General features: G+C 45.4%; 6 protein-coding genes and 1 long non-coding RNA gene across 11 annotated transcripts in view; 4 read left to right on the top strand and 3 right to left on the bottom strand.

The window, feature by feature from the left end:
- The first annotated feature begins 2258 nt into the window (after positions 1-2258).
- On the top strand, positions 2259-7463 carry LOC117052288 (glycine N-acyltransferase-like protein 3). Its single transcript, XM_033159094.1, has 5 exons — positions 2259-2397; positions 4150-4257; positions 4502-4628; positions 5662-5782; positions 6444-7463. The coding sequence occupies exons 1-5, from the start codon at positions 2320-2322 to the stop codon at positions 6850-6852; spliced, it is 843 nt and encodes a 280-aa protein (XP_033014985.1). The 5' UTR covers positions 2259-2319; the 3' UTR covers positions 6853-7463.
- A 1898-nt stretch (positions 7464-9361) lies between these two features.
- Positions 9362-13837, top strand: LOC117052279 (glycine N-acyltransferase-like protein 3). Its single transcript, XM_033159083.1, has 6 exons — positions 9362-9437; positions 9655-9790; positions 10658-10765; positions 11148-11274; positions 11834-11954; positions 13163-13837. The coding sequence occupies exons 2-6, from the start codon at positions 9713-9715 to the stop codon at positions 13569-13571; spliced, it is 843 nt and encodes a 280-aa protein (XP_033014974.1). The 5' UTR covers positions 9362-9437; positions 9655-9712; the 3' UTR covers positions 13572-13837.
- Positions 13838-33673: 19836 nt separating this feature from the next.
- LOC117052330 lies at positions 33674-35140 on the bottom strand. The gene is made up of 2 exons (XR_004427245.1): positions 35066-35140; positions 33674-34069 (listed from the first exon to the last, which is right to left on the bottom strand). It is a non-coding gene; the product is annotated as an uncharacterized LOC117052330 (long non-coding RNA).
- Positions 35141-35208: 68 nt separating this feature from the next.
- CLCF1 (cardiotrophin like cytokine factor 1) lies at positions 35209-85843 on the bottom strand. Of its 3 annotated transcripts, none has more exons than XM_033159152.1 (3): positions 85606-85843; positions 40831-41025; positions 35209-35739 (listed from the first exon to the last, which is right to left on the bottom strand). In XM_033159152.1, the coding sequence occupies exons 1-3, from the start codon at positions 85744-85746 to the stop codon at positions 35257-35259; spliced, it is 819 nt and encodes a 272-aa protein (XP_033015043.1). In that variant the 5' UTR covers positions 85747-85843; the 3' UTR covers positions 35209-35256. The 3 variants fall into 3 exon arrangements, with proteins under 3 accessions (XP_033015043.1, XP_033015061.1, XP_033015053.1); XM_033159170.1 differs by having other exon boundaries at positions 40831-41000; positions 85606-85707; XM_033159162.1 differs by lacking the exon at positions 85606-85843 and adding an exon at positions 84576-84763 and having other exon boundaries at positions 40831-41000.
- Positions 85844-110198: 24355 nt separating this feature from the next.
- Positions 110199-120687, top strand: RAD9A (RAD9 checkpoint clamp component A). 3 transcript variants are annotated; one of them, XM_033159107.1, is made up of 12 exons: positions 110199-110354; positions 112576-112747; positions 113651-113721; positions 114229-114369; positions 115607-115721; positions 117157-117256; positions 117570-117679; positions 117951-118057; positions 118142-118206; positions 118591-118689; positions 119260-119458; positions 120225-120329. In XM_033159107.1, the coding sequence occupies exons 2-12, from the start codon at positions 112714-112716 to the stop codon at positions 120327-120329; spliced, it is 1146 nt and encodes a 381-aa protein (XP_033014998.1). In that variant the 5' UTR covers positions 110199-110354; positions 112576-112713. The 3 variants fall into 3 exon arrangements, with proteins under 3 accessions (XP_033014998.1, XP_033015007.1, XP_033015016.1); XM_033159116.1 differs by lacking the exon at positions 110199-110354 and having other exon boundaries at positions 112714-112747; positions 120225-120687; XM_033159125.1 differs by lacking the exon at positions 110199-110354 and having other exon boundaries at positions 112714-112747; positions 118591-118683; positions 119257-119458; positions 120225-120687.
- Positions 120688-123056: 2369 nt separating this feature from the next.
- PPP1CA (protein phosphatase 1 catalytic subunit alpha) lies at positions 123057-131801 on the bottom strand. Its single transcript, XM_033159138.1, has 7 exons — positions 131562-131801; positions 128382-128513; positions 127202-127432; positions 126614-126718; positions 124840-125063; positions 124452-124586; positions 123057-123462 (listed from the first exon to the last, which is right to left on the bottom strand). Exons 1-7 carry the CDS (start codon positions 131614-131616, stop codon positions 123352-123354), a joined length of 993 nt encoding a protein of 330 aa, XP_033015029.1. The 5' UTR covers positions 131617-131801; the 3' UTR covers positions 123057-123351.
- A 2502-nt stretch (positions 131802-134303) lies between these two features.
- Positions 134304-141574, top strand: part of TBC1D10C (TBC1 domain family member 10C) — a 16840-nt gene continuing 9569 nt past the window's right edge. The window contains exons 1-3 of the mRNA XM_033159191.1: positions 134304-134811; positions 140100-140199; positions 141142-141249. Of these exons, the coding sequence (XP_033015082.1) occupies positions 134621-134811; positions 140100-140199; positions 141142-141249 (399 nt within the window). The 5' untranslated portion in view covers positions 134304-134620. The remainder of the gene's footprint in view (positions 134812-140099; positions 140200-141141; positions 141250-141574) is intronic.

Here is a 141574-nt window from a genome sequence, read left to right on the forward strand (position 1 = left end):
AGATCCTTTTTAAGTCCCAAGAGCAGATCTTTCATTTCCGTGTTCATTTCTTGCTCTTGCGTTGAATTTCTTCTATTGGGGTTCAAAGTACCGGCTGGATTTACTGGGGTCGTATATTTTTTGTTCGTATTTGACATTCCTTCGGTGTACCAAATCCTCTAGTGGAGTAACCACCACAGACTCTCTGAGCTCACAATTTTTCCAAACCGGTCCCAAAGTAAGTACTCAAAATGATTCCCCCAAATGTGCACGGAAAGAGGAAAGGAAAAAAAAAAAAAAGGGGGAGGGGGGCAGCAAAGTACCGGCTACAGTCTTCAAATCGCCGTCAAGTCCTTCAGTAACAGCTACTGTATAACTATAACTTCCTCCTCTTAAGTGCTGTTCTCTCTCAACCGCTTGCTGTTCCCAATCTTTCCTGTAGCGGCCACTATTACCACTCTTCCTTAATGTTACCAGTGCCCTTTAGGACTGTAGCCTCAAATCGTGACAAGGAGGATAGCAGGACTATGAGTCTCCCTTTTGGTTGGGGAGGGAGAGAGGGAGGAGAAAATCCTCTTGCCCCACCTCTAGTCCAGGTTCACTCTCTCAAGTTCAAATTCAAACCTTCGTCTCCAATATCCAATATCCAATAGGCAATTAGATTCACCAACCACCTACCGGTTCTTAAAGTGCCCACTTCCCCGAGGAGTTCTCTCTCACTTTTCTTTTCTTCTTCTTTTTTTTTTTTCAATTCATGGACATAATCAACAAAAATAACGCCAGGGTAAGGGCCAGCTCAGGACCCCCTCAAGCCCATCCAAAATTGTAGACCATTATATTTCTCTAGAGGCAAAAAGTAAGTTTTTTAACAACTGTCTTTAGCAACTGTTTGTTGTTGTTTTTTTGCAACTGTAACCAGATTCAGCAACTGCAGCCAAGCCCAATTGCTATAGTGTCTCCAATTTATAGTCTTCCACGTTCACTTATCCTCTAACCGACTAGTAAAGTCCAGCGAAATCCCCTTCTTACCGGCACCATGAAAGCATACCGTCCATTCTAAGTATAGTGCCTTTATTTTCTGTTCTGCTGGAGCTTGACATTCAAAAAGCTCAGGAGTTTTCCCCCTCACCAATTCACGTCCCCAACGCCGGCCATAATGCTCTTATGTCCCTCTTACGTCGCTATGAAGAGCCCGGTAGATTCCGCTTCGTTTAGATTCCTTTATACACCTCTCCCTCCAGCTTTGCCAAGTTCGGGGCGCCGCCTCCGCGTTTTTGTTTAAACTTTATCTACCGGGAGGGTGTTTACTTAGCTGTTGCCGGGCTCTCCAAAAGTTGGCTTTTCCAGCGGTTCTTCTTACTGGAAGCTTAGCCGCTAGACCGCTCCCGGTGTCCGGCTTCCTCTCTGCAGGGCGGGAACACTGAGTTGGCGTCTGTGGTCTCCTTCGTTTCGGAGACCCCTCCGACGCCTCAGCGCGTCCTTACTAGGTACAGGAAACCCCCCTGTACCTTTGTGGGGGTGCGAAGCCTAGCAACCCCCCCCGTTAAGCCCTCGCTAGAGAGTGCTTGCCTCGGAGCTCCGGAGCAAGCGACCGTGCGCGATCTGCGGAAACCCGGAAGTTTTTTGAGCTTTACATATTTATTTATATATATATTTATTTTTAATCAGGGGTAGAAAACTCAAGTCCTGCCCCGACACAGCATTTGGAAAACGTGAAATGGCAGTGGAAGGGGGAGATAAATATTAATTGTGCTTTTACACAACAGACATCACGTGGCCATCTAAAGAGAGGGGTCTAGTCCATTAAGTCCAAAGTCTAACTATATGTAGAGGCACCATTGAATATTGGGAAGATTTATGTTAATGGTTCACTCATTCTAGTAAATTTGCACATTCCCCCCATCTTGAAACAAAGCAGTCCAAAGATCTAGCTGGGTGAGCAAGACACTGAGTGAGTAGGTTTGTGTCGCTGCTTTGGTTCATGGAGGACCGTACGTGAGCAGTTGACAATGTGACAAAGCACCAGAAGTTAATAAGAGAATCTGTAACTTTCAACACAAGTCCCAGAGGACCACAGGTGAGCAGGTGACAGTGTAACAGATCATCAGCGGCTCCAAAGAGAATATTTTTTTTCTCTGTCTGTTGAGCGGGAAGGAGGGGAAGGGATTCCTGTTACAATTAGAAGCTCAGTTGTATTAGCACAGGGCTTAAATAAATCTATAATTTCAGTCACATAGGAAGCTTTACAGTATGGGGATTACAGTGAGATACAGAGAAGTGGTCTCTCTCTTTCTCTCTCAGGTGCTGTTTCTGCTGGTACCTGCATCAGCCTCCCTCACTATGTTGATCCTATCCTGCTCTTCCAAGTTGCAGATCCTAGAGAGACTGCTGAAGAAAAGCCTCCCTCAGACACTTCAGGTGATCTTGAGCAATGTATTCTGGGTTATTAGCTAGGAATATGGGACCAAATTCCTGCCAAAATCTTGCATCTTCCCAAAGATCCACATTTGGAGTCTGATAAGTTTGTTTAATTCAATAAACAGGTGCTTGAAAATATGGGTATTATACAGATACACTGCACAGAGAGATAAGATTGGCTGCAGCTCCTTTTTGAGGGCACAGCTGATGTGAACTGAGTGTGTGATATGTGAAATGGCCCTGTGAATTCCTACACTTGGTTTGTCAGGTGGGGTGCAGAATACCCTCACTAGGGATGAGGGAGAAATTCAATTCAGTTTGCACGACCTAATTTGCGCTTCCTGAAACAATACATGTCAAAACACAGCTGATTGAGGTTGAATCCTGACAAGACAGAAGTACTGTTTTGGGGGGACAGGGTGCGAGTGGGTGTGGGGGATTCCCTGGTCCTGAATGGGGTAACTGTGTCCCTGAAGGACCAGGTACGCAGCCTGGGAGTCATTTTGGACTCACAGCTGTCCATGGAGGCACAGGTTAATTCTGTGTCCAGGGCAGCTGTCTACCAGCTCCATCTGGTACGCAGGCTGAGACCCTACCTGCCTGCAGACTGTCTCGCCAGAGTGGTGCATGCTCTAGTTATCTCCCACTTGGACTACCGCAATGCGCTCTACGTGGGGCTACCTTTGAAGGTGACCCGGAAACTGCAATTAATCCAGAATGCGGCAGCTAGACTGGTGACTGGGAGTGGCCGCCAGGACCATATAACACCGGTCCTGAGAGAGTTACATTGGCTCCCAGTACGTTTCCGAGCACAATTCAAAGTGTTGGTGCTGACCTTTAAAGCCCTAAATGGCCTTGGTCCAGTATACCTGAAGGAGTGTCTCCACACCCATCATTCTGCCCGGACACTGAGATCCAGCGCCGAGGGCCTTCTGGTGGTTCCCTCACTGCGAGAAGCAAAGCTACAGGGAACCAGGCAGAGGGCCTTCTCGGTAGTGGCGCCTGCCCTGTGGAACACCCTCCCAGCAGAGTTCAAAGAAATAAATAACAATCTGACATTCAGAAAATACCTGAAGGCAGCCGTGTTTAGGGAAGTTTTTAACCTGTGATATTTTAAGGTATTTTATTATCTGTTGGAGGCCGCCCAGAGTGGCTGGGGGGACCCAGCCAGATAGGCGGGGTACAAATAAATTATTATTATTATTATTATTATTATTATTATTATTATTATTATTATTATTATTATTATTTGCCCTTTAAATTCTGCGTTTTTCTTAATCTTGCAATCCTGTTCTTCACGCAATGGCGTAGCAACCATTGCCGGCACTATTGTCTCCATTCAAGTTACAATCACAAAATGCATAAACTAAAGTAAAGAATTCATAAAAAGGCATATTGGGGAAATTGCTTTCTAAAAATATGTGAATTAGTTATAATCATGCATATTAGGCAAAATTAACACCAAAAAATGCAATTAATTTTTATGAGGACTTTTTTTTTATAATGCACACTAATGTGGAAATGAGGAGGACTGACCTTAAGATGGGGAAAATGGGGGGGGGGGGGACTGAGAGAAATGAAAAATCAACAGACTTTCCTATCCCTAGTACTCACTCAGGACACCCCACTCAAGGCATGCAGCAGATACAAGCCTGACACAAACTACTAATTCTCTCTCCGACCCCAAACATTTCTCCCAGGCAGCCTCCTTCAACTTCAGCACCAACTCTGACATCATGTGACTCTTGACAGGTCTATGGTGCAGTCATGAACATAAACCGTGGGAACCCAGTGGGCCATGAGGTGATCGTGGATTCTTGGCCAGATTTCAAGGTGGTCGTGACTCGTCCACAGAGAGAGGTACTAGCCCTTGGGGATTTTGCAGGACACATTTTGTGGGATGTCAGCAGGAAATGCTGCATGTTCTGTGCTGGGGCCTCCTCTAAGCCAGGCTCAAACTGAAAGGGGATGTTGGCTTTTGTCTAGGAGTGCACCTTTGGCATTAACTTAACAGCTGCCAAAGGAAGCAAGTGAAATGTCATCCATCATTTCATCTCAACATCAGAAAAAGGTTTACCTGTTCAATGATATGTCTCTCTTTTAGGCTGTTTCAGACAATGCGGATTTCTTGAGCAACATATATGCAGCATTTTATCGGGATCTTGATGCTTACCGGAAACTGTTGCTAGACACAGATACCATCAACTGGGATCAAACCTTTGCTCTCTACGGTAGCTGGCTGTTATATCTAAGGGAAGAGTTATGAAATGAGGAGACTGGGTTTAGTTACTTAATATGAATTTGATGAGGAAGTGACTGAAGTGAATGTAATAGAGAAATAAGAGCAAAATAAAATACAAAACAATACATTGGGGAAGTAACATATGAGTCACATTCCAGGTTTTACTACTGGTGTATAAAGCCCTACACAGGTCTAGTGGTAAAGCATGCTGTGATGTGAGCATGGGCTTTCTAGTATAGTGGTACCAGAATATTCTGAAGTTCTCTCATCTTAAAAGCAAAGCAAGCCCCAACATTGATATGTTTTTGATGGTTATTGAAACTTTCGTTTTCTCCCAAGCATTCCTGAATGAGTTCATTCTATTTGTGCTCTTTCAAATTCTGGGTGATTTTTATTTCTTAATATTATGTTTAATATACTGTTTCTCTACACCTTTATTTGTACAGTATTTTGCATTTTTATAGCTAAATATTCAAGTGGAGTTGGTTTTTTATTGGAGACTCTGTGGAGGAAGCTCCTCAAAGAGTTGAGAATACATTTTAAAAGAAAACCAGTCAATAAATATCTTCAGTAAAGAGAGACAACAATAATGGGTTTTAGTAATATTTAGAGTAAGTGATAGGGTATTTTGTGCAGTTCTCCAGCCAAGTAATGCATGCACATACTAGAGTAAGGTGTACACTGTGCATATATTAGTGAAAACAATCTGCGTGTATGTGAGAGAAGAAATTTGCACTTAAAATGTTGATGAACTTTCATCAAATGTGGAGAAATGAACAAGGTTGAAAAAATAAGAAACTGAGGGAAATCAAAATAGATAGATTCACCCTTCCTTACCAGCTGCACATGTATTCCTTCCACAGCCTCAAAGGACAATGGGACTTTTCATTGTCCAAGGGCAAAAAGGGAGCAATGAACCTTGGATGACCTGAGTGATGGCAGTTCAGTATATGTGCAGCTAACAATTTCTTGTCCTACCAGACAATACCACTCTCTTGGTGACTTTCTACTGCTTTGTATAGGGAACCATGATGGGATATACGAGGTCTCTAAAGAGGCTGTTGCTGCCAAGGAAGTCCAGTTGACTGCAACCCCCTACTTCACCTATCTGAACCTCAACCCAGATAAACAGCCTGAGCCCCGGTGAGTGTCCATTGTGCTCCCTACTTCTTTTCTGGTTGAGGCACTGGCTAACCTGTGGCTCTTCAGTAGGAGAATCTCCAAAGTCAAAATGCGTATGGATAAACCTGGCGTTTACTCCTTAGTTTGCCTTCATGTAGCTGGGACAGCAAGGCACCAAAGGCAGCACTCCAAGGGGGTGGCACTGCCCACTCAAGGAAGGGAAGAAGAATACCACACAAAAGTAGGTTTACATCAGGAGTCAAGTTTAGAAAAGGAATCCCAACAGCAGAGCGAGCAGTTCTTCATGTAGCAGGGAACTATCTTAGAAGATGCAGGCTGTGCTGGGTGAGACTGAAGGGTGTGTGTGAATATCACTTCCAAACTGGTGCCCACCATCTGTTATTTTTCCACATAATAGTGTTTGATTAATAGGAGGATACATTTTCAATCACTTTTAATGGGTTTTTAAAAAATCTATTCAACTAAACAATTAACTGGTCATTAGTTTAAACTACTGGGTGTTAGGGCAAACAACAGGGAATCGGTATCATTTTCATGCCAGCTTGCTGGTGGTTTTGTTAAGACTGTTGAACTAAGGAGACTTTGAAGATGAGCCAAGAAGATAATTTCTGCATTCTTATGTTCAGCTCTCTCCTCATTTCTCATCTTTCTGCTCTCCTAGGCTGGATCCAGGCTTCACCCTTTCCTCCTTGAATAGCTCCCACATTGACCTGCTGAATGAAACGTGGCACTTTGGGGGCGGTGAACACAGCCAGAGATACCTGGCCAACATGGTGCAATGCTTCCCCAGTACCTGCATACTGGACTCCAATGGTCATCCTATCAGCTGGATCATCATGGAATCTGTGGGTTCACTGAGACATGGCTACACCGTTCCATCCCACCGCCGAAGGGGCTACTCATCTATGGTGCAGAGAGCACAGGCCATGCGTGTCCATGCTGCTGGCTTCCCTGTATATGGCCTTGTTGCCCTAGATAATATCCCCCAGCAGAAACTGCTGGTCTCCCTTGGCTTCCAGAGATTATCTGAACTGTGTCATTACTGCATCCATTCTCCAGCTTCTCAGTGAGAGGAGGAGAGAGCAACAGTCATTTTCCAGGATCCTACTCAATCCTTTCCCTCACCAGTCCTCTGAATGGGAGAGAGGGAGATTATCACACCCTCTCAAGAACCATTCCCCATTACTCTATTTTCCATTTAAATGCCACCTCAATTCCTGTTGATTAAAATCTTTGGTGCTGGGTTTGGACTGAATCAGACGACCTGGGTTTTTGGGTGATACCCATGACCCCCATTTTGAGTGTTTATTGCTCCATTTGTGGAGCGCTGCAAAATGCAGTGTTTTCACTGCAAAACACTGCTGCAAAACTTTATCAAAGTCTGGTCCCTGTTTGGAGTGAATCAGACGACGTTGGGTTTTTGGGTGACCCCGTGACCCCTGAGTTTGAGTTACCATTGCTCTGTTTATGGGGCCATGCAAAACCCTGCAAAACTTTTGCCAAAGTTTGGCTCCAGTTTGGGCCATCACCACCCAGTAGGCCTGAATCAACTATACATTTTAGGTTAAAAAAAATTGTATTAGTATTTTAAAGTTGTAAACCATGTTTGGTAACTTGGCAGGAAGGCAATATATAAATCCAATGAATAAAATGTTTTCTGTTCTGGGTAGCAGGGTTGTCTGTTTTTTCCATTTGTTGCTGGTCATGAAAAAACGCCAATATGCCAAAATAAGAAGTTTTAAATGCCATCTCTTTAGATTCTTACATATTCATTCATTGGTATTTTAATTTATTGATTGGATCTCCCTGTCTATTGACATTAAGGAGGCACCATAACTGTTCTCTTTCTGGGACCTGCTTAAAATGTTTTTGCTTAGGCAATCCTACCCATATAGGTAGCAGTTACATGGGTTTGTTCCTGCATTCACTTTAATATGAGTAGGATACCGCATGTGATGGGGGACTCTGATAAAGCAGTGTTCCTAAAAATGTCAGCAATGTCTGCTCAAGTTTATTTCTGTAGCCAGGACAGTGCTGTAATTTAAGTGGTTTTATTATGCAGAACTGTGCATGTTCATAATGAGTGCTCACACCTTCCTTTGTGGGCGCCCTTTGCGGGACTTCACACAGCACCTTGGACCACGTGAGACTCACCAGCTGACTGGGCTAGCCCACCTCCCTATGCTAATCATTGGGGGTTCCCGCCAAACCCCAGTTAAACTATCGGCACTGTCCAGAGGCGGGGCCAGTTGCATAAAGAGGAGGTGGAGGTGGCGGCAAACATGCAGTCGGATCCGGAGCTTCACCCACCCAACCCTCCCTTTGTCTAATGCTTGTTTCCAGGTTAACCATTTTCCTTCCTGTTCAGAGGGCACTGCTACGGTCTTTTGCTGTTGAAGAGCTGGGAAGGAATTTCCCTGCATTGGCATGTTTTGCCTTCCCCGTAGCAATTTGTCACAACTTTGGCAGTTTTAGGCCTTGGGCGGAATCCTTTAGTCTATCTTTCCTAAATGGGGGTGTGTGTGAAGTGGTGACTCACACACCCCGTGGCGGTGATTCCAGGGTCCCCTCTTAAAGGGGTTTGTAAAATGGGAGTCACTGGCCATACACTGAAAGGCTGTCAGTGAACTCTCCTGTGTTGCACGGATATGGGGTAGGTTGCCTGCGTACACAAGTGTCTTGCAGTGCACCCTCCCATAGCCCATTCACTCTGAGGAGCCCCAGTTCCCTGGCTGGGGGGCTGGGAGGGATACATGCCCAATGCCTAAGCCAAGGTCTTCCTACATCTGAAAGGTTTAATAAAGTTGTGGACAATTTTTCACTCCATAACACAGAGGAGACTCTTGAGAGTCCCATGGACTGCAAGAAGATCAAACCTATCCATTCTTAAAGAAATCAGCCCTGAGTGCTCACTAGAAGGACAGATCCTGAAGTTGAGGCTCCAGTACTTTGGCCACCTCATGAAAAGAGAAGACTCCCTAGAAAAGACTCTGATGTTGGGAAAGATGGAGGGCACAAGGAGAAGGGGACGACAGAGGATGAGATGGTTGGACAGTGTTCTCGAAGCTACTAGCATGAGTTTGGCCAAACTGCGAGAGGCAGTGAAGGATAGGCGTGCCTGGCGTGCTCTGCTCCATGGGGTCACGAAGAGTCGGACACGACTGAATGACTGAACAACAACAACAACACGTTGGCATGAGTTATTATTCCTTCTGGTTGTCTCTCAGGGCCAAGGGGTCTCCACCTGGGCATGCAATAATTTTTTTTGTAGATCAGCGTTAGCAAACTCATCCTTCTTTGCTGCTCTGACACAGCAGTTGTAAAGGATGAAATGGCAGTCAGAGGGAGAAGAGCAATGTTAATTATATGCTTCAGAAGTGAAATCACATGGCCATCTAAAGAGAAAGGCCTAAAGTCCATTAAGTCCAGGGTCTTAACGTGTATAGATGCACCACTGAACATCAGGAATATGGCTGTTAATAGTTCATTCATTCTGGTAAACTTATACATTCCCTCCTCCCCCCCCCCCTCGTTGAAAGAAAGCAGCGAACACAAAAAAATTGCTGAAGGAGACTCTGACTGAGCAGTTTGACAGCACACCAGAGGCTCTTAAGAGAATCTGTACCACTCCACACGAAGACACGGAGGACTACAGGTGAGCAGATGACAGTGTGGGAGAACACCAGTTGCTCATAAGAGAATGTTTTACAGTATTCTCTATTTATTGAGGAAGGGATTCCTGTTACATTTAGAAACTCAGTTGTTGCACCATTGTTGTTTAAGTAAGTCCATCATTTCAGTGAAAAAGAAGGAATCTCGGTTTGGTGATTACACTGAGGTATAGAGAACTAGTCTCTCTCTTTCTCTCTCAGGTGCTTGCAACCCACACTGTTTCTGCTGGTACCTGCTTCAACCTCTGCCTCCCAAGCTATGTTGATCCTATCCTGTCCTTCCAAGTTGCAGTTCCTGGAAGGGCTGCTGAAGAAAAGCCTTCCTCAGACACTTCAGGTGATCTTGAGCCATTTATTCTGGATTATTTGCTAGGAATATGGGACCAAATTCCTGCCAAATTCTTGCATCTTCCGAAAGATCCACATTTGGAATCTGAGGTTGTTTTTTTAAAAAAATAATTCAATACATAGGTGCTTGAATAGGGTACCATACAGATATACCGTACTCCACAGAGAGCTAATATTGGCTGCAGCTCCATATTGAGGGTACAGCTGGTGTGAAATGTGTATATAGTACGTGACATGGCCATGTGAATTCCTACAATTAGTTCATTGGGTGATAGGTACTAAGTCCTCACTAGGGAAGAGGGAGAAATTTAATTCAGTTTGCATTTATAGGTGAACTTACCTAATTTGCACATTCTGAAGCAATGCATGACAAAAACTCAGCTGCCCTTTGATATTTACATTTCTCAGAATTTTGCTATGAAGTTCTCCAGCCAAATAACATTCACAAAACTGAGAGGGTAAACTGTGCGTTAAAAATGCACATGTATGTAAAATGACATTGTATTGCGGAAATTCCTTTCTAAAAATGTGTGAATTAGTAATAATCATGCATATTAGGCGAAATTAACACAAAAATGCCAATGAACTTTGTTTTTTTTTTTAAATGCAAACTGATGTAGAAATGCGGAGGACTGAGCTTAGGATGAGAAAAATGATAAACTGAGAGAAACAGAAAATCAACTGATTCTTCTATCCCTGTTCGTCACTCAAGAGTCAGGACACCCCACTCAAGGCATGCAGCAGATACAAGTCTGACACACCACACCACAGATGGTCTCCCCAGACCCCACACATTTCTCCCAGGCAGCCTCCTTCAACTGCAGCACCAACTCTGACATCATGTGACTCTTGACAGGTCTATGGTGCAGTCATGAACATAAACCGTGGGAACCCAGTGGGCCATGAGGTGATTGTGGATTCTTGGCCAGATTTCAAGGCGGTCCTGACTCGTCCACAGAGAGAGGTAATAGCCTTTGTGCAAAGGATAGCTCAATGGGTAGAGCATGAGACTCTTAATGTCAGGGTCATGGTTTGGAGTCCCAGGTTGGGCAAAATGATTCCTGCATTGCAGTGGGTTGGACTAGATGACCCTCGTGGTTCCTTCCAGCTTTGTGATTCTCTGATTTTGTGGGAGGTGCTTGGTGGGATGTCAGCAGGAAATGCTGCGGGTTCTGTGCTGGTGCCTCCTCTAAGCCAGGCTCAAACTGAAAGGGGATGTTGGCTTTTGTCTGGGAGCGCACCTTTGGCATTAACAGCCACCAAAGGGAGCAGTTGAAACTTCATCCATCATTTCATCTCAACATCTGGAAAAGCTTTACCTGTTAAACTGTATGTCTCTCTTTTAGGCTGTTTCTAACAGTGCAGATTCCTTTAACAATATATATGCAGCATTTTATCGGGATCTTGATGCGTACCGGAGACTGTTGCTGGACACAGATGCCATCAACTGGGACCAAGCCTTTTCTCTCTGTGGTAACAAGCTGTTCTTTCTAAGGAAGGAGTTATGAGATAGATAAGGAGACTCAGTTTAGTTACTTAATCTAAATTTGATGAGTAAATGGAAGTGACTAAAGTGAATGTAATGGAGAAACATGAGCACAATAAAATACAAAACAATACATAGGGGGCAGGTGGACACATGAATTTGATTCCAGGTTTTTCTACTGATGTATTCTGGATCTGGGTATCTGAGAAGCTGTCTTGCCTCCTACTGCCCACTCCAGTCTCATGAGGATTTAAAAGAAAAAGAAAAAGAAAAAAGAAAGCTGATGTGAAATGTAGAGAACTGAACTTCACATTGGGAAAATGAGAAATTAAAAGTGACAGATTTGCCCTTCCCTACAGACTGCACACCTATTCTCTCCACAGCACCACAAGGACAATAGCACTTTTCACCGTCTAAGTGCAGAAAGGGAGCAACATACCTTGGATGACCATCTGAATGATAGCAGTTCAATATATGTGTACCTAACAATTTCTGGCCTCACCCAGCAACACCATTCTCTTTCTGACTTTTTACTGCTTTGTACAGGGAACCATGATGGGATATACGAAGTCTCTAAAGATGCTGTTGCTGTCAAGAAAGTCCAGTTGACTGCAACCCCCTACTTCATCTACCTGAACCCCAAGCCAAATAAACAGCCTCAGCCCCGGTGCGTGTCCACTCTGCTCTCTACTTCCTGGTTGAGGCACTGGCTAACCTGTGTGCTTCCAATAGAATAATCTCCATACAGGGGCGAACGAAGGCATTGTGACACCCGGGGCAGCAAACCGCTATGTACATAGCGACGCTGCTCATGCAATGTACATAGCGGTTTGCCGGCGCCAGCGCTCCAGCACCATACGGACGGTGCCGGGATTGTCTGCTTGCGGCTGCAGCTGCAAACGGAGGATTCTCCATTCGCTGCTGTAGTGGCGACGGAGGGAGCCCACCGGCAACCGCTATGTGCGTCATCGTTGCATGCAGCGCATGTGTGCGACGCCGCACATGCGCTGTACATAGCGGTTTGCCGCCAGCGCTGGGATCCTCTGCTTGCAGCTGCAGCCGCAAGCGGAGGATCCTTCACATGCAGCAGCGCAATGGCTGCTCACGCCCCTGCAAGCCCCCGCGGGGTGCCTTCTTGTCACCCCCCCCCCTCCAGACATGGCACCCGGGGTGAACCACCCCCCAACCCCCGTTGTAACACCACTGTTTCCATAGTCAAAGTTGGATGGCAGTCTGCCATGGATACTTTAGTTGAGGTTCTTGCATTTCAGGGTCCCTTCCAACACTACAATTCTATGATTTTGCCTATGGACAAACCTGGTATTCACGCCTTCTCGTAGTTGGGATAGCAAAGCACCAAAGGTGGCACTCCAAAAGGGTGGTGCTCCCCACTCTAGGAAGGAAGGAGGAATGCCACACAAAAGGCAGTTTGCATCAGGGGTCTAGTTTAGAAAAGGCATCCCAAGAGCAGAATGAGCAGTTCTTTCTGTGATAGGCACCATCTTAGATGAGGCATGCTCTGCTGGGGTGAGATTGAAGGAAGGGGAACACAACTAATCAAACAGATCCTGACCTGATATCTGCCATTTGTACACACACACACACACACACACACACACACACACACTTCATGGGATGCATTATTGGTGGTTTCTAACAGGTATCATTTGGTCATTAGTCCAAACTACTGGATGTTAGGGCAAATGACAAGGAATCAGTATCATTTTCATGCCAGCTTGCTGGTGGTTTTGCCAGGGTATCTGTCTGGCACTGTTAAGAGTGTTGAACTAGGGAGACTTTGAGGATGAGCCAAGAAGATAATTTCTGCATTCATGTTCAACTCCCTCCTCATTGCTCATCTTTCTGCTCTCCTAGGTTAAATCCAGGCTTCACCCTTTCCTCCTTGAATAGCTCCCACATTGACCTGCTAAATGAAACGTGGCACTATGGGGGCAGTGAACACAGCCGGAGATACCTGGCCAACATGGTGCGGTGCTTCCCCAGTACCTGCATACTGGACTCCAATGGTCATCCTATCAGCTGGATCATCATGGAATCTTGGGGCTCAAGTGGACACAGCTATACCCTTCCATCTCACCGCCGAAGGGGCTATTCAGCTATAGTGCAGAAGGCACATAGCATGCGTGTCCATGCTGCTGGCTTCCCTGTATATGGCCTTATTGCACTAGATAATACCCCCCAGCAGAAACTGCTGGTCTCCCTTGGCTTCCAAAGATTATCTGAACCATGTCATTACTGCATCCATTCTCCAGCTTCTCAGTGAGAGGAGGAGAGAGCAACAGTGGTTTTCTAGGATCCTGCCCAGTCCTTCCACTCACCAGTCCTCTGAATGAGAGAGGCCTATCCACTATTCAGTTTTGACTGCTCTTCATCTTTGCATTCCACGGTGTGTTTCTCTCTTCCTTTTGCGTTATTGTATTTTCCTCCTTTAATCCTGAATTTTTGCGGCCTCCCTTATACATTTGACTTTTGATGTTTCAGTTCTCGTACATTACACAGGAAGATTACTCCTTATGCTCATTTAACTTGAAAGACATATACATATATATAAATTTTTCCAGTAGCACCTTAGAGACCAACTAAGTTTGTTCTTGGTATCTGAAGTGTGCATGCACACGAAAGCTCATACCAAGAACAAACTTAGTTGGTCTCTAAGGTGCTACTGGAATATATATATATATATATATATATATATATATATATATATATATATATATATATATACACACACACACACACACACACACACACACACACACACATATATATATATCTACTGCATCAGACCAACATGGCTACCACCTGAATCATTTAACTTGCACGATATCAACTATATGTGGCTGAGGGTCATTTGTTGAAATCCTGTAACTTAAAAGTAAGCAAGGTGGATAGCTTTTATACTCTCTGCCTTACTTGGGAAGCAAGGCTCTCTCTATGAGCCAGCTCTGGAAGCTCCCGCAGGGGTCTTTCCAAGGGTTTCTTTATACACATTTTTGTATACTGTATAAGCAGAACGCTTGGAACCAAACCCACACATAAGATGAAATTGTACTGTACCTCAGATCCTAAATGTTCAATGACCAAAGCAGGAATGTAGGGATGTAATAAAGTCAATTTTCTCTGGCATGTTGTGTTGTTCATCCCAAAGTTGAGGCATCGTTCCCCAGATGATTGGAAAAACCTTCCCAGGAGGAGGAAAAGGAAGAAGATAACAATGACAAAGCACTTTGTGGTACAAGTTTTAAAAGGTGCCAAACATCAAAAGGTGGACCATTCACAGCCATGGAGTAGATGAGACTGTGAAGGTTCATTTCTTCCTGACCCCATGGATTCACATTTGTCAGTGATGCCTGGTGCCCATTGGGATTGGCAATGTGGAAAGCAAGGAGCCCAATGGTAGGTGGGCCTAGAGCCAATTTCAGGCGCAGCCAACTCATTCTAGCTTTGTTCCAATCCTCCTGCTCATTGAATTCTGCAAAGGTCACAGCCACACCTTACATTTAAAACACTCTTATATCCCTTTAACAGTCATGGCTTCCCCCCCCCCCAAAAAAAAATTTGTGGGAAATGTAGTTTCTTGAGGGCCCTGACCTCACTCAGAGCTGCGGTTTCCAGCATCCTTAACAAACTGCAATTTCCCCACACTCTCCAAGACAGTTAAAATGGTGGCAGAGGGCTTTAAACGTATGGAGAGGAAGTGACCTTCAGATAAGGGAGCTGACAGCCAGCACCCCCCCCCCCCGGCAAGTTGCAAGAAAGGAGACAGGCACGTGGGCACTGGCTGAGGTTGGTGGGCTTTTGCCCCATTTGCTCTAAGAGACCACCTTCCCCGGATGTTTGCACACGCAAGACCAGTCATGGCTGCACTGGTGGCTGAAGCAAAAGAGTGAGGGCCTATGTCTATTTCCAGCTTCCTAGCAGCGGTTTAGTCATGCTGACCACATGACCCGGAAAGCTGTGGACAAACGCCGGCTCCCTCAGCCTGAAAGCGAGATGAGCGTTGCAACCCCATAATTGCCTTTGACTGGACTTAACCGTCCAGGGGTCCTTTACCTTAGCACTTGAGTAGAAGAATTCAAAAAGTAAAGGCATGATAGGGCTTTGCAATGAAGGAAAGAAGCACAGATGCACACCATTGACCTGTGACAGAATCAGCAGCAGCCCAAGAGAGATGTTGGGACATCCTCTCCCCCATCTTCCCAGGGCCTGCTCAGGAAAGAACTGAGGGAAAGCAGAAGGGAGGCCACTCAGGCCCAAACACGTGGGCCATCATCTCCCGGTAGGCCTGAATGTACTCCTTCACTCTACATTTTATGTAATTTATTTCTTTTACGATTGCATTTTGCAGTAAAATTGGTGGGAAGAGTTTAGTAATGAAGGGGACTTCCTATCTTACTCCTATGAAACAGGATTTTAAGATTATGCAGCTCTCTTAAATAATTTAACCAAGTCCATATTCTCCGGCTCTTGTCACTCACCTGAGTGAAGGTCTCTGTGGAGAGAGCGTGTGACCTGCGACTGAGGCCTTGAATGGTTTTCAGAATCCCCACAGTTCTCAGTCCCCTACTTAGGGGGAAACTGGAATTTCTGGCAGGGGAAAAGGATTGCGAGGGTGATTCAGTGAAATTACATATTCACTCTCCATTTTCATTAAAACTAGAGTCAGATTACAGCAAGCAGTTGGCAAGACAAATTTATAATGTGGGGCCTGAAGAGGGAAGGGTCTCTGCTCCAGCAATAAAAGAAAAGGTTAACAGAGTACTTAAATTTAACAAGCATTTGCTTCCTCTATCCTTACCCCTCATAAAGCTACTATTCTGAGCACCCTTTAAAAAACTACATTTCCCAGGATTCTTTTGGTGGGGGAAGGCGATTAAAATGCATGATGTGTGCGCAGCCTTTCTCCTGAAAGCTTAATTGCCCAGATTTAAGATTATGATAGAAAATCTCTTTTATATAGTTGGTTTCTGACTTTATTGAAGTCAAGCAGAGCCGTCTTAAGGGGATCTGCCGCCCTGGCGCGGCTATCCCTCCGGCGCCCCCGCCATGCCGCCTCTCCGCCGCCTCCCTCCCGCGCTTGCTGCCCCTTGGGAGGGGGGTGGGCGAGCGGGGGGTGAGGGGCGTGGCGCTGGAGCGGCGCGGGGCTCTGCGCGCCCTTCCAGCGCTTCCGGGATGGGAGGCGAGGGCGGCCGGCTCGCGCTCCCGCGCAGCTCGCGCTCCGCGCGCAGCTGGACGGCGCGGCGCTGCTGGGCAGCTCGCGCTGCATTGGGCGGGCGGCCGGCTGCGCGCGGGAGCGCGAGCCGGCCGCCCTCGCCTCCCAGAGCCCCAGCTGGAGTGCTGGAAGGTCGCGCAAAGCCCCGCGCCGCTCCAGCGCTCCAGCTGGGGCTCTGGGAGGCGAGGGCGGGCGGCTTACAGCCCGCCCGCCGGCGCGCGAGTGCCCGCCTGCCCGTGGGGGCGGGGGCGGGTTGGGGAGGAGGAGCCCGGTATGCCGGCGGGCTCGCGGGGGCGCCCCTGGGGCGCCCAGCGCCCTGGCGCACCGCGCCACCGGCTTCTATGGATGAGACGGCTCTGAAGTCAAGGATAGAATGCTACAAACTGAGTCTGAGGCTCTTATTATGTAGTGGGCGGACATAGCAGCAGACGACACAGTGATTCTCCAAGCAGCTCTCTTTATTCTCAGGCTGGAACAGAACTGAACTGAAGGGCTGAGCCAGCCTGCTTGTATAGTACTCAGTAACATGCAACAGTAACAACTCTCTCTAGCCACCCAATCCGTGAACGGCACTCTCAATCCTTCATTTGCATGTGGGCCTGAGTGAGAACTGCAGTCACGGTGGGCAGAGTGAAACTATATACACAACAACCCTAGTGGCCTAGGGTGAGAACTTCAATACTGTACATAACAGCTCTAACTCAGGGCAACTGAACATAACTCTGTATGTTGTAGCAGTTGCTACCAGAGTGCAGAACCTGGGAGATGACAAGGGTTCAAATCCCCACTCTGTCATGAAAGTTGCTGCCTGACCCATGGTCAGTCACTGTCTCTCAGCCTGATCTACTGGTACCTAACTGGGTGGTTGTGAGGATAAAAAGGGGAGAAGGAGAGCCATGTTTGCCACCTTGTGCTCCTCATTGGAAGATGGGATTTAAATGAAATCAATCAATTGTCGGAATACGTTTCACGGATCCGCCATGGATTCATAATTAATTGGTTATTTTATGGGTTTTTCAAGGTCTACTTTTGGTATAATTGCGCGCAAAAGTGAAAGTGAAAGCATGAATGAATAGTGTGATTCACTTACAAGATTAATCCGCCTTTATTTTGTAGATCCGGTCATGTTCAAAGTTGTTAATGAGCGTTAAACTTGCTTCCCGCCCTTTTGGAGGGCAGCAACAGTGATTTTATTGGTTAAAGTACTAATGATGATGTCACGTTTGTTCCCTAATAAAAGGCAGAGGCACCCCGCTTAGGCAAGGAGAAGTAGCACGAGACCGCACGTTCTTCTTATGTTCTTTTAGTTGGGTTTTAGTTGAAGTCAAGTTTAGTTTAAGGGACTAGGAGCGGGCTGGACGGGTTGGATGGGTTTTTCTTTAGTTAGAGTTAGATCGCGGAAGATCATTCGGTTTAGCCTTAGTTAGGTTTTCTTATAGGTTAGCCTAGGGTTAGGCCCGCGGAAGATATTTCGGTTTTAGTTTATTTAGTTAGCCTCGCGGAAGATCGGGCGCGCAGGGTCTTTAAGCTTAGGGGAACTTAGCTTAGGGGACGAGCCTACGCGGGTTCTGCCGAAGCCACTAAAGATACAACCGGTGTCTGTCTTCCTTTGGGGTTAACGGGGGGAGTAAAGTAAAATTTTTAATTTTCTGTAAATTGGTCCGCCTATTCAGAGTCAGGGTATATATTTTATTTCACGAGGCAACTTTTCATTAAAGAAGGCAATTAGGAACTCACACACTATCGGAGTCGTCAATTGGCTTACTCATCATCCTTCAGACTGTGAGGCTTGGCCGGCGACCGTGCTCAAAAGCACGTGGAACGCTGGCCACTTTCCCCGCAACTGGTACCTCGTGCATAACCAATCCAAGGCCGTGCACGAGGAGCTCCAGCACCCAAACCCCGACAAGTGGTGCCCCTCTCTGAGGCAAAGCGTAGTCAAAAATCGCTTCCACGAAGACTCCGGTTGAAGGCAACATATCGGAAGTGGCTCGGAAACAGACATTGAGAGGTGAGGTATAACGGCCCGGTTTATCCAGGATTTCGCTGCAGTAGCGCGAATCCACCGCTTGCCCAAAGTACTGTAAATAGAAGTCGCGCGCGTATGTTTTGCCCCAAGGGGTCCCCGGGTAGAGCGGCAAGGAGTTTAGTGTAAGCCTACGGGCAGAGTAAGGTCTTCCCTAAAGCCTACGGGTGGGAAGGGTTCTGGCAAAAGCCTACGGGTGCCAGGGTCTGGCAAAAGCCTACGGGTGCCAGGTTTTTCGGTCAAAGCCTACGGGTAGGGCCGGTAGCCCCTAGTAGAAGCCCACGGGTGGGGGCGGAGGTTTTCTGGCTAAAGCCTACGGGTGCCAGGTTTTTCGGTTAAAGCCTACGGGTAGAACCGGTGTCCCCTAGTAGAAGCCTACGGGTGGGGGAGGAAAAGTTTTGGAAAGTGTTAAAAATGGGCTCCTCACTCTCAACTGCTCAAGTTAAATTTTGTGAAGATTTATTGTACCTTTTGAAAAGAAATGGTCACCCTGTCTCTGAATCAGAAGTAGAGCTTTTAGTTAAGACCATTGGGGAAATTTGTCCCTGGGTCCCTAAGGAAGGAACGAAAGATTTAGCTTCATGGGAAAGGATCGGGTTAGAATTTATGGCCAACCCGAAAATCGGAATTCCTGTACAATTGGTATGGAGCAAAGTAAGAAACTGCTTTCAACAAATCGCTCCAAGAAATGTTTTGCTTAATGGAACAGTGAATTTGGGAAATACTGCTTTTAATAGTGCCCCTGTGCTGCCGCTTGCGGTTGTGCCATTTTCGGCCCCCTCGCAGCAGCCAGTTCAGGCCCCGTTGTCGTACACGCACTCGCCCTTGTCCAATTTGTCATTGCCAGATTCATTGCCGCCTGTGCCGGTGCAGCAGACGCCGTCGGCCTTTCAAGCCCCGCCGCGGACTGCCCCACCGCCAGTCGCTCAGCAGTCGTCGCAGGCCTTTTACCAGCCAGCGATTTCAAGTCAGCAGCAGCCGCGGACCTCGCTCCAAGCAACGGTCCCGCTTCCTCCATCGCAAGCCGCGCTTTTGCCAGCGATCCAGCAGCAGCAGCAGCAAGCAGCCTTTTTGCCAGCAAACCCTGCTGCCCTGCAGGCCGCGCTCAAGCCAGCAACTCCAGTTTTGCAGCAAGCTGATTTCCAATCAACAGCAATCCAAGCTTCAATGCAAGCAGCACAACAGCAATTTACCAACCCTTCAGCACCTCCAATGCCAATGCAGATTCCAAGACAAGAGCAAAGCCAAACAATGATGATCCAGATGCCAGGACTTGCAGTACAGAGCCAACAACCTTATGCTCCAACTCCAAGTCAGCCATCTTGTCTTCATCCAACTTCAAGTCAGCCATCTTGTCTTCATCCAACTTCAAGTCAGCCATCTTGTCTTCATAGTCAGCCATCTTCAAGGCATCCAGATGTCAAAGACTCTTTAACGCCATCTAGTGGCTCATCATTTGGAAAGCATCAAGAAGATTTAAACTCACTGATGCCACCTACAGATCCAACAGCAATGCAACCTATCTGCAGAACCCAAGCTTTGGAAGCAGCTTTGGGACAAATAGACTTTAGTGCTGATCCAATGCACATCTTTCCAGTGATTCGTGCTAATGGAGGACAACCTGCAAGATATCAAGCCATTCCTTTTGAAACACTACGTGAACTGCGAAAAGCCATACGTGAAAATGGACTTCAAGCTCCTTATACTAGAAGTTTACTTGAAGGACTGTCCACTAGTAGACTTCTGCCATCTGATTGGAAGTTGATTCTTCGCACCTTCCTGTCGCCTACAGATGCTCTTCTGTGCCTGCAAGAGTGGAAAGAAGTAGCAGCCAGACGTGCAACGCCACTTGCCACAGAAGATATGCTCACAGGATCAGGACATTACTCCAATCTCAATCAACAGCTAGCCATACCTGATGCTGCACTTGTCACCATAGCAGACATTGTAGTCAAAGCTTGGCGCAGACTACCCAATCGCACAGATGCTAGCTCAATATCAGGATTCGCTGCAGTTAGGCAAGGTCCAAAAGAGCCTTATGGGGACTTCGTGGATCGCCTGATTGTTGCAGTGGAACGCCAGATAGAAGATCGTCATGCCAGAAACATGCTGACAAAACAACTTGCCTTTGAAAATGCCAATGATGACTGCAAGAATGCCCTAACAGCAGTTGCAGCTCGTCCAGATGCCACATTGACTGAGATGCTACGCGTCTGCCAGAATGTCGGTACCCACTCCTACAAAGCACAGCTCTTGGCAGCTGCGGTACAGATGCCACGTCAAGACAGCTCTACGCCAGTCAAGAAGTGCTATGGGTGTGGAGGCGATGGGCATTTCCGGTCGCAGTGCACAACAACGCCAAGGCCTTCTGCCAAGCCGCCAGAGAGATGTCCCATCTGTCAGAAAGGATTTCATTGGGCGAACGATTGTCGTTTGAATCCACAAAATACATCACCTACCTCATCTCCAGTTCAGGGAAACGGTTCTGCGGGCCGCGCCCCGGCCCCGGTAAAACAATAGGGTGCAAGTTCAAGAACATCATGAAGGTCAACCATCCCAGAAAGGTGAACAACGCTACTCCTTATCCAGGTCATCAGGAAAAAAGAGTGATCCAAAGAGATATCTACTCCCCAGATGTCCAGAGAAAAGATGTGACCTCATCAAGCATTCAGGTTCCAGAGGTTTCATCATCTGCCTTACCTATTCAAAGGGTTCCAGTAGAGAACACAGCATTCAGTTCACCTTCTGCTGACCGCCCTTCAGTTCCAGCTGATGTCACCCCCGCTTCACAGCAAGCAATCACAGTCAAGTCTCTGATCGCAGAATTGCCTTCAACGTTGAGAAGACATCCTACTGAGATCAATCTCGCAACTCCTGAGCTTTATTCATCTTCAAATCAAGGTCAATCTGTCATTGAAGGACATTTGCCCTTGATGAAACAGCAGTGTTCAAGTTGCAACCCAGCTGATGATCACTTTCCATGTGGCCAAAGAATGCAAGTGAGTGAGCCAGCTCCCTCTTGTGGAAGCTTAAACATCACTCCAGTTAACAATGTCCACACCTTTGTGTCACCTCCAGCTTTTAAGCTCAGCCCGCCACAACCAAACAACTATCAGGAACAACAACTTCTACTGCCTCGTGTCAAAGAAGAAGTTCCATCCTGCCAGTTTGATGCACAACTGACTGAATGCCAACAGGTTCAACAGCATCAGCAACTTTTACCAACGGAAGAACCTCAAGTTTGCCAACTCAACGCAAAGCAGCTTCAGAGTTGCCAACTTCAGCAGTGCAAAAACCCCGAAGCCAAAAAGATGTCTTCAAACACTGTCAACGAAGAACAAGAAGAATCTTCTGTCCCAGGTATACCACTCTTCTTAACAGAGGACTGTTATTTTTCAAATCCATGGTTTGCTCAGCAATTGCCAACATCCATTCGTGGTCCATTCCCAGACACCTCAATTTGCCTTATCCTGCCTAGGATGGATCGCCTCCCTGCCACAGTCACATTGACTGCAGGCCTAGTTCGAATCACAGATTCATCGCAGTTGCTGATTCCAGGATTCTCAACAGTTCCTTGTGTCCTCACAAAAGGTTTGGAAATTGCCAGACTCTATTTGCTTACTTCTACGCCTACAGCTCCTGTAGACTCTTTGCCTCCTCAGGCAGCAATGGCGCTAATCAAGATTACAGAAGAACGCCCTCATCTCGTCTTAGAAATGGGTGGACGAAAGATCAAGGGTCTTCTTGATACAGGCGCAGATGTCACAGTGATCGCCAGAAAGGATTGGCCTGACCAGTGGGCAACGACTGTCACCCAGGAAGTCTTCGGAGTCGGAGGTTTCGAACCCGCCCACCAGAGCGTGCATCCGATTACCTTCCAGTCAGACTCAGGCTCCATGGTGCAGCTCCGTCCACTTGTTATGGATGTGCCTATCACCCTTTGGGGTAGAGACTTATTGTCTAAAGCAAGAACTGTTATCCACACTCATTTTTGATGTGGGCCTCTGCATCAGCGCCAGTTCATGCACTTCCACTCACATGGAAGGAAGGACCCCCTGTATGGGTCGACCAATGGCCGCTGACATCCGAGAAGCTCGTCGCAGCAGAGGCCCTAATTAAAGAGCTCATTCTCTCTACAAGCCCCTGGCAAGCACTGTTACAAAAGTGCATTGTTCTTCTCTGCATTGCTCACATTTATTCACTTTTCCTTTACTCAATGATCCAATCGCCAGCCATGGAACATTCCTTGTTATGTTCAGTGCTGACTTTGGCAGTGGTTGATTGAAAAACTATAACTCCCGGCGGAACTCTTGGTTCTTTGGCTAGATTCCTGTTTCTTTATTATCCTCTATATTAACAGCATGCTGAGAATATCCAATTCGTTGTCTGAACACACCAGTTTCTCAAAGCAAGGGACTTGTTTCTGTTCCTTAAGAGGAAGTTTCTAAAATTTGGCCCAGCCATGGAGAACTACGGTTCCCGGCAATTTTTGCCCAACGCCTTGTCAAATGCAGCAATTCTTCAAAAGTGCTCAACTAACAGCACCAGTTGAGTTCTGGGCAGTTTGCCTTACCCTCCTACTGCCTAGGCCTTTTGTTTGCCTCTGGGCAGCCCCTTGGTTCCTGGCTGCCTAGATTTGTTCCAGTTACTCTCATACCTGCATTCACTAGCAGATCACCTTGATTTGCTTGCTTAACCTCCTTTCTTCTACAGGTATCGTTGTTTCTTCAGAGCTCGATGTTTCAGTACTTTCCTGAGCTCCATGAACTTTTCCTGAGTTCCAGGACTATTTCTTCTACATGGTCATGTGTAGTCGGAGAAGAAGACGACCGGCAACTCATTCATCATCTTCATCCTCCTCTCCAACACCATTTTGCAGTTCTAAACCTGTCTTGTACTTGTAAAAATTGCATATTTACCTTTGTATGCTTCTTGAAATATCCGCCTCGCATGTTACATGTGTTTTCCTTATAGCTTGATAATTAATGATATGGATGTTTATATATGCAAAGCTTTTCTGCAATGGTTTCCATTTAGAGCGTCACAATTTTGATGATATGGAAATGTTTATGTAAGGTCAAAGCATCATCTTTGTGCAGTTCTAGTCATAGACATATTCATGCATATATGTTTTATTTCAATAATCTTAAATCTCCACGTTGTGCTTGCAAAAGTTGTAGTTTAAAATGTGGTAATACTTATATGCCTTATTTGAAATATTTCTTTTGGTCAAAGAATTGGTCATTCTCGGATTTGTTCAAGATATATATGTCAAGTCTGGTGGCGTCCTACCCTCTTGGTACCCCTATTTTCTTTGAAAAATCCCCCTTTATATGCTACCTTTGGCAGTAAACCAGGTTCCCAGCTTCTCCTTTCACTTTGCCTCCGCTTTCGCTGGAGATTGCTTAAATCCCCTCTTATCGCTGGGAGACCTTGTACTTAGGTAGCTTAAATCCCCTCTTGTGGCGAAAAACCACTTGTACATAGGTGGCTTAAATCCCCTCTCTGGAATCGGACCCTAGTTCCCCGTTACCTGTGGTCGCTGTGGTAAGTCCAGAATCTGCCTTCCTGAAAGTTCCTTCGATTCTGTAGCCTCAGAGCCACAACCCTTTTCTGTTACCTTATCCATTTTACTTAAGTTTTCCGAAATAAAAAATTAAAAAAAAATGGGGGAGGGGTCTGGGTAGGCTATATAGCCCCAGCTCTAGTTATACTTTAATTTTGGGTCCCGGATCGGGACCTCTCTTATGTTTGGGCAGTCGTTATCCGTTATTCTTAATTTTGGACCTGCATCAGGTCCTCTCTTGTGTTTGGGGAGTAATTTGTTGTTTTACGCTGCACGCGAAAGTACACATGCTTATGAGGTGATTTGTTGTGTTACACTATATATTGAAGTATTTATATACGCCTAAAAGGTTTACAGTGTATCGGATCGATCACTTTTTATGTTCGGCTAGTGGTTTGTTATTTTCATGACTTTATTGTTACATTATTGTACAAGTATTTCCTCTGATGAGGGGAATGAATATTGATGGTGTTGCTAGTGTTCATATCACAGTTTTGATGTGGACACTGTTGGCACTGTTGATGCTCTGCCCTTTCATGTCGAGTTCTATATCTAAACAAATGGTAATGTTTGTGTCAGATAAATGCTTATGATATTTCTAACCTTCTTTTTTATATAACTAAATCAAAATTAATTTAATTTAAAACAAAAAAAGAAAGATGATATGTCGGAATACGTTTCACGGATCCGCCATGGATTCATAATTAATTGGTTATTTTATGGGTTTTTCAAGGTCTACTTTTGGTATAATTGCGCGCAAAAGTGAAAGTGAAAGCATGAATGAATAGTGTGATTCACTTACAAGATTAATCCGCCTTTATTTTGTAGATCCGGTCATGTTCAAAGTTGTTAATGAGCGTTAAACTTGCTTCCCGCCCTTTTGGAGGGCAGCAACAGTGATTTTATTGGTTAAAGTACTAATGATGATGTCACGTTTGTTCCCTAATAAAAGGCAGAGGCACCCCGCTTAGGCAAGGAGAAGTAGCACGAGACCGCACGTTCTTCTTATGTTCTTTTAGTTGGGTTTTAGTTGAAGTCAAGTTTAGTTTAAGGGACTAGGAGCGGGCTGGACGGGTTGGATGGGTTTTTCTTTAGTTAGAGTTAGATCGCGGAAGATCATTCGGTTTAGCCTTAGTTAGGTTTTCTTATAGGTTAGCCTAGGGTTAGGCCCGCGGAAGATATTTCGGTTTTAGTTTATTTAGTTAGCCTCGCGGAAGATCGGGCGCGCAGGGTCTTTAAGCTTAGGGGAACTTAGCTTAGGGGACGAGCCTACGCGGGTTCTGCCGAAGCCACTAAAGATACAACCGGTGTCTGTCTTCCTTTGGGGTTAACGGGGGGAGTAAAGTAAAATTTTTAATTTTCTGTAAATTGGTCCGCCTATTCAGAGTCAGGGTATATATTTTATTTCACGAGGCAACTTTTCATTAAAGAAGGCAATTAGGAACTCACACACTATCGGAGTCGTCAATTGGCTTACTCATCATCCTTCAGACTGTGAGGCTTGGCCGGCGACCGTGCTCAAAAGCACGTGGAACGCTGGCCACTTTCCCCGCAACTGGTACCTCGTGCATAACCAATCCAAGGCCGTGCACGAGGAGCTCCAGCACCCAAACCCCGACAATCAATCAAATACAAGACTCTTGTGTATAATAATGTTCCCCACATGGAAAAACAGTCACCTGGCTGCTTCCTCACTATCTCTGCTTTTGTCCACGCTGCATATTGGTTATACCAGGAAGGAAAATCCAGATTGATCTGCTCTTGTCTCAGCAGAATGATCAGCAAATGAAGGTATATTGTTCCATTTTTTAAAACAACCACATGAAGTTAAGCTTTTTCACCTGCCAGGGGTGCCATCTAAAGGGGAGCTGAGGGGCCTCCCCCCAAAAAAAAATTCAAGGAGGGGGCCAGGCTCTCTCAGTATGTATTGGGAAAGCAGGAAAAAATAAAAATTCAAACCCTTCCTTATTTTCAGGAAGGTGTGTCAAAACTTCACCAACAAAAAAACAAAACAACTTGAGGTGTTTTACCATACATATCCTAGAGATCTATGAGCAGACATTCATTGCCGCCCAGAGTGGCTTCGGAAACCCAGCCAGATGGGTGGGGTATAAATTATTATTAATTATTATTATTATTGAATTTTATAGGTTTATTAGGAAAATTATGGGGAAAGGTTTTCCTTATGTTCTGCAACAGCAGGTTCAGTGTTGCCTTCTGTTTCAAAATATGATTGAGAAAAAATATTTCTGGAAAGAAGAAAAGAATGATAGAAAGCCTGTTTGTTTGTTTGTTTGTTTTTTCAAACAAAGCAATAAAAGTGTTTTGTGGAACTAGAGCACATAGTGTTAGTTCGTAATCTCCATTCCACAGTGTAGGATAAAGAGGGGCCTGTGATAACCATAAGTCAACTGTTTTCAATGCCATGTTTATTAATAAAATAAATGATGGTGCTTAGATACCCACAGTTGCAAGTGGTGGTGGTATCCTTGATTTGCCTCCCGTCGTATGATAAATGGTTGGGCCATCCATTATTTGCCAAGTTAGACTGTGGCAGTCATAACAGGACAACATGCATATGGGACTCTTATGCTAGATCACCCCAGGATTATAAAGAATTTAACGTTTCAAAAAATAAACTATTAATTCAGCAGCGCAAAAAACATAGTTTTATCCAACGTGCCATGGATTTAAGGGACCAGTTTTTGCACAAAATAAGTGGGGAAATAACTGTTGTGGACTTCTAGCGATTGATGTGATGTGTGATGTGGTGAAAACATTTTCACAGACTCCAAGGATTAATGAACTGCGCTTCTGGCCACTAGGTGTCGCTTTTGCCCCCATAAAATGCCACAGCCAGGCTCTATTTAAGCGGTCCATGAAAAAGATTAAAAACTAGAAGCTTGCTGTTTGATTTGTCTTCATCAACCAAAATGAGGAGGGAAACTGTAAGGTTCAGATTACAGCTATACCTTAGGGTTTTCATAATAAATCTGGGGCAAATCTCCTACTTAATGGAGAGATGAGCTCTAAAATCCCCAATGTTAAAAAGTAAATATCTGATTCTCAAGGCTGCTAACATGGGTAAGGACACTGGTTATTTTGCTTGTCATATCCACTTTGAAATAAATATCAATGTCTAGGTCCTATACTCAAGGCAGATGCTGTTGGTTTTCAGCTCCTATCAACCCCAGTCAGCATGGTCAACGGTCAAGGATAATGGGACTTAGAGTCCAGGAATATCTGAAGGGTGACAGGTTATCCATTCCTGTTCTAATTTTTTTTAAGGGGCATTAGTAGTCAGCTTTCCCATAATGCAACTAGTAGTACCCATCTTTATATCACCATCACAATAATCACCTTAATATCCAGTTCATTCTAATACATCAATGAAGCGAATGTATAATCTGAACATTAATTTTCCAGCTCTGACATGGGCAGGTACAGTTAGCTATAAAACTAAGATCTTGCCAAAATCTCATGAGAGCTCACAGCATGTATGACAGTGTTTTTCAACCTTTTTTGGGCAAAGGCACACTTGTTTCATGAAAAAAATCACGAGGCACACCACCATTAGAAAATGTTAAAAAATTTAACTCTGTGCCTATATTGACTATATATAAAGTAATTCTCTTGAATAGGAATCAAATAAACAAATTTTTCCCACGGCACACCAGGCAACATCTCGTGGCACACTAGTGTGCCGCGGAACAGTGGTTGAAAAACACTGATGTATGAGATCTTGCTAGAATGACTAGGCTTTGCAGGATGAAAGAGGAACTAAGTACTGTTTGGAGATTCCCTACTTCTGCCTCAATAGGATGGTACACTTCAGCCCCATTCATGGTGCATATCTACCCCCACTCCCTGAGGTCACATCTAGATAGATGACACAATAGGAAATGTACGATTGGATATCCCATGGGTTTTTCAAAAGGCCATTGCTGCTGCACGGTTGCCAGGTTCTTCAGCAATGGAGGAAAGTGGGCTCCCCCACCCTAACACACACAGAGTGGGGCTTGAACCCATGACCCTGAGATTAAGAATCTAATGCTCTACCAACTGAGCTATCCATCCAATGCCATTTTTGCAGTTGAAGTCCTCCTAAAGCTGCTACTTGCCCTGCCACTTTGTCTAGTTGCTCCTTTACTCCAAGGGGCAAAATGACACTGGGTTGACTCCAAAGAGTCTTCGATCAAACTTAGATTCCTGAATAATGCCTTCCCCAGAGCCTAATAAGTTTCCCACAAAGCACTGAAAATGGAGGATATGGCGGCTGCCACTAGAGCCATATAAAAATGCCTGTGGTTAGTACAGCTGCCGTGGAGACTGCCATTGACCAGGCCCTCGGTTAGTGTTGCAGCCTGCCTGGCTAGTGGACAAGTCCAGGGCAGACAACTGAGGGCAAGGGGTGGCTGTGGTTAGCTCAAGGTTGTTTCCTGGCCTCCTTCGTGGAGGCTTTGTCCCCTGCTGGGAATCAAGACTGAGTCAGTTTCTTTCCAGGACAAGAAACTCCAGGAGACAAAGGCAAAGCAGGAGATGCTGACCCCAGATGCTGCCCCAGACTCACCCCTGGGAGTTAGAAATCCACTAGGGCATGAATCATCAGGGCTCTCCCCCTACCACACAAGGAGCAAGCGGGGTCTGGGAGAAAGGAGACCTGAACAAGTAGGACGGGGATCAATGCAGCCTCTCTAGCCCTCTTTCCCCCTTCATCCTCAGCCTTTCTCCAGCCTTCCTTTTATCCTCACGCTATGCAATGACTAATGTATTTTACTAGGCTCAGCTCCAGCTATGGGCTTCATTTTATGGAGCTACGGTGGAGGCCTGACCTGCTTTTATGAACCAAAATCCACATCCTTAGCTCTTGACTCAGAAAAAGAAGAATGTACCGTAATCCATTGGTTTCAGGGAAGAATGGCAAAGACCATTCTCAACACCCATTGATGTCCCTCAGGCTCTCTTGGCCCATTTGCTATGGCCCAGGGCTTAAATCCTCTTAGCAGATGCAAATTTTGCCCAGCAGGGATGGATCATTTTCATTTGTACATATTCATTAGGTGTAGCATCTCCTTTAAATGCTCTCTATAAGAGGTTGCCCCACGCACCCCAAAAACATTTTGACATCTGAGGCAAACCACAAAATGGCACCCCCATCCCCACTGGGGAAGAAGGGGTGAGTCAAGATCTAAATCAGGAACAAGGGGGGAATAAAGATCTACATTGGGGTCTGCTGCTCTTATGGATCCTGCCACTCAAGGGGGTTGCCTCATCTTGCCTTATCCAGCCCAGTTTGTCCTTCATTTTAGAGCACATATTCCAGCTGTAACAATGCATCTTGTAGAGCACCAACTGTCTTGCTTTGATATTGGATCTAACAAACTTGCTCGCTGACAGTGGTAGCATTCAGGAACCAGATTTGAATATCACAGGTTGGTTCCCATCAAAGCAAGGTTCGGCTGTTTTATTAGTGTATCCCAGTACCTTGACTCAACACCAAGCACTATTTGTCAAGAAACTACAGGATCAGTATGGGTTGTGGCTAACATGGTGTGAAAGCGGCTACAAAAATTAGCAAGGGGGAGGGCACGGTGTGAGGAGTAAGCAGTAATGTAAACAGATCCTCAATGTTCCCTTAAGTTTCTCCCTCTGCTATCACTGCACCTTTCTGGCAATAACAGTCCCGATCAAAGCAGCTAGAAACGAAGAAGACCATGAGGCCTCCCACCTTAAAAGGGTGCCTGAGTGGCTAGTAGGAAGGAGCATCTGAAGAAGTTGGGGTGGTTAACTTTTAGGGATGGGATTCTTGGTGGGAGCAGAGCCCTGTAGGTACAGAATGAGAAACTAGAGTAGGTGTTTGGGGAGGTGGGGGAGAGAGGAAGAGAGGGATTGTAGATCTGGATAACTTTCTGTCTGCTCCAACCGAAGGTGTAGAGCTAAACAAGAAAACCATCCAAGGGGAAGTGAATTCTTAACTCAAGAAGAAGGCAGTTGCTACAAAAAAAAAGTTCCTGCACCATGAAGCAGGTGATAAGGAAGACTTGTGCATAACCACCCCAGGGAAGAAATCTGGAAGGAAGACTGGAGCAGGGTTGTTGTCATGCAGCAGCCTTAAAGAGGAAGACACAATGAAAATCATCTGGAGAGTTGCACAAGAGGAGCAGAGGCACTATAGCCTAGCTCCTTTGACTGTCACAAGCAATGCATGTGATGGATTGAGAGGGGGGGGGGGTAGACAGGGGACGAGCCAGAAGGTTGGGCTCTGTTCTTTCCTTGTTGAATGCTGTAGTGATCTCACCACAGCTGGAAAGGGGCCAAGCAGCCAACCTGGATGCTGAGACCCTCAAGTTATCTATCTCCGGGGGCTATGGCTGGCTTCTCACAGTCTGAACTGTGCGGCACATTTTAAGAGGTGAGGTGTGGGAGGCCCTGCTAGTGACAGCATTGGGGGGGGGGGAGAGAGCAAGGATCTTTCTGCTGTATTCCTGGCTCAGAGATGGGGAGTAAGATCTATGGCGGCTGAGTCAGAGAGCAAGAAGGATGGAGCTGGAATCTGTGCAGTCCACCCTGGTTGTTGGTTCTTCTGGGTTTTTTTTTTTTTTGTCAGCTGCTGAGAGTGTCTCTTTCTCTGTTTATGGACTCCAGCAGCTTTTTATTGCCTTCATAGTGTGGCTCAGGAATAAGCTGCCTTCCGACTGGTTGACATTCTCCCTGTTCTCTTGGTTCTTCGGGGAAGAACAGCTTACCAAAAAGCAGCTGCTCGGTGCTAGAAGTGCCCTCTGCAAAGTTACCTTAGACCCACCCCCCAGTTTCAGAGAAAGGAAATGGGCACATACAGTATATATATGTATGCCATATATATGTGACATAACCTTGAGACCCACTGCTACTCTTTCTCTTGAAATGGGCTGAAAGCATAGGTTGCTTTCACCTTTGGTCCCTGTGTAGTTAGGTCGCCAGGTTGCATTCAAGAGAAGTTATGGTGAAACAGGCAAAGGGAGCCATAATCTCCTGCCTGTTCCTCTTTGCCGTCATCCCAGTTCCTTCTGCATTGCATATTCCTCTCCATCACACTCTGACAGCATCTGACCAGGAAGCCATGGCAGGCTGTGGTTGGTTTTTGCTCTTCCTGTCCCTTGTGGAGGCCCCAGGTTCAGAATTAATGGTGTGCTGCTAAGAGCCTTGGATTATCTTTGGTGTCTTTCCCTTTTCCCTTTTTGAACATTCATTCTGATTTGTTTTCGGGGAGGTTTGGTGATAGCTGCATACACACCACACATTTAGAGCATATAGCTTTTCCCCAAGAATCCTGGGAACTGTCATTTACTCAGCACAGAGCTATAATTCCCAGCACCCTTAGCAATCTACAATTCCCAGGATTTTGGGGCAGGGGTGTCATGTCCCTTCTTCGTGTGCCTCTCCACGAGAGGTCCAGAGAGTGGCAACACCTTTTCTGCACTGGTTCTGTTTGTGGAATGCTCTCCCCAGGGAGTTTCAGCTGGCTCCTTAATTATTATATTATATTATATTATATTATATTATATTAATCTGTTTACCACCCTTCATCACAAGATCTCAGGGCAATTCAAAGAATAAAATACAAGATAAAAAACCAGTAAATAATTTAAACAAAAATAACACATTTAAAAGGCTGTGGAATATTAAATAACCAAAGGCCTGGTTGAAGAGGAATGTTTTCACCTGGCGCCTAAAATATATATAATGAAGGCACCAAGCGAACCTCTCTGGGGAAAGCATTCCATAAATGGGGAGCCACTACAGAAAAGGCCCGTTCTCATGTTGCCACCCTCATGTGGAGGAGGCACACAAAGAAGGGCCTCAGATGATGAATGCAGAGTCTGAGACAGTTTATACACTTTTAGGGGTGAGGTGAAAATGTTCCTCTTCAACCAGGCCTTTGGCTAATTGACATCCGATGCCCTTATAAATGTGTTGTGGGAGGGGGAGATTATTTTTTGTTCCTATTTTCATGATGCATGTTGTGTTTTTTTTATATTGTAATTTTATGTTGTGAACCGTCCTAAGATGTACAGCTGAAGGGCAGTATACAAATTTAATTAATTAATTAACAATGTGCTTTAAATGTATAGCGTGTACACGGGCAAAGTTATGTCAAAGCAACTGTTCTCCAATACTTTCCAGTGCATTTTCCTGTAGTTTTCCTTATCACAAAAAGTCTGATCGTTTGAGGAAGCCAGCTTGTTGCCGAGACTTCTTAATAAACCGTAATTTCACCACCTGAATTTGCTGGCACGTCATTGAATCCCACCCCCAACACAGAGGTGGACATTAGGGCTCGCTCTTGCCTTGTTTGCTCAGCTGGAAATGGCCAAGATTGATTCTACAAGGGTAGACAGCCAGCAACTCTTATGCAGAGAGACAGGATATTCTGGTTGTATTGCAATGGATGGAAAGCTACTACCATAGTTCAAATTAGGAGGTGAAATTTCCCCCATCGCTATGGTTCTGGAGTCAGCAACGTGATGCCCACGGGACCCCAGAGGGCTGTTGTGGCACCTGCTAGGCCACCTGCTCTGCTCCCCACCCACCCCCAAGATAAACACACATCCAAAATAGAATTAAAATGGTGCCCCTGTGTTGCTGCTCCAGCTGCTTGTGGTTCTTTGCTAGGTTTTTGTTGCACCTGCCCAATTCTGTTCTGCTTAGAGGGCAGGTGGCCTTTGGATTGGTTGGAGGAAGAAAGATAAGGGCCTATGACGGTGACGGTGGTAGCTGAAGTGTGTGCCTTTGTGTCCATGACCCGAGTAAGGAAAGGTAGCAAGGGGAGGGGAGACAGAAAAGAGGTGGGGGTGAAAAAAGAAGCCATGGGAAGGCAATAAAGGGGTAAGCCGGAGCTATGGATGAAGGGTGGGTGGAGGCTCAGGGGAGTAAAAAGAGAGAAGATGGGGCCTGGGATGTAGGCAAAAGGAGGATGAATTTGGTGAATGCTTATAAATGGGTGGATGGTGTGTGGAATGTGTGTACAGGGGGAAGGGATCCACAAAAAATGGCAGCCATTTTGGGGTGTGGAGCCCACAGGTTTGTTTTTAATCACAATGTGCCCACAAATCCAGGCAACAGCTTCCACTATCTTTGTGCCCATGTTCTCCTTTGCATTTATTTTAGGACATAAAATGGGAGGGGAAGGAGACGGATAGGTTCTGGGGCCAATGCAATAATCCTGTAAATTGAGCTTCTCCCATCTGCATCATCATTTTTGGGGGCCAGGATTTGTTTGGCTTAAAGGAGATGGCACACTGTGTGTTTCATGACCGCAGCCTTCTTGTTGCAGGGGTGGGGAACCTGTGGCTCTATCGATGTTGTTGGACTCCAGCTCCCATTAGCCCCCAGCTCACAAGTCCAATGAATGATGGGAATTGTTGTCCTACAACTGGGGGCACTGGGGGCAAAACTCACACCTTATTGGCAGGCCAGTTGAAGGAAGGTATTTGAATGCACACACAAAAGTTTGTTTAATGCGTATAAAAGAAGATTTGCCCAGAGCATGCTCTGCACAGAAACAAATAAGGCCAGCATAGCTCCTGGAGAAAGCCTTTTATTTGTTAATACAAGAATAGAAATTCTGCAATAAATACAATCTAATAAATAACATCTGAAAATAAATAAATATTAATACAGACAAACTGAGAATAACACAACCTGACAGTGGGGGGGGGGGTCAGAAGGAGAGGGGAGGGGAGAGAGAGAGAGAGAGACCTATGGACTGGGCCACCTATGGGAAACTCCTCCCCTTGTCCTTTGCTGGTGACAGTAAACTGCACAGCCTCACTAGGCCCGCCTGCCACAGCGGGGAGGGAGAGGTACAGGCAGGCAGAGACCATTGCTGGGGCTGGCTAGGAAGATGGCCCTGTCGTGGGCAACTCTGCTGCAGCTTTTGGCTTTGATGAATGATAGGGGAGCCTCTTGAGTTGACCACTGCAAAAGAGAGAGAAAAAGGCTGAAAGCTCGCCAGTGCCTGCATTAAACCGTATCCCTTATGTTTCATGCCTCGTTTCAATGCCTATTCAGAGTCCCATTTCGCCCTTGTGGGGTGAGATTGCCTCTAGAGCAGAGGTAGGGAACTGCCAGCCTGCAATCTTCCCAGCCCACCTGCTGCCTAGCTGGTCAGGAATCAAGGGAGCAGGCCTGGGACATGGCTCTCTTCCTGGCTGCTCATCTGTTCCTCAGTCAGCTAAGCAGCAAGGAGGAGACTGCAGGGAGGGGAGGTTGTGCGTGTTTGCAGTGCAATGTGCATGCATGTGTCTGAGAAAGAGTGTGGGGCAGCCCCCTTTGCAGCCCGCTGCTCATCTGCCACCCAATCTCCTGAGCAGCTGGTGGATAGAGATGAGACTGCAGAGAGGGAAGTTCTCTGTATGCATGTCTGTGCACATGTGTGTGAGTGGGGGGGGGGGTGAAAGACGGCATAAGGTATCTCCACCTGCTGCAAGCTCTGGCTCTGTCTGCTTTGATTTTGGCACCTGGAAGAATTAACCAGGTGGGGATGTGACCCCCAGCTTCAGGAAGGTTCCCCACCCCTGCTGCAGAGTTCATGGCCCGAAAGGAAGGCCAGAGCTGGGCATCATCTTGAGCCAGCGGGTTTGATCAGAGGCAGGTTTGTGGGAAGTAAACCCCCTTCGTAAGCACCTAATTGGCACAATCCTCTATGAGAGAGAGAGAGCAGGAACCCAGGCTCTGGGGGAGCTCCATTTAAGGAGAGCAGAGTGCCAGAGGTGGAGGCTGCCAGATGTTCGCTGCCCTGCAGCCAGGGCTTTATTGCTCATCACTGGGGTGGGAGGGAGCAGGGCTTTTCCTCTGATCTTGGAAAAATAATGGCCCCCTCTGGGAAGAACAAGAGAAAGGCAGGCGACTAAGAAGGCGGAGGAAGGAAGAAAAGAAAGAAAGGAAGAAACAGATAGGTGTGGGTTTGCTCACCTAGAGGCACGGCTTCATAATAGAGAGCAGTGCAGCACCATGAAGGTGTGGCAGCAGGAGTCAGGATTGAGGTGGAGAGGGGCAGACGGGCTGTGGATTGGGGGGGGGGCTCTGGAAAGCCCTTGGCCTTGAGGAGTGGGTATGATGTCAGTGGATGAGGCGAAGGCAGAGAGGCTGGTGAAGGTCAGGGCTCAGAGGCCCCTGCTCTCGAGGTGCAGCATAACAGCAGAAGGGGGCACCCTCTTGCGCAGCCTGTTGAAGTCCTTGGCCGAGCGCCACAGCCAGGTCTGCAGCTCCTTGAGCAGCCAAAAGTCGTCCATCTTGCGCAGGAACTGGCTGCGGAGTGGAGGCGTACCATCCGTCGGCGTCGGTGGAAGCTGGTAGCCCAGGGAAGCCATGATGCCAGCAATGGAGCCCAGCAGCCCTTGCAGGCTGGCACGGAAGTGCGCGAGGCTGTGACGCAGGGTGGGCATGGCGACTGGGGATTTCCCATCCATGGTGCTCAGGTAGCACAGCAGGTGGCTGTAGGCCTGGTAGTTGGCTGCCAGCCGGGCATTGTCATTCAGGCTGTGCCATTCCTGAAAGTCCACGGTGGCACTGGGCACAGCCTCTGCCCCGATTAGCCGGGGAGGATCAAAGTCCGGCTCATTGAAAGGTGGCCCCAGGTAGCTGAGCTGAGGGTGGAAAGACAAGCAGGTGGTTAGACATGCTTATTATATGGGAGTAGCGCAGTTGCACATACCATTCCACTCATCCTTTCCACAAGCTCTTCCTCCTGCTCCCACTCAGTGAGGCGGTGAGGTATGGCAGTATGGGAGCGAGCAATTTTAATTCCTTAGCGATATGCACAACACACAAGGCATGAGTGCACACTGACATCCTTTATTCGTCTGAACAGCTGCACTGTGTATGTGTGCCCTGTGCATGCAAATATTATGGGATCCACTGACATGCTGATTATCTCCTTTTTACCCGGTGACATATTGCGACTGCAGCACGTCAGATAGGCACTTAGTGAGAGATCCCTGCTTTGCCCTGAATATTCTGGTAGACACACACACACACACACACACACACATTTATTCACACCCGCTTGCCCTGCTAAGCTGCGTTCCTGGGATTCCCCACCCCACCCCCCTCTGCCAGCATTGGTGCCCTGAGGGGCAGCAGGATTGCCCAGGCAGCGGGGTGAGCGGGTGGGGTGAAGCACAGAGCGGAAGGGAGGTGTGTCAAAGCCTGCGGCTGTGTGAACAATCTGACAAGCTCAGGAGACAAATTAATTTCCTCTGTGTCGCCTGGGGGCAAGTAGGGACGGGTTCTCCCCAAACAACACGCCAGCAGAAACCAATTCACAGGGCAGGCTGGGACGTGGCCAACGCCATGAGACCAGCAGGGGGGGTGGGGGGAGGGAAGCTGAAGCGTGACTTCTCTAATACTTAAAGGGCCTGGACTTTAAGATCAAAGAAAGGAAGTGGATTTTTTTCCTTTTCTTTTAGACAGCCATTGTGGTGTAGTGATTAGAGCGTAGGGGGAGACCAAGGTTCAAATCCTGACTCAGCCAGGAAGCTCCTAGGGTGACCTTGGGCCAGTCACTCACTCTCAGCTGAACCTACCACACAGGGTTGTTAGGAGGATGAAACAGGGAAGTGGTGAACTATGCATGCCGCCTTGTGCTCCTGTGAGGAAAGGCAGGATTTAATTGCAATAAGTAAATAATAATAAGCAAAGAAGGTGGCGTGAAGCAGCCAGATGGGCAGCTAATTGGGAGACCGCGTTACTGGGGAATCTAAAGACAGTTTGTGTGAGCCTTCAGCACACAGGCTTGCCTTTCCCATTTTGCCTTTCGTTGCGGGGCTTAATAACCCTCAGGCAAGCCAAGGACCCTGCTGCCAACATGTGCGACCACCTGTAGCCATGCTGTTGTCCTTAAGTGCTCAAAAGGAATGAATTCTACCCTCACACCCACCCCATCCCACCAGTGAATCTCAAAAAGATTTCAAAATGGTATTTTGGGTCCTTTTAATTTGGGTGGGGTTTTTTGTTTGTTTGTTCGGGTATTTTTTGCTTCTGCGCCTTCATTCATTTGTTTACTACGTTCTTATCCTGCTTTTCAGACAATGTTGGTCTCTGAAAGCAGCTCACATCAATAAGGGGGGGGGGGAGAGAAGCCAATAGTAAAAACACAAATTTTAAAAGACAAGACTTCAAAGCGCCGGCTGCAGTCAAGCTTTTCTTACAAAAAAGTTGTTTCTATGGACAAAGGAGGGAAGGGTCTCTTGAAGGAGAGTGCATTGGTAAAGGTAAAGGTAAAGGGAACCCTGACCATTAGGTCCAGTTGTGTCCGACTCTGGGGTTGCGGCGCTCATCTCACATTACTGGCCGAGGGAGCCAGCGTACAGCTTCCGGGTCATGTGGCCAGCATGACAAAGCTGCTTCTGGTGAACCAGAGCAGCGCACGAAAACGCTGTTTACCTTCCCGGCAGAGCAGTACCTATTTATCTACTTGCACTTTTGATGTGCTTTTGAACTGCTAGGTGGGCAGGAGCTGGCAGCAGTGCTCAATAGGATTCTGCCTGAATGCTCTCTTCTGGACACTAGAGCATAGCTGTCAACTTTCCCTTTTTTGTGGGAAATTCCCTTATTCCAGCGCCATTTCCCACTGCAATAAAGGGGAAGGTTGACAGCTATGGCCATTTCCCAATGCAAGAAAAAGGAAGGTTGACAGCTACGCACTAGAGTTTTGCTCTGTATTAAATTTTAAGATGGGTAGGTACCAAAATTCTTTTTCAAGATTATTAAAAAAATTATGCCAGGAAATACTAAGGTTGGGGTCCTGTAGAAATTATGGAGGAGGGGATTGTTTGCTTTTTACCATTTATTCTGTTTCATCTACTCTTGAGAAGTATCAAAAAGTGACTATGGGAATCTCTTGGTTTTCTAAGATTTTAAAAAGAATAGAAAGCAGAGAATTCTCAGGAATTGCGCTCAGCCACAAATCATATATTTGCACAGAGCTGCTGAAATTCATACCACCCTGGTTGTAGGTCTGGCCTAGACAGTGGTTGTCCATGGTCCCAGCTAGAGATGCCACTGGACTTAGTGCTGGGAGCATAGAAAGGAAAGGCAGGGATCTTTCCCCCCCCCTTGCATGTGCTCATGCCCACCACAGCAGATGATGGCCAAATCCTGCAATCCTCCCTATTGACCCAGCAAACAAGCAGGCAAGGACGACTGCAGATTGAAAACACCTTTGGCCTTCCTACTTTGGAGATTTGATGCACTTGAACGGCACACCCAACCCCCCAAAGAAGACCCATGCAGCTGTGACCCCAGTGTTCCTCAGCTGTCAATGTGTTTCATTTCATTTTCCCCCAGCTGTTTGAATAGCCTCCTCTGTCCACAGCTTACATCGCCACATATGGGAGCAGCTTTGCTTCAGTAGAAATCCCTTGGCAGAAATTTCACAACATCCCTCAAGAAGCAGCCAACAGGACAGCACAATTGACTGGTTTCCTTTTTCTATACTGATACAGAAGCCCTGGGGCTATGCGGCAGTGCGCATGCGGGCACATGGGTGTGCATTTCCTGTCCTGCTGAGTCAGATTGCCAATCATTTTGCACCGGTGAATGCCAACCTACTTACGGGAACACTGAAGGTAAGGAGTCAACCATCAGGAGGTACAGAGAACAGATGAATCATAATGAAATGCAATGGTTGCATATGCTATTATATAAGGTCTACGTAGTGCTAAATTTTAAGGTTAAAGTGCTGGAGCTCTGATAGAGGAGAAGGCCTGATTTCTGCTGGAAATAGCATAACCTCCAATGGTAGCCTATGCAGTCCTCCCTAACCTTAACCTCCTTGAGCCAGGAGAAGATTGCTTTTATTACTGCCCCCAGTTCCTCTCCTGGCATCTCTACAGAATAGCCTCTCCCCGTTAACTTCTGGCTCCCTCCAAAGATAGACATCTTCTTAACAGTAACTTCTTATTTCAACAAAAGGGCTCAACAATTCCAACCCCACCTCGCTCTAAAAAACGTTTGCAAGGAGATTTGTGTTCTTTACACATTCTGGGTCTTTGAGCCCAGTGAAAAGAAAAGTATGGGCCTTTCAAGCCTGCATGAAGGGACACATATTTGTCAGCCAAATGGAAATGGGATGGGCTCCTAAAAGCCATAACCTCAAGAGGTGGGACTTCTCTATCCAAAGGAACCACAAATGTTCCAAAGCATCACAAACATGCAGTGATATCCCATGAAGGGTTAGATTATTGCCTCTATAGGAATTCACCCTTACCGTCATCATAGGAAGGTGAAGACAGATGAAACATTGACCTGGTCCAAACCATGATTTGGCACATGCGTGTGAGCATGCAGGCTCCTGGAGAGGAGATTGTGGCTCCTTTGCTCTTCCTCTGGTCCTGCTGCCACCAGCTAAGCCATGGTTTGGCTTAGCAAGTTGTCCAAAGCCAGGCTTATGGTTTATCTCCCTCCAGATGAACCATGAGCTTTAACATGCTAATTGTGCATTTAGGCCCCCACCTAGTGGCATGGGCGTAGCAAGGATTTTTTTTGGGGGGGGTGTTGTTGAGCTTTTTGGGGGGAGATCACGGGTTAAAAAAAAAACAAAAAAACCCAAAAGAGTGCATTATGGTGGGCAGGCTTTTGTTAGGGGGGCAAGCTTCTGCTTGATGGGCAGAACTTCAGTTAATTACCGGTAAGTATTTTTAATGCTTTTCAATACAGTGGCTCATTATGGGAATTATGTGTTATCACCGGGGGCCCTTGTTAGAAAATGTTGTTCCAGTTGATGGTGTGGCACACAGGAAGGCGACAAATAAGATGGACATCAGTTGGTGTATAATGGGTCCACTTCTCATTTTTCCTATGGAGATCCAGGCTTCTCAATTTTTGTGTTTAAAAAAGGAAGCTTCTTGAACCCAGATATGCTGGAAAATATGAGCCTCTACACTTTCCCATACCCATACCCATACCCAAACCAAATCAATCCGTTCGTTTCACTTTTGTGACTGTTCTTGATGAATGCTCAGTGCCAGGGAACCCAGCCAAGGGGTAGGGCTTGGAATGCCAGGTAGGCCAGGGAGCAGGGATGCCATGCAGATAGATGAGGGTCTGCCCCCAGTCTCTGCTCTCCACGCAGCCGGGCGTTTCCCTGGCGAGTTCTGACAGACAAGGCCTCACCTCACCCCAGGAGATGCACAACAGATTGTAAACAGGGAGACTCCACCGGTGCCTGAAGGCAGGGAGGGGGAAGCATGTCAGATATTCTGCCAAGTGAGGGCCATGGCTGGGGAAAGAGCCGTGTATTTTAGCTATTCACCATGCAGAAGGAAATTTCGGGGTGGGGTGGGGGGTTGTGGCGTGTTTTGCAGATGGTGTTGCAGGCAGTTTAAAGTCTTAGAATGTCCGCCTGCATGAATCTCTTCCCCACATACTGAGCGGAGGCAGATGCTGTCGCCTGTTGATACACTCCTCTTTGCACTGAGCTTTTGGGATTAAAGTTATGCGTGTGCCTGCAATCCACTGGGTTCTCAACTCGGATAGAGAGAGAGAAACGCAGCCTGACCTCACCTAGCGACAGAGACATCAGAGAGGAAAGAGACAGTGAAGCACAGTTTACAGAGAGGGAATAGAGTCTGGGCAGGAAGAGGAAAAAGAAAGGGCACACAAGGGAAGGGAGAGGTGTTTCCTACTAGGTTGCTCAACTCAGTAGTCCCCAACCCTCTCCAAGCTTCTACACTCACATAAGTAGCTGCAAGCGAGTGCAGCTGGTGTTCCAGGTAGCGAGTAAGGTCGTACGTCTGCTGGATGGACTGTCTGGTGGTAGTCACTTGGTCCGTGCTGTTCAGTGCAGGCACCACAGGCAGGTTCCAGAGCGTGGCACACAGGAAGGCAAGGATCCCCCACGAATCTCCTGCAGGGAGCACACTTGTAAGGAGCTGTGGGCGAAGGGAGCACTGTGACAGGGGGAGCAAAGCCTGCATCGCCCATTCCCGCCCCACACCACCATTTCCAGGAGAAGACACAGGGACAAAGTGCTCAACGCAGCCTGCTTCTATAGCCCAGGTCATATAAAAATATATACCCCAACATTTATTGCATAGTCCAAAGACGGCAGTTCAGACCTCCAAAGAACTTGGCTGAGAGTTGTCCAGGGTTTTGATGCTGGCCCCACCTTGGATAACACCAGGGACAAAGAGAAGGAGCTAACTACAAAAATGACTTTGCCATTATCCCCACCACCACACCCTCTGCCCAGGGCAGAGCAGCCTTGTTCTCTTCATGTAAACAAGGTAGTTCCAACTGCCCTCCAACCACTACCAACTCATCAGAAAGTTTTGTTGTTTTCTAATGCACAGTCTGACCCCATTCATCATGCCAGTAGAAATAAGACAAACTTTCATCATGACCATCGCAGGGCAGAAAGGGTTAACTTCTCTCTCTCCTCACCATCCAAACGGCTTCTATTAGCATTTACATTACAGAAAGTGTGCATGTTAACTGCATTCACACAATTGATGCTATATCTAGGTTGGGCCCCAAGGCAGGATGGGAACTGGAGACAAGAGTCATCCATCTGGTTCAAGGCATAAAGGCCACACATAATACAGTCGTACCTTGGTTTTCGAACAGCTTCATTCTTGAATGTTTTGGCTCCCAAACACTGCAAACCTGGAAGTGCCTGTTCCGGTTTGCGAACTGCGTTTGGAAGCCGAATGTCTGACGGGGCTTCCGCTGCTTCCGATTGGCTGCAGGAGCTTCCTGCAGCCAATCAGAAGTTGCACTTTGGTTTCCGAACGTTTTGGAAGTTGAACGGACTTCCAGAACGGATTCCGTTCAACTTCCAAGGTACGGCTGTACCTGTTTTTCCACAGGCCCCTCCCCACCAGCATTCACTGCTGTAGATGCATAATGCAGGACCCTGGATGGCAATGGGTAATTCATTCTAAGGATCTTTACTAACCACACCGTGAAAATTTAGATTTGGGGCAAGAGACTGTCTTCGTGGCAGGGCATGGCTAATGCTTTAGGTCAGGGATGGAGAGCCTGTTGCCTTCCAGGTGTCATTAGCCTACAACTCCCATCAGCCCCATCCAGCATGGCCAAAAGGGGTGGTGGGAATTGTGGTCCAACAACATCTGGAGGGGATCAGGAGCCATATCCATGCTATAGGCAAATGGAGCAGGCTAGTAGGAGAGCTTAGGTTGGCGATCATGTTCATTGCCAATCTAACTGCACCTGCTTAATAAATACAGTATCTGTTTTCACATTATGTGAACAGGTTAGGGGACTGCACTGAGTACATAAACAGAATATCAACCCAAGATGGAGTTTTTCTCCCTAACTTTTAATTTTTTTAGGCCAAAACGATGCTGTTCAAATTTTGTAATTCTGAATATCATAGAATTTTGAGAGCGAGATGCTGGGTTACAATAGATGAGGAGAAATATATGGCGGTGAGGACATGTATGTGGCTGAATATGCTCAGAAACTGCAGTTGTGAAGAAAAAACATGGATTTCCACATTTCTTTTGTGGGAACTAAGTGTGGCTTCTTCGTCTGACTTCCCCAGTCTGTCAGATGCTGAAGCTTCTGTGTGTGTCTTCTGATTCCAGCAGGCCAAGGCTGGGAACGTGGTTGTGCCTGCATAGCCACCACGGAAGCATACCCCATAACTCATGCCAAGGCCTCCCACTTGTGATGATTCACCCATGAAACACGCAGCCCGGCCCTGGCCACTTGCGCTTCATTAAAGACTATCCCGCGGCATTTTCCTGCTTGCACCACGCCCAGCCCCAGCCCAGACTATTCCATCCTGCTTCAGTGCTTCCGCTGTTCTTCCCACTGGGGATGAGGCCCGCCCATTCCCTCTCCTACGCACTTTGCACAATTCAGCCCTTTTCTTCCCTACAGATTCCTTTAAGGTCAACAAGAAGAGCCTAAAGGGCAGGTGCTCCCAACCAGCAGGGGGCTCTAGTGAATGCGTCTTCATGGAGAAGCTATTAAACAACCTATGGCCTTTTAAACGTGCTTTTAAAAAATTATAATGTGATGCATTTGTGTTTTTATGTTGTAAACATATGTGATCTTTGGATGAAGGACAGTATATAAATTTATTATATAAAACAGTCGTAGCTCGGAAGTTGAGTGGAATCCATTCCGGAAATCCTTTTGACTTCCAAAATGTTTGGAAACCAAGGCGCGGCTTCCGATTGGCTGCAGGAAGCTCCTGCAGCCAATTGGAAGCCGCGCCGGACATTCCAGTTCCAAAGAATGTTCGCAAACCGGAACACTCACTTCCGGGTTTGCGGCGTTCGGGAGCCAAAATGTCCGAGTTCCAGGGCGTTAGGCTTCCAAGGTACGACTATATATAATATCTTCAAAATGGTTGTGCTTCCCACTCGCTCCACTAGGCAGGAACATGCAAATGGAGCTGTTGTTAATTTCTAAATCACAATAGTAGTATAACTTTTAAAATCATAATAGTGGTTGTACTTCCTTAAAATGCATGATTCTATAGTTTGTGCTAGGGTGCTCTATACTGCATACAGTCTATACTTCATATTGTTTCTGTCAAGATAATATGAGAAAAGGAAACAGTGTAGAGGACTCCACTGTTGTTTTCATCCGGGATCCAAAGAGTTCATAGAACCATAGAGTTGTAGAGTTGAAAGAGACCCCGAGAGTCATCTAATCCAACCCTTAAAGGTAAAGGGACCCCTGACCATTAGGTCCAGTCGTGTCCGACTCTGGGGTTGCAGCGCTCATCTCGCTTTACTGGCTGAGGGAGCCGGCGTGCAGCTTCCGGGTCATGTGGCCAGCATGACAAAGTCGCTTCTGTCGAACCAGAGCAGCGCACAAAAACACCGTTTACATTCCCGCTGGAGCGGTACCTATTTATCTACTTGCACTTTGACGTGCTTAGCAATGCCTAAATCTCAACTAAAGCATCATAGTTGTCCATCTAGCCCTGTTTAAACCGTGATCACAATCCTGTCTGGTCCTCTGCATACAAGGCAGAGCAATGCAAGCACTAGTTGGACTGCTGCAGATTAATGAGAGAGAGCTGTGAAACCTCCTTCCACTGAGTCACACACAATCTACTACAATCTCACGTAGGCAGTCCCTGAGGCTAGTACCCTCATGGTTAAGGATTTGTATTTATTTCCAGGTTTAGTCTAAATATGTCTAGTTCTAGCCTTTAATTATCCTGATATATGTCTGCTGTCTACAAAATTATACAACCATCAAAAATCTTCTTCCTTCAGATATCATATCTAGTACAGTATACTTTCCCCAATATATATACGCAGATGGGAAAATAATGGGTTGTGTTAAAAAACAAACGACAGGACCATTGTCAGAGAACCATTTAGTATTCTTAATAATTCTTCCTGAAAGCTTTGCATTGATAACAAACAGACCAGACACTTACAAGCAGCTGCCTGAACTTCGATTGCAAGGAACAGGAAACAAGGAGCGGCACCCCCATACAATTACAAACTGTTCCTAAAAGTCTGAAAAACACACACTAGTAATGGAAAAGGTGACCCATCAAGTCTAATGCCCAAACAAGTGAAAGAAAACAACATCTCTTTAGAGCCGTGGTGGAAATAGCTGGAATCTGCTAAGTATCTTGTCCTCTTGAAAGCTGCTTTGAATATTTTAATTATGAAAAACATCCAATCTGCACTTGTAACAGTTTATGTTACAAGTGCAAGTCAGATTCCACCCCCCCAAAAAAAGTTTTGATATATCAGAATGAAACTGTTAATAAATAAGTTTTTTTAAAAAGTAAAAGTTTTCCTTAGGTTGTTCTCTATGGCAGATGACTAAATTACTTTTCAATCTCCCGTTGCATAACCTAAACAGAGAAGTGCATCTTAAATTCCCACGGTGAGATGCCATAGCATTTTGGGTAGTTGTTCTGCAGTTTTCACCAAAGCACCTTCCATAAATCCTCTCCATTTTTTACCAAACAAGAAATGCTTAATATAAATGTTTTGAAATGGATAATACCAGTGTGGTTATCTCCTAGCAAAGGGAAAGCCATACTTCTTGCTTTATATCTTATTATATACACAGCCAAGAATCACATGTGCTCTATAAACCACAGCATCTCTGTTAAGGTTCATTGCTTGTATTACTACTAGTAGCATTGCATTTGTTTATATCCCACCTTTTCCCCAGATAGGGTCTCAAGGTGGCTCACAAAAATGAAAGCAAATTGGAATAAAATGTAAAAGGCTAAAAACATAGAAAAGATGAAACTTAAAAAGTAATTAAACTCTAATAGACTTAACACAGTATTTTAAAAAAAATCTATTAAAATACAGATGATGAAAACAGTACAGCACTGTTAAAAACCCTTTCCTTAAAAATCATAGATCCTATGAAAAACAGTTAGTTTTTCCCAGGTTATTTCTCCCTGCCATCTATGGGCACCTTCATATGGGGAGTGTTGGCCATGCTGGGCCAGAGCACTTAGTGCTTGCAAACCACAGGAGGACTATGCTAATTAGTCCACAACAGACCAAAGACTAGCAGGATCAGAAAGGGTGGCATGGACCAAGTGCAGCATAAAATCCCCATAACAGGTGCTACCTCTTCCTTGAGATAGCTTCCCCCACTTCTGGTATAGTGTTCTGCAGCATTAAATCAGCTGTGGTGAAAGCTGCCATCTGGATACAGCCTAAGAGTGTGACCTATAGTCTTCACTCCTCGACAAATGATTTTACAACAGGTCCTCCAGTTCTAATGACCCCATTCTAAGAATTGATCACTGCCACCACGTATAACTGACTCCGACCTTGTTATTTATCACTACACGGATTTTCTACGTTTCTGACTATAGCATTTTCCAGGACATTTGGTGGTCATATGGTCACAATTGCCCATTATGGGCTTTAAATTGGAGAATATTTAAGGATTATATGGGATCCCCATGGCACAGTTTATTGACAAGAATTACTAGCGTCGGTACGAAACTGCAGTGAACGTGAGATGCTCTGTGTGGTCTAATGCAGTGTTTTTCAACCTTTTTTGGGCAAAGGCACACTTGTTTCAGGAAAAAAATCACGAGGCACACCACCATTAGAAAATGTTAAAAAAATTAACTCTGTACCTATATTGACTATATATAAAGTAATTCTCTTGAATTTTTCAATTTTTCCCACGGCACACCAGGCAACATCTCGTGGCACACTAGTGTGCCGCGGAACAGTGGTTGAAAAACACTGGTCTAATGAGTGAAATGAATGTAGAACATTGTGAAATGGTATTTCTAAAGCATTTCACATACGCATCAGATTCCGACTCTTGAATTCCTAAAAACGTAATGGAGAAGCTATTTTTCAGAACAGAATTCATTAGCAAATTGACACTGCATCCCATTGTTTAAATAAAAATACAAAAGGTACTTGTGCTTCATTTGCTGTTATAGCAGGAATCTAGTACAGGAATCGACAACTGGAGGCCTCAGGGTCAAATCCACCCCAGCCCTCTGAGTACCATCAGTACACACACACACACTTTTTCCAAGCCAGAAAAAGAGAGGAGGGATGGGAGTGGCAGCTGTGTCAATGCAACATTTTGGTACATAGTCCACTTTTGGGGAATGGTGGTTGGGTTGCTCTGGTTGAATCATGTTCCACTCCATTCCCCTCTCATAACACTCACCTAGGTCAGTTGGTAAAGCCCATGCTTTGCTTACAAAACATTCCAAGCTCAGTCCCTGGAATCCCTACTTAAGACAATCACAGGGAGCAAGGCTGAGAAGGCTGCTGCCAGTCAGAGTAGACAAAGCTGGGCTAGATGGAGCAATGGTCTAACTCAGAATAAAGCCTATTCACAGGAAACGTATGTTCTTACCAGGGGATTTGTTATTTTTGCTTAGGTGTTCCAGCAGATACACCTTTATGTTTAAATTGTGAAATATACTTCACATCCCAGGTAACGCTTTACATTTCTGCTGCTCTAAGTCCTCCGCTTGGCTTTTAACTCCACTGTACCTTTACCCAAGTTTATAGATGTCTCATCACCTTTTCATTCCACTTCATGCATCTGATGAAATATATTATCACCTAAACTTAAAGAATGGATTTTAGATTTAGTTCATATTGGATTGGAGAGAAGGCAAATGCGCTATATCATACCTGACACAAGAAAAATACTGTATTCTATATTATAGAAGGCTTTTTCAAGCCTAAATGTGGCACCGGAGAGGGGTTATTTTTTGGTGTGAAGGTTGCAGCACATGGGGAAGGGTTAAAACCTCCCTCCCCAGCTGCAACCCTCCCCCCTCTGAAATTGTCCCTCACAATGCAATTAGACCGGTGTGTGTGTGTGTGTGTGTGTGTGTGTGTGTGTGTGTGTGTAGCCTTTTATTGGCTGCAACAAGAGGCTTTTTCCAAGCCTAATTGCAGCTGAGGATGGGCGAGGCAAGGCATCTGAGGACCAGACAGGGAAGCCCCAGGGGCCGCATCTGGCCTGCGGGAGAGCCTCTACCATCACCTCTTTGAGCTCAATGCACTCTAAATGGACAGTCAAGGCCTTATTAGTTGGGCAACTACTGTAGATGCCAAATGAGTCTGAGCTAGAATCTGATAGGAAAAGAACAGCTCAGTACTCTGGATGTATTTAGGTCATGTTCAACTAAAGTGCGGGGGAGGGAATACATTTACTCCATAAAAGCAGATCCAATATTTTACAGAGTACCTTAAGATCCACAAGGGAGGGACATAGGGAAGCAAACTGCCTGTGAAAAACAGGAGGTTGCTCCTCTAGTCATCAGCACCAAACATTCAACACTACAGTATGCAGCCAACACAATAGGGGTGTACTTTAAAAAAAATAAAATAGTCTGCTCTGGAAGTTTCATCACAGTATTCAGCCCAAATGTACCTTTTCCTCTCAAGGGGCAGCAGAGTGCAGGGGTGGGCCGTTCTGTAGGTTTGAATCAGCAGCTGATTGGCTGGCACCCACAAGGCAAAATTTGCTCCCTAAGCCGGGAGTAGCTTTGCACTTTTAAAAAACGAATGCCACCGATAAATGCATGAACATTCACGTTGTGCTTTAAAAATCTATTGAAAGGCAGACACGGTGCCTGAAGCACAGGGGGTGGAGGACAGTACTGTAGTTAACAGCTGAGTCAGCATTTGATTCACCTGTGTGTGCAAGTCTTCCTTTTCAAATGTGAAGCTAGGAGGAAACCAGACTTATCCTGCAGCTGAGGGATTCACCACGAGCCCTCTTTTTATATTACATCTCTCTTCATCCTAAGCACATGGCTTTCGTCTCCTAGCCTGATAAAAGCACATTGAGAGGGATCAAGGAATGGTGCACACTGCTCAAAGCGGCTGGGCAGCCTGCCCCAAACTTTGAGAGTCATCTGACAATTCATACAACACAACCAAACAACCTAGAATGTTCAGCTGGGAGCAGGTTAAAGAGCAGAGATTTCCATGTCCTATAAGCGTTTGTAGTAAATATAGAAATACAGTGCCATTTCTACATACACATGACAAAAACAAAAATGGTTTTTAAATGACTTGGGAGTGGGGAACAAAATTATAAATACAGTATATAGAGCTGTAATTTTAAGTACTTGTTGCTAATTCCTGCAGCTCTCTACAGTATTTCTACTGTGCTACACAAGCACATTGTTCTATTCTCCCATGTTTAGGCAAGCCTATAAAAAATGTAAAGGTTACATGTGTTTTATTTCTTTTTAGCAACTGTTCATTTTAATTATCTTTTGAATATTTTTCCATCCCTGTTTTTAATGTTTTTTTATTTTATTTTTTGATAAACCGCTTAAAGGTTTTCAAGCAGTATATAAATCTTGATAAATAACATCACACCACATCACAATTATTGGGATCTACCTTTTTCTGCATTGTGATTGAAAATTTTCACATTATTAGCTGGTAGGGGAATCTATAACATTGTTACAGCTATGTTGCTTTATAGTGCAGTCATACATAAAAAAGCAAAGGTATATTATGTTAGTGCATAAGAAAAAATGTTGTAGTAGTAGTAGTAGTGATTTTATATGCCACCTATCTGACTGGGTTACCCCAGCCACTGTGGGCAGCTTACAATGAATTAAAACACAGTAAGACATCAAACATTAAAAACATTTCACATAGCTGCCTCTTTTCACCAATAATACTTAGCTTGCCCCATTATTTTTATCATGTCTTTTTTATCAATATTTGCAATTGATGGACTATTGATATTCATTTAAGATTTTAATGGAATTATAAGCAACTAAGCAGACACAACCCCTGCCCTCTTCACATTTTAAAATCAGTTTCTTTCTTTTCTTTTTTAAAATTTTATTTATGATTTTCATTTATATACATTTCAGCCGTAATTTAACAATAATTCAAACATTTCAAATCTTGTCTTCTTTCCTCTTCTTTCTGCAGTTCGTTAAATTTTTTATCACCATTCCCTACATATTCTAAGTTATATTAAATTCTTTTAATCATCATTCTTTTATTCATCTATTTTCATATATCTATATTTTAAAAACTGCACGTTATTACAATAGTCCTGCCAGTGTTTTTATCTGTTTGCAATTTGTTTGTAAATATTCAATATACCATTTCCATTCCTTTATTTAAAAAGTTTGTTATCCTGATTTCTTATTCTTCCAATAAGTTTTGCCATTTCTGCATAGTCCATAAGTTTTTGTAGCCATTATTCTTTCATCTGGATTCCTTCATCTTTCCATTTTGGGGCAAATAACATTCTTGCAGCTGTGGTTGCATACATAAATAAATTTCTATACTGTCTACAGGTAGGTAAATCTGCACCTATAATTCCCAAAAGAAAAGCTTCTGGTTTGCTTGTTTTTTTACAAATGTTAACTTAAACATCTTTTCCAATTCATTATATATCATTTCCAATTATGCTTTTACCTTATGATAAAAGACCACCACATATGATAAAAGGTGCCTTCTTTCTCTTTACATTTCCAACTTACTCAATTTTGATTTATACATTTTTGCCAATCTAGTAGGTTTCTTTCTTCTCCTTCTTTAAATCTTTCTTTCTGCTATTACAAAATGGTCCTCTTGAATTAGGCATACAGTACTACTGATAAAACTATCTTCTGTTTGCAAAACAATTGCAATTAGCTTGCGAACATTTACCCCTAGTCAGCCATCAGTATTTAGTTTCATGCTCAGTCTTATCTTTAGCCGTCCAAGATCTAATATAGATTTTAGAGCACAGCAACTTTTAATATGAGTCTCAAGCATACTAAACTTTTTTTCCCCCTTTTTCTTTCCCAAGCTATAACAAGCCAGGAAGTAGAGAGGTCAGGCTCCATCCTGATGTTGTCATACATTTGGCAAACGTATGTGGTATGCTACACTGCTACCTGTATTCATTAGCTAGCCCAACTTTGCTCTAGATAAGCAGATTCCAAAACCAAATTTTTAAAAAAGAGGAAAAGCAAAGCAAAACGAGTCAGCCTATATGGAGCATTGTAGTAAAAAGACAGGTTAATACAAAGCACTTGGAATGAGATGGAATTAATGCATGAATAGTTTTGTATACCCAACCCCTAGAATGAGTTAAATCAACTCCTTGTCTTTCTCCTTCCCTTTCCCTTTGTGTCTTCTTAGGTTTCGGAATGTATCTTGATGGTGGAGGTGGGAATGATTAGTGATAAAGAGTAGTAAGGTCTTAGTTCAGAATACCATAGAACTGTGTGCCAGATGTAAGACAACATCAGCGTGAACCTCAACCGCAGATTTCCTGCCTTGTTCTACATCAGCAAAGGACAGATGCAGGAGACAGGAATCGTAACTCATGTTCGGCGTGTTTTGCAACGATGGATGTGTGCTGGATTTTTCTGGCATCTTTACGCTGCTGGCAAAGGAACGGGGAGAGTGGCTTTTCGCAAAGCATCACATCCTTTTGTGAGCTTGTGTTGTGGAGGGAAAACTGTTTCCTGAAACACGCAGGCGCTCTGTGGAAAGCCACTGCTGCAGCATGCCGTTGTATGAGCATGTAGCAAGGCGCCAAAGGTGTGCTTTGCTTAGCAACCTGGAATCACAAGCCGGCAAGCGGTTGATGCTTGCTGCAGCTTGCAGAGCTGCTGCTGTGCAATCTGTGGAACTATCAGTGGGACTTTCTGGGGAAGCCCCCACAAAACCCCAGTAAATTTGGTATCTCAAATCAGCATTTACTTGTATCTGCTACCACTTTAATTAAAAGCTACATCCACAGAGCTAAATAGGTCCTTTTGCCTCTGCTGCTGTTAACATTTCTGTTACGTAATTGCCCCTTGCAGCTTTCTCAGAAACATAGCTCAGTTGGGTGAGCACTAAATTCTCGATCTCAGGGTCGTGGGTTCGAGCCCCATGTTGGGCAAAAGATTCCTGCATTGCAGGGGGTTGGACCATATGACCCTTGAGGTCCCTTCCAACCCTACAATTATATGCCATGTGAAAGTTGTGCTGTATTTGGGACATGTTCTTGTACTGGGATTTTATGAATTTAAAGCACATTGAGCCGAGGAGGAGGAGGAGGAGGAGGAGGAGGAGGAGGAGGAGAAGAAGAAGAAGAAGAAGAAGAAGAAGAAGAAGAAGAAGAAGAAGAAGAAGAAGAAACATTTTAGTAGGAATAATAGTAGTAATCAGTGCTTTTTTTCTAGAAAAATAGGTGCCGGTACTCACTATGAAGTTGTTACAATAACTGTCACTGTTTTTAACCAAAAAAATAGGTGCTGGTACTACGTACCCTTGAGTACCCCCTGGAGGGGGAGCACTGGCAGTAGTTGGTTTTCCTACAAAGAAGTAAGCATGCAGCTTCCCCCTTTGAAGTGTGTTTCATTGCCATGTACAGGGAAATATTCTAGCTATATCTATTGTCGGATAGTTAATTACTTTGATTGATCACATTTGCAGTAGCCTCTGTTTCCCCCCAAGGAGCTTAGGGACAGCCTACATGGGAATATCCTATAGCCTTCCTTTGTTACAATTTTAATTCAGCACATTAATTATGGTGACAGTTATTAGAAACATTTTTATCCCACCTTTCCATAGAAATAGCCAAGGTTGCTAACAACATCAAAACAATCAAATAGTGATCAATCATTATCATTTACAACCCTTTCTCTGTTGGCCCTTTTTTGGGGGGGGGATCTCTCTGTGCCTCCAGAGCATATTCTATGCTCAGACAGAAGAAAGTCAGTTTTACAGAATAGAGAGAAGGAAAACATGCAGTCTTAACAGGGAGAAATGTTCAGAAAGGCCTGTGGAGTGAGATGGGATGCTGAGAGTCACAGAGGATTGAACAGAGAATGGATTAAAAAGAAGGCACTGAATTAAAATTCTAACAAAAAGTTTTTCCAAAGTTAATGTGGAATCTGTGCACTACCACTACAGTTCTCTTTGTCTTTCTAGCTCTATTTTTTCTGTTTCCCCCCTTCTCAGATCTCTCTGTATCCCCATCTTGCAGTTCTCCTGGTCTTTCACTCTTTACCCACTACAGTGGTACTTCTGGTTGTGACCGGGATCTGTTCCGGAGCCCCGTTTGCAACATGAGCAGAATGCAACATGAAGCGCCGCGTTCCGGTACTTCCCGTTCCGATACTTCCAGGTTCGGCGCATTCATATCCCATGACAAACGCAACCTGCAGCGAACGTAACCAGAGGTATGACTGTATAGGAATCTGGTGCTGTGTACACCTCCTTCCGGGAACTCCTGCAACCAAACATATTGCTCTGCTTTCCTTTGGACCACATCAATGAGACTTGGGGCTGCCTTGTTGTCTGGGCAGCCCAGGATCTCCATACATACTCCCCAGGCTTCTGCACTTTAGAAGTCACTTAACTGCACCTCATTTTCTCTCGAGACACCGCCAACATTAAAGAACCTCCATAGCTCAGTTACTGTACCTTCTCCCCCCCCCCTCCCCGGCACACTATGCAGGAAACTTCTCTCCTTTCTCGTTTCCCAATATCCTCTTTTTCTTCCTTCCATTTTTTTTCTGTCCCCTCTCCTCCTCCTCCTTGGGAAGTTCAGCAGCAACAAGTCAAAAAGCTTTCACTCCCAGAAATCTGTCTTATTTATTAGTGTGTTTTGTTCATTCGTGTGCATACATTGTGTTCAGTCGTTCAGTTGTGTCCAACTCTTCGTGACCCCATGGACCAGAGCACATACTGTAACTTGTGTTGTGGACTGCCCTGAAACCAACGGATATAGGGTGAGATATATATTCAACAAACAAACAAATAAACAGACAGACAGACAGATAGTCTGGAAGAGTCGCCTGAGCTGTGTAGAATGACTGGCTGCAACAGGCAGGAATTGGGGAGCGGGGAAGAGAAGCAATAGAGAGGGCAGGATGTTAGCTTTGTCTCTCACACCTCCACCCTCACTTTATGGTGCTGGCAGCAGATTCCGTTATGTAAATATAAATCTGCTCCAGTGACACAGAAAAAGAGGGATGTTGAAATCTATATACCAGCCAGCATGGTGTAGTGTTCGCCTAGGACTTAGGAGTCCAGGATTCAAACTCTCATTTATCAATAACGCTCACTGGGTGACCTTGGCCAGTCACTGTCTCTCAGCCTAAACTATCTCATAGGGTTGTTCTGAGGATAAAACAGGAAGGGAGAGAAGCTTATACACCATCTTGCGCTCCTTGGAGGAAAAGTGGTGTATAAATGTAATGATAAATGAAGAAAACAAAATATTTATCAGCAAAAGGTGAACTTGGGTAAGGACTGCCAAATCGTTGTGTTGCCCATTGGTTAAATTTTATGCTTTTTTTCCAAGTTGAACATAATTCCAGTATTGGAGCTCGGCTGAGGAGATAGGCACCTGGAAGGCACAGAGAGCAGGGAGGTAAGCAGAAAGCAGGAAAAGTGCTCTACAGTATACTTATCAAGCTATGTTCCCTCTTAGTTGTTAAAAACAGACAGTCACGTTATCTGTCCATGTAAATGGCACATATCTGTGTGGCTCTTAGATGACTCCATACAGAAAATGGAAATGCCCACAAGCCATAGGAATTATTTCAGGAAGGCACAAATGGAGAAGGGGAAACAGTAGCCCAACAGGATTTGTGCTTTACAAACCTGAAGTTCACCGAGAACTCAGCTGATCACGTAAAACAACAGCTCACTTCGCTATAGCACAGAGCTAGTGTTGTAACTAACCATAACCATGACTGGTGGAAACCATATACAGTATTGTGTGTTGGAAGAAGAACAAGAGTTTGGATTTGATATCCCACTTTATCACTACCTGAAGGAGTCTCAAAGTGGCTAACATTCTCCTTTCCCTTCCTCCCCCACAACAAACACTCTGTGAGGTGAGGGGGGCTGAAAGACTTCAAAGAAGTGTGACTAGCCCAAGGTCACCCAGCAGCTGCATGTGGAGGAGCGGAGACGTGAACCCAGATTACGAGTCTACTGCTCTTAACCACTACACCACACTCTCTATTGAAATTAGAGCCAGAAATTTAGAATTAGAATTAAATTAGAAAAGTTATAATCAGTGGCACCTATTATCCACCATTTATAATGATTTTATTAATTACATGTGGGTAATTTTGATTTCCCTTTCATGGATCACTGCCTTGTCATGGCGAAGGGTCTTGAATAACTCCAGGAAGCTATGAGCTATGCCGTGCAGGGCCACCCAAGATGGACAGGTCATAGCTGAGAGTTTCGACTAAATGTGATCCACCTGGAGAAGGAACTGGCAAAACACTCCAGTATTGTGCCAAGAAAACTCCATGGACATAAAAAGGGAGAAGTTTTGAGAAGTGAGAGTTTCCAAGGCATGCTCTGGTTCATGGGGTCACGGAGAGTCAAACACGACTAAGACAACTAAACAACAATTTTGATTTGCTGATAACTAAATAAATGTGAAGATGATCTTTCAATGTGTGAAACTATTATAAGCCACATGCCATTGGCAGCAGCCAATCTTCTGCCCTCCTAGATTATGTGTCTAGCGTTGGGATACCTCTCCCAACACCCTAGTTACACTACTGCCTAGAGCACAGATGCAAAGGAGCGTTTGCGTGCTTTTTTTTTTTTTTTGCTTTGTTTAATGCGCCCTTCATTGTTAATTACATCCCTTGACAAAGACTTATCCTAACACTAAACCCACTCTTGAATATGCCTGTCACTGTGCATAAATGCATTTCCCAGACCCTCCAAGTGTCCCTATTTCCCAGGGACATCCCTGATTTAGAGAAGCTGTCCTGGTTTCTGATTTCATCCCAGAATGTCCCACTTTTCCTTAGGATGTCCTTATTTTCATTGGAGAAATGTTGGAGGGTATGGATTTATCTGGCCTCCAAGCTGTCTGAAGGCAATTCTGTATCGGGAAGTTTTTTTAATGTTTAATATTTTATTATGTTTTTATATAGCGGTATGTTGGAGGCTGCAAAGAGTGTCTGCGGCAACCCAGTAAGATGTGTGGAGTATAAATAGTATAATGATCATTATGGAAAGGGACGGCCCTATTTTCATCAGAGAAATGTTGGAAGGTATGCGTTTTCTATACTAAAATAATATTCTCCCCACCCTCAACAGATTCAGCCAGTCAATGAACCGAGAGGCTGACTCAGGGGTAAAACAAGATGGACTACATTAAAGATTCGGTAATGTCACACAGTATCTTAGAAAGTTGAGGCAATAATTGCAGCTATTAGTTTGGGGGTAAAATTTATTCCAGTTTGTAAACTGATAGGGGCCTGGAAGCATCAACAAATATAGGTGCTTGTATATGTGGCAGCTACACACACACACGCAAGCAGGTAAGAACTCTAGTATCTCATCCACAATTCAGAGCACTTCCAGACTATTGTTCTTTTCAGATGAGATGCAAGCAATCGCATGCTGGCAAATTCAGCTTGCTCTATTATACTTGACTGGGAGGTCTTTCACAACAAACCCGCTTTCCTCAAAGACCTAACTTTTTGTAATCAGGAAAATGACAAGAAAGTGAAACACTTGCTTTGATGTAGGTTCGCCAGAGATCCCCACAAACAAATCTGAATGAATGCTCATTTAAAAAACCCAATGCTAATCTTCCTGAAAGCAAATCTGAATGAATGCCCCACGAACAAATCACCAGGAAGTACCTTCGGGAGCAACTGGGGAAAAGGTATCCCTGTTTAACAACTAGCTGTGGTGCTCCTAAGATGTGCCTGAACTGTATTGGTATGGGAAGTGACTTCTATGTATATGTTAGTGAAATCATGAACATCTGGAATCCATCAGGGTAGCAGCCGTGATCAAACTCAATCTCTCTTGCTTCTCCAAAATTCAGGCCCCGTTGCCACTGAGCTATAGAAGGGAACCATAGTAGTAGCTGGAAGTGAGAGGCATGTGATGTACAGGGCAGCAATCACAGGCATATAAACATACACACAGTTCTGCTCAGTGCTAGATGAACAAGGTTTTTGCCAATGGCAGATTAAATAGTCATTGGGTCTGAAACATTGTCCAAGGCTCCTTTCTCCAATTGCTCAGAGGGCTCCAAGTTTACAAACAACTGTAATTCCCATTTGGCTTGTTTTGCACCATCTAGCTTTGCTCCCCACCCTCCCAATCTCACGGAGAAGTAGGCAGGAACACACAGGTACAGAGCTATCAACAGAAAGCAATTCTACATGCACCATTAGAGTGTTACGGGCGTATGATCAATTCTCATAGCATCACCACTTATGCTCAACTTAAGAACATATGAAGAGCCTGCAGCATTAGCATAGCTGTCAACTTTCCCTTTTTTGTGGGAAATTCCCTTATTCCAGCGCCATTTCCCACTGCAAAAAAAAGGGAAGGTTGACAGCTATGGCCGTTTCCCAATGCAAGAAAAAGGAAGGTTGACAGCTATGAATCAGACCAATGGCGCATCTAGTCCAGCATCCTGTAAAATTGCGTAATTGCAAATTAATTCACATATGAGCAACGGGCTTGCCTTCTCCCCCTCCAGAAGAGGTGGCAACACTAAAACAACTGAGTCAGAGGAAACTTGGATCTGGGCCCCCTTGTTCCCCAGGGGCTAGGCTTGATACCACTGCGTGGGCTTGATGGATGATCCTCATCGCTAGCTCAGTGTTTTTTATGGGGCTCCCAGATGCCTGGGGAAGAGCTCACTGGAATGTGTTCAGTGATTATTGGGAAATGGGTCTTACTGGCCCATCCTGCAAAGATTGGAACGTGGCATATGCGTCAAGACTGAGTAAGCAGCTGCTGGAAAATGGGGGTGTTTTCTTTTCCGCAGCACCTCTTAGCTGTGTGACTTTTCTTTGGCTTTTATATTTTCATACGAAAATATTGTATATTTTCTTTGTCCCTGGAGCCCTTGGTGCATCCTGAAATCTCCTTTGCACTTTACCCTAATTAGACCTGGATGTTTTTAACCCTTCCACAATCTTAAGGCTATCTTAAGAGTAAAGTACTATATTAGGAACCGCAGAAGGGAGGGGTCTCTATGCAACTGTTGTTAGGGGGGGATAATTGGTGGTGTGAGTGACAGCAGGAATCAGTGAAGCAAGCTGAAGGGAGAACAACAAGGGGCGTTTCTAGGTACTTAAAGGACTTAGGGGCACAGTCCCATGGCACAAATTTCTCAGGGTCCTCAATGGCACTGTGCTTTGTTGCATGCTCAGCAGACCACTCTCTAAGCAGAGTAGAAATAAATGGTGGTTTTAAAAGGAGGGGTACATAAAGCCCCATGGGTGACCCCTCCCAGTGCTCTTGGATAACACACCTCTTTACCTGAATGCTGAATTTGTATCATTATGTTCTATTTGAAATGGTTTTTACAAGTTTTATCACTGTAAAGGTTTTATCTGTTTTTGTAAGGCTGCATACATTTAAAGAACATCCCCCCAACCCCCAATAATCCTGGAAACTGTAGTTTGTTGAAGATACTGGGAATTGTAGCTCCATGAGGGGTAAACTACAATTTATGTATGGTGTGTACACAGTCTAATTTTATATTTTATTTTTGTAACCTGATGGTGAGCAGCGGATAAGAAATCTTAGAAATAAATAGAAATGAATAATTACGTAAACACCTTGCAGAGAATCTTGCACTTTAGAAAGAAGCAGAAGGCAAGTCATTTCCTAAAGAGTCTCACAACTTTATCTTAACATATGATCAAACAGACAATGAAATATATTTGCACCAACTTTTTGTACCTAAAGAAATTTCTGGTATATGTCGTACAGCATGGACCGTTGTAATAATTTTTCTAAAAAATAAATAGTTACAAAAGGGATGCCTATATGTGCTTCCACAGAAATAGCACTTTAGCCCCAGGCAGGGTTGCCACCTTTTATTTTTATTATTTTTGCTGGCTCTGCTTTTAAGTCTTTTATCATCATCTTAGCTCACAGAAATTTAACACATTAAGCTTCCCCCATCACTCCATGTCACCTGTTAAATTTTTGTTTCAGGTTGCTGGCTAAAGATACAGGGCTGGTGGGGTTGGGGTTTTTGTTTTGTTTTTTAAGTGGTAACAGTATCCCAAGCCAATCTGAATGGCACAGATAAGCACAGGGGTACAGTTTCTTTACACGATGATCCCTAACTATGTTAACACAGTAGTTTTTTTTTATAGAAAGCAGCTGACTGGGATCAGTTCCATGTCAGCAAGCATAATGCAGTGCCATCTTTCTGGGGTTATTGGTCCTGATTGAAATATTAAGAGGGATCCCAAAACAATGCAGCGCGCAGCTGACTTGCTGAGGCTGCAATTTACATGCACGTTTACCTGGGAGTAAATCTCAAAAGGAGGTACTCTCCACCTTCCAAGAAAACACAGGGTTGCACGAGAAGAATAGTCTTGTTAGGCAACTCCGACCGCTAAAAACGATGCTGAAAGTTATTTGGTGCATGTCTGTGGCTATTAGGGAAGGACCGGGCAGCATGCAAAAAAAAAAAAAAGTCTGCTGGTTACCCTATTGGATTTTACGCTCCTTGCTTCTTTACCCAAAGGAGTGAGACTTTGCCCACCGATCTTGCCCGATTCTGCTACGCGGCCAGTAGGAGGGCAACATGCAAATTACACTACGGCACTTTGAGGATCGATTGGCCAAGAAAGCTCTGATGTCACGAACTCCTTACAATAATTAACAGTAGAATGGGTAGGTGGGATGGGGATGCGGAGTGGGGGGGAGGTTGCATGTACTGGATCAACAGCAACGGGAGTGGAAGGAGGCGAAGAAGAGAAGAGGGGGGGATTTCTCCCTGCGTAGCCTTGCCAGCTCTTAATGGAAAGAGCGTGTCCAGCTGGCAGGAGTGCACTGGGAGAGCGAGGGGGAAACGGATCGGGGCGGCGGGGGGCTTCCTCCTTCCACCTCCTCCTCGCCCCATTCCCACTCCCTCCCCACTGCCTCTTCTTCTCCATCCTTCCACCACCGCTGTGGCTCTCCCGTGTCTCCGCTCCTCGGCCTCCCCCTGCGGTGAGCCTTCTGGTGACCCCTCCCTGCCGACTTGGCCGGGGGCCGGAGTGGAACTGGCCCTGGTTCAGCGGAGGAAGCCGGCAGCCCATTAAAGCAGGTGTCACATGTTCCTTCACCTGGGTCACTTGGCATGTGCAGGCGCCACGATTTCCCTTTAAGAGCCCAGCCTGGAGAGGCGAGGGGGACCCTGGGGGCAGGATCCAAGGAGCAGTGAGCCATGGTTCCCACTGCAGTCCTGGACCCCTCCTTCTCCCCCACACCCGTCTCTCTCTCTCTCTCTCTCTCTCTCTCTCTCTCTCTCTCTCACACACACACACACACACACACACAGGGGCCCATGCAGCCCAGTATGTGAGATCTATTACAATCCCACCCACCTCTTTTCATCCGCCACAAAAACTACAATATATACTGTGAGATTATATATGTGTGTGTGTGTGTACGTACACACACACAAAACACACACACACCCCAGATAACTACTGTTCCCCATGCTATACACCTCCTGACCTGCAGATCAAACCAACAGAACTGAAAGGGGTTGAAGATGCCAAGCCATCAACAAAAACACGCATCATCATTGAAATAAGCAAATGAAATCCCTGGCCAAGATGGGCCTGCTTTGTATGGATCCCTTCACACAAGCATTGTTTTAAGTCTTGGTAGGTTGCAAAGGGGGTGTGCAAACCTTTTAGGCCCCCCCCCCCCCCGCTACCAGAACTTACAATATAACACAAGAAGTTGGAACCAATATTGGAGCTGTGAGCAGTGACCATATTTTGTTGGTGTCTCCCCCTTAACATTTGGGAAGCAGCAGAGTGCCTGACCTCACCTCAACAACACTGGCAAAAATGAAGGCTGCAATCCTTAGTAGGCTAGCTAGGGAGCAAATCTGCATTGCAAGCTGACAAGTAGAAACAACAACAACAGTAATAATAATAATAACTATTATTATTGTTGTTGTTATTATTATTATTATTATTTTATTTATACCCCACTCTGGGCAGCTTGCAGCATATATAAAACATAGTAAAATATCAAACATTAAAAACTTCCTGATACAGGGTGCCTTCAGATGTCTTCTAAAAGTTATGTAGTTCTTTATGTTCTTGATATCTGAAGGGAGGGCGTTCTACAGGGAGGGTTCCACTACCATATAGAAGCCGCGGCCGTAAACTAGAAGTGGGAACTGTGAATCATAAAACAGTCCAGACCTTCGCGGAATAACGGTGCTCCAACATTGCAAAGAGGTTGTATCAAAGCTGACTAGAACATACGTTCAATTAAAAACACCCTCTCTTCTATTAGCAGTATTCAAAAGTGACGCATCCCAGACAGGAAGGCATTTATGGCATTACATGCGAAAGTACACTAAAACAGGGGAGATGATTTCAATCTTTAGTGCCCCAAGGTGGTGCGTGCAAACATACAGAGCAATACTTTCTCCAGATCCACATCTTGAGTTGTGGCTGCAAAGGAGAGCAGTGAAAGGAGGACTTTAGGGGAGAAGTGGAGGGCCCTATTCAGCTGAATGAGCAGAAGGGCTCCCAAACACAGCAGGGATGGCTTACCAGGTTTTGAAGTAAGTGGAAAAAAGACACATTATTGTCAAAGGAATCCCAAACCCTTTAAAGTCAGCAACAACTGCACTAGTGGAGACCAGCCTAGTGTCAGAAAAGTCCTCGGCTGCTTTCTGAACCCAAGCATATCTTCTTCGCCTGTGCAAGACTTAAAAGAAACTAACAATGTTCTGTGATACTGCACAGTTAGGACAAAAAATGCCCTACTACCCACCACACTTGTGCCTTGGAAATTTTCATACCCAAATAATTTTTTGGCGGGGGCCCTTTCGTAGCGCTACAGGCCCTCCAGACAGCAATAATGTGTTATCATTGGGGAAGCATCCCAGGACGAATAAAGCAAAATAAATCCACCACAAAATGCACTGTCGCTGTGTCAAGAACATGTTGCAGAATACACCCATAACTGAACACCAGCTTGGAGGAACCTGTTGAGATATTATGCCTGGAGGACAAATCTACCTGCTCATATCTTTTGCCCCATGACAAACTGCTGTAGAAGAAGAATTTGCCACATCTAATATCTGCAGCAGTAAGAGGTATAAAGCAGTAAAGGGGGGGGGGATCTGCAGACCAATACCTGCAATCAGCACTTGTAGCATTATAGGAGTTCTCTTTCCTGAAGTAACCGAGTTTCTTGAATGGATAAGGTCATAGAGAGATGTCATGTTATTTTAAGATAGGCAGCCATATACAGTGGTACCTCTGGTTAAGAACTTAATTCATTCTGGAGGTCTGTTCTTAACCTGAAACTGTTCTTAACCTGAAGCACCACTTTAGCTAAAGGGGCCTCCAGCTGCCACTGTGCCGCCAGAGCACAATTTCTGTTCTTATCCTGAAGCAAAGTTCTTAACCTGAAGCGTTATTTCTGGGTTAGCGGATTATGTAACATGAAGCGTATGTAACCCAAGGTATCACTGTATATGACACACAAAGGAACAAAATTCACTAGAAATGTAGACTTAACAACTGTGCTTTTCCTATCAGGTCATTTACAGTATATTATGCCCCCTAAACAATACACACAATTAGATTCTGGTCAGTTTCCAGGCTCAATTCAAAGTGGGTTTTTTAAACTGTAAAGCTCTTCATAGTATCTATATGCTAAGATCTTCAACAGAGGTCCTTCTCAGGGTTCCCCCACTGTTAAGGAAAAAACCCTGGGGTACAGGACTTACTCCACAACCCAGCTTGTTGGGGTGCCACTCCCCACGGGTCCCTCTGATCAGCAAAGAAGGAGTCTCCAGCCAAGTTACAGAAGCAAATCAGTGGTCAGTGGACCTGATCTTTATTTGTTGCAACCAACGTTCAAACGCAAAAAGAGAAAGAGCCCAGAGCATGGGGCTGCACAGACTTCTGAAACTTTCCCAGCTTTCCCATAATACGTCACTCACATGATCATCAAAATGTCATGAAAGAGGAGTGGCTGGCATGCAGAAACATGAAATTGTCACCCACCCCTGTCAATCATTCCAGTTCCCAACAACTTTTAACTACCCTCTTCCCCAAAGAACAATAAAAGTATTTACACATCCCCCTAGCTGCAAAGGTTTCCTGCACTTCTCCTTTGAAAGTATCAGGATTCAATCCACCATCCCAATGGGATTCTGCCCTTGATTGCCCCTTGCCATCCTACTGTAAAGCTAAGTTCACACCTAACAGAGAGGCAAGGAGTACCGTAAGTGACCCTATGTTTAAGGAATTATGGAGGCAGGGTGAGCTCTGGATTCCCCTCTTCCAGAGGAGTCATTAGCCATTGGAACCAAGGAAATTGGTCAAACCGTTGAATTTTGGTGATTATTTGAAGTTCCTACAATTTTCTAGTCAGAGGAAACAGTATGATACAATTTATTGCTACAATTTTATAGACTGCTTTTCTGAGCCGCTTTGCTGTTGTGCATGGATGGTGCTTGTATAAACAGTGGAGATTAGTCTGGCCCATTGTCCTGGCCTTACCCCCCCCCCCATCCCTGGTTTTAATACCCACTATCTGAGGGAGGGTGCTATGAAGGGAAGGGCCTTCTTAGGGGTGGCACCATGACTGGAATGCTCTCTATTTTGGAAAAAAAATTCTCAGGTTTTAATATAATTTGATGTGCTTTATATTGGCTGGGTTTTCTATTTTTATACTGCCCCTAGTGATTTTCATTTGTTTAATGTTTTGATTTGCATGTTTTTAATTTATTTAACTGGGCTTTGAAATTTGTAATGTTGCTATGGAAATGTTAATGAAGAGTGGGGTAATAATCCCCAAAAGAGATGTAATTAAATAAACACAGTGCAATATTGGCAAGTAAGCTGGCCGCTGGGTAGGTGAAAAATTATGGTCCCTTAACATGAGACCATGTAAGACTGTGTGCAAAGTTGTTCAGCATAAGGGCAAACTCACTGGTTGGGGGCTATGGAAGAGGTAGCAGAAAAGGCCCTCATATGATTAACTATCAAACCAATATGTGGTATGAAGGGCAGCAAATGGTAGCGGTGGTGGGGGAAGTGTGAATATAAAGGAAATATGTTTATAAGAAAGAAAAAAAGGGGGGAGGGTAATGTATTTTCATAGATCAGCATATTTTCCTGGAAATGTGTACAAGCCTTTGTGACTTTCCAGGCAGGACTGAAGGGTAGGCAGATCTTAGGCATAGAGTGTGAGGCTGAAACAGTTGTCATCCTATGCATGCCAGATAAGTGTGTGCATAGGATTATAGCCCAATCACAAATATACACCTTTTTGTGTTTCTTATTACCTGGGTGCAGCATGGTCCCCTGTGTTAAAGCAGAGCAAGTAGAAAAAACAGATGAGGATGAAAAAGTATGAGACAGGGTGTTACTACGTTTGTTTGTGTATGTGTGTGAGAAAGAGAGAATGTGCCAAGGGGCCATGCCCACTGACAAGCGTCCTTGAGTGTCTAGTCACCACCACATGTGACTCTCAGGTTGCCCACTCCTGCTGTAAAGAAAGACCATGAGGCCAGGTAGAAAGATCCAAAGGGTAGCTAGGCCTGAAAGGTTTCTGTTTCTTATGAAACATAGCAGCACAGGGGAACTCAGATGGAAGAAGCGGTGGCAAGAGAGAGAAAGAGATGGAGGAGCAGAAGAGGAGTGAATTCAGTGCTCATGTCAGTAGGCAGAGATATGTGAGTTGTGATGTGTTCTAGGAGAGCAAATTTCAATGTCATACAGGTGCACTATAATATTTCACTGCCTTCAAAGCTTTAGGAGACCAAAATTCTGTCTTGTTTAGTGTTCTAGAAGGATATGTGTCAAACAGTAACTTTTGTACAACTTCTGTTATATGATCTTGCTTTCCATGTAAACCCCACTCCTCCTTAGCAACAGGTCTTCTCCAATGCATTCAAACGGAGTGCAAAATAACGATGGTAAATCATTCAGTGCAAAAGCACAATAAAAATGATGTATAATAATGACAGCAAAAGCTGGGGAGGTCTTATCATACATCCATTAACTCTGGATCCCCAAAATAATAAGCAACCCAGTCATCACAAGAGAGACCAGATCACTGTTCCTGATGTGTTTTGATAAGACAGAGGGGAAATCTGCAGGTCTCCCCTCCATGACAGAATCCCTGTAGTGTATTGGGGATGGCTTTGTTTGGAACTCAGCAAAGTAAAAGGACTGGCCATTTAGCTCTGCTCTGTGTTCAGAACCTCTGGGAGACAAATTCACTGTCTTATCGGTTCCTGGCATCCCGTTATTTCGGCGGCTGCGCCTCCCTCAGTTGTGTCTGCCAGGCCTGTACTGTACTGGGCTTCGTTCCCCAGCACAGCAGGCACTGTGACCTGACCCCGCTGGGCGACTCCAAGCTCAGTCCACAACAGCTTTCCCTTACTCTGTAGCAAGTTGGGAAACAATCCTTTATATGGTCTGCAAGCTGCTGGCTCACTGGACACCACAAGGATATTTGGCCGGTTGAAGTCATTGACTATTAATGTTCTAGCGAGGAAAAACGGGCCGTCTCCCTCCTCCAGCGCTGCGCACAGCCCTTGCCCACGCACACCCTCTCTCCCCTTGCAGATGAGCATTGACCCCAACTTGCTGACCAACTTCTCTATTCCAGTTCAGGGCTTCCCATAAAAATAGTTCTGACTCCATTCTGTGATTCCACCCTCATCCTGCTAGTCTAATCCTCAACTCCCTGTAAATAGCTCCTTTTATGCCCCATGATTCCTGCAAACCTGTCCCTGGGATTACAGATGCAAATAACTCTATTTAAACTCCCCCCCCCCAATTCTCAAGCTACAGACCAGCCCTCAACAATGTCCCCAGAATGGGTTCAGCCCACATTCCAGTGTTTTAGCTATAGCAAAATGGCTATCTCTAGAGATCTGCCAATATCTTTCCGACATGGCCTGCAGCCTCCCATTTCTTTCTGATTTTAGTTACAGTACTTTAAGCAGGCAGGACACATAAGCTTAAAATAATAATATGACCATTTGCAGTCTGGTCTTGGAAATGTCAGTGCTTTATTTCTAAAATGTAAAATGTGAGAGCCCAGGCCTTTTTGAAAGTCCTGTTTTCTTCTTGAAACCCTTCCTCATAAAATCAGGATATGTGGTATGTTAACTTACATGTTGCATTTTAGTTACTGTTGAGTGAAGGAAATGCACTCTGCATATGCTCAAATCCCTTTTCTCTACTATGCTGTACCACCACGAACAGGCTGCGGGGCTAACTCCTATGTTATAAAAAAGATCACACGAACCTCCAACAGCCCCTGTCAGTCTGCTGATACTGCCTGCTGGTTTTGATAGCATCTAAAATGAGTTTAGTAATGTGTAACCATTCTTTAAAATTAGTATTTGGGAGAGAAAGCTGGCGAGAGAGATTGTGAAGAATGTGCCAGTGATTTGTGGTATCTAAATGTAAACATCTGCTTTGTAAGTTGCAGGAAATTGCATATTTTGTAGTTACAAAGTAGGTAAGGTGATACCTTCTCCTGCCAGTATAGGAGTTTGCAAGCTTTTGAGTTACACAGAACTTGCCATTAGGCAGAGCGGAAAGGTACCGTCTGCCAAAATATTCTACAGCCAGCATTTCAAAAAAACCTTCAAGAGGGGGGCATGCCTCATTCACTCAATAGCTTTGATTGCTCACTACCACACCATGAGTCACTGGCTCACATAACAAGGGTGTACTTATGTTCATTCTTCCATTGTTAGGAGGGTATACTGATGCCTTATCCCATAACCTGAAAAGGAACAGGAAGAAGAAGTGTGTACCCCACTTTCCTCTCACCAGCTCCTGAGCAAATGGATCCTGGGATTTATTGTCTGTGCGTGGTGCAGGATGAGGGGGAAGGGAGGGAAGAGGAGAGGGGGAGGGGGGAAAGGAAGCTATGCCTGGCAAGGCCCTGGGATAGATTGACCCTGACAGATGTTTACAGTGGTGCTGAGGAAGGGGGGTTATTATAGAGCCGCAGACTAAACAGACCTTGATGCAGGGAGGGGCAGATAGCACTGCCCCCAGCCCCACCAAATCTCCAATCTAAAGTGAGGGGGACGGGTTCCAGGATGGGGTCCCATGGAGGAAGCAGCATAGGAGATGGGGAGCTTGTGGCAAAATTATCCTATCCTCTGCCACTGAATTTTGCCCAGACAGTTTCCAAAGTCAGGCAGCTACTGAAGAACTAAACAGTGAGGTTGAGATGTGGTGAGATTAGAGGGAGAGATGTCCAAAGGAATATATATATACGCAGGAGACTGCAGTGAGTGACTCAGGGGAAGAGGCTGATAGTTGGAGGGAATTCCTTGTGAGGGAAGAGAGGGAGCCAGGCCAGAACAATACAGTGACCTTTCTGGCCTCGCAAGAAACCACGGAGGTTCCTGACGTCAGAGGCCCATTACGAAAGTGCCTGTTCCCAACACAGGGAAAGGTCATGTCTGGTTCCAACACATTTTCATCCAACTGGCATCTTTCTCGGCATGTAGTGGTGTGCATGCGTGTGTATGTAATGGGAGAAAATGGGGGCGGTGGAGGAAATCCCGTCACTTCCCAGAACTGGGAGATCCTGCCATGGTTCTGCCAACAATTGTCCATCAATCTGATTTGATAATCCAGAGCTGGTGAGAGAATTTCAGTGTTCAGTTCCAAAGACAGGCTTTAAGCTCAGCCTGCAGGCCTCAGGCTTCCTTTGCATGTGCACACACATACACGCTCAAATTTCACGTATAATTGCACAGGAAACCTATTCACATCAATTTTTTGCAGTCAAACATGCATTTAGAGATTTGTGAGGAAACCCTACACCCATTTTATTTCTATATATCTTTAAATGTACACACGCACACGCACACTGCCATTTTGGCTCTCTGAGGGCCCTCAATAGTGTACTTCACAGCATTCTCTCATCTGAAACAGTTCCCAAAGTCAGAGCTGGCCCAATAAATTTTTCTGCCTGAAGCAGAAGACAAGCTGGACACCCACAAATTCCACATACTGGACTGGCAGGTGAAACTTACTGTAATACAGAGCTGGCCCAAGACACTTTGCTGCCTGAGGCAGAATGGCAAATAGCATCCACTCCTCTCGCCAAGTCCTGGTCACATTAATGTTAGGCTGGCCAAGTTATTTTGGCACCTGAGGTGGAGAATCCCACAAGTACCTTTTCCTGAGAGTAAAAATTAAGGGCAGCATTCAACTAGATCCGTGTGTGGAAGGAACAACTTTCACTTGTGAAATAGGACTCCCCCCACCACCATTCCCATCACCAAATCTGCTCCTGAGGGTTGGAAGAAGCCCCAGAATGAATTTAGAGGGCTTGTTGGTCAAGCGGATTTCCACTTGCACAAAAATTTACATATCACTACGGTTGAATAAAACCCAACATTTTCAGCCCTTTTGTGACATTCAAACCCATTCAAACACTCAAGGCATTTAGGGAAAACAGCCAAGCAGGGCTAACACTGCTGACCAGCACCTGCCACCTGAGGTGGTTGCCTCACTCTGCCTTTTGCAATTTCTGAAGGCCAAATAATGCCTGAGGGCAGCTACTCAAGCCCTGCTAGTGGGCCTCACAAAGCATCTGTCCAGCTGCTGCTAGGAATTGAATGCTGGGCTACATCAATCTTGCACACAATTCAGAGCTCTTCTTATGTTCTTAAACCTTCTTGGGCTCTAGTCTAGTAATCTGGAATACTGCCCCCACTTTCACTTTAATGGAAATGTAGGCAAATTGGACAAAGCACATTTTATTGAGAAAGGTGGAAGGATAGGGTTATGTTCAGCCTGGAGAAAAGAAGGCCGAGGGGGTAAATGAAGCACTCTTCAAATCCCTGAAGGGCTGTCACCAGAAGGGCTTCCTTCTGTCTGCTCCGGAAAGAAGGACTAGGTCTAATAGGCTTAAGTTTGGGGACACCTCTCGATGGTGACAACAGTTTAACAATGGCAGCGGTTATATTGGAGTGGGAATAGACTCTCCCTCATTGGAGGTTGTCAAGCAAGAGGCTGGAAGGCATCTGGATCTCTGGCTTCCCTGAGAATTTTGCTGCCTGAGGTGAAGGACAAGATAGTGTTTGATTTCCTGGACTGGTAGTTTAACCTAACTTCAGTACCGCTGAGTGATGATGGGATAGTGTCCTCTACTACAGGGGTGGCCAACTTCCAAGAGACTGTGATATACTCACAGAGTTAAAAACTGGCAGTGATCTACCCCCTTTTGGGGGATTCAGGTCAAAGTTGTTGAGCTTTAGGGAAGAGTGAAACGACATTGAGCTTTTTTTAAAGCAGGAAAGCCCTATTTTTGGTGGTTCAGGTCATTTTAGGGGTGCAGGGCAAAGAAGTTGAGCTTCTTTTTAGGGGAGCCAAAGTTTTTTAGCTTCTTTGGGGGGAGCCACTGATCTACTGGTGATCTACCACAGACATCCAGTGATCTACCGGTAGATCACAATCTACCTGTTGGACATGCCTGCTCTACTACATCTGAGGCATCAGGCTAGTTTAGCAGGGGAGGGCCATACTGGAAAGCATACACAGCTCTGTCTTCCAGCAGAGGGGAATAGCCTGGGGGTTTTAGAGGATGAACTGCTGCTTGAGGTCCTAATGGTAGGACCAGCCCTGGCTGAACTTGACTGGCTACAAGGCCCTCTCCAATTCTATTACTGGTAGAATTAATCATGGTGATTCGTGCCTCAACTGACCAGAGAGAAGAAATATGAGAAAACAACTTCCACTTATCAGAGACTGTACGTACATTAATTCCCATGAGGAAAATCTGCTCTTAAAAGCACACACACCACAGACTGGACAGTAGTAATATGCCACTAAGTAATATGGGCACTAAGGAACACTGAACAAAAAGGGCCTTTGACATAAGGAATGTGTGGCGGGAAGATCCCTGGTTCTTATTTTCTGGTCCTGTCTTTTCCATATACTTTGGCAATACATGCCATGTCTATAAAAGCAACCCTGCCTTTTGAGTGCCCTGTTTCAGAATGTCAGTTTTTGTAAAGCACAAAACTCAATGAGAAAATAAGCAGACACTCCAACAATCCAAACAGGGTGAAAATGCCTGAACAGAAAAAAAAAATCAACAAGTTGTTCAAGATAACATATCAACCTTTGTGAACCTTATAGACCAGCACTGTGGAAGTTGACTGAGATGTAAGTCCCACAAAGTTCAATGCAAACACCCATAGGATTGCAGTCTTAAATGTGATGCCCACTTAAGGGTTTATGGGTCTCCTATGATTCCCTATCACAGCAAAAAACCAAGGCAATGGTACTTGACAGAAAGCATGACTGTATTTTGAGTGTTCTTTGCTTTTTGGTGCATGCGTTATCCTAACTATATGTGGTTGTGCTTATCCATGATTTTTTGCCATTGAATAAACACTCATTACAAGGCACTAAGGATGCAACCTAGGTACAAGTTCATTGAGTGGAATAACTTCTTCTATCCAAGTACTAACCAGGCCTGACCCTGCTTTGCTTCAGGGCAGACTTAATTCTGGGCAAGCATGCACCTGGACTGTTCTGCACCTCTGAGTCTCCCTCGCCCTATTTAAGTGCATGTTTGAATGTTGTAAATGCAGTACAGAAGGCAGATGAGAACAATCTTTAAATAAAGATGCATTTTTAGCAGCCAGTGTTGGTTCTGCATTCACATTACTGATGCAGCAAACACAAAAGTCTTTTATGCTGCAGTCCTCTGCATGTTTACTCAGAAGTAAGTCCCTTTGTGTTCAATGAGGCATACTCCCTTGTGTGTTTAGGATTGCAGCCTCATAAGGCAATCCTATACACAGAAACAAGTTCTATCACGTTCCAGTGGGTCTTTCTCCCAGGACTGGAGAATACAGGACTGTACCTTTGCACAGCAATCCTATACACGTTTACCCAGAAGAAGCACGTACGGCTATGTTCAATGGGCCTTACTCCTGGCTATGTGTGCAAAGAATTGCAGTGCTCTGCATGACAGCATCCTGAAAACGGCAAAGGAGTTCAAAACTCATGTGTTGCCTGGATGAATAAATCAGAGAAAGAAAACAACTCTTCACCTAGGAATCCAAGAGGTTTGCTTATATCACAATATATTTCAATTTATTTTCTTCCTTCTATTCTCCAAAAGCCTGATTTCCAGAAGATAGCAACATACAGTATCTCTTCACCAGTCAAGTGAGGAAGGCACAAGGGGGGTGGGGGGAATACAGTAGATCAACCTTAGGGAATCGGGATCGACTTTATGGGGTGTGGATTGAAAACAGCCCTAAGAGCATTTACCTGATTCGTACACCTCTCGGCCAGAGTGAGGCATCCGCGCTGAACTGAAAACGGACTGTGCTGAACCCGATTGGGGTGGGGGTTGCTCGCTTGTGACTCACTCCCCTTTCTGTTTGGGTTGGCTGAGCCCCGCGGTGCCGTGAGCCCCCACAAAGGTTTTTATTTTATTTTAATTTTTTTTTAAACTGCTCAGCCCCACATGTTATGGTGTGAGAGCCGGGGAGGGGCGGGGACGAGAGGAGAAGAAGGGTCGAGTTTCCAGAGTTGCAGGCGATGTTGGTTCCAAAACAAACAACAAATCTGGCCGTAGACTTTTACGTGGCGTGGTGGGGGGAGGCTGAAGGGGTCGAGGGGTGTGGACGACGGCAAGCTGGGCACAGATTAGAGTGGCCCTGAGGCGAGAATGGGAAGAAGCAATCGAAACGTGGCGGGAAGGGGCCCCAGAGCATTTTTGCAACTTTTTAGAATGCGATCCAAAGAAAAGAGGTTCTTCACCGGGGGGGGGGGGTGCATTTACTTTTTCTCCCTCACATGCAAAAGAGAAGGTGGTAGATACGGGAGGAGGAGGAAGGGAACTGACTTGTGGAGCCCTGAACTTAATGCGGCCATTGCAATCAACGAGCTGCATTCATTTATTTTAAGATTTGTATTCCGCTTTGTCACCGGAACTTCGAAAGCGGCCGCCAGTAAAAGAAACCCCTTTAAAAACCAGACCAGCGGAGTTGGTCGGGTTGTTTAATGGCGGCTGGAGTGACGGGGAATGCGTATGGTGAGCCCAGAAAGCTCACCGTGGAAGATTCTGGCTTCATTTCTCCAGCCGTTTTATTTTATGGATGCTAAGCGAATACGTACATGGAAAAGATAATAGACTAGTTTTGCTTTGATACCCACCAGATTTATCCTGGGAGGTAGGTCCCTTCTATGATTTACGTGATAAAGAAGTTTTATTTTTGCCTTCGCAGATACTTCTTGATTAAAGACTGAAAGTCAGAGCAGCAGGCCAAGAAAATACTTGCCCTGCCTTTAGGAGTCAGTACAAGATATCACTCTGCCCACCTCACCATCGAAAAAAATTAAAGGAGCAGCTGATTGCTCTTATGTTTAGCGGGGAGGGCTTAATCTAAATCTAAATCTCCAGGGTGAAAGAGGCTACTGGGAGAGCAAAGGGTGTAAAGGGGGCAATTGCTTTTCACCCTGCAGGTATGCATAATAATTTGAAAGGAAGCCTTTGATGCAGTGAACTGGGGTAGCCACCCCTCCTCCTGGTTCACACACAAAGGGAAGGACTAAGACAGGCATGTCTAAAGTCCATTTCGGGGTCCTGATCCAGCCCGCCAGTCAATTTTATCCAGCCCCCGTGGCAACTTCAATCCTAAAAAAGCTCAATAACGTTGGTCAGCTCTTGAGCATGTTCACTTCATCAAATCTGGCCCTCTGAAAAAAGTTTGGCACCCCTGGACTAAGAGGAATTAGCAAATGGAAGGTGGGGTAAGGAAGAGGCAGAAACCAAGTTAATGTAATATGGAGGGGGAAATCAGTTCATTAATGGGCCAGAGGCACATTGGAGTTGACCCAGGATTGCAAGTGGAGCAGAAGCATGTTGGAGAGCGGATTTGTACTACTTAGGGTACATAAGATTATATATGGACCCTTAACACTTTTAACCTTGCTTCTGTGCAAAATCAGAGTGGTTATGAAATGATAAAAGCATTCTGTATATTCAGAAAGGTTGAAGGAAGAGTCTTACATATGTGTTCAGAACTAGGCTGCAGTAGATACTCTGGATAACTTAATACTGTATGAGATTTAAAGTGCTACCCCGAAACTGAAAGGGCACCCCCTTTGCCATAAACTATCTCAATGACTTAGCTGAGTACCGTGGTACCTGAGGGAGCAGGTGGCGCTGTGGTCTAAACCACTGTCAGCAGTTTGAATTTGTGTGACAGGGTAAGCTCTTGTTACTGTGTCCCAGCTTCTGCCAGCCTAGCAGTTTGAAAGCACACCAGTGCAAATAGATAAATAGGTACTGCTGTGGCTGGAAAGTAAACAGTGTTTCCAGGTGTTCTGTTGTACCAGGAGCGGTTTAGTCATGCTGGCCGCATGACCTGGAAAGCTGCCTGTGGACAAATGCCAGCTCCCTCGGCCTGAAGCAAGATGAGTGCAGCACCCCATAGTTGCCTTTGACAGGACTTAACCGTCCAGGGGTCCTTTACCTTTCTTTCTTTCTTTTTCACTAACATATAAAAGTTTCACATAAGAAAACCTGATGTCTGACACCTGTCATTTTGATTTAAAGTTTGTTTTTAATATACTGCAGTTGCAGGAAGCCTCAAAAGTGTGCATGCATGCGCAGGTGTGTCTGTAGGAAGCTTAAGCCTGCAGTGGTCCTGGACGTGTGAACTTCCCATTCTGCTCAGACAAACAGTGAACTGTTCCATTGCACACATCTAAAATTTAGATGCCCACATTATCAGCTTTCTCCTTCATTGTCTTATGAAAAGGTCCAAGAAAGTAGAACATATATTAGTATACCCTTGAGCATTGTTACAATGTGGTGCAATGTTGAAAATTTCACCTAGTACCGGTAATCCAAGGTCTTAAAACTCTGCTGGTTCTAGGCTACTGAGTGGAATATCAACATTTGTGAATTATATAGTGTCTCCTATAGTGGGCTATGAATGACTTGACATCTGACGTTGGTGTGTGGAGCAATGGCAAAGAACCAGCACCGCTTTTAGAGAGCCAGGTGCCTCTATCACCATTGCTGCTTTTAGTCTGGAAACAACCTATGAGTTGGGCTGTTCATTATTGCCATTTTACAGAACAGAGGCTGAACAAAATAAAATACATTGTTTAGGCTTTCTGGTGAATCTTCAGCTGACGGGATTGGAACATAGTTCCCAGATATCTTCAGTAAGTAGGGGCTGGGTGGGCTGGAGTGACGTTGGTTGTGTACCCTGCTTGTCCTTACATCTGTGTATTCCCTTAGGCATACTCCGGGCTGAGCAAATGTAGGAGTCTGCTGATGACACTGGGGAGCCCCAAACAGCCGGCAGACTTGTTTGCATCAATAATGACAGAGTCAAGGCCGTGCAAGAAAGCGGACAATGAAATTAACCAGACAGTGGCTGTGCTTTGTAAGGATTTTTCCATTCTGAGGTAAGCTGCATCACTCCGGGAGAGAGAAGTGTAGGGTGAAGTAGGAAGTGACAGGGAACAGAAAAAGTGTGAAAATGAATGAGGCACAGAAGGAGATTCCTAGATGGATGGGAGACTCTGCAGGTTATATAGCCCACGGAGGAACTTGCAGCTGTTTACAAATGGGCACACAACAGAGCATGTGCTAGAATACTGTACATAAGAAACTGTACTGGGTCCGCCAACACATTTTTAACCATTTATTGTCAAACTTAGAGCCTGATCTTAATCACATTTACTTGGAAGCAAACCCTATTGATTTCACTGAGACTTGTTTCCTGGCAAGTATGCTTAAAAGTTCAACAACAGTTTGTGAACAGCTCCTAAAGTTAAATACCTGTAGCAAAAGAACAGGCAGAGGATAGTCAGTGACCACCCACACTTATAGGCAGCAGCAAACAAGGGCAGAATGGGGAATTGAGGCAAAGGATGTGAGGACAGATGAGGTCAAGTGAGAAGGGAAGACAGCTGAATTGGAAGCTTAAGGGCTGAAGAATAAAACACAAGGAGTGCAATACAGGGGTTAGGTTCCATGCAAATCACTTAGCTGTGTGCTTAGTTCCTACAGATTTGCCTACAAAGCACCATGCATAAGCCACTGGCAGAAACTCTGACAAGCTGTTTAGTGAACCTGGATGCACTAAGGCTATAAAAGTTAGAAGGCCAGATTGGGGGAGTCACTGAGGTCCGTAAGATATCTATGCAGCTTGCCAGAATACCCCATAGTCTTGGAATTGGTCTTGGAGACCTGTACCTGTAGTTGAGTCAGTGGAAGAGATTAGGGATGCTGTTGGTTAAGTGCCCACCCTGTTGCCCAATGGCTGTCTAAGGTAGTCTCAAGTCCAGTGTTGGGGGACCCCAGGACAGTGGTTCTGCATGACCTCGATATTCATGCCAAGGTTGCTTTGTCTGGTCCAGTTTGGGACTTCATGGCCTTCATGGGCCTGTCCCAAATTGTCAATGGACCAATACACAGGATAGGACACACATTAGCTTTAGGCTTCACTTCAGGGTGAGTGGCTGATGGTTTGCATATTGATCCCTTTGTTGTGGGGAGGGGCCAATTTGGACGGCATGCCCTTGGAGACCTATGAAATCTGATCAATTCCTGAGTGCTCTGGAGGACTTTCCAGTAGCCAATTTTGGTGATTTTGTTGAGGCTGTTTCCTCATTGTGGAACATTAGGGTGAGGAGGCCTGTTGAGACACAGTTGCTTCAGTGTGTCTGGTCTGACACTGCAGAGCTCATTCTGCTCCTCAGTTCTCTTCATAGCTACAAGCAACAAAAGAGGCCAGATAACAGCTATAGCAGGCTGAACAGTGGTTAGAATGCATATCTGCAACTATCACATAGCGATGATGGCAGCGAAAAAGGTCCACCATTCCATTTCCATCAAGCAGAGCTCTTTCAAGTGGTTAAAATGTTGTTACAACCTGCCTCAGTCAGTAGGACACTGTAACCATCACAAGCCTGCTGTTTAGGCACACCTGTTTAGGCAAGCATTCCCCGGAAGTGAATTTAGGATTTTATTGTTTCAATAGGGGCTTTTGTTTAGCTTCTTCAAATGCCACAATGGAATACTTACTGTGTATTTTAATTATGTATTGATTGTGTATTGATTTTATTGTTGACATATAAGTGGTACATAAATTGGATGACAATGAGGATGATGATGATAATAATAATAACATTGCTACATAAAGCCTCCTGTTAGTGAGAGAGACAGGAGTGGCATCAGACCAAATGGTAAAATTAGATGCTTTTTGGGATAGGAGCCTGGTCTCTATCATAAAAACCAAATAAGATGAGTGTTTGCCTAGGCCCAAAAGTTGTGAGCAGGGCCACCAAGTGCGCATAGTGCCCCTGGAGGACAGTTGAGGAGATCATGTCTAGACTGCACAATGCAAAAATAATTTCAGATTTGGGTACAAGCCAAGGTGTTTGGCAGTTCCAACTCAACACAGAAAGTGCCAAACTCTGCACCTTTAACTTCCCTCTTTTTAGACCTGTGCTTAATGGATTTCTGTGTGGGATAGTAAATACCTGAGATTACAAGAACATCACTGCTTGGACCACTCAGAACTCATGAGGTGGTAACGTGTGCTTAGTCAAGTCTGTTGCATGCTTACTCAGAAGCAAGTCCTCCTTAGTTCAGTGGAACTTGCACCACAAACTTTATACATGTTTACTTTGGGCGACTGTGCATAGGATTGCAGCCCTACTCTTAATAGATGGATTTAGGATTGCAATCTTAGCATAACAAAGAGGCTTCCTGCAGGGTGATGTGTAATAGATTTCCACTAAGGTAAAAGCAACTGTATCAGTGGAAAGACCTTGGGCGTGCAGAGAACAAGGGGAGTGTGGAAATGCTTTATTTCAGTTGCTGCATATGGTGAGGTGTTAGTTGGCATCAGGTTTTATAGCGAGACATTCTTAGGAGGGAAGTATTGATTGGGAAAACTGGCTGATAGCAAAAGAATAGTCCACTTCAGGGATGGGATTGGTAAGCTTTTGAAAATAGACAGATGTTTCTCTTAAACAACCCTGAAATTGCAGCCTTAGGTGTATATTGAAGTCACTCCTATGCATGCATTAACTAGGAAGTACCATATATACTTGAGTATAAGCCTAGTTTTTCAGCACATTTTTTGTGCTGAAAAAGCTGCCCTCGGCTTATACTCGAGCGAGGCGGGTGGTGGGGGTGACGAGAAAAAAGCCCTTTCTCTCCGCTCGTGCCGCCACCTGCTCTCCCCAGTCAACTATTCCTTAAGAAGTGTAGAAGAACAGCGGTTCTTTACTCTCCCCAGGCAGCTTGTTCCATTCCTGAACTGCTCGCATAAATGCAAACTTGGCAAAGGAGGAAGAGGAAGGAGCAGCCCAAAGGGCTGCTTTCGGGCTGCTCGTTCCTCCTCCTCCTCCACAGCGGCAAAGGTGAACCGGCTTATACTTGAGTCAATAAGCTTTCCCAGGTTTTTGTGGGAAAATTAGGTGCCTCGGTTTATATTCGGGTCGACTTATACTCGGGTATATACGGTAAGCACCATTGAGCTTGGTTGGATTTATTTCTGGGTAAACATGAAATATTATTGGCCTGCGTGACCTCAAAACTGTCCTGAGCCTGTAAGATATATATGGATGTGGTTGTTGACAAGAGTTTTTCTGACACAGGCTTTTTAGGTGTGTAACTCTACTGTTGAATATGGGAACGAGTGGAGCCAAAATATATATTGAGCTAAGCTGCATTGAAACCAGTCTGGCCTGGTTCAAAACTGTGATGTGAGCTTACAAGAGTTTCAAGGCTGAAAGGAAGGCAGTAGGAAAAGCCCAAAGTCAGAGCAGAAAGTCATATTAAGGGCACCTTACTGCATGCATTGTGGTTCTGTACAAAAGCCATCATGTGTTAATACTATGCAGAATGCAGATTAGTAACACTAAGTATAATTCCTAGTGCCCATCTGGTTATTGAGACAGGTAAGAACAGAGTCTGTGATGTCCTATCCTGACCAGGCGTGAATAGCATTTAGCCATGCTCAAATATCCAGCTGTGAAATTTAGAGCCAATGCAAGAAACAGAAGACAAAACCCCCTGAAATGATTCACGTTTAGGGGTGCAGCATATTCTTTGATCACAGAAAACTAGAGGTGCCTTGTGGATTTTCATGACTATGGAAATGCTCCAAGATTGCTGGTCACCCTAATGCTACAAGTTTAAAGCAGGCTGATCACCTTTCAAGTTTGTGAGCTTTTCTTTTTCTAGCTGGCTTCTCCTGGAAGAATTAAGCTGTTGGCAAGAGTTTATGACAGGTTGTTCCCCCTTGGGATTTCAAAGCATTCATGGCAGGGAATGGCTTGGTGGTCTGTGAGCGCTTCATTTAAAGAAATCTTAATATGGGAAGCCTTAATTTGAGTCCTTCCTATATTAGACACAGGGATTGGCAGAGAATCTGGTGTTCCTGGGGCTATTAATGGGGAGACACTGTTAAATTTCCAAGAGGGCTTTCAAGAGTCTTGTGGGCAGAATAATGAAGAACTAGCATGTCAGCACTGTGTAATTTAGCCAGCGTCAATTATACCAAAGAGCTTTTATGCCAGAGCACAAAAAATGCACTTGGGACACTTGCAGTAAATAGCACTCCACTGAGATTCCTAGAATCTAAATGAGAAATCACTGCACAGGAACTGTCCATACTAAGAAAATAGCAATCACTGTGCAGTAGCCACAAGGAGACTGCTATCCACACAGACTGGACCTCGACACCTTTTTAAAACTGTCCTTGTAAGCAGGGTTCAGATGCTGTAGATCATGGATTGAGAAACATTTGGTCCTCTGGATGGTGTTGGACTCCCAGTGCCCATCAGTCCCATCTAGCATAGGCAGTGGCCAAGGATGATGGGAGTTGTAGTCCCATAACATGTAGAGGGCCACGTTTCCTATCCCTGCTGCAGATAAAGATTCCACAAGAAAGCCTTGATTCACTTTCTTATCTTCCTCCACTCAAGTTTGCATTCATACAAACTGCAGCCAGATTTTTCCCCAAAACAGCTGATGTAACATCTGAAATCACCTCCTACTGGTCTGAACTCAGAAACACCACTTTGCCCTCATCTCCCTTGAACATCCTTTCAGGTCAGCTTCCCTTGAAGGTCTGCCATCTCCTGAATGACTCCATTGCCTGCACACCCATCTTTCATGTGAGGAATGTTACAGCTCCATCTCAGGCTCCTCTGTGCCCCAGTACTGAACGGACTTGCCACTCAAATCAGGTTTTTCTTTTCTGCTGTTGGCTGTATAGCTTTGCAATAATGAGCGACCTGAAATCCAGTGTGGTCAGAATGGAGTTTGATTTTCCCATATATAGTCAGGGTACCATGATGCATTTTGCTCAGCCTCCTTTCAAGACCTCAAGCATCCCTCTGCGATTACGTTCTAGTGACTAAGTCATCCGCAGCATCTGGGCTAGCATCCAAAGTTGTTGCTTGTGGCCCAGATTATTACAGTATTGTCTTCTCTACCTGTGTGATACTTTCCTTGCTCCATCCATGGCCCCATCCTTGCCTCTGTACTACTGTTTAGCATGCTGATTCAAGGCCCAGTCTTCTGACTCCTTTGCCATGCTTCTCTCTTGCCTTTACACCAGGGCTGACTACACTCAACTCCCATCACCCTCAACCATCATAGCCTATAGTTAGGGTTGATGGGAGTTGCAGTCCAATAGCATTTGGGGGACCACAGGTTAGCCATCCCTGGCTTACATGATCAGTCTAGTTTTATTCTCAATTCTGAGGCTGATTCTATTCCTAATATTTCCCAGTTTCTTCCTAGGCTACAACACAATAGGCCACCTGTCCTGTTGTGTGTTGAAAGTCCTCCTATTTGTGAGGAAACTGATTGACTAGCCTCCCACGGCCATCGGCTCCATCGGCTGCCCCTGACAATAGGTACCTGTAGCTTGTGACCGTGCTTAAATGCTTTGTTTCCTGCATCTATCCCAACAACAAACACCTGAAGTTTGGGAGGTAAATGTCTAATGAAGGAATAGATTACTGCCACTTTCTCAACCCAGGGGAAATTGTCACCACAACTCCTGGTTATTCCGTTACTTCTGTGACCTTGGGTGTGTGTGTGTAGGTTGTCTTAACAGGCAGAAAACTTGAACTTGGACTTGGTCTTAGTCTTAGTAGTTCTGAGAATAGAGTTACTAACTGGCAGCGGGTGTCTGTGTTTGGACTGAAATCACCATGACTGACTTGGGGATTGCAGGGGGGTGGGAAGCTTGCAGTTTTTATAAGGTTCTTTTTGAATTTGTACTACCTTCCAGTTTTTTAGTGTGTCTTCAGTTCACATAGTATAACGGAACACCTGGCTGGATCTAATTTAGTGGCTGGACAGGCTTACCCCCTGCATGTTGGGATGGGGAACCTGTAGCCCAACAGACACTGCTTAATTGCAGCTCCGATCACCCCTAACTATTGAACATGCTGGCTGGGGCTGATGGGAGCTGGAGTCCCAACATCATCTGGAGGGCCAAAGCTTTCCCTGTCTGTACTGTATCTAAATTCCACCAGAGCATTTCTGCCCCTGTTGGTCTACACAACTGACTGCAACCTGCATGGGATCAGGACCTTCTCACAGAAAGCATGTGGGTGGCCTGGCGTGGATCTGTGGGGGAGAAAGCATTTGCTCCATTGGATGTCAGACCTGGCCCGTGAAACAGTTTTATCAGGCTCTTGGCAGCCCTGCCAAATGCTAACCATGTGGTATGCATTTTGCCCATGGTTTCATATGCAAGGAGAGGAAATTTGTTTGCAAATGTGGCGAGATATGTGAGTTATTCCATACTTTAAATGTGATTATTGGGAGGGGGTGTGTTATAAACAGTGCCCCGTCTGATAGCTACGCAGAGGCTGAATTCTAAAGCCTGGCCACCTGTGAGGAGGTCGGGCTGTGCATCAAACTATACTTCCGGTTTCCGGACTACTGCCTGGAGAATAGAGTGGTCCCTGAGAACACAGAACTTGGCCATCCCTGCACTACAGCACTGAGCCAGGAGTGTGGGAAACGGCTGTCTATATGTGCCCCTAAAACTGAAGCCTGTCTCTCAAAATGTCCTGCTCGAGCCTCATTTGTACCGCTTTCCATATATAAGCCTGTTACTGTCTTGTCGCAATAGCACACAGAACCATTCCCTATAACTTTTCCCCTTTCCCTCTTTAATTTCCTGGCTGCAGGCTTAGGATCAGCAAACCTAAACCAGCAGCAAACTTAATGAGGAGCATCTGTACAGAAAGGGCATGCACGTGGAAGAGTGTGTGTGTGTGTGTGTGTGTGTGTGTGTGCACGCACGCTGGTGCGCTTACACATACAGATGTGTGCAAACCCACAGGGTTGGACAGCAGGAGGTCTACCTGTCAGAACTCCGAGGATGCCTTGAACTTATCTTATTGTGGGGGGAAAGCCAATGCTGATATAAGGCCCAGTGCAGGCCCAGACTGAGACAGTGGCAAGACTTCCTCTGTTGCCCATTTACTGGGCAAGTTGTGCTGTACAATGTAGTGCTCATAGCCAAGGTTTATGTTATATCCCACCTTTCTTCAATCATGAAACCCAAGGCAGTGGACATGGGATTCCCAGGTGGTCTCTCATCCAGGCACTGACCAGACCCAAACCTGCTTAGCTTCAGCAAGGAGGTGGTCCAATGTGCCTTCTGACCACAGCCAGACCTAGTCTCGTTTCTATCTAGTGTGCCATTTTCCCTAGATGAAAGTTGTGTGGGGCAACCCCAGTAGCTTGTAGCAGCACTCAAATGTGTGAAGAAGGTGTGCTTGTACACCAACTCAAGACTGGATTTCCAGTCCTCAGGTGTGAAACCTATGAAGTAGCCATCAGGAAGACAGTGGCTTAGCGTGCATGCTAGGGTGTGTTGTCCTCAAAGGGCTGAGGCAATAACTCCAGGAACTTTTCGTTTCAGGTATTAAGCAATGTGGCTGTTAAAAGTATTATGTTTCTGAATTTGACTGTGCTACGCACATGAATTTAGTGCCCATCCTGTCTTATACCTTACTATCCTTACACTGACTGTTTACATTCTGTCTGTTTACTAGTTATATATAGCCACACTGTTATACTGAGCAAGCCCTGATCTCACACAGATTTCTACCCTTCTCACGCACTGAAATTAATTCCATCCCCCACTTTTGTTCTGAGCAGGGCCCAGAGCTCACTCAGATGCTGCCATTCGCAAGAGGGGACAGCCTTATGCACACAGCCCTGGGTGTGCTTTTTCAAAAGCACAACCCAGGGTGTCCCACTAAGCCACTGGACAGTACAATAAAACACTTTGGTTTCTAAGAAGAGAAGGACAAAAGAAGAAGAAGAAGAGTAGTTTGGATTTGATATCCCACTTTTCACTACCCAAAGGAGTCTCAAAGCGGCTAACATTCTCCTTTCCCTTCCTCCCCCACAACAAACACTCTGTGAGGTGAGTGGGGCTGAGAGACTTCAAAGAAGTGTGACTAGCCCAAGGTCACCCAGCAGCTGCATGTGGAGGAGCGGAGACGCAAACCCGGTTCCCCAGATTACGAGTATACCACTCTTAACCAATACACCACACTGGTGTAGCAGAGCTGTCAACTTTCCCTTTTTAAAAAATGGGAAACGGCACGGGAATAAGGGAATTTCCCGCAAAAAAAGGAAAAGTTGACAGGGAAAGAGTAGTTCCACACGCAGTTCACAGCAATGATTTTGCTATGCACCAGGAACAAAACTCATTCCAAGCTGACCCTTTTGGGGGCTCTTAATGTCTTTGCCAACTTGGGATGGACAGATGGAAATGGAAAATAAGCCAATAGTAAAGGCTTCCAGCCCCATTACCTCTGAGCAGCAAATTTAATGAGGAGCATCTGAAGGGAAAGGAGATGCATTTGTGTGGCCATGGACATGCATATGCAGTATGCACGTACATGGCTGTTTTGAGCATGAGGAGTATGTATGGTCCTTAACTAGGGGGTATATACCAATCTACATGTGGCTCCATAATATGCCTGGATACTTTCCCTGGGGTAGTCCCAGCCTCTCTCTTGAGTTGCTCCTTCCATAACAGTGATCTTGTATTCCAGCTACCTTCTTATCCCTGCACATATAAGCTAAGGTTGACCTTCCTATGAGTACAGTGGATCTGCAGCCGTGGTATTCCACAGCATAGACCCTTTTCAGGTGTGGCGATTGGCTGTCTGTTTGGAGGACGGGCTCCCACATCCCCTCTTGCACACAACAGCGGGCCGTGTTGCCTGCTGCTTGCCAGCCTGCACTGGTGCCCAACTATGCAGCAGGCAAACGGGGTTCGACTCGTTTCCAAAGACATCATCCCTATAGATAATCTCACGTGCATGCACTTGTAATTGCTGTGCTGTGTACACACAAGTAAAGAAGACGTGTGTTTTGTGGGATCTGTGCCATTTCCCAGCACACCATTTCCCTTTCTAGTCACACCTACCCCATTCAGTTCCCTCCTGCACAGCATCCTCCCTGCCCCCCCTCTGCTACCCAACTCTAAGCAGCTTTCTGCTTTAAAGCAAAAAGAGCCAACAAGTGGCACATTGACAGCCTATCAGCCCAATGTATTGCTGGGTAGGATCCCTCCCTAATTTGGGCTGTTCTGGAGAGAAGTCCCTTAAAAAGATGCCTAGTCCCAAGCTGCTAGCTGCAGCTGCTGGATGGGAGTGATAGAACCATTTGCCTCTATCAGTTTTAGCTCTATTCTCTCCCTCCCTCCCTGCGCGGCCCCCCCTCCCGTGCCTTTTCACTTTTCCTGGCTATCTCAGCCAAGGAGCAGAACTGACCAGCAGTAAAGAGACCCAAGCCGATAGACAGCATCTTTCCCCAACAGACCTAGCAGTGAGAATTTGGGCTGTTGTTCATTTGAGACATGAAAGAGCAAGTTCTGCGTATGCCTGTCTACTGGTCTCCTCGGCCTCACATTTTCCGGCATATCCCCCTCCACGTTCCCTGCTTTGCCTTTTCCAGCATCCAGGCAAGGGAGAAAAAAATCCCAAAGATTTTTCTGTTTTTGTTTTGCTTTGTTTGTTTGCTCTTTCTTTTTAAAATAGCTGACTCTGTGGGAGCAAGAGACTCCCCTCTCCCCCAAACAGCGTGATTGTCAAAAGAGCCAGTCCAGGAAACAAACCACTTTTGACCTTTTAAGGCTTGTTTTTACATTTTTTTAATTTTATTTTAAACACAAGCCCTCTCCCAGAAAGCCTGGGGTGTTGTCTGCAAAACACAAAACCCCCATTGCTTATAAAAATTACACCCTGCAGGAAAAAGTTCTCTCATTCCAAGTAATCGCGCCCCCCTCCGCAACTCCTTTCCAACCTTTTCAAAGTAACAGCAAGAAAAGTTTCGTTAACCGGCTGCAAATGTTAAAACTCTAAGGATTAACAACAACAGCAACAAAAACCCCTAACATTATTTACGAAGACTGGACACTTCCTAGGGTTTTGTGTTCCCCCCTTCCATCCGCCGGAGCAAAGGACGTTTCCTCGTTCTTTGCAGAAAAAACTTGTTTCAGGGTGGTTCCCCCCCTCCCCTTTCACTTCTCCTGTTCTTTGTTTAAAAACAAACAAACAAACCTTTATTTTGGTAACCAAACATACTTTCTTTCTGTGCTGGGGCAGCACTTAAAGCACGACAAGGGGGTGGTGGTAACCCTTTATAGCCCTTGTCTAAAATGCTGGTGACTTTGATTTTCCTCTGTCAGTTTTGGATGTTATTCCCTTACTAAGCAGCGTCTCTCTCTCCCCTTCTCTCCCCCCCCCCCCCAGTAATCACAAACATGCATGAAAAAGAGAGAAGGGGGGCAAAGGGAAAGTCTTAAATCAGTCCCAAAGCCAGACAGACGTTTTAATCAAATCAAATTAGAATCAGCAGCGGTTTTGGGGTGGGGGGAAGATGAGGCGCATGGCAAGAACCCCCCGCCGCCCCACCCCCCTCTCAAAACTGAATGAGATGCGAGCCCTTACCTGAACCCCCCCCAGCAACACATAGCATAGTAGACTCAGAGTTTGGGCTGGGGGCGACGCTGTGGGTTAGCAGGCAAACGGTTTTGTTCCGAAGCTCCTGGCGCAGAGTGAAAAAATTGCCTTTCTCCCCGGCTGGCTCTGCCCCCGGTTCCGTTCCTTTTTTCCCTCCCCCCTTTTCCCTATTTGTTTTGGTTTGTGTTTGCTGGGTGTTAGGTGGGAAAAGTTGTCTGTACGCTTTTTTTTTTTTTTTTGGTATGTGTGCAAAGTTTTCACCTCTCTCTCTCTCTCTCTCTCTCTCTCTCTCTCTCTCTCCTCTTCCACCTCCCGTGATTTGCTCTTTTGATTGGTGTCCAGGAATGTAAGAATATAAAAAAGAAAAAGGGAAAAAAGTGCATACACCCTCTCTCGAAGCGGCTGCCTTTCCTTTCCTTTCCTTTCCTTTCCCTTTCCTTTCCTTTTTTTTTAAATCAAGTGTTAAGCAGAACCAGGTTGCTTTCAAGAATGTATTTGATGCAATTGTATACAAGCGGAGGGTCATTCATTTCTTTCTCCTTCTCTCTCTCTCTCTCTGTGTGTCTCTCTCTCTCTCTCCCCCACACACCCCACATATGCCACCCACCTCAACATACCCCACTGCAGCTCTTCAAACTTTGGGCTTGGGAGGGGCAAGAGAAAGGTAAAGGAGCTAGCAGTATGCATTTCCCTCAAAGTGAAAAAGGAAGCAGGAGAAAACTTTTGTTTTGTTTTGTTAAAGAACTCTCCAGAGGAAATGCCAGCCCACCATACCCCACCCTAACCCCCTCCCAACCCCGCTCTCTAGATCTCTGGATGCTGCCAAGATTTGCTAGTGGCATTTTTTAACAAAAATGAAGAAGAAGAAAAAGAAGAAGGGGAGGGGGGGGTCTTCCAGTAAATGCTGGAGAAATTGATCGTGTTTGTGAGGGCTCAGTTGAGGTTCTCAGTGGGGAGAGGTGGGCTGGCTTCCCTGCGCAGGAGGGGAGGCCTGCAGAAAGGTACCCGGGACTCCTACCTGCTCTGAACTCCATCTGGTTAAAGCCCCAGTCCGGTGCAGCCCTTGAAGGTAGGTGTGTGGCTGGATGCTTCCTTTCGCCGAGGGGTCTGCATGGAGTCTGCTGCCTCCTTTATTCTGGGCCAGGATTAATAATCCCATTTGCCAATCCCACTCACTAGGGTTTGGTTGTGGGTTTGGTTTTTGTGTGTGTGTGTGGTTTGTTGTTGTTTTTTAATTTGGTGAAGATATTCACGAAACCTTCCCTTCTACCCCCCCTTCCTCTTTTCTGACGTGTAACGCTTTAACCACAAAGCAAAGCCCAGTCCCAGAGGGTGGGAGTATGTGGGGGGGCATGGGGGGGAGGAGGAGAGGCACCGCAGATTGGCTCCTCTCCCCTACAAAGAGACAAGGCGAGGTGAGTGTGTGAAGCCACCCTGTCTCAGGCTGAAATGCCAGATTTGGAAAAGGGAGGTGGAGGGAAATGTGGGGGGGGGGGAAGGAAAGGGGTGGGGATAGACGGGAGAAACTGACCCATTCTTTTTCTCCACTTATTTCGCCTTTCCTCATGCTTCCCGTTCTGACTCCCTTCAGTACTTGCCTGTCTAAGAATCCCCAGACTTTTGGCCCGGTCTGCGGCAGGCTTTTTGACATCCGCGCCCCAGCCAAGTGCCAAGCAACTGGGGCTGGCGGCTGCCTTCCCACTGCCCTTTTGCAGGAAACAAAACACAATGGCTTGCCAGTGGGTTGTTGTCGGATGCTTGTCCCATTCTCACAATCGGAGTGGTGGCGTTTAGTCACCAGCAGGTGACTAAACCTCCAGGCGACAGATGTCATGAAAGGCTGATGTAGGAGTGAGTACCGAGAGATAGTTTGCTCAGCAGGCAGGCAGTCAAGGGCATTGGTAAGGGGGTCTTTTGTCTCTTTCTCTTCCCCCAGAAAAAAATAAATTCATACACATTTGTCTCTCATTCATCCCAGTGTTCCGTTCCTTTGTGTGTTTGTGTGTATACATATATGGGTTCTGATCGTAATTCATTAATCAGCAAAAGACTTGTCAGTCCTATTTCAACACAAGACTTGTGACTCAGCACTCTGCTTTCCAACTTTAGGGGCAACCTCCCTTATGCTGGATGGACTCATTGGAAAGGGGCTCTGATGCGGCAACAGGAGAGGCTGCAAAAGAGTTCAGGGGGTTGTTTGAAGGGGGGGATTAGGTTTGCTACAGAGGAAGTGTACCTTTAAAAATAGCCATGCAAGTGATATGTATGAGAATGGAAATGTTAATACTGAAGTGATAGCAGCACCCTACTTGCTGAAAGATAGTGCTGTATTTTTCATAGAACCCTTACAACTTAGCATAGCTTTCCCCATCCCTCCAGTTCTGAGCATTGGTTTGGTTGTTCATATTTGTCCACTTAGTATACACTGATATGCCCCATTCATCAGGGTTTGCACACATGTAACCATGCAAGCAAGCAATTTTGTTTTTGACAGGCCCCAGTTCTGCAGACCTTGCAGATGCAACATCTCCGTTAGCAAATTGTCAGCATAAGTGGTTCTGATCCACCAAACCTCCACTGCATTAGTTTGGGTGTTTGCATTCCGTCCCTTCTGCTACCCTGTTGCTGAGCTCTGGGATCGGTGTAGAGATTGTTTTTTGTTGGGGCTTTTGAGCTGCGTTGAAATGTATTCCCCCCCACCCCACCCCATGTTGCTTAAAAAAGTTATCTGACAAAAGAAATTCTCTCTTTGAATTTCAATGGCTAAGAAATTGTTTGTTTTCAATTACCCTTCCTTTGATTAGGACTGACTTTGCTGATGGGAGTCTTTCTAACTAGATGAGGACTTTGGAAATAAACTTCACATTTAAAATAAACTATCAAATGTTATTAAAGCTGGCATGTCAGGTATATAGCAAAAACGAAGGAAAAAAGGAACCAAAGCCTGTTTATTCACATTACTAAATATTTACATATTTTGCAAACAAGAAAAGCAAGGGAGAGAAGGGCTTTGTGCTGTACAAGGAAATCCAATCACTTCATCCAAAATTAATTGCGTTCGTGAATATATATGTTTTTTTCATTGTTAAAACCTGACTCGTTATTTACATGGAAAAACTATTATGGGGCTTTGAACTTTAGGAAAGAGTGGTTGGAGGACGTATTCCTTTTCCCCCCTTGCAGGCTTTTGCGCAGTGCTTTGTGTAAAAACAAAGGCACTCACAGACACAACTAATTTTAGCATTTCCAGCCCCCCAGGAGCCTTGTGCCTCCAAAAGGTGAAATTTAGCATTTTTCTCAAATGCAGTCCAGTTAGAACCACTCAGCATTTTAAGTCTTATAAAATGTTTTAAGCCGTTGTGAGAAGTCACTTACGTGGTCAAGTAATCTGACAAGGAGACACCGAAGTAAGCTTCAATACTTCCTTTATTGTAACGCGTTTGCAAAGGCGGGCTCCCCGACCGAGATGGTGCGAAGAGCCCCGAAGCTTACTTCGGTGTCTCCTTGTCAGATTACTTGACCACGTAAGTGACTTCTCACACCGTGAATTCATGGGCTTTCCATTCTTTATTTAAAGTAACTATTCACTTAACTGTTTCACATACCCATTTATTTCTTAGTCATTGGAGATTTATGTACCTCCAATAGGGCCAAGGTGAACTGATATTTCTTTTGTGTACAGAATAAATAAATCTAAGGTAAGCAGCAGCACTCCAATTTATATATCTACAAAAAACTGAGCGCTGCACAAAGCGCCGCCTTTTCTTTTTGTCTAGACACAAGTTTACATGTTTGTAAAATGCATAGAAGTTTTCAGGCACATCGCTGCCTAGTCCTTGTTCCATGCTGTGTTTTCTTGAGCCTGCTTCAAAAGAGTGCAAAATTAGTTGAAATGGGCTTTGAGGGAAGATGCAGTGTGGGACCCAGAAAGGCATATTCCAAGTTGTGAGTTTTTGGTTCTTGATCGAAAGAAGAGATGCTTCTATTTGAAAATAACTTAGGTTTTCCTTTCTAGCAGATAAACTCTGAAACCTGGACTTCCAGATTTTATTTTATTTATTTTTATTTTATTTTCAAAGGGGCATTTGGGAAGCTTGGAGTGTAAAATACACCCATCATGTGCCAAGGACGTGTGAAAAATATGTGACCTGTGTTTTGTCCTGCCATATTAAAAATGCTCTTGAGCAGCAGCCAGCCCTTGAAATCAGAAGGATCCTGTGTAAAACAAATTGTGACTGCCAGTCTTGGCTAGAACTGACCACATGCAGTGAAAATGCTAATATGCAGTAGCAGCCAAGGAAATTTCAAAAAAGGTTTGGAAAGTAATAGTAGAGGGGTTCACAACATGGTTGTTTCCCAGTACATATAAGCATATTCCTTTACAACAGGGCTGGGAGACCCTGTGGTCCTTCAGATGTTGCTGGACTACAACTCTTATCATCCTTGACCATTGGCCATGCTGGCAGGGGCTGATGGGAGTTGGAGTCCAGCAGCATCTGGAGGGGCATAGGTCCCCCAGCCCTACTTTTACAATATAGGTTCTTTTTTTCACATTCCATGAAACATGGTGGAATGGAGGCCCGGATCTAGATCACAGTTCATCAACTCCCCATCCTGGATAAGCAGTAGTTGGGTCCAGAAATGTAGATGAGAGGCATGCCCGAAGCACACAGTGGGAATTTACTGACTGAAAGAGCAGCAGCTGTGTCATACGACCAGTTTACAAAACTTGCGTAGACAATTTGGGTCCTTTGGGTCGTTATGGGTTATGTGAGTTGTAATTTGATACACCAGAACCTGGGGCAGAGCCACTCTGAATAGGAGAAACAGCACACGTACCTTAAGAGATTTGCATTCCATATTAACAGCCAGGCCTGTTTGGTAACTGCAGCTGACCCAAAAGGCACATTATTTTGCCTTACAAGACTAAGGGCTCATCCACACGTTGCTTATCCCGGGTCTGAGTGGTTTTCTGCTTGTCTCGTGCTTTCTAGGCACGGCATGGGTCTGAGCAGTTTACCGTTTGCCCCTTTGATTTCCCCGGGAACACCAGCTCTTTACAGCTGAATTGGAGCAAATGTCAATCCTTGGGAAACCTAATTGACATTTACTCTGATTCGGTGATAAAGAGAGGGTTTTCGGGGGAGGGGGAGCAGTGGAACAAGGGCAAGTGTGGATGAGCCCTAACACATTTGACTGTAGGTACTAATTCTAACCATAGTGGAAGCCAAAAGACAAGGGGAGCCACTTTTGCTATCCAAAATAATACTTGCTTCTCACAGGCAGCTTCCTTCTTAAGACTTAAAATAATACAAATTTATCCTCTGCCAAAAGATGTATATTCAAGTGTTCCAGGAATTGTACTTTAAAAAAGTGACCTAGCCCTAATTGTGTGGTTGGGAAATACGTATTAGTGTATATTTTGTGAGCTTTGTTCTCCTAAGTTTTCTTTTTTTCAGAACTATTGGTGAGGAATGACATATACAGGACACTGAGAATGTGGGGGAGCATTGGCTGGACTTTGAGGAGTTATACAGAATGAAGCTCCACTTCCTGGCCACTTTAACCCACCCACAGATTACCCTGGATTTACAGCAGATTCTGCCTTCACCTTTTAAGTGTTGTTCTACAACCGTGAGGTCTCAAAACATACTTTTTTAAAAGTGAGATTTTTAGGGTTCTGGCTGGAACACAGATGTTTCCCTGAAGCCAGAGCCGCTTCAGATGTTATAAAACTGGGGGAATAGACAGACAGGAAGCACGAGTGTGATGCTTTTTTTTTGCTCCTGCAGTTCTCTGTTGTCATCTCAAATAGAACTTTTAGATTTCACCCTCTTGGGGAGTTGCAGAAATGCCCACGGTTCCATTTTAGCTTATTCATTTCATTGCAGCAAGTGTGCATGTGTGAAAAGTCTACTTTGGATAATATTGGGGGGGGGGGGATTAGGAAGCAGGCACGTAATCCCTAACCGTAGAAGCCTCTCTATGTTATGTAGATGGTTATATGCCTTGACAAAAGGACTACTCCTGCAGCATTGTCAGTGTGCTCTTCAGTTGATATATGCTCTCTGGCTAATTAATGTGGAGTAAATACCATCCTTGCTTGTTGTTTTTTATTACCCCAGCCATTAAAAAGACTGATCAAGATAGCTTAATGTGGCAACTCTTAAAAGATTTGAAAAACAAGCTTGAGTAAAGATAAAGTGCTTTAACGCTTTGCGTTTCTGCATTAAGTGATCTTGTGAATGTCTCGTTAGGTCTGCTAAATTGATCCAGCTTGGATATGACAGCCAGATACATATAAATTCTGTTCGCTGTTTGCCTTTGCCTCAGGCAGTCTTCCATCTCCTCAACATTCCTGGACCACATTCACACAGTTACTTTAACCAGCCATTTGCTGTGCTTAATGCTCCCTAACTCCTGTACTATTCACACTGTGTAGTTAAAACGCAGCAGTAGGAAGAGTACGGATCCCACTTTTAATACCATAATTCTTGTTCCTTACATCTGCAGGAATATTGTGGAAACAAAACCTTCTTTCCCCCCTTTCCAGGGTGCCTCTTGACAACTGCAGAAATTACAGCTTAATTGCCCTCTAGGAAGTAGAGTTAAGAGGAATTCTGGGATACCTGCACATGACATCACTGAATGGGATCTCCTGGGGCATTAGGTAGTCTATTTCTTAAAATGCATATTAATTGTACAGAAATCAAAGTACGGTATTTAGAACTCAGAAGTACCTAATGTTGCTTTTGTGGTACTCTTGTAAATGCCACCAAAAGCAGTTCCAGCTCTCTTTCCTCCCACAGCAATGAATTGTGGCCGACTCCAGTTTGCATGTCCAAGCACCCCTTAATGTGGAGGTGATCAGTTAAAGGCTTTCTTCTCTTTTCAATCTCCACTAAATAACCACCAAGCAGCCTGCCATCTTGCATCCTGCCATCTCCAGTGCTTTCATGAACTCCTTTCTATTCCTTCCCGCTAACCATTTTAAAAATCTCTTCAGCCATTTTCCTGAAGTATTGGTACTTCGTTCCATGGAATGCACTTTGCCTCCTTACTAGAAAAGTGAGATATCCTCGTTTCAGATTGAGATGTAGGTCAGAAAGGGACTTGCCCAAATCTGCCAGGCACGTGTCAGAGTGAAGATTTGAGCCCACATTTCCCATATGTCAGGCAGGTGCTGTGGCCTTTTGAGATGTCTTTCCAGAGAGCAGCACCAAGTCCCTCAGCCCCACAGCCACCCTTCTGACCACTCCTGGCAGACCAGAGATTCTTCCATGGACTGTCAGAGTTTTGGGGGACTTGAAGGCTTCTTCTTCTCTGGCCTTCTCATGAAGAAGTCAGCCTCTGTGGGTCGTGTCCTTGCAAGACACTTAGCCCAATCCCTGGCATGAGGCCGAGCCATTCCTTACATGGAAGCATAGGGTACCACCTGGTTCACAAAGTCCTGGCAGGCTGCCTAGCTCTACCATTGGCAGCTCTGCCTCTCTCACCTCCCTCCCCCCACCCTGCTGCATCACAGGAAGCACTGTGGGTGGTTTTGAGCTCACCAGAGAGGGGTGAGTCCTTCCCCCAATCTCTAGAGGCGCCAGCCCTAGCCAAACCTCCCACTGCCAATGTTTGATTGAGCTCCTTCCCAGCCTCTCCACCCCCCTCCTTGCTTCCCCAATAACTATTCTTATTGAGTGGTTTGTTGTCGTTTTGGCAAAGGTTTAAATAAGGGCAGTGGGACAGGAGAATCATATAACATTTCTGGCTCTTCCATCAGCCTGCAGTGAAGATCCCACAGGCATCAGGCTGAAATCCTAGCTGTTAGTACTGTAAACCAGCCTTCCTCAACCTGGTACCCTCCAGATGTTTTGGACTACAACTCCCATCAGCCTGTGCCTGATGCTCTCCAGGACACACAGGCTGTGGCTGATGGGAGTTTTAGTCCGAAATGTCTGGGGAGCTCCAGGTTGGCAAAGGTTGCTGCAAACCCTAGCAATGGTTGCTGATTGTATTCTCCATGCTATAAATATATGCTGATGTCACAGAAAGATGCTGCTCTCTTCTCTTCCAACCCTTCCCCTCTTGCCTCTCATTCATTCCTTGCTCTTGCTCCACCACATGCCTGTGCTGTCTTCCTACAGCTGCTCTTTTCAAGTTCATAACCCTCTCACTTGAGGTTCCCCTCTTACTTGTTTCCTATCCATCCACTAAAGGGATTGGCAAAGGAGTTGATTCTGTGACAGGGAAATGACGTCATGGGATTTTAAAAGCTGACATTCCAAAGTGATTAATGGGGTTGGGTGCTCCACAGACTTATCATTTCATGTTCTTTTGGCAATCCAGGACAGGAACCACCATTGGTCACATTTGTGATGTGCTGGGAGCTTTGCTCTACCTACAGCAACAAGTAAAATCAATACTTTTGACTTTTACTTGTAACTCACACAATGAGCACTAGGATCATAAGAAGCTGCCTTATACAAAGTCAGACCATTGGCTCATTCAGTTCAGTACTGTCAACACAGACCAGCAGTAGGTCTTTGGGATTTCATGCAGGAGTCTCTCCCAGCCATACCTGGAGATAACCAGGGTTTGAACATGGGACCTTTCGTATGCAAACCGTGTGCTATGCCACTGAGCTATGGCACTCAATGTTAAATGAACCAGAGGGGAAACGGCATGTTCCATTGCGGAGTGGGACCTGAAGCACAGTAGTAGCATCTCATTCAGTGTCTGCAAGCCATAGAATAATGATGTGTTTGGCCCTACGTATCCTCATTCCCCATCCCATGGCCGGCCCAAAATGTGTTGTTTTTTTCTGGCTTAAGGGTGTTTAGGTCCTAAATTGGGAGTCTGGAAAGACAATGTGCTGTACAGATGGAAAGCAGCATTAGGTATTTATGTGAGAGTTACATGTAAATGTTATTGGCCTTTCTGTAGCAACATTATTACTGCATGTAAATATTATCAAAGCGATGGAAGTTTGGGGAGTTTCTTTACAGCTGAGAGTGAAAAAACCTTTGTTTTCACTGAGATTTCTCCTGTCACCCAAATACAATAATAACATGTTTCAGGTTAAGATAAGACATTTCAGAGAGATAAATCTACATTGGTCTCTTGCAGCAAAAACAAATTAGTCTTGTGGCACTTTAGGGACTAACAAATGGCCTAAGCCTTGTGGACTAAAAATAAGATTGTGTACAGTTTTTCATTTATTTATTTTTAAAGTTGAGTAGTAGTTTAAGATGGATTAGAAAATGTTTTTCTAACTCATAATACTACTGTATAACTCAGGGACATCTGCTAAAGCTGAAGATTCGAAGATTCAGGAAGGACAAAATAAAATCCGTCTTAGTTAAATCTATGAAATTTGCTCCCACGAGATGTAGTGATGGCCACCAATTTGGATGGACAAACTCATGAAGGCTAAAGCTATCAGTGGCTTCTAGCTTTGATGGCTGTGTACTGCTTTCAGTATTAGAAGCAGTATTGCTTTGAAATACCTGTTTCTGGGGAGTACCAGTGGGGAGAGTACTGTTCTACTTAAGTCCTGCTTGTGGACTTCCCATGGCCACTGTGAGAACACGATGCTGGACTTTTGGCTCAGTTCTCATAAGAGGCAGGTGATCAGTTACAGGATCATCTTAAAGCATCTTAAAACACAACTAGCCATGCATCCCCATCGTGTCTGTTAAAATCCCTTCATTGGTACCTCTGCAAACTCTGAACAAGTTCTGAAAACCCCTTTAGCTCTGACCTGCTTGCCAGCAAATTTCCCCTTTCAGCTACTGCTGCTTACCCTCCTCTGTGAGAACAGGATGCTGGCTTAAATGGGCATTTGGCCTGATCCAGCAGGGCTCTCCTTATGTTCTTAAGCTAAAATGAATCTGGGGAAAACACAGGTAATGTGACAATAATTTTCATAACATACGCACAAAAGTGCCTTCGTTTTCAACTCATGTATCTCATCTGAAGCAGATTTAGGTACGCCTTTAAAAAAACAAAAAACCTTAGGCTGCTGTGTTTTGTTTTGTTTTGTTTTTTAAACCAAAGACTATTTGAGGGGAAAGGCGTTTTGTCAGTACATAGTTGTTCACTCCATGTTGGTAACTTCCCTATTTCAATGTTACCCTCATCACTCATTTTATAGCCCTTGGCTCTGTTTACAGCAACCGTTAAATGCTGCCCTAACTAGAGAATTACTCATTCCCCCACAGGGTGTCCTACATCACTCCTTCCTTTATCAACAAGTGTCATTTATCTTCACAACATCTCATCTTGATTAGCTAATACGTTATAATGATAAAAATGCTCCTTTATTTTGGGGTCCCCTCCTTAAGATTCATTCCCTGATTAGTAGTACTGTAGTTCTTACACAGCATTGTCTTATGTTCAGCACTTGGAATTCCCTTACTACACCCTGAGATCTCAAACAGTAAAGCAAATGTCTTCTGGATTTATGCAGGAAGCCTGTGGAGAGGAGGGCAAGAGTTCCCTCACTACTTACATACACAGATGCACAACCTTTAACATTCCTGTGTCCCATTTTGCAGACCCTCCTTTGTAGCTTTCTATACAGTAGTACCTCAGTTTAAGAACAGTCCTGTTTAAGAATGATTTGGTTTACGAACTCTGCAAAACCGGAAATAGTGTCTCGGTTTGCGAACTTTACCTCGGTCTAAGAATGGAATCCGAATGGTGGCGGCGGGAGGCCTCATTAGGGAAACGGTTTCAGTTTGAGAACAGACTTCCGGAACGGATTAGTTTGTAAGCCGAGGTACCACTGTATATACTGGTACATTTGTGTGCCCAAGGATTCCTGTGAACAAGTCTTGAGCAAATTGTTGATAACTTGCTTGGAACCTTGCACATCTTAACATAGAAAGCGTCTGTAAGCCCTGAGTTACGCACTCTGAACATCAGTGGGGAACAAACAGTTAGTCATCACACAACTTCGCAGTCTTGTGGGTTATGCACCTAGCAAGATAATTTGACTAGTCTTTCGTGTCAACTATGGCCAAGGCAAGTTCTGTTTTTGCATACAAACAAGGCAGGTGTTCTTAAAAGGTAACAGCCTCAGCTCCTGCAAAAAAAGTATTTGCTCTGAGTACAATATTGATGTGGAATGAACTAACTACATCATGGAAAAGCTAGCATGAAATTACGTAACGAAAACTAGGTGTGTGCAGACACACCTCAAAGCAGGAGTGGGCGGGTGCGTTTTTATCTCCTGCCAGGCTTACTTCCACATTCATCTTGCAATTTAGGATGTGTTTGCTTCCTTTTCCAGTGCTGATTTAGGCTTCATGTCCTCCTCTTTCTCTCTCCCCCCCCCCCCCCGCGCAATGTTAGCAGGGCTGCCCTTTTTATGTTTTAAAGAACAACTTGTACAGTTGTACAATTAAAAGCTCACTTGGTGCTTAAAATAAATAAATTAAAATCTGCTCTCATGAAAAGGGGTTGTTCCTTGCTGATAACATAGGTACTAGCCTATCAGCACCAGCCACAAAACACTTCTAAAGGAAACTCCTTGGATCTTGAAGAAAGGCTTGTATGCCTGATCAAAATGGTGTGAGTGCCCTTCTTCGGACTCCTCTTGTTCTTAGGCACACCTGTTTACACCTGGCGTCATCTTAGCATATATTGACAAAGAGACAGAGGTAAATTGCACCAAGTCTCTGCCATTGCCATTGAAGGTCTGAGCAGGCAAACTTATTTCAGAAGAAGGGTGCTTCTTATTAGATTTTTAAATGACATTTTGTGAGATCATGGTGATTCACAACTGTTATCGGTTTGGCCTCAGTTCTTTGAAAGGTGAATTTTAATCCCACTCTAGGGAGGCAGGTTCATTCCTCCAAAGAGGCCATAGCTCATTGGTAGAACACAGGGCACGTATCCCAGCTCACTGCCTGGCACAGCAAGTTCCGAGTAGCAGGCCTTGGAAAGTCCTAAGCCCTTGCACAGGCATTGCAGTAAGGTGAGCTGCTTGAGCCAATGGCATGATGAGACTGTGGTGAAGCAGCCATGAGATTTCTTCAGAATACATGTTACTTGCGGCTGCTCATTTTATTATGCCATTGCAAAAACTGCCCAAAGTGGACTGAGCAAAAACACAGTAAGTGTGAAGAAAGTTGGATGGGGAACACATGCGTGACTGTTGAATCCACTACATGGATTCATCCGACCTACACAAATGCCAAATTAATCATGGAAATTAACATATAAGCAATTTTTCAATGGGTTTCTCAGTGTGATGGGAATCAAGAATTCCCTTTTGTATTCCAGGGTTGCTTCCATACTAGAGTGCTGCCAAGGCATTGCTTTTCCATAGTTAATTGGAAGGCAGCAGAATTAAATTAGCAGTTCTACACAAGGATTATATTATCCAGCAGTGCCCTTCTCCATGGCCAAGATCTTGCTATAATGTTTACTTAGAATTAAAGGTTCCCAGCAACATTAATTATAAGTGCAACCCTATGCTCAGAAGCCCCATTGAGTTTGATGGAACTTCTCAGATAAGTATTAGAGTTTTGCAATCCAGGTTTCCTGTTTGCTGGTTTTGCTTGTTCCATGACTTTCTGAGGATTGGTAATGAATGACCCTTCAGTAGCCTCCCATAACTGTCCGGAGCCAGGTTCTGTTTCTGTACGGAGTGAGAAGCATTAATTACTTAACCCATCATTTTTTTGCTTACATACCCTGTTTCTCCTAAAATAAGACATAGCCATAAAATAAGCCATAGCAGGATTTCTATGCATTTGCGAAATATAAGCCGTTCCCCAAAAATAAGCCATACCCCGAAAATAAGCCATAGTGACGTGGTACCTCCCATTAAAACAGCCTGGAGAGGCGTGGCTATGCAGCGTACCGATGCGACGTGGTTAAAATAAGACATCCCCTGAAAATAAGCCATACTGTGTTTTGTTGAGCGAAAAAAAATATAAGACGGTGTCTTATTTTAGGAGAAACACGGTATATGCAAAATGCTATTTCAATTAAAGATTGGGAGGGGAAGTATTTTAGTAACTCTTGTTACCTTCTAAACTCCTGAAATGGAAGAAGTAAAAGGAAATTTGGTGCTAATTGCCCATCTTCAATCAACAGGAAGCCATAAAACAGGTAGAACTTGCAAACATATTTTTTTTTAAATGAAAAGTACAAAAGCTCATTTTTTAAAAAAAACTGCCACATATCACACCCCCCCCTTGCCAACCATGAACTGACAACAGAAAATACTGAAATGCAGTGAGCTAATAAAAGATGTGTGGGTGTTCCATAAAAAATAAAAAAATCTTATGAAAAATCTATTGAAAAGGTTAAGTGGGGAAGCAGTCTCTGATCTGTGATGGTTTCAGAACCTTAATCCATATAGTGACCATTGTTTTTTTCTTAATCTTGCATTCTTCTCATTGATCCCATCATCTTAGCATATCAAAATGTCATGTTTTCCTACTATGGGCCAAAGAAATAAAACAATGCCTTTATTAATCTATTTACTGTTACCCATGTGTTTTCTTGGAAATAATTATACATACCAGACAAGATGTTGAATTCCTAGAGACCACCCACTCCACTGGATACCATCTTCATTTTCAATGTACAATAGAGATGGAGAACTTTTGACCTGCCCTCCAAGGTGTTGTGGGACTCATCCCCAGGCAGTGTGGCCAAAAAGATGGGAGTTGTAATCTATAGGAGGGTCACAGGCTCCCCATCCCTGATATACAACGAGAATGGTAACCAACCTCCATACAGACATTTTGGCAAAGGAGTTGGTGCAGTCAGAGCCCTAAGTTAATTGGGAATCGGTCAGTTGTGATGAAACCAACATAAGGATAGGGCAATGGCAGTACAGCATTTGCAACCAACCACTTATTTCAACTGGAAACAACCATTAAAAAGGGGACAATTTTTCATCAGGATGTGATCTGCCTACACAAACCTCTTTTTCACATTGCTGCCAGTCAGATTTTAGCTGACACTGTCTAGGATACAATTTGGATAAGACGTTTCAGCCATCTTAGCCTAATAATAATAGTACCTAGAATTTATAGGGCATGTCTCAAGCACTTTACATCTCAACAGTTTTTACAGCCACACGAAAGCTCATACCAAGAACAAACTTAGTTGATCTCTAAGGTGCTACTGGAAGGATTTTTTTTATTTTTTATTTTGTTTTGACTATGGCAGACCATCCGATAAAGCAGTTCAGTGGTATGATATTGCTGAGGAAAGAGACACAATGGATTACAACTTTGGGTGGGTGATCCCCCTAAAAAAAAGGTCAAGTTCCGGCACCTCTTTTTCTAGAAAAAAGCCCTGGATTCTACCCTTCGCCACCAGCAGGAGGAATCCTGCAAACAGCAAGATGCTCCCTGCTTGTTGGCACTGCAGCACCCCCTGGCGGTCAGGAAGCACACCTCTGTGTGGATTTCCCTCAGACTTCCCATCCGATTGCTGGCTCGCTCAGAGTGCAGACAACTTGGCAATCTCTTCTGCCAAGTTCTTAAAAGTCTTTGCTAAGCATGCATAAGCTGCAATGTTTTGGAGGCTTCCAATCTGGCCAAATGTGGGCAGATTTTCCCGAGGCCGACAAAAGCAAGGCTCTTGCGTAACACCAAAGTGAGACCTGTCTGTTGCCAAATTTAAAGGCCTTGCTCCAAAGCACAGAGGTGCTGGAATTTCTCAATGAAAACGTCGGAAGAACTAGGCTTGGTTTAAAAAAAAAAAAAACCACACACACACACACACATGCATTTCGTGCCTCGGGCCCATCATTCCCATTATGACTGCAATTTTTTCATTTTAAAAAATGAGCCCAAGGGAAACACTGGTGACTGCACAGCTTTTGCATTGATGGTTATAATTGGGCAAAGATATGAGCAACTGGAAATGGTCTTATAGCGGAAAGTTAAGCAACCTCAATAGACGTCATTGGCAGCTTCAGTTTGAATGAAAGCCGAGTTGGAACATCTAGTGTTACATTTTTCCAAACTTTTTTTTTTTAATGGTTTGCCCCCTCATTTCTATGGTTACTATATACAAGATCCCCAAATCTTGGAAACATAACATCTGTATGGTGCAAATCTAGTTTGTATACTCTGTATATCAAGTTTACCACTTAGTTAACCTATCTGAATTACTTCCCGCAGGTTATCTCTTGCTCTCTTTCATATTGCCAGAAGCAGCAAAGGAAAGGGCAGCGTGGTGTGATAGCTAGTAAGACAGCTTTGGAATGTTCTTGCCCCTACTTGGCTTTAAAGCTTTGAGCAACATGTTCTCATCACTGCCAGGATGGTTGTTACAGAAAGCAAAGGAATAAGAAAGCATGTAATAAATCCATTAATTATAAGAAAAAAGGGGAATGAAATAGCTTACCTAATTTTCACTGACAAAGAAAAGGAGCTTCTCACATCAGTCCTAATTCTTTTCTTCAAAATTCCCATTACCCTCCACCCTTTCTCCCTGTGCATTTAAAAGTGTGAAGGACTCATCCACGCGGGAGCTTAATTTAGCCATGAAGCTTCTTGTGCATCTTTTTTGTGGCATCCACATAACATCCTCCTCACCCTGCTAAATTCAGATTTTCTGATCTGCAGATAATCTAATAAGAGAAGAAAATCCAGTAAGGAATGGTGGACACACAAAAACGTGTTATGTGAGGGGTTTTTTTTACAGGTGTGCTGGCATTTTGCTGTGTGCCAACCCTGTTGTTTGTTGTTGCTGTTTTCCTACTATGCAAATTTTTCAATGTGTTCAGTTCTAAAATTATTAATATTATTAACCACTACTCCTAGAAAAATTTGGATACTTATTACTTACATACTTTTTACTCAGAAAAAAGTTGCACTTTCTTCAGTGGGATTTGGTTCTGAATTAGAGTACAATCCTTAGTATTTAAATAAGGGATCCTGCTTCTTATCCTTGCATGTATATATGCTCATCTATAAGCAGACATAATTCTACAGCACAAAAGGTACCGGTATGTGGGTTGCACAGTCAAAGATTTTGACTATTCTCTCTTGGCCTCTCTTTTCCCAAGTTGATCCCAAGTACTGTACTCACAGGAAGTACGAAGTTTTAAAGTAATAGGTGCAGATTGCCCCCTACTGTCCAAGGAAAGAGGGGGAAACAACAGAAACTTTGTACCAAAAACCCTTCCAATTAAAAAGTAGCTGATAAAGGATGCTTCCAGACTGTCACTATTTTGGGGTGGAATTCAGTCATATACCAGCAAATTCAGATTGGACTTTGCAATAAGGAAAGTGATGGTGAAATGCAATGGAAAGTGTGGAATAATGCTTGATACAACATTCTCGTAACCTCCCTGCAAACAAATAAATATGAATGCTCATTAAATAGCCACCATCGTCAAATCTCCCCGCAAACAAATCAGGATAAATAATGAACAGGTCATCAGAAGCACCCCAATGTGTTTTTAGATAAGAATAGAATGGACAGTTATTTTGATCTGAAAGCGGCATGGTAGCATATACCTTGTAGCTAATCAAATTGACAAAAGTAATTACAGTCATACCTTGGAAGCCAAACAGCCTAGTTCTCGAACATTTTGTCTCCCGAACGATCAAAACCCGGAAGTTACTGTTCCGGTTTTTGAACCTGCTTTTGGAAGCTGAACATCCGACGGGGCTTCCACAGCTTCCAATTTGCTGAAGGAGCTTCCTGAAGCCAATCAGAAGCCATGCTTTGGTTTTGAAGTCCAACAGACTTCCGAAACAGATTCCATTTGACTTCCAAGATATGACTGTATTTATATTCTGTTCTACAATTGTACTCAGAGCAGCCCTCATTAAAAAAATATCATACAGGTGCATTTTAAAACAATTAAAAATTAAAAGCAGAAAATACAAACCAACTTTAAAAAAAAAAGAAAAACCCTGTTAGTTTTAATCAGTTAGGAATGTTTTTATTGTGTGTACTGTAACCAGTGACCAATACAATGAAACTCACAAAAAGCAAATAATCCTATCTAAGAGTAAGTTCTTAAAACATACAGTTCTCATAATTTAGATTAAAACAATCACCTTGGCAGTTAAGATTGTGTTGGGTCAAAAATGTAGCCCATAAGTTTCTCATTGCTAGTAAATGAAAAGCTGTAGTAGAAAACAAAGTGATTTACTCAGCCAGCAACCATCTAATTTTGAAATCACCTGATTGCAGAGAAATTTTTAACTGGTCAATTACAAACTACCTTTTCAGCTCCTGTCTAAAGGAGCTTAGAGAAGAGACCAAGCAGATCTCAACTGCAAGGGCATTCTGGAGCCAATCCCTTTATTTATGCCATGACTATAGAATAAGTTCAGATTGACACACACACATTCACAGTATATATACTCATCTGAAAATCTATTTGAGTGTTTGATGGGGTTATAACATTTCAATCGGACATTTGCCAAATTTACAATAAATTGTTGGTGTCTTTACAAGTGGATGTTCAGTCTTCAGATCATCTCTTGAAGTGGGTCAAATCACAAATAAGGAATGCAGAGCCCTCCAGTTGTTGCTGGACTACAATTCCCATCATCCTTGGCCAGTGACCTTGGTGGCTGAAGCTGGAGTGCTACAGGTTCACAATCCTTGTTCTAAAGCATATGTTTGTTTTGTTCTGTAGTTAATAAAGATGAATACATTGTTTTCTTTTAGAGGGGGGATTGGGAACCTGAAGCCCCCAGAAGTTGTCGGACTCCCAACAGCCCCATTGCACAAGCTGGTCTCACATGATGTTGGATATCTCCTATTATTCAGAACTTTATGACACTCAGGCTGTGTACACACTAACCCATTTCTAGCAAAATAATAATAATAATAATAATAATAATAATAATATAGATTTTATCTCTAGAATTGTTCATGATATCCTCAACATGTTGCCTTCAATCTAGATTGATTCTAGATCCTGCCATCCAGAAGAGTTGGTGTGGTTACCTGAAAAATCCTTCCCTTGATTATTTCCTGCACATACCCCACATGAATGAAGAAAGAAGTGGTGATTGTGATGTTGGTATACCCCCCCCCCCAAAGCATCATTGGACAAGTGTAGATACACCTCTGCATTTCTGGGACCACCTACATCTGTTTTCAAATGGACACATATCTGCAGTGAGCTTTTATTTTCAAAATGAAACCAGTTTCCCAAGAGGGGCTTTCCAAAAATATATAGATCTGGACTGTGTGTGGACTATGTAAAAAACAACAACCAGGTACTGTTTCCACTGATTCTAAAAGTAAAGCATCATGTGTGTGCATCCCCAGACAACCAAGTTAAGTAAAGATCTGTGTGACAGATCTTGACTATTCCAAACAATTTGCAGAAAGCATAGTTGACAGCTACAAAAGAACCTAAGACACAGTTACTTGAGCATGGACAGAGAAGGATAAGAAAAATAAAGCCTAACATTCAACATATATATCTTTTTAAGCTGTAGTATACATAAATATTGGCACCACCTATATCATGTACCAGCTAGCCAGAACAAACAGACCGTAGCCTATAAGAGAATGAAAAACAGAAACTTTTTGGACTGTAATACTTCCTTAAGTAAACAAAATGAAGGACCAAATGTTTTTTCAGGACTGATCCCCCCCCCCCCCTCCAAAGTGTTTTCCTTTGTAAATACTGTGGATTTTGCCCACCGATGTACCATCAATGTAACTTGTCCCCCACTTCCCAAGTAAGGCTGAAAGAATAGCTTCAGGGGAAGCCATTTCTATTGAGGCACAAAGTGGCAGTGGGAGGTTAACCCACCTCCCCCCTTCATCTAGTACCATTGCCTAAATCTAGTCCTCGCCCCAAAGAGCTGCTTGTAAAGAAAGATTAAGGAGAGGGGAAAGAGCCAATCATGGATTTCCCATGTCAAGTCTGTTTTGGCACTCACAAGAATTACTTTGGGCGCTCCCAGCAGACTTCTGATTTGTTTTGAGAAACAAAAAATCATCAACCACAAATTTCTTTTAAAGCTCCCCTGAGTTTCGGAAAGTGTTTGCTATGCAGTATTGGGAGCAGCTGCTGGAGAAACACAAGACCAAAGCCCCCACTGGGCAACCTGAGTTATTCACAGGGTTCCCTGGACTGTGGCCAACTCAGTTTAACAGCCTGATTCATAATGCATTTATTTAAGACAAAATACTTGGATTTCTTAATCCCATTGTGTAACTGGGACTCAATCAGGTTAAATCCAAAGAATTCAGCTTGCCTTGATTGTGGACTACTGTTAGTATTAGAGGGCAATTAAGTTTCAGATGCTTTAGAGATATTCCTGGCCTTGATTATTGTAGACCACTAATTGTCCAGGCTGAACAGTCGGGAGAGTTGGATTTTTGCAACTGGTTTTTATTGAAGAGGTTTATTTTTACTAATGTATATACCCTGTAGTTGATTAAATTGGGCCTGGATGCAATGAGGTCATAGGTTTACCTTTCAGTTCTGTTTTGCAGTATCCGGGTGCCAAGTTTATCCCCAGGTGCTCACTTAAAGCAGGCAAATATTGCCCTCTTCTGTTTTTTAAAATATATATATGTCAGTTTCTTCTGCCAAGAAATTTTTGTTTCAGAAAGGAAATCTATTTGAATTTTATGGATTTTAAGGTATGGATTCAGGGGTGCTATTTTTTGTTTCTAGGGAGTGAAAAGGGGGAGGAAAGGGTCAATTTTCAGCAAAGACTGAAGGTGCTGCTTTTGAGGTTGTTTAAAGCTAAAATGTAAAATGTGTTTGTTTTTAGGGTTTTTTTCCTTCCCATGCTTTATAGCACATGTTAATTACTATAACAAAAAACAGGCAACCACTGAAGCAAAGCAAATTTACATCTTTTAGCATGCAGATGCAGTACTGGACACAATACAATTCAGAATACAAAAAATAAAGTTACAGCAATTTCCCAAACAGCAGTGTCATGCAGTGAAACTAATAATGGAATGTTGACTACTGCTGCTAATACTTGAGCTAAGAAAAAAAAAGCTTGAACACAATCCTTTGTATGCCTTTTTAGAAGGGACTTTCTGCCAAGGAAATGTTCATAGGATTGCAACCTCAATCTCTCTCTCAGTCCCACTTGTCCTCATAAATCTTATTTGAACAAAACATTCTCATAGTAGTTTCAAGTTCAGATGTATAGTAATTTCAGGTGGTCACATGGCTTTCCTTGTAACTTTGTACATGGTGGTCCTTACACCTATTTCACTTAAGTGGTGTATAATGAGAACTAATGTGATGTAGTGGTTATAATGTTGGACTAAGGCCTGGGAAATCAGGGTTCTAGTCCTCACTGGGTGACCTTGGACTAGTCACTGTATCTCAGTCTAACATACCTCACAGGGTTGGTTGTGCTGATAAAATGGGTAGAGGGAAAAGCAAGTACGCCACTTTTTGCTCCTTGGAGGAAAGGCGGGATATACAGTGGTGCCCCGCTAGACGAAAATAATTCGTTCTGCGAGTATTTTCGTCTAGCGGGTTTTTCGTCTAGCGAAGCGGCAATGCAAACCGCGGTTTTCGCTAGACGGGAAAAATTTTTTTTCGTCTTGCGAGGCAGCCCCATAGACAAATTCGTCTTGCGGGGCATCCTTCCGCCTTCGTCTAGCAAGTTTTTCATCTAGCGGGGCACCACTGTAAATGTAATAAATAACAGAGCTAAGCAGAGTGCTTCAGGACTTAGAAAGGAAATGAAATGTTGGGACGGGGGGGGTGGGGGACCTCCATGTTCTCCCTGCAGCTTGCCCAGGGCAAAGTGGTGTGTGAGCTCATGCAAAACTCAATGTAAGATCTTGCCTCTAATTTATAGCCACCTAGTGCTTTGTCTTTATGAAACTAGGGATAATGTCAATAAATAAATAAGCAACTGTATGAGGAAGTCTGGGTGCCTCCAAACTGTATTTTATAGGAAGGATGCAAGTGCATACCACAATATCAAGTTTACGCGTTTAAATGGGATTTAAGCACTTGCTTGCCCTAACACAGGGATAGGCAACCTAAGGCCCGTGGGCTGGATGCGGCCCAATCGCCTTCTCATTCTAGCCCGCGAACGGTCTGGGAATCAGCGTGCTTATACATGAGTAGAATGTGTCCTTTTAATTAAAATGCATCTCTGGGTTATTTGTGGGTCATAGGAATTCGTTCATATTTTTTTTCCAAAATATAGTCCGGCCCACCACATGGTCTGAGCGACGGTGGACCGGCCCATGGCTGAAAAAGGTTGCTGCCCCTACCCTAACACAACAAATCCACCTTTAAAAAAAAGCAAGTTCTTGATGTTTAGAAAACGATAGGGAAATGCACAGTGTGAGATGAACAAATTACAGGAAGACATCTAAACACCTCACAAGCAAATGAGTATATGAATGCGGATTGTCATGTAGTAGTAGCCCCACAAACAAATCAGAATGAATGCTCAATTAAGACTGGATATAATAGAACCCCCACATAAGCTTTGTGGAAAGCAAATGCTCAGTCATCTCCAGGGTTCGTTTTGTTATTTATTCCAGATTTCTTCAGCAGCAGCATTAGAGATTAAATAGTTCTACCTATACTACCAATTCTCTTTCTATATGGCATTTCGTGACATTTCATCAAGGTGTTAATACACATAAAAAGGTAAAGGGACCCCTGACCGTTAGGTCCAGTTGCAGACGACTCTGGGGTTGTGGCGCTCATCTTGCTTTACTGGGCGAGGCAGCCGGAGTACAGCTTCCAGGTCATGCGGCCAGGGGCGGAGCAAGGGGCGGGCCGCCCTGGGTAACCCCCTGAGGGGTGACACTCAGGGCAGCACCCCACCCCCGCGGCCAGTGGCGCCGGCGCATGGCAAGTTTTAAGACTACATGTGTAGTCCACCCAAGATGGTGGGCACGAGCAGCCATCCCCCAAGATACCGCATGGTCAGAAGGCAAACCAGAGCAGCACACCTTCCCGCTGGAGCAGTACCTATTTATCTACTTGCACTTTGTGCTTCTGTGGTTTATCCCACAGCGCCACCTGCGTCTCTGTTAATACACATACTAGCATACAAGTAGCTGGGACCCAAATACCTAAAGAAAGATCTGCATCCTTTCTGGTGCTGGAGGCCTAGACCATGCAAGACATTATAGGTCAGAATCAGCCCCTGGAACTGGGCCTGGAAGCCCAAGAGCAAACAGGGCAAGCGAGAGTCGAGGGCGCAATAGCTCCCTTAGAGTCCACGCTGTCAAGCGCAGCCTATGAATGCTCGGCTGTCTTAAAGGCCCTCCTGATCCGACGTGGCAGGAAAACACAACCACAAAGGGCAAGAACAGCTGCTAGCTCTGGAAGCTTAGCGGTGTGGCCTTTTCTCTCCGGGCAAACCAGGTCCCTGACGTCCGTCTGCCGCGTTAAGAACGTAAACTCGACAGGTGACAAAAGAGCGGGAAGGACAACTCAGTGCAGCGCGGCAGGAAGGCGACAGAAGCGCATTTGGACTGCAAGGAAAGATCCGTATGTAAGCAGCCTCAGGGGCGTACCCAGGATCAAAACTAGGGGGGGGGGCAAGCCATGGTCTTTCAGGTTGTGACATTACAGCACGGAAAGGCGAATGAAACCAAAATTTTAGGAAAATTATATATAATTATAGCAGTGCTTTATTACGGTAGTTATTACAATTATTTGCTTGATTTTTTTAAAAAAAATTATTCTAGTTACATGTCTTATACCAGGGGTGGCCAACTGTGATCTACTTTCAGAATTAAAATCTGGCAGTGATCTACCCCTGTTTTGGGGGGTTCAGCTCAAAGTTGTTGACCTTTTTGGGGGATGAGGAATGCCCCGTTTTTTAGGGGTTCGGTTCATTTTTAGTTGTTGAGCTTTTTTTAGGGACTAGACCTTCTGAAATAATTGATTTAAAAACTAACTCAGCAAGACAGAAGACTGCCTGCTTTGTAAAGTGTGACAACCTTTGAGGTACAAAACACCCAGACAAGGAAAACCAACTCAGCTAACTAGTTTACAAGAATACTTGGCTAGTTTAGATGTATTCAAGTATCCAGGGCCAGATGAACTACATCCAAGAGTATTAAAAGAACTGGCAGAGGTGATTTCAGAACCACTGGCAATAATCTTTGAGAATTCCTAGAGAACAGGCGAAGTCCCAGCAGACTGGAGGAGGGCAAATTTCGTCCCTATTTTCAAAAAGGGGGAGAGAGAAGACCCAAACAATTACCGCCCAGTCAGCCTGACATCAATACCAGGAAAGATTCTAGAGCAGATCATTAAGCAAACGGTCTGTGAGCACCTAGAAAGGAACGCTGTGATCACTAAAAGTCAGCATGGGTTTCTGAAAAATAAGTCATGTCAGACCAATCTGATCTCATTTTTTGACAGATGTGGATGTAGCCTATCTTGATTTCAACAAGGCCTTTGACAAGGTGCCCCATGATATTCTTGTAAAGAAGCTGGTAAAATGCGGGCTAGACAATGCTACCATTCAGTGGATTTGTAACTGGCTGACTGACCGAACCCAAAGGGTACTCATTAACGGCTCCTCTTCATCCTGGAGAGAAGTGACTAGTGGGGTGCTACAGGGTTCTGTCTTGGGCCCAGTCTTATTCAACATCTTTATCAATGACTTGGATGATGGGCTTGAGGGCATCCTGATCAAGTTTGCAGATGACACCAAATTGGGAGGGGTGGCTAATACCCCAGAGGACAGGATCACACTTCAAAATGACCTTAACAGACTAGAGAACTGGGCCAAAGGAAACAAGATTAATTTTAACAGGGAAAAATGTAAAGTACTACACTTGGGCAAAAAAAAAAAAAAAAAAATTACAGGCACAAATACAGGATGGGTGACACCTGGCTTGAGAGCAGTACATGTGAAAAGGATCTAGGAGTCTTGGTAGACCATAAACTTGACATGAGTCAACAGTGTGATGCAGCAGCTAAAAAAGCCAATGCAATTCTGGGCTGCATCGATAGGAGTATAGCATCTAGATCAAGGGAAGTAATAGTACCACTGTATTCCACTCTGGTCAGACCTCGCCTGGAATACGGTGTCCAGTTCTGGGCACCACAGTTCAAGAAGGATACTGACAAGCTGGAACGTGTCCAGAGGAGGGCAACCAAAATGGTCAAAGACCTGGAAACGATGCCTTATGAGGAACGGCTTAGGGAGCTGGGTATTTTTAGCCTGGAGAAGAGAAGGTTAAGGGGTGATATGATAGCCATGTTCAAATATATAAAAGGATGTCATATAGAGGAGGGAGAAAGGTTGTTTTCTGCTGCTCCAGAGAAGCGGACACGGAGCAATGGATTCAAACTACAAGAAAGAAGATTCCACCTAAACATTAGGAAGAGCTTCCTGACAGTAAGAGCTGTTGGACAGTGGAATTTGCTGCCAAGGAGTGTGGTGGAGTCTCCTTTGGAGGTCTTTAAGCGGAGGCTTGACAGCCATCTGTCAGGAATGCTTTGATGGTGTTTCCTGCTTGGCAGGGGGTTGGACTGGATGGCCCTTGTGGTCTCTTCCAACTCTAGGATTCTAGGATTCTAGGAGGGGGTGGGGTGAAGAGAGGGAGGTGGAGATCATGACGACTTTTCAAATGTACAGGAGAGTTTGCCTCGCTCAACAATCCCGGGGCAGTTGTGCGCGATACCTGACCCTCACAGTGTAAACAACCCCCTCCCAATCTCTTCCGTACGGATGAGGGGTGGGAGGACATCAGGGTCCACACAAAATAAAATAGGCGGAAAACACGGGAGCTGAGCAGAGGGTTGTAACAGGAAGAATTATCTGAAAGACGGGTGAGGTGGTGGTGGGGGATACACAGCTGAAACCGGGATCTTCTGGAGGTGGGAAGTAGCTGCTGCGGAGCTTTAATGGTGTTGATTTTGTGGAAGACGTCAGCAGAGGGTGAAGCGGCTTCCAAGCAGGTTTACTCGGAAGTCAACCCCGCGGGTTTTCCTCCCAAGAAAAGCACAGGATAAAAGCACAGAAAAGCCAGGGGAGCCGCTTTGCAGCGAGTGGGGGAGACGGAGGAGCTTTGCCGGTGTTGTTGCTCACGAGCTGCTGGCTTGCCAGAGAGTCAGCCTGGAGGGAGGGGGACGGGGGAGACACTTTGCTGGGAGGGAAGGAGCGCCACCGGGGCTGCCAATTGGCGCAGCTGCGCCATCCGCCCGGCTGCCGGGGGTGCTGATTGGTGCGCCCGCCCACCCAGCTCTTTCAGATGCTTTGCCGCTCCCCACTTCCTCCGCAACTGCCGCCAGCCATATATAGTTGGTGGGGCATGAAGCGTGTTTGCGTTTCCATGTCCTGCCAGGGACTCAAGGCTGCTTGGGGGGGGGGGAGCTGGCTTCTAGGGGGGGGGCATCTGCCCCCTCCTGCCCCCCCTTCGGTACGCCCATGACCAGCCTCCTCACACCAAGCGCCCCCACCCGGCTGCATTAACTGATGCAGGAGCGCATCGTTGCTCCGGCATCGTCTTAACATAGGCGCGTGCGCAGTTGCGCTCTCGTCTCTCCATTCCTCCCGCCTTCCTAGAAGAAGGCGGTGTGAGAGGCTGAAGCGGGGGCGGGGCTTCCAGAGGATCCTACGCGAGAGCCCAGCCCCACCTTCACCGACTGGGCGGAGCATGAGCTTGCTTCCTCCGCTCTTGTTGAATCACGTGAACGGAAGTAGGGTTCGATCATTCGCCCCGACCCGTCCGTGCTTGCGTTCTGCTCTCCTAGAAAATGACAGCTACGCTGTCCAATGAGAAGGCAGCGTGGGGCGCGCGGAGGTGGGCGGCCTGAGAGCGCGAGTTCGGAACTTTGGATGGGAGGTAAGAGGAGCCTCCTGTAGGGAAGACGGGTGGGGACGGCTGTAGCCCGGCTGCTAGTTCCTTAAAGCAACCGGCCGCGTGTCTAATGGAGCTTGAGGCCACCGTAGGGGGTTGGGAATCAACCGTTAAGACGTCCTTCTGTCGGTATCCCAAGGCGTTCTTGGGAGCTCCGATTTCCTTCCTCCAGCTTTGGGTTGCCAACGTCGGCCCTTGTGGAATGCGCCTGTGCCTCTGTGCGGCAAGGTCACCAGGTGCAGCTTCTGTCCTGAGGCGCTCTTATTTTGCCCAGGGACAAGAACCCTTCCCCTCCTCCACGCTCTTGAAACTGTTACCCTCTTTCTGGATGCCCGCACCCCCAGGGCCAAATCAGTCTGCCTAAGGAACATTGATTGTTCCCATGCACAGTTGCCAACGCAGAGATGAGAAAGGTTTCTCGAAAGTGTTAAGCCAGTTGCTAGGTGAATGGAGTTACAAATCTACTTCTCAGTATCTTTTCTAGGCATTTTGCTGCATGGATGAAAAGGAGTACTCCTGGATCCAACTTTGTCATAGAATTGTAGAGGTGGAAGGGACCCTGAGGGTCATCTAGTCCAACCTCCTGTCACTGGAGGCCTCAGTGGCTGGGAGTGCCTTTTGCAAACTTTGGACAGTTCAGTGCTGGGCTGAGTTCAAGATGCTATTCTTGGTATATAAAGCCCATAAGGTCTTCAGATCAGTATACTTACCCAGTATGTGTGAACTGCATTCCTTTGATCTTCAGAATTGGCACTTCTAATGTACAGGTGCTGCCATGCGGAAGGAATGACTCCTTGCAAAGCCCGCAAGGGCATAGCCAGGATTTTTTTTTGGGGGGGGGACAGCTGCCCTCCTGTTCCTCCTTGGCCCCCAAAGCTTTTAGCATGCAATAAAATTGTAAGACTGTCATGATGCTGGCAGTGGGAGGGGGAGCAAAGGAGAACACTGGCTGCTGATCTGGGAAGGAGAGAAAATAAAAGCCAAGATCTCTCTGTTGTCATCATCATCATCATCATCACCGCGGGGGTTGGGGAGTCTGATGTGCAAGCTGTGAGGGGATGGGGCCTGGGTGAGCTGTAAAGGAAGAAGAAGGGACAGGGTGAGTTTTAAAGGGGAGGGGTTAACTGGGATGGTGAGCAACACAAGCAGGGGCATAGGTAAGAAAAGATTAAACCAGGGGTCACCAACCTAAGGCCCATGGGCTGGAAGCGGCCCTTGGAGGTCGTTTGACCAGCCCACAAGCCACCCCCGAACTGAGCTTCCCACCCATGCGCTGCGCTAAAGCGGCGCAGCACGGGGACTCACTTCCGCGGTGCCGGAAATCATGTCTGTGCAGACACAGACTCCAAAAATTGGGGGGGGGGCACACGCAATCTAACCCATGGAGGGATCTCCGCGGGACCAATCCGTCCCAGGCAAGATAAACCTTGCTGACCCCTGCATTAAACACTACATCCTGCTAACAGAATAACCAGCAGCATTAATAAATGTGTTCATAATTCAGATTCTAAGTGCCCTAGACTTTTTTTAAATATAAAAGCAATGTTCACACCTTGTAATGTCTATGCAGATACAGAGGCTGCAGTCCTGGGCAAACGTAGTTGGGCATGTCCTACTGAATCCAGTTAGACATACTTCTGAGTAAAGAAGGATATGATAAGACAATACTTTAGAAAGATGGAAAAGTATAAACAACTTTTATTCTAATGGTTTAAGGGTGTATATTTTCCCTCATAGGGCGAATAGCACTTTCAGGGGGAGATGGTTTTAATTTTCAAAATGGCATAGTGCAATCCAAATCCTCCAGCCATGCAATTTAAATTCCACCTATAGTTCCTATAAACCCTTTAAAAGTATGCCTCATTTAGCTTTTATGTTAATGGGTTAGAGGGGGAATGAATTTTTAACCTATTAGGGATCTTACAATATGTCTGTGTCAGAAAATGATAGTTTTTTGGGTTTTTTGTGTGTGTGTTTTTTTTTACAAACTATTAGATTAGGACTTTGCTTTGGAAGGCAACTGGGAAAAATAGAAAATAAAAACTGCAGTAGCAATGGGTTATACTTGATTTCAAAGTGTTCTGGTGATCACAATGCTAGTGGAGCTTATCCTTGATCTGTAGAAGCAGTCTAAGAAATGGTTAGTTGTAACAATGTATGTGTGATATATGTGTACATATACATTCTCTTTCTCCTCACCCCTTAGCACCTACTTGGAGTTCTGGGGAGTTCCCTCCATTAGAAAACAGAGCTGGCCACAGTGTACTTGGTGAATACATCGGATGTTTAGTTCCCCCCACCTTGTGTCTGGTGTGGGGAAACTTTGAGGCTTCTCTGCCTTGGCATGAAGTGCACAATTACTGGGGGCAATGTGAAAGGTGAGGCAAGATTAACTATTTGGATCTGGGGTATTCAGCAGTGGGCAAAGTTGACTATTGCTTGATGTTTGACTGGAAAAGGGGCTTGTGTATGGTTACAGGAAGAAGGGAAGCCTCCTGAAATGAGCTTCTAAACCTGTGAAGGCAAGAGTGGGGAACCTATCATTCTCTAGTTGGACTTCAGTTCCCATCAGAACCAGCAAGGCCATCAGTCAGGGATGATGGGAGTTGTAGTCCAGCAACGCATGGACTACAGCAGGCATGTCCAACAGGTAGATCGTGATCTACTGTTGCTCACTGGACATCTGTGGAAGATCACTGGTAGATCAGTGGCTCCCCCCAAAGAAGCTAAAAAACTTTGGTTCCCCTAAAAAAAGCTCAACATCTTTGCCCTGCACCCCTAAAATGACCTGAACCAAAAATAGGGCTTTCCTTCTTTAAAAAAAGCTCAGTGTCACTTTCCTCTTCCCTAAAGCTCAACAACTTTGACCTGAACCCGCAAAAAGGGGGTAGATCACTGCCAGTTTTTAACTCTATGAGTAGATCGCTGTCTCTTGGAAGTTGGTCACCCCTGGACTACAGCTTCTCTACCCCTGTTATAAGGGGACTTTCCTGATGAGACAATAGTAAGAGTAGCAAGTGAGAATGTGTGTGTGTGTGTGTGTGTGTGTGTGTGCAGGTGGGGTTATGATACCCGTATGGGAGTGTGACATGAGAAGAATGACGCATGTTTTGGCATGTCTGGGGCTTCTGAGTAAATAATAGACCCAGGTGGTTGTTTAATAGAAGAGGGATTCTGCAGGGGATGGTCTCAGCCTGCACAAAGAGGCAGGCTGAGGTGGAATGCAAGATCAGACATCGGAAGAGGCTTACGTTGTCAGTGTTCTTTTGTCTCTTGTGCAGCCCTGGGGAAAGCGGTGCACTCTCTTTCCCGTGTTGGAGATGAAATCTACATTGAGCCTCTTCAAGAAGGGGTAAGGTGACAGGCCGGGAGGTGTAGGGAGGGTCTGTCTAGCGTGTTTATTGCTTATAACTCTCAGATTGGAACGTTTATCAGTGAGACATCATCTGTGAGCTAAGTGAGGGGAGTCTCTGTTGCAGAGCAGCAACACTATCCTGGTATTGCAATCACTCTGTATGGCTGGGGATGGGGTATGCGGCCTTGGACTTGGACTGCCAGCTCCCACTTGTCCTGGCCAGCACATCCAGGGGTCAGGGAAGATGGGGGTTGTAGTCCCGCAGCATCCAGAGAGCCACAGGTTCCTCTGGCCTAAGCCATTGCAGCTGTCTCATTGGTCAGCATGTTGTATGTGCTGGGAGCTATTAGTTGATGCAGGTTTGTCCAATTTTGGAGGCAGCGATGCTGTGTCTTTAGAAAGCAGGATTTCAACTACTTAGAACAAGGAAGCTAAGAGGGGTGTGGGGAATCTTCTCTGTGATAATGATGGAGTTAATGACACTTCCCATCCTTGATTCCCCAGCTCTCCTTGCGTACGGTCAATGCGTCCCGCTCGGCCTACGCCTGCTTCCTGTTTGCCCCGCTCTTCTTCCAGCTCTACCAGCCAGGGGAATCGGAATCTGACTTGGATGCAGATGGTTTCCGGTGCAAAGTGCTCATGAAGGTGAGGGGCCCACGTGGGGATGGGGCAATGCAGGCTTTTATCAGAAGACCAATGAACTCCAACCTGGTGCTTGTTGCCTATAGTTCTCTTTGCAAGCACCAATGATGGCTTGGTCTGCACAAACACCCCATATGTACCACTTTGTACTGCAGGTGATAGTGGTGAAAAATCACTGCACCGTTGCAAAAATGGCATGTCAGAGAAGAGGCTTGGCTAAGTAATTCTCTGACATTTAGTTATTTTTTTCACATGCACTATTTTTTTTTTAAGCAAAGCAGCAGGCACTCAATGGGTTGAGAGGTTGAACTGTGCTCCATATTGTGCTGCACAGATCCTTCCAAGTCAAGGATTCTCCGTCTCTCTAAGTTCTGTTCTGATAAGGTGGTGAAGTAATAGGTGTCTCTGTAAGTATTAGATATGATGCTGAATGGAACTTCCAGGTTGAGGAGCAATATACCTCTGAGTAACAGTGCTAAGGAAAAAAAACTAAAGGAAGGACATTGCCTTAATGCCCTGCTTGCTAGCTTCTCAGAAGCATCTAGATGACCATGGTCATTGGAACGCTGCTTTAGATGGATGCTTGGCCTGATTCAGCAGTGCAAGGATAGGTAGAGGGATGTTTTTGGTGTTTGTGTGTTTCAGGGTGGAGGAGAGCTTTCAATATACAGGTTATTTTTATAAGCCACTGTGATTTTTCACCTTCTGTTGATTGCCACAAATATTTTCCAAGGCTTAAAGAAACAAATGTCTTCAGGCTCCATCTGCAGCTCACATTAAGGTCATTGTTCTTCCCTATTGTTGCTCAACTAAGTGGCAAGAAAACAGTATTTGTTCAGACTTTCAAAACTGAATTGTTTTTACTCCTCCTGGAAGTACCTCTGCCAGAATCAGAGCACCCCAGCTCAGTTCTTTGAGACAAAGTTAGTGGCTTCAGCACTAGACTGTTTATTTATTACATTCATTACAGTATATCCTATCTTTCCTCTCTGTGGCATAGGTGGTCTCTGTTTCCCATCAGTTTTATCCTCATGATGAACCTGTGAGGTAGAATAAACCTAGAGATAGTGTCTCGCCCAAGATGACACATTGAAGCTGAGTGGAGATATGAACCCGAGTCTCCCCAAGCCTAGTCAGACACTAACCACTGCCCCACACTGGTTCTGGCTTTCCCTTTTGAGGAGGGTCTTTGAGGAAAACACACGCACAGAACTCTGGCTTTCTTTCTCATTCCCTCCAGTCTTTCCTGGCTATCTTCCGCTCACTCCCCTCACTGGAGAAGACGGTGGAGAAATGCCTCATCTCGCTCAGTTCCCATGCTAGCCGGTTCCGTGTGCAGCTGTACTGCAAATATGGTGAGCGTTGGGGGTGGGGAAGAGGAGGAACCACCCTACTTGGGTGTGCAGAGTGATACACTGGAAGATGTAGAATCCTTGAAATGTAGCGTGGGAAGGGACCCAAAGGGTCCTTTAGTCTAACCCCCTGCAGTGCAGGAATCACAGCTAATATGGTAGGGATAAATATGGCTGAAAGTGTGGCCTTGAGTGCCATCTCCAGTGCAGTCCATCAGGCTGCCAGTACTGAGTTAGGAGACGGCCACGAGATGTTCCAAATGCATGAGGAGAAAATAATACAACCAAGGAAGGGAGAATCCAGTGAAGATCAGTTTTGTGAGTCATGAGCCCTCTGCCTTGCTTAATCCTGGAGGAGCAAAGAGCTACAAAGAATCCACAACCCTGAGTAAGGATCCTAGCTGGTTTCTGTAAAAAAAAAAAAAAAAGCATAATTGAAGATCATGGTCCTGTTCTAATGGGGGCAGAGGGTAGGGACACAGCGGTGACTGATGTCTCCCAAATGTGAGGGTTCTCAATAGTGGTGGCTAGTGCCCGTTGAGACTGGCAGGCCAGAAGGCAGAGAGGCCAGCAGGAGGAGAAGCTAGAGCCAATGGTATGCAAAGCTCACTAATTCTAGCTTTATTTGTGCTTCTTTTATTGTATCTGCTTTTATTTTCCTCTGTCCCAGTGAACAGCATTTCCATTGAAAACGCTAGCATAAGCTTATTTCATTTAATCAGAATCCTCATTTGAAATCCCTCTGCACTTTTGCTTTAAACTTCATGGGGGAAAAGAAAGGTTCGTATGGATAGAAACAAGCTTCTCGGTTCTTTCACTTCTCCATTCTTTCACACGGCAATTTGGTGGTTCAACCATTGATCAGCCCGTTTCACTTAATGCAGAAGATGGAGGAATCTTGAGATGCATGAGAAGCGAGAGGAGATGGAGGCTGTGCTGTGTGAAAGCTTTGCTTCCACCCTGCAGGAGCAGTGCGCCTGGCAGACTTCCAGATTGGGACATTTAACCTGAAGGTGTCTTGGCATTCTGCAACAATCAAAGGCACTTTTCCAGTGACAAGTGTTGCTTGCGCAATAACACAGTCACTATCTATGCATCTTGAATCTAAAGATTTGTAGCAACATGAACTGGCTGTAACAATTTCATTTTAAAACAAGGCTTTAAAAAGTATTTCACAAGGAAGGGAGGGAGGGAGGGAGGGAGGGAGGGAAGGAAGGAAGGAAGGAAGGAAGGAAGGAAGGAAGGAAGGAAGGAAGGAAATTATCCTCCATCCCCAATGTCTGGTGGCTGCTGCTCTTTTCCATTTTAGGCCTTGGGTGGGGTAGACCATTGTTGCCTTCTCCTTATGTCTGCTCCTTGCGTTGCTCAGAGTCTTCCGGGAGACATAATGCCCTGGAGCCATTTCCCACTGAGACACTCTCTATCTATGTCTCTGCAGGTGTCATCAAGACCCATGACTTGTCATTCCAGGACTGTGAATCCCTGCAGGCAGTCTTTGACACAGGGCAGTGTGCTCATGCTCTTCATGCCCCTCCCAGGTGGGACCATGGTATGGTTGAGAGAGATTGCAGTATAGGCAGAAGGGAATGGGATGGATTAAGGTTCTTGCAATTGATGTGCATTGACCAGTCCGCTTACACTAAAGATGCATCAACTGCAGCTTGGAAGGAATGAGGAACATGGGTTGCTGATGCGTCTGGGAATCAATGGGTGCTTTGTGTGGGCTGATGCTGTGCCATGGTTATTTAATTAGGGCAAAGATTATTATATGCAGAGGAAAAGGGGGGGTGTTCAACCATGAAATCCACATCCCCCTCTAAGCCCCTTTCTCTGCCCCTCCATCTATTTCAGGCTATTGGTGGATGCTGTGGTGCATTTTCCATTGACACAGGCTGAGGTGACCCTCAGTGCCAGCCCTTCTGGGAAGGTGACCTTGCGCAGTTACCTGGAAGAAGAGACAGGTGAGCTGCTCGCCATGACCTGGCTTCTATCTTATCCCCAGAGTCCATCAAAGGTGGTGATACTTAATTTGCCCATCTCAAGAACCTCTGGATCACATATGAGGGCATTCTATATGTGCAACTGGGGATGATAGGAGGTGGAGAGTTCTCGCAGGGTCCCTGGCCTGCCTTTATGTGGCTAGCAGTTTCTCCTTAGCAGTTTTCTTGTGGGAAGCATAGACAGTGGTAGCTGTCAAACGAGGGCCTTCTTTGATCCTCACCTCTCCTTCAGAGCCCAGCCGGATGATGGTGACTGAGCTCTGTTTGAGCGAGGACGAGTTCCAGGCCTTCCATGTCAAGGAAGAGACGCAAGTCACTTTCTGCCTCAAGGAATTCCGGGTGAGTTTGCTTCCCCTCTCCTTGCCCTCATTTGAAATGGGTGGCCTTGTGCTCTTTCCAACCTGTTTCACCTCTCTCTAACAGGGCCTCCTGAGCTTTGCTGAGTCCTCAAATCTCCCCCTTAACATCCACTTTGACATCCCTGGCAGGTAGGCCTTCATGAGGGATGTTCTGGAGGGGAAGCACCTTTGTGGCTAAATTTTCAGGAGGCAGTAGGCCACTGAATGCCAGCTGCTGGGAGACATCTGCATGGGAGGGTTAGTTGCCTAGGGGGACCTGGTTGGCCACTGCGGAAGCGAGGGTGCTGTACCAGATGGTCCTTTGGTCTGATCTTGTGAGGTTGTCCAGAAGAGCAGCCCTGGTTTGTTGCCTGTCCTGTAACAGCCAGCAGCCTGACTTCGTTTGCTTCATTGCAAGAGTGGGGTCCTTGGCTCCATTAGCTGCCACTTTCTCTGCCATCCCCCTTTGATATCCCCTTTAGCCCCCAAGCCTGTGTCTTGAGAATCCTGCCCTCACCAGTTCTCTCCTCACAGGCCAGCTATCTTCACCCTGGAGGACCCTGTGCTGAACGTGCACCTGGTCTTGGCCACTCTGGCTGAGAGAGAGAGTTCACAGAAGAACAACAACAACAGGTAAGCAGGGTTGAAGCTCCTGCACCACAAAATCTGGCACGCCCTGAAGTGGAGCAGGGTGCAGGGAGGATCCCGGAGGACAATGACGTATTTGGTAGGAGCACCGTCTCTGCTTGGCGCATAGAAAAGATGAATTCTGTGCTCTTGGCATCATTTTGTCATAGGTGTTTTTATAGCATAGTGAAAAGATCTGCCTGTCATTTTCCAGCGCTGACCTGAGCTACCATCTTAGCAGCTATATACGGTTGCCTTGGTTACTCTTGGAACAGCTCAGTGTCTCAGCTTTCTGTTAAGCACTTTGTCATTTTTAGCCTTTTAAACTTAGGTAGTTTGTGTCAAACAGTGAGTTTGGAACTGGGGCTTGCTTAAATGGATAAGGATGTGAGAGATGAAGGCCTTATGAAGTCCCTTCTAACCCTATGATTTCCTTCTAGCTTATTGAATTTCTCTCTCGGAACCCTCTTGTCAATAAAACAAACACCCCCAAAAGAAACCATTTGTATTTGTTGGGGTGTCTCTTCACAGAAGGTGTTTCCTCACAGCTGTGTTCCTGTATCTCTCTCATGCCAGCACATCCAAGCCTGCTTATGATTTCGCCGGTGATGACATCGATGCCTACATGATAGCCATGGAAACCACCTGCGATGGCGCAGAGGGAGCAGAGGCCCCTCCCAGCCCCACCTTCCCCTCAAGACGCACCTTTTCCGATACAAGGGAGTTGGAAAGCGATCCTGAGGGAACTGTGCCTGGCACACCACCACAAAAACGGGTACGTGCAGAGGGATTAGAGCATGAATGTGTAGTGGAAAGTGTGAGGCTCTGCAGATCTCTTGACCACGTTACAATTCTAGTGGGTGCGCATTCAGTGGTTCTGAATGTACCCATAATGCAGGAGGCAAAAAAGGTGGAATCTGTTTCAGTACAGGAAGGCATGATAGGCATAGTCTGTTTCGGCAATGTGCATCCACAAGAGGGTGCATGTTGAGCCTTGGAATATGTACCTGCTAGCGCTGTAATATGTTGCACATCCCTTACTTACTCTTGATTCAGTTAAAGTTCACTGAAACTAGACTTCCATGGAAAGCAACGAGGCTGTAGTCACTTAACACCTTGCTTGTTCATTGGCCCTTAATCATGACTATCGGTAGCTGGAGCAGAGCCATAGAATTCCAGTGGCAGCAGTCAAGCTTTGGTAATGGCACGATTGCAAAATCTGGGTTTTTTAAGACGGTGGAAGGGAATCGGTAGGGTGTGGTAGAAACTAGACACTTCAGAGATGCTGTTAGTTTCGGAGTGGTTTGGAGGAACATGGAAACTAGCTGAACACTCAGGGTCTGACCACAACATGCCCCCCACTGAATGCCATATGCTTATTTTCAAGTACATTTCTATGGCTTTCTTAACCTAATACCGGTACATTTTTAATATTATCAACCTTGCAAGATTCTGGTATATCAACAACGTACTATTTCCAAATCTCTTGCAAACCTGCACCCCCAAGAAATGTCTTTGCCCTGCTTTTGTTTCATTTGCAGTTCCGCTCCTTGTTCTTTGGGTCGGTCCTCAGCCCGTCACAGCTCCTGGTCCACTCATGTACAAGCCAAGAGGTGTTGGCAGAAGACAGTGAGGGAGAAACGTGAGAGGTCCCCCAGCTACTGGTGCATGATAAGACACCTCTACTGCTAGAAATAAGATGTTTCAAGCTAAGCAGCTTGAGCCATCTTTTGGGTTGGATCCCAGGCTGCCCCTCTTCAGTTCTCCTGCTGCTCCCCAGAGAATCAACACTGAAGTGTGTGGTTCTTCCATCATGGAGAAAAAACCTTCTGCAGATAGAACAACACTGAGACAGACACATAGATCTACCTTCTTTGCTAAAGTATTACTGCACGTCTTTGAAAGGGAGGTGGCTGCGAGAGATTAGACCTTCCTCCAGTGGGTTTGTGGCTAACATCCATAGACGTAGAATACTTATTTTCTAATAAATTTTTTTAGATGTTTTGACTGTGGTGGGAATTGTTGCTGTGGTTATCCATCAGTTGCTGTAGCCTTCTTTTTACTGCCTTCCACTCCACGCCTCTTTCCTCCCTTGTAATTAACCTGTTTCATTGCTAAACCTATAATTTAGCTGTTGGGCAGATGGGAATTGAAGGTTGATTACAGGAAAGGGATCTGTAGCAGCCAGGGTGGTATTAATAAACTGCAGTACTATGTAAAGCACAGGAGGTAGCAAAGAAGAACATGGCTATTTCCTCTTTCCTTCTGCAGGCAGGTGAATATATTTCAGCCCTAACTGCAAGTATCAGAATCATTAGCAAACGTACTTTGTTATCCTCTGCTCCCACAATATAAAGGCACTTTAAGAAGTCCGTCCCTCTGGTAAAACAATGGTGCCCATCCACAGTACAGGCCTGATGTCTTTTCCAGATGCAACCGAGGGGAGGAAGTCAGCATTGTGCTCTTATTGCATTTTGGCTTGCCAGGTAGAACAATCCTCATCCTGTGCTGCTCTAGGGGTTCTCCCAACACCCCCCAGAGCTTATTTTGCAGTGGGGGAACAGTGTTGTGTGAGCGGAAATCCTTGCGCAATTTCCACTGGTGGGATTCATCAGCTGAATCCCACTCCTAATGCAGAACCAATCCCCACCCTGTCAGTGTAGTTCAAAATGCTGTTAGCTATCTAATAAGAACTCTTGCCTTTCCTGGCTCAAAATATATGTCCTTAGTAGGCCTCTAGTTCTGTTCTACTGAATAGGCACAGCTTCCCGTGTCCTGCCTTGCTTTTTGCTTAAGCCCCGCAGGATTGCCTTGGCTGAGGACCACAGCTAATTCCTACAAACTGCTGATAACTCTGCTGCGGCATGGGATTTAACTAGAGATTAAGCAAGCAACAACGGACCAATTCACATTAAGAAGGCAGGGGCAAAGGCTCTCTTAAACAGCTTACCGAGAGGAGGTGCTGTTACATAACCCTGTTAGGAGTATCATGTGTTAAAAGTATCCTAGGAGCTTTCAGGACAGCCCTACTGGAATCAAAATTGGGTGCATTAGTACACAGTATTTTACCGATTCCTAATCCACTGGTTTTCCTAGTAATGTATGGAAGTGAGAGCTGGACCATAAAGAAGACGGATCGCCGAGGAATTGATGCTTTTGAATTATGGTGCTGGAGGAGACTCTTGAGAGTCCCATGGACTGCAAAATGATCAAACTTATCCATCCTTAAAGAAATCAGCCCTGAGTGCTCACTGGAAGGACAGATCCTGAAGTTGAGGCTCCAGTACTTTGGCCACCTCATGAGAAGGGAAGACTCCCTAGAAAAGACCCTGATGTTGGGAAAGATGGAGGGCACAAGGAGAAGGGGACGACAGAGGATGAGATGGTTGGACAGTGTTCTCGAAGCGACTAGCCTGAGTTTGGCCAAACTGCGGGAGGCAGTGAAAGATAGGCGTGCTCTGGTCCATGGGGTCACGGAGAGTCAGACACGACTGAACAACAATCCACTGGTCTGTGTGAGCTAATGGATGTAGAAGAATCTAAAATAAGGACCTTGTCTGCATCTTTAGGGTCCCTCGTGCAGCTCATGCTGTTCATGCCCCATACACTTACGCTCTTGAGCTAGGAATCCTTCATGCCTCTACGAAAGGGGCTGTCTTACCACATGATGCCACTGCATAGCTCAGCTTCACTATTCCATTTAAAGCTTGCAGGCAATGCAGGTAGGTGAGGAGCGTAATAGATAGGTGGTGGTTAGTGAAGAAAACCTGGACTACAGAGATACCTAAGCAAGCCAGTGTTTCAACGTGAAAGTCTTAAAACCAGTAAGCAGAGGAACCTGCAAAGGTAGTCACAAATTGCTCCATGTCAGCCAAAGCGCAAAGGGATTTTAGCAGGTGAAATATGGAAAGGTAATTAGGGATAGAGGGCAAGATGTCTTTTAAGATGCTTCGTCTTGATCGTGTAACTTTCTAAGAATGTGTGTGCAGCCGTGCTGCACCAAAGCCCCATCTGGCCCAGCATTCCATATCCCTCTGGGAAGCCCATGACTGCACTCTCCCTACTGTGAGATTCCCAACAGCCAGTACTGCAGAGGCATGCCACCTCTACTACAGCTATCAGTAGCCCTACCCTCCATGAATTTGCCTAATCCCCTTTTCAAGTCATCAAAGCTCTTGGCCATCACTACATCTAATGGAAGCAAGCTCCACCATTTATCTAGGCACTATGGAAGGAGAACTTCATTTTATCTGTCCTGAATCTTCAAACATCCTCTCCTCCATACCTCCTAAGGAGAGCTTGTTTCATCCTCCAAGCCGCATCATGCAGCCCCATTCATTTTATTCTCCCCAAACAGTCGACAAAGGAGCAGCTACATAAGAATCTTACATGTTTATTCAAAAAGATGTAGTAACCCCCCATGGGGGAAAGGGGGAGCACACATCAGGACAAAGTTGGCAAAAAAGTCAATCAAAAATACCCCCAAAAATAAAGACATCCCCAATCCCAGGGGAGCAGAATTTTTGGTATTGAATTCTTATTCAGCCGTTTTCTTTAAAAAAATTACATGGCTGGGCCCTGGGGAGGTAAGCAGCCGCTGTACAGTGTAACCGCTACGCAACACAGCCTGGGCCCCACACCTACAGCTAGGGGGACAGGCAGGGCTAGTTACTTCTTGGCTTTGGCAGAGTTGCGTGGCGGAGTGATTGGGCGCCCACCAGGGTTCAATCCACTGAACTGACCATATTTGCCCTTATTCTTGTCAGCCGGTTTCAAGATCTGTAGAATTCAAGAAATGGGTGGGGAAGGGGATAGGAGAGAAAAGATTAGTTTCAGGGTAAAAGTTTATAGTGTCTCATTGCAACCCACAATCCCATTTTACCTCTCATTCAGATGCTAAATAAAGCAACAAAACAAGGTCTGAAGCCCTCTAAGTCAGATTTTCAACACTTAAATCCAGGTCTTTAAATAGGCCTTAAGACCTAATCTATTTCAATACGTGTTTTTTTTTCTTGGTAGCTTTTTGATACCGCTAATTTTGGCATAATTTTTAAATCTTTTAAGCTAAAATACAGTGTTAATTCATCTATTTATTGTTCTTCTAATTGTTTCATTATCACTTTTATACTATCGTTTTAAGGCAATTGTATTTCATTTACATAAATAAAATGTACTGTAAAAGCTGCCTCGGCGGGGTTTTTATATCCTATTCTCCCTTCACCCCCTCAATACAGCACCTGGCGGTTTTTGTGCTGATGGAACGATCAGAAGAGTGCAACACTGAATTTCTTCCATACATATTATCACCCTGTGGCTTTAGGATTCTTTTTTTCTCTAGTTAAAAATAGCACAGAGCTCTAGATGAGCACCGGGCAAAAGCTAACTGGAAGAACTCCCAGTGGAAGAATGTAAACAAGTTTCACATTTTAAAAAAAGAAGTTACTGTAGACCCAGAAGGCTGGTTATTTGGGCATCCCAGTTCACATTTGTACAGAAACACATCCTGATAAGCGATTCAGCATACAGAAAACCATTCTGAAATAGGACAGATAATTTATATGATATATTTAAAATCAAAAGAGGGATGTTCATATCCTGAGGTCCCACACATCTTATGTGGCATCCAGCACCAGGATAGCGGATCACCAAGAAATCTGCCTAATTTTTTTTTAAGGCTTCTATCCTCCTTTACAACCTACACACTATCAGAAGAAGGTAGAGTACTGGTATTAGGAAAAGAGGGAAGTGTTATGCTCAATAGTCTTTACCTGGAAGGAGCACATAAGAGTCTCGTCAACACTCATCATTGCACCTGCATTATCAAACTCTCCACAGTAGTTCGGGGCAGAAAAGAGAGTCACCAGCTGCCGTTTGGCAAAAAACTCATAGCCGTCTTCTACCACCTATTGGTGGGGGAAGACAAAGAGAAACAGAGGGAGGGGGTAGAGAATTAACCGTGAAGCAGGCATAAATATGTACATATTCCCCACGTCCTGTTTGTGGGCTGCCTCTTGGCATCTGGTTGGCCGCTAGGAGAAGGCGATGGTGGGCTAGATGGGCCCTTGATTGACGTAGCAGGGCTCTTCTCCTGTTCCCACTCCCACAGCCCAGGCACGGACACCCTCCCCTCTTCCAGGGCGGCCACAGTGCCCCAACCTGGTGCGCTCGGCAGATCAAGTCCAGATCGTGCTTGTGAAGGAATTTGGCGACAACTTCTGAGCCGAAGGTGAAGGAGACCCCGCGGTCATTCTCGCCCCAGCCCTGCACATCTTTGTCAGGATCGGACCAGAGCAAGTCACAGAGCAGGCCCTGGTCAGGGACATCGGTGGGCCTCATGATCCGCCGAATCTGTTCCATGGACTGGAGGTCAGGGGAGAGCCCTGGAAAACAAGGTGCAGGTACTGTCAATGCTGCCAAGGGACAGCAGATGAGGAGTGGAGTTTACACCCTTTGCCAGGACCAGTTCAAGCCATTTTGCTGCCTGAGGCAGAGCAGCAAATGGAACCCACCCCCTCCTTGAGTCAAGGCATATAGTACCCAAGGCCGGCCAAGCTATTCTGGCGCCCAAGGCAGAAAAATTACACAAACCTCTCCTACAGTGAAAAAATTATGAATAAAGCAAAACAGCAATTTGCTGCCCTTTTACATCACCCAGTATCATCTCCCCATGGCAGCCTCCTGACTCTGCCTAATGGTAGGGCTGGGCCTGCCCCCCCTACACATACTCTTCCCTTAACTAACCCCCAACTGCTACTTTATGTCTTGTCACATTGCAAGAAGGAAAAAAGAAGCAGTATCGGGAAATTACAGAGAAAGGACAGCTAAATGGAATTAAGTATTCTACAGCATGAGTGGGCAGAAGGCAGCCTGGTAAATTTCTGGATGATTTGTAAGGATCAATCGTGGTTTCTGATTCCTCACTATTTACAAACCACCAAAAGAGAGAGAGAGAGAGAGAGAGAGAGAGAGAGAGAGAGAGGCTGCAGCCGTTTGCAAACCTCCATGCCTGATCCATGGCCAAGTTGTAAATATTTCAGCCGCAGCAATCCTTAAGGGAAGGGCCATAGCTCAGTGGTAGGTAGAGCACCAGGTTAAATCCTTGGCATTCTATTTCCCTAAATGTAAAATTAAACTTTATGCTTAGGAGTGCACGCTGTTCCTTAAAGCTGCAAGTTGTTGTTCTTTTTCAAAGTCTCCTCCATGCCTGGCCTTCTACTAATTGCTAGCCTCTCAGCCTCCATGCTCCTCACCTATAAAATATGAGTAATAACTGGTTGCCATCAACCAGGTCTGTGCAGCTCTGTTGGATGGTTTTAAACCTGCGTGTTGGACTCCTTTATCTGGAGCAACCCAGCTGCAAATGTGTACCTGTCTACGCAGGTCACAGAATGCAGAGCTCGCTGGGTGGAGGAGGCAGATGCCTCTGCCAGCAGCCACTATTTTCCACCTGCCTCTAGTTATTGAACTTTGCGGTGCCGATAAACAAATCCTGCAAGCCCGAATCCTGTCTGCCCCTGCCCAACACGCGCTGAGCTGATGTTCTCCCAGTGGGCCAAGAGAGACCTGGGAAAAGCCTCTGCTCCAAATTCTACAGTAAAAACAAATAAATAAATGAGGAAACCCTTGTAAAAAAATCTTGACCTTCTTCCCATTCATTTCCCCGGGCTTTTATTCTGCCTGCCCCCCCCTCCAAGGAAGAGCGCCAGCTCAGCATGCGTCAAGGCACCTAATTCCAAGGTAGGTTGCTCCCACGGCCTGTAGCTGCAGCAGCTTTTGTTGATTGCCGGAGACAATGCTGGTTGCAAACCACCTGGGACAGGCCACACAAACACAGTCGCTGGTGCCTAGCACACTCTGTTGTCACCAGGCAGCAGCAGCAGCATTTGCTCCCCTCTGTAACCCAATCCCATCTTTTCCAGGGCTGGCCCACCTCCATGGCAGCAGAAGATCTTCTCATCGACGATGGCAGCAATAGGCAGGCAGTTGAAGCAGTCCGTGAAGGTCTTCCACAGTTTGATGTTATAGCGCCTTTTACCTGCAAAAAGTGGGGGAAGCGGGAAGCGTTAGCAAGGAGAGAGAGAGAGAGAAAGCAGGGGGGCTGTTTTGAGGAGCCATGCTCCTGCGAAGTAGGGGGTCAGGGTCAGGGGGACGGGAGAGAAAGAACAGCATCCCAGTAAGGACAGACAGATGCTGTGGGACAAAAGACCTTCCCCGGCCAAATGCTGCCCTGCTCACCTATGGGAGGGATGGAAAACCTTTGAGAGTCCGAGGGCCACATTCCTTTCTGGGCAAGCTTCCAGGGGCCACATAGCAGCAGCGGGCAGAGGCAAAATGAGTGGAGCAGTCGAGAAGCAAGGCAGGGCGAGTGAAGCATATGGCCCAGGAAGAGTTTGGAAGGCCAGATTGACAGGTTAGGAGGGCGACATTTAGACCCCAGTCCTATGGTTCCCCATCCCTATCCTCTCTCCAGCCCCCACACTTGCACACCCACAGTTCTAACTAGGAGCCTTGCACTCACATTCATCATAAAAGCCATAGATGCGGTTGATGCTGGCACACTCGTGGTTCCCCCGCAGCAGGAAGAAGTTCTCGGGGTATTTAATCTTGTAGGCCAAGAGCAGGCAGATTGTCTCCAGCGACTGCTTCCCTCGGTCCACGTAGTCGCCCAAGAAGAGGTAGTTGCTCTCTGGGGGGAAGCCCCCGTATTCAAAGAGTCGGAGCAGGTCATAGTACTGCCCGTGGATGTCACCTGGAAAAGGGGAGGGGGTAGTTGGTAACAGAAGAGGAGCGCTGACGGAACAGTTGGAAATGTATGACGGATCATAACCCAGCTCTCTTTTTCTGAGCATGGGAGAGAGCAAGAGACCAAGAAGGGAACAAATGCAGGTGATCCTCTTTCCTCCTCTCAGCCGCAAGGGTCTGATGTGCTTCTAAGGAAGAGGTGGCAACACAGGTCCAGGTTACTGAGGTCTTACGCACAGGGTACCAGTGAAACCCTTTGTCCTCTCCATCTCCTCAAGCCCCACCCCTTCTCCACTCTTGGCCCCACCCACCCCTTACCTCTTCCTCTCTGCTTCTTTTATGTTCTCACATATTACTGCCCTCCTTTCTTCATCTTCTCCCCTTCTTCTACTTCCTTTCACCTGCTGATATTGCCTGCCTCCCTCTCGCTTTCCCTTTCATTTTGCTCACTTTCTTCTGACTTCTGCCACCTTCTCTGCCACTTTTAATTCACACCTCCCTGTGACTTTTGCCCCTTCCTAATGTCAACTTGTCTGAAACCAAAATGAACAGGGAATCAGATGAAGGCTCATCACTGGCAGACAGTGGCGAGGTTCAGTGACCTACAGAGTGAGCAGGCAGATTGCAGTCTTAGAGGGGAGGTCTGTGGGTCTCTCAAACCACCTGGGCCATTGGCCAGTGCCCCACTAGCACAGGACCTCAGCTGAGGCAGCAGCAATAGCATTAAGTTACCACCCATCTCCAAAAACAGTACAGATGTGGCAGAACTTAACGAATACATTTATACACGAATGTAAACGCCACGGATTGAATAAAAGTACGGTGAATAAAAGCCACTCATGGGGAGGAGGAAATAGGCATTCCCAGGTTACCAAAATATTGAGATGCATTTCAGAGTTATCCCACTTGAGCAATTATAGGCCGACAGCTGTACTAAACAGTAGGTGGAAACTTACCGCAAATTTTGAGTGGGGCTTCCAACTCCAACAGGATGGGCTGGCTCAAGAAGATTTCTCGCGACTTCAGGCACAGGCCCCGAATCTCATTTTCGGTCAGCTGCACATTCTTGCCCGGGCGTGAGCCTTGCACTGAAAAACCAAAACATGCCAGCTGACATCTGCAACACACGCCCCATCCTTCGTAAATGCCAGCCTTCCCCACTCGCAGCCCCATCGCAGAGACATTTCCAGCGCTCCCCTCTCTGGAAGCAGTCCTGGTGCCCCATCCAAATTCATTTACTTCCTCTCCATGCCCATGAAGATTGTCATGTCACCAGAGGCAGAGCTGCATTCTTGACTTTGGGATGGCAAGGAGAGTTGGGCAGGACATGCAAAGCCAGCTCCCGTGAAGTCCACCAATGTATAAGTGCCTCAAGAGGCCAGTACTGGAAATCTTCGCTTATCGCATTAGAAGCCCTAAAGCTGCACCACACCTGCATTATTTACTTTAGTGCGACTTCTGTTCCAGCACCTATGTTACTCATTACCAGGCATGAGGCTGGTAGTTTTCCTGCTCCCCCCTGCGAGTTAGCAGCCTGACCTATACCCTCTGGTACAGAAGCATTACAAGACACCAGGAGGAGGAGTCCAAAAAAATTTTTTTTATGCAGGTGACTACTTCTGTTTAAAAAAATTCACCACCTTTAGCCATGCTCACAGGGACAAGAGCAGCAGATCAGTACACGGCGCTGGCATGTGAAAACCTAGAGATTTGGAATTGCAGCAATGCTACCAGAAAGTCCCACCACCATCTGGAATAGGCTGGTGCACACAACTCAATTATATAATAGTTGCAAAGGAACTTTCATAAGGTCACCAGTAACAAGGATTGGATCCCAGATGCAAGTATTAGACAAACTTGGGAGGTTTTTGTTTTTAAATACTTTTGTTTACTAAATGCAAGTAAATAAACATGCTTAATTAATCACTGTTTAAAGGCATCTAAAAATGTCCTGATGCGTTTTCCCCCAGTGCTTTTTTCTGGGGGGGGGGGTATGCATACCCCTAAACATTTTGTGAATCTAAGTTTGGGTTCATTGAGGGGCAGTATTTCAATATGAGTAGGAAAATGAGAGTACCCCTAAACATTTTTAAAGAAAAAAGCACTGTTGTTTTTTTCTAACATGCACAGTATGTGTGTGGAATATTTTTTAATTTTATTTTTCTCATTAAACCCACATCGCAAGTAGAGCATCAGCTTTGATTGCAAAAGATCCCAGGTTCAATTCCTGGCATCTCCAGGCGGGGCTGGGAACATTGCTCCTCTGAATCCTGAAAGAGCTGCTTCCAGTCAGTGTAGACCAGGGGCTGTCAACCTGGTCCCTACCGCCCACTAGTGGGCGTTTCAGGATTCTAGGTTCTACTCCATCGAGCACTGGTGGGCTATAAGGAAATTTTACCATCAAGAAAGATGAATCAGTGGGCAGTAGGTATAAAAAGGTTGACTACCCCAGTGTAGACAATCTGAGAGCTAGGTGAACCCATAGTCCAACTCCGTTCAAGGCAGTTTCTTACATTCCTATGAGTAACCAATGCTGACTAATACTAGTATGCCAGGTGAAGGCTTCGGACATATGAAATGCACAGCTGGGCAAACCCAAACAAGCTTAACTCTGCCTGTTCTTGTGTACACTGCTGCTTTCTTTCAACTTCTATCCTTTACCTGGGCAATAGGAACAGAAGTGCCCTACCTTACAAGGAAGTGGTTCAGGATAGTCCCAGCCAAACTGAAATCTCACGGCACCAGCACAGGTGTACATCTAGCTGGCCAGGAAAAACCCAGCACCTTCCCTGGAGTGGTTACAACCCCAGCCTTCCACAACTGCTGAACTCAGTGGGCCCTACTCTCAAGTAAACATGCTGAGGCTTGGGGGCCTTAGTTTCTTCCTAAGGGTTTTTTGCCAGCGCAATGTCCCGTCTAGATTCTTGGCATTGCCAAGAAGTGGAGAGGTTTGCTGGGGACAAGCCCCTTTCGGGGGCCTCTAGTCGCGGATCCAAGGCTACAGCCGCCTGCTGAAGAGCCTGTGAAAGAGGACGGGAATCCGCCCAGCCCCGCTCCCAGGTCCTGACCGTCGGCCAGGCGGAGGTGGGCCGACACCTGCGCTCCACCCCGCCCACAAAGCCGAGCCAAAAGGCAAGGAGATTTCCCCGTAAAGAGGAACAGAGCCTCCCTCGCCGGCGCCTGCGGAGCATCGGGGCGGCTCGGTTCCCACGCTCGCAATGCTTGCCCAATCGCTCAATAGGGTTCCATCGCCGTCATGGTTAGCATTACGTCGCGAGGGGCGCTCCCCCACCCGACACGCGCGCGCGCAAGGAAATCCCACGGGCGTCGACACGCCCTTCTGGAGGCGCCGCCCCCGCCCCCCAATCCCCCTCGCCAAGCCTCCATCCTGCAAGTTCTTCGGATTCAGGAATCCGCCGTCCTTATCCAGGCCTCCCCTAGCGGGAAGTCGCGAAGAGGGAGCCGCACCCGGCCCTTCCGAGATCGGGCAAAAAGAGGCCAGCTGCGATTTCGCGGAGGAGGGAAGCTCCGAGTTGAGTCCGAGGGCGCCCACGCGAGATCACGGCTGTCTTACTGCATTTAGTCCTGCTAACCCAACCCTCCCTGCAGCGAGTTAACAGCGCCGCTTCCTCCACGGAAGTTCACGCCAGCGCCTCGCTATGTGGGGGGAGGGAGCAGCTTGAGTTGCGAGTTTCACAGGAGTGGATTGGGGGGGGGGAGGAACCGTGTGGAGCACTAAATCCACGCAAAACTTACCCTGGTGATATACCTAATGAGAACCTCCCCCCCCCCCAAAAAAAAGACAAAGGAGAATGGTTTAGTTCACACACTCACGCCAGACATCTCCCCCCCCTCCCCCGCAAAGTGGCTATTGCGTGCGTGGGTGCAAAGCTAGCGCAGGGATCCGCGCGGATTTCTCGCCGCCATGCGCGTTCGCGGCGGAGGCTGAAGCAGCATCGCGAGCGGGGGCTCCGCCGCACATTCCAGCGCGGGGAGGGGAGCAGGAGGGCGATCCGGAATCTCCAGCAGCCCAGTCCAGCCCCGTGCTCAATATCCTCGCGGGGCGGCGGCGCAGCCAATGGCAAGGGTCCCGTCCCCCCCCCCCCCGCGCTGCGCGTCCGGCCCCCGCGGCTCACCTTCCAGAAGGCGCCCGATGATGGAATCCAAATTGAGCTTCTCGCCGTCCGACATGGCGGCCCGCTTGGAGAGAGGAAGCTGCGCTGCCTGGGCTCCTCAATCTCTCCCTCCGCCGCTCTCTCTTTCCGCGCCCCCTCCCGCGGGCCCGACTCGGTGGTCCCAGCGCAGGCGAAGAGCAAGGGGCAGCGCCGGCTCGGCCCTCCTTCTACCTCTTCGCCTAGGAGCCTCCGCCGAAGCAGCGAGCAGGAAGGGCAGACGCGAGCGCACAGGCCCCGGCGGCCGCCCTCGCCGCCACCACCACCTACAGGCTGGAGGGATCAGCACGCGCCCCGGAGCCAGCGAGCTGCGACTGCGCGGGCCGTGGCCTCTCCCCACAAAGAGGGAAGCGGCGCGGAGGGAAACCGTGGCGTTTCTCGGCTCCAGTACCAGAGCCTTCTCTAAGGCGGCTGAGGAAACGGCGTCTCCAGCGCCCGGAACGCCGAGCTTCCCAAAGTACAGTACTTATTTCCAAGAGGATACGTATATCTATGTAAAAGAAAACCTGTGCAACGCTTTAACGTGTTCACTTCCACGACTTACCTGTGAGGTCAGTCCCCCCCCTCACCCATTTTACAGATAGGAAGATTAATCCTCCAACATTCCTCAGAAAATAGGGACATTCTACTGATGTAGAATACAGTGTCCCTGTTTTCTGAGGATTGGAGACCAGAGACCCAACATTAATGTGGTGCACCACTATCGTAGGATGTTGCTGTTCAGTCGTTCAGTCGTGTCCGACTCTTCGTGACCCCATGGACCAGAGCATGCCAGGCACGCCTATTGTAGGATATAAACCCGCTAAAGTCCAAAACGGGCCTTTGCATTTGGCCTCTCTCCAGCTGCTTTTTTTGAGAATGTGCTAGAGTGTAAATTTTCGTTCCACTTCCAGGTTGTAGTTTCCCCAATTCTGAGGAACAGAAAGTAGCTGGAGCCATAGCATAGAAGCTATAATAAGAGAGGGCAAACCTGAGTCTATGATACTTCTTAATAGATTTCCTTGAGTATAGGCCAGGCTGCTGCTTCACAGATCACAAAATTAGCACATGGGTGGCATTTATTTGTTTAGCCATTTATGTGCACATGTGACATTTATACCTTTTTCATTCTCTGTATTCACTAGATTGAGGAGCATGAAAAAACCACCCAAATTTGTGATCCTTTGATCTACATGTGCCTATAGATAACTGCCTTCCATTTGGAAATGTGTGAACCTGGCATAGGAGAGTTTTTCCAAGTCCAGTTGAAATATATAAACCCCAGATTCAGTAAGTATTACAGGGAAATCATGGCTCCTAGAGAGCAGTGCCTATGTTGCTGCAGCACTAAAGAGGGCACCTTACCTGGGCAGCACTAAAGAGGGCACTTACTCTGGTGGTTTCCAGATGCTAGACTCCCAACTGCCTTCGTTCTTGACCACTGGCCATGTTGATGGGCTGATGGGAGTTGTAGTCTAACAACATCTGGAGGGCACCACCTTGACTAGCCCTGGTATGGAAGAACTCTTGCTACCCTAGTTCCTGCCTCTCTTAACCAAAGCGGGTGGGGTGAGGCAGGCTTGGTCAGAGAACTTGAAGCTATTGTTTTCAGCATTTTCTAGCCAATAATGTTGTGCTGGGTGGTTGTTTATGCAGTCAGTGACTCAGCCTAGTGACTTTCCAAATCATGACGCCACACGCACACCACTGGGAACTACCGGTATGTCTGTAAACACAGCCTTCCCCAGAGATTTCAGTCTCATTCGTTCGGCTGAGTGATTTCAGCTAAGCCAGGAGTAGCACACAATTGTTTCTGACTGATCTCTAAATGATCCAGACCAGCTGGATTCTTTCATGTGCCCTACTGGGTCCATTTTGTATACCAACCATAAATTCAGTGGAAGCTGGTCCTTTTGGGTGCAACCTCAGCAACCTCAGTCTGTCCTCAGCCTACCTGCCTACTTATACCCAGCCCAGGGAGGGTAGGAATATCTGTCAGCTTCCTCTTCCTTAGCATCAGTGTTGCTCTTATAGAACTCAGCAGGAATGAATATGGGAGCAAAACTAGATTCAGTTAGCTCCGCCTAACATTGACTCTGGCTCCACCTACTGTTGGGCTCCCAGCCTTCTGCCCTACCAGTCTCAATGAGCATCAGCCACCACTGCATATATAGGTATTCACTTTAACCACGCAGTTTTCAACATAGTGGTATAGTGATTGCAGTGCCAGACCTAGGATTGGGAAAACCAAGGCCGAGAACCCCACTTAGCAGTGAAGCTCACAAGTGGGTTTGAATCAATCATCACACAGACACATGCCCAACTTAACCTACTTAATATATGCTCGGATAAACTGGGCTATGAAAGTACCAATGAATACCGTAGGTAGATAAAATAATAAGGATGTCCCCCAGCAGGTGGTATTGCAAGACATGCATACTGACAGGGGAAGAAGCTCCTGGCTACACCTGGATTTTCCAAACTATAGGTCAGTGGGGATGGCCATGGCTGAGTGGCACCGCTTCTGCTTTGCATGCAGAAGGTCCCAGGTTCAATCCTTGGCAGCTCTGGTTAGGGCTCCAGGGAGGTGGATAGACACATTGAACTCAGTTGCCAGTCAGTTTAGAGTGTACTAAGTGACATGGCCAACAGCCTGACTTGGAGTAAGGCTATGTTTGTACATGGGGAGCAGGTGAGAGAAGGTAAGGCCATTTGCTGGGGGGGGGGGTTGGCTACCTTCCAAGTCTCTCTGTAGGGAGCTGTCTAGTGTTTAGCTTCCCACATATTTTCAGCTCCCCACATTTCTCTCTCTCCCTCCCCCCTTTGCCCTGTTCACTTTGCAAAGCTCCGGGTGCTGTCAGTTGCATCAGGAAATGGTTGTGGGAGGAAATAGCTTGCAGAGCTTTGTGGGGAACCAGAGTCACAGGAGTACCGAGAAGGGGCCCAATCATAGATGCAGCTCTGTGTTTCTCATTATTCAGATGTGAAGTCAAGGGCGCAGTAGCAACCAGCTTGGGATAAGGGTGCTGTTCTCGGACAGAAGGATGTCGGACCTCACTCTTTCCGAAGAGCTCCCTGATGTGAGCCAAGCTGCGGCTGAATTGCCAGATGCCTTTGATTTATCCCTGAACGATGATGCCAGCTCTCTGGGCTCTGACTCCGAGCTGAATGGGATGCCTCCATATCGCCAAGCTGATCGCTATGGCTTCATCGGGGGCAGTAGCCTCCAGAATGGGTAAGGCAGGCCTTCTGTTGCAAAGACCACGGGAAGAAGGGGGAGGAAGCTTTGGGAGAGGGTGAAGCAGCACTTTTTGGAAAATGACATGGTAGCAGTTTTCAAGATCGTGAGACAAGTTATGCCCCAGTATTATCATTTCTAGATCCTTGCTTGCTGGTCCAGTTTGTAAAGGCAGACACAGGTTTTTGGAATGTGATGAGCATTGTAATAAGAATATTAAGGTCTTTTATATATATAATAAATGTTCATAAGTGTGCCAAGCAAACAAGGCCACATGTGTGATGCAGCACAGGAAAACAGCCCTGAAACCATTTCTGACTCCCAAACTGTTTCTCTGCGAGGAAGGAGGGGGTGAGAAAACCTTCCCATTGTCTCAGGAATTAAAATGATGACCATTTCAAAGGAATGGACAGACATACCAGGAAAGGCAATCAGAGAAGGCATTATCAGGTAGCCTGGCAGGCTAGCAGGTAGGGGATAAACAAAGTTCTCAGATTTCTGTTGCAGACCACCCTTTTCCGTGAGGTATGCATGATGCTTCTGGGGGTGGTCTTGAACTCCGGCGTGGGCAATTTCAAGTGTCTATATAAGAGCGGACACGCCTTTGTTCTGGGTTCCTTCTTTGTTCTCCTGCGTGAGAGGAAGGACCCTGTTGCAACAGTTCAATAAAGACTTCGCTTCTCAACCTTCTCTGGTTGGCCTCTGTTATATTCTCCTACCGATGGAGGACTCTACAAGGGCTCTTCTGTACCCCATAAGGGAAAAGGGGCCAGATTTTGTTTACAACAGCATCATCCTTCTGAAGGATACTCTCATTCTCATCTGGGTCCGTAGATCCCATAATAATAATCCTTAATTTCATTAGCAAGAAAAGTGATTTAAAACGAAGGGGAAGAAATGTATAATGATTGCTTCCAGTTTTGTTTAGGTAGCTCTAAAACACATATTGCTGTGAAATGAAGAAGAAGAAGAATGGATCAGGGAATGTGATCCACTCCCATATTTAATTTAAGTGAATTGTGGCTATTTGGGAGACTAGGAATGGGTTTTATTTATGGAGAGGATGAAAGGGGTCAAGATCTCTGTTACTTAGTTCTAAACCTTCCTTCATCTTTCCACTCTTCCTTCCCTTTTCTACAGAAAGAAATTCACAACACACAATAGATGACTATGAAAATAATAATAACAATAACAACAACAACAAAATAATAATAAGCCACCCATCTGATTGGGTTGCCCCAGCCACTCTGGGCGGCTCCCAACAAAATATTAAAAACACAATAAACCTATAGTGTGGTTCCAGGTTTATTATGTAGGAACATGTGGCCCTCCAGATGCTGTTGACTCCCATCCTATTAGCCCCAACCAACAGTGCCAATGGTTAGGGTTGGATTCCAGCAACATCTGGAGGGCCATAAGCTTCCTGTCCCTGACGTAGGAGGACAGAAATTGTGGCTTAGCTCAAGCGATCCATAGAAATAGCAAAAATGCATCCAGTCAGATCAATGGGGCTTCCGCTCTTCTCATCTGCATCTTTGTTAACTGGGAACATGGAGGCCTGTTTCCATATGTATATCTCTTTTGCTGGAGCAGGATAGTGGCTATCACCTTGCCTGGGGAAACACATAATTATCACAGATTCAAAATTTGATACCCATTAACACTTCTACAGTTCAGCATATTTACATGAATAACGTATCGGCCAATTGTACAATTGGTGTCATCCATTCGTCTCATTATCTAGTGATTTCTTTGTGAATTTTGCTTGTTATATAATTACATACGACCCTCCTGGCTCTCTCTGCTGCAGACATTGGTCATAGCCCAACATATTTAATGTATTATATGACCCTGTATCACCCCAAATAATTCCCCCCCCAACTTAATTCAGCATTCTCTGTGTTAATTTCACCTTCCTTGGTGAAGCTGTACAAACTGCGACAGACTGGAGATGTACCTGCTTCATGTGTACTCTAATGGCAATCTAGATGCAATCTGGAATCTTACTTCTTGCAAAACTCCCCTCTTGTCTTGAAATTGATAAGGTCTTATTCAATAGTTAACTATTCAAGGCTGAATTCTTCATAGGCCTAATGCTTAACAGGAAAACCTCAGGGAATGGTTGGAAAACTAAAGAATTCTGGGCACTGTAGGTAGTTCAGGGGTCCTGGGAATTGTAACTCTGTGAAGGGTAAACTATAGTGCCCAGAATTCTTTGAGGGAAAGAATGTGCTTCAAATGTGCTTTAAATATATACTGCAGTTTGTTTGCAGTCATATAGAAACAGGCCCATATGTTGTTGTTGTTTTTCTGCCTGGTCAGTTGCCTTCCTTAAATCACCATCAAAGCCCCATCTTTATTATATTACAGTTATTTGCAGTGGGGAAATGGCTGGAATAGGTGAGGTTGACAGATGTTGTTGATTGGGATGGTATAATTTGAAACAAGGGCTTCTAAGATGTATAGGGGATGCATTCCATAGGCTTCATTTGTCAAGCTTCAATACTCCAGGAATATTTTCAGTGCAGGGTTAAAACTGCTTAGCAAAGTGGTTGCATGTATTGGAAAAGAGAGAACGTTGTGCGGGGGAAATTAAAAAGCAATCCAGATTGACTTTTTGCATAATGGAACTCAAGCGAAATGGACCCAATCATTGTTGCTTGCAGTCTAGAATTTAGGTAGCTAGTAGAGAGTGGGGAGATCAAGTCTTCGTGGAAACAGATTGCTCACCTCCCTCCCTTACTTCTACATAGCTCACCCTTTAATGCTACTGGAAGGAATTTTTTTTTATTTTTTATTTTGTTTTGACCATTTCCTGTGGTTTGCTTTTAGGTACACCACTTAGATATGCAAATGATTACGTGGTGTATAAGTGTGATAAATTAAAAAATGAAACAATGCAATGCAAAGTCGTCCCGGGAGCTCTCTGCAATATTACTTGCATATGCACATTAATACTAGATAGATTCTCTAGCTGGCTTGAAGTCCAACTTCTAACAGGACTATAAAGACTGGGCTGCAATGAGCAATGGACCAAATGTTAAGATTTACTGTAAGGTAGAAGGAGAAGCCTCCCTAGGAAAATGTCTCTGCCTACCTATGAACTAACACGTCCTGTTATAGCAATCATGTGTGGCCACATCCTCTCACTGTGTCCATGACAACTTGTGCGCCATGGCAACAGGGGTGGTTACAGTGGTTAGCGACAAGGTTTCTTCAACTTGCCTGCGTGCAGGGAGTACTGCACAGGAGATTCAGAAGCCCTGCAAATCTACGTCAGTTTGACACCTACACTGCAAATCTGCATCGGTCTTGATGCAACTTAATACAACTTTAGCTTTCATAACTTCCCCCAAGGATCATAGAAAACTGGAGTTTAGTGAGATACTGAGACTTTCCTGTTAAATATAAAAAGTTTCCCCCTTCTTCCTGGCCAATGTACAATTTTCTTCCTGGGAAAGAGAGCATGAAAGTCAAATTTATTAAAAGGCTGCTCCTGACCATCTATTTATTGAACATTCATCCTGATTTGCCTGCACAAAGCTTACGCAGAAGTTAGATAATATCCAGCCTTTATTTAACATTCTTTCTGATTTGTTTAGTTACAATGACAGTGATGCTTCATCCTGATTTGCTTGCAGGATGCTAACATGTCTTCCCGTTAATTATTTTTCATTCCACAAGTTTCAGAGCATTTCTCTGTCACTCAAGGAACATGACACATAAAAACAGGACTGTAAGGAGCCATGCTGTGTCGCTGGATCTACAAAACTGAATATTTCTCTAGAGGGGTGGGGGAGAAACCAAGTAGCCAACCCCCCAACCGTATTTTAAGATTTAATCAGTGTTTACTTGCTCATTACACCATTTGTTTAGGGCTGCTCTGTATTTGCATACTAATTACAGTTAGAACTAATTACAGTAAACTGAGAGGGCAGAAAGTAGATCGGGATCAACTGGTAGATCTCTGGCTAATCTGCAGTAGATCAGTAACAGCTGGCAACAACAGAAAAGCTTTCTCCTTTCTGATTAGGCTGCTGAAAAAGAAAAGCAGATTTTTGTGCAAAGGGACATGTGAGATTGGTCCTACTACTGCTCACAAGTTCCTAGGCTGAGCATGTGCTCAGAAACATCCTGCTTCTTAATTCTTAGCATATGCCTGCCTGCCTGAGTCACTATTTGGCACTGAGTTCCAGCTGATGGGCCTCAGGGTTCTAAGGCAAAAACCCAAAGTAGATCCCACAGACCTGAAATTGTGCAGAACATGGTGGCTAAATCCATAACTGGAACAAGAAGATGTGAATATATAGCACTGGTTCTGACATTACAATGTTAGCTGCTGATTTGTTTTCAGGCCCAATTGATAGTGTTGTTTTTTACTTTTAAGGTCTTATATCACTCAGGACCGCTAAATCCATAGGAAGCTGCCCAGAATCCAAGATGATCAACATCCGAGGCCTGTCTCTGTGGGTGGCAATGAGGGAGTGTGCTTTTTCTGAAGTAGCTCGTTGTTGTTGTTGTTGTTGTTGTTGTTGTTATTGTTGTTGTTGTTGTTGTTTAGTCCTTCAGTCGTGACCCCATGGACCAGAGCACGCCAGGCACTCCTGTCTTCCACTGCCTCCCGCAGTTTGGTCAGACTCATGTTGGTAGCTTCGAGAACACTGTCCAACCATCTCGTCCTCTGTCATCCCCTTCTCCTTGTGCCCTCAATCTTTCCCAACATCAGGGTCTTTTCCAGGGAGTCTTCTCTTCTCATGAGTTGGCCAAAGTATTGGACCCTCAGCTTCAGGATCTGTCCTTCCAGTGAACACTCAGGGCTGATTTCCTTCAGAATGGATAGGTTTGATCTTCTTGCAGTCCATGGGACTCTCAAGAGTCTCATCCAGCACCATAATTCAAAAGCATCAATTCTTCGGCGACCAGCCTTCTTTATGGACCAGCTCTCACTTCCATTCATCAACTCCCTGTAGTAGTCACCATTTTTGCATTTGTACCTCAAAGGAAAGTGGTTCTGAGGTGGATCTGAAGGAATGACAACTTGCCTCATTTTTACATTAGTATTATTTGGTTTGTTTGTTGCCTAATAGATAGCAGCCTCTAGATGAGTTGCAAATAATTTTAAAACACACTAAAAAAATTATAAGCAGCCCTCAATAAATTAAACACTGTAAGATTGGCTAGGTGAATCTAATGAGACATGACGGATGCATTAAAAAAGAAAGTGGCCGGTAAGTGAGGGAAGAGGAAGATATCTTCAGCCTTGTTCTTGTCTCTCCCACATATAGCCTAGGGCAGCTCACAGTTGAGCTCATCCGGCACCGTGAGACCAAGTGGCTGGAGATGACAAATCATTGGGAGAAAACCATGGCCCGGCGTTACAGGAAGGTAAGAGGAAATTGGAGATAATTTGCTTTATTGGTGGTACTGCTATCCACTTTAAATGGAGCATTTGATGAGTCCCATTAGGATCACAAAATAACGTTCACAAGGAGTTTCTCTCACTGACTCCTAGACAAAGAACAACAGCCCATATTCTGCCTACACAATGAGAATTTGCTCCACATTTTTGGAGACCTGCTCCTCCCCTAGCAAGCGTATTCACCAGCATTCTTAAATCTACCCTCCCTGATCTTCCTCCAAATACGAGCACAGTGAGAAGAGATCATGGCAGAATTATGGTTCAAGCTTGGTGGAAGTTGTAGTCTAGCAACATCTGGAGGACCACAGGTTAACCACTCCTGTTTAGGGAAAGAGTGCAACCCCATTCAGACCAGGTTGAACATCACCACCTCTGATTGATAAACCACATATCAGCAGTACCTCCATCTTGTCAAGGGGTCTGGGTTTTAGTTTATTGATCTACTAACATATGCATTATTATTATTTTTTACTGTTTTCATTGTGGCTTATAATTTATTGTATATATTGTTGTACACTACCATGTTATATGTTGTATGAAATGACAATATATACTCTCAAAATAAATGAATCCAATATATACTCTCAAAATAAATGAATCCAGTCCATTACTGGTCCCAGACACCAATCTAGCATTTCTGCAGCCTCAACAAAATGAAATGTAAAGGAGAAACAGAGCTGGGCATCATCATCAACCACATACTGATGATACCTTGCCCTAAATCTGCATTTGACCACGATCCAGGGGTTTCATGTAGATGTTAAAAGGCATGGGAAACAAGATGGATATCTGCCAGCTATCTCTGGCCCCAGCCTTGACTGGCTCTATGATGGGCCTGCATTTGGGTCCACCTTCTGATCGAGCATTGTACAGGATCACTGTTTTGCTGATGAGGTCTGTTGGCTCAGGTAAAGCTGCTATGCCGGAAGGGGATCCCTTCATCTTTACGTGTCCGCTGTTGGCCTCTGCTGTGTGGAGGACAAGCCAAAATGACGAGGAACCCCGGAAAGTACCAGGTGAGGTCACATTCCATGCAGCTGTACTTGCACTCTGACATTCCTGTAGGTCTCTGCTTGGTGTAGTTTCTGCCATTACTCACCTCCTCATCCTCTTCTTCCATGTCCTCTTCCTGTAAACCTTCATTTCATTTCATGGTTCGTTGGGCAACCCATCACCTTGTTCTTCCTGGCTGAGATTGCTGATTTGGATATTTTACATTATCATCTGGTGGCTGCCCAGACATAGTTATGGCAAGAGCAGTTCTCATAGCAAGTAAGGAATGCTGTGCAGTGCAGTATAATGCTACAAACAATTACCTTGAAGTAAGTCTCCTTTCAGATA

The sequence above is a fragment of the Lacerta agilis genome, chromosome 1 (assembly GCF_009819535.1).
Source record: "Lacerta agilis isolate rLacAgi1 chromosome 1, rLacAgi1.pri, whole genome shotgun sequence".
Taxonomy (NCBI): domain Eukaryota; kingdom Metazoa; phylum Chordata; class Lepidosauria; order Squamata; family Lacertidae; genus Lacerta; species Lacerta agilis.

Excerpts from the sequence above, each read along its gene's own strand:
- LOC117052288 (XM_033159094.1), top strand. The coding sequence starts at position 2,320 with ATGTTGATCCTATCCTGCTCTTCCAAGTTGCAGATCCTAGAGAGACTG. Across the intron at positions 4,258-4,501 it reads TGACTCGTCCACAGAGAGAG|GCTGTTTCAGACAATGCGGA; the intron begins GTACTAGCCCTT and ends TCTCTCTTTTAG. Across the intron at positions 4,629-5,661 it reads TCAAACCTTTGCTCTCTACG|GGAACCATGATGGGATATAC; the intron begins GTAGCTGGCTGT and ends TGCTTTGTATAG.
- LOC117052279 (XM_033159083.1), top strand. The coding sequence starts at position 9,713 with ATGTTGATCCTATCCTGTCCTTCCAAGTTGCAGTTCCTGGAAGGGCTG. Across the intron at positions 9,791-10,657 it reads GCCTTCCTCAGACACTTCAG|GTCTATGGTGCAGTCATGAA; the intron begins GTGATCTTGAGC and ends GACTCTTGACAG. Across the intron at positions 11,275-11,833 it reads CCAAGCCTTTTCTCTCTGTG|GGAACCATGATGGGATATAC; the intron begins GTAACAAGCTGT and ends TGCTTTGTACAG.
- CLCF1 (XM_033159152.1), bottom strand. The coding sequence starts at position 85,746 with ATGGGATTATTAATCCTGGCCCAGAATAAAGGAGGCAGCAGACTCCAT. Across the intron at positions 41,026-85,605 it reads CCAGATGGAGTTCAGAGCAG|CTCCTTACAAGTGTGCTCCC; the intron begins GTAGGAGTCCCG and ends CTTCGCCCACAG. Across the intron at positions 35,740-40,830 it reads ACTCGCTTGCAGCTACTTAT|CTCAGCTACCTGGGGCCACC; the intron begins GTGAGTGTAGAA and ends TTCCACCCTCAG.
- RAD9A (XM_033159107.1), top strand. The coding sequence starts at position 112,714 with ATGAAGTGCACAATTACTGGGGGCAATGTGAAAG. Across the intron at positions 117,257-117,569 it reads GCTCTTCATGCCCCTCCCAG|GCTATTGGTGGATGCTGTGG; the intron begins GTGGGACCATGG and ends CATCTATTTCAG. Across the intron at positions 118,207-118,590 it reads CACTTTGACATCCCTGGCAG|GCCAGCTATCTTCACCCTGG; the intron begins GTAGGCCTTCAT and ends CTCTCCTCACAG.
- PPP1CA (XM_033159138.1), bottom strand. The coding sequence starts at position 131,616 with ATGTCGGACGGCGAGAAGCTCAATTTGGATTCCATCATCGGGCGCCTT. Across the intron at positions 126,719-127,201 it reads CTATGGCTTTTATGATGAAT|GTAAAAGGCGCTATAACATC; the intron begins GTGAGTGCAAGG and ends CACTTTTTGCAG. Across the intron at positions 125,064-126,613 it reads GATCTTCTGCTGCCATGGAG|GGCTCTCCCCTGACCTCCAG; the intron begins GTGGGCCAGCCC and ends CTTGTTTTCCAG.